This window comes from Salmo salar, chromosome ssa13, assembly GCF_905237065.1.
Source record: "Salmo salar chromosome ssa13, Ssal_v3.1, whole genome shotgun sequence".
Classification (NCBI taxonomy): domain Eukaryota; kingdom Metazoa; phylum Chordata; class Actinopteri; order Salmoniformes; family Salmonidae; genus Salmo; species Salmo salar.
This window is the reverse complement of record NC_059454.1, coordinates 97,945,139-98,089,317: the sequence shown is the minus strand read 5'-3', so window position 1 is coordinate 98,089,317 and position 144,179 is coordinate 97,945,139. Positions and strand designations below refer to the sequence as shown.

General features: G+C 43.2%; 6 protein-coding genes across 20 annotated transcripts in view; 2 read left to right on the top strand and 4 right to left on the bottom strand.

The window, feature by feature from the left end:
* LOC123726174 (proprotein convertase subtilisin/kexin type 6) overlaps positions 1–3,266 on the top strand; it is a 4,109-nt gene extending 843 nt beyond the window's left edge. Inside the window, exons 3-4 of the mRNA XM_045692785.1 lie at positions 566–788; positions 3,211–3,266. Coding sequence (XP_045548741.1) covers positions 566–788; positions 3,211–3,266 — 279 coding nt within the window. The remainder of the gene's footprint in view (positions 1–565; positions 789–3,210) is intronic.
* Positions 3,267–28,867: 25,601 nt separating this feature from the next.
* On the bottom strand, positions 28,868–50,746 carry LOC106568351 (protein prune homolog 2). 5 transcript variants are annotated; one of them, XM_014138628.2, is made up of 11 exons: positions 50,066–50,746; positions 44,907–44,982; positions 44,375–44,584; positions 40,433–40,609; positions 39,980–40,082; positions 39,181–39,312; positions 37,222–37,308; positions 31,271–31,369; positions 31,138–31,176; positions 30,612–30,659; positions 28,868–30,382 (listed from the first exon to the last, which is right to left on the bottom strand). In XM_014138628.2, the coding sequence occupies exons 2-11, from the start codon at positions 44,959–44,961 to the stop codon at positions 30,352–30,354; spliced, it is 981 nt and encodes a 326-aa protein (XP_013994103.1). In that variant the 5' UTR covers positions 44,962–44,982; positions 50,066–50,746; the 3' UTR covers positions 28,868–30,351. The 5 variants fall into 5 exon arrangements, with proteins under 5 accessions (XP_013994103.1, XP_013994105.1, XP_013994100.1 ...); XM_014138630.2 differs by lacking the exon at positions 50,066–50,746 and adding an exon at positions 48,246–48,427 and having other exon boundaries at positions 30,608–30,659; XM_014138625.2 differs by lacking the exon at positions 50,066–50,746 and adding an exon at positions 48,246–48,426.
* Positions 50,747–51,569: 823 nt separating this feature from the next.
* Positions 51,570–67,947, bottom strand: LOC106568350 (guanine nucleotide-binding protein subunit alpha-14). The gene is made up of 7 exons (XM_014138624.2): positions 67,668–67,947; positions 54,063–54,247; positions 53,755–53,909; positions 53,407–53,535; positions 52,919–53,048; positions 52,509–52,662; positions 51,570–52,180 (listed from the first exon to the last, which is right to left on the bottom strand). The coding sequence occupies exons 1-7, from the start codon at positions 67,786–67,788 to the stop codon at positions 51,987–51,989; spliced, it is 1,068 nt and encodes a 355-aa protein (XP_013994099.1). The 5' UTR covers positions 67,789–67,947; the 3' UTR covers positions 51,570–51,986.
* Positions 67,948–69,361: 1,414 nt separating this feature from the next.
* On the bottom strand, positions 69,362–90,792 carry LOC106568348 (guanine nucleotide-binding protein G(q) subunit alpha). 2 transcript variants are annotated; one of them, XM_045692505.1, is made up of 9 exons: positions 90,489–90,792; positions 89,933–90,110; positions 88,836–89,020; positions 87,948–88,102; positions 87,800–87,856; positions 87,497–87,625; positions 87,102–87,231; positions 73,945–74,098; positions 69,362–71,271 (listed from the first exon to the last, which is right to left on the bottom strand). In XM_045692505.1, the coding sequence occupies exons 1-9, from the start codon at positions 90,549–90,551 to the stop codon at positions 71,084–71,086; spliced, it is 1,239 nt and encodes a 412-aa protein (XP_045548461.1). In that variant the 5' UTR covers positions 90,552–90,792; the 3' UTR covers positions 69,362–71,083. The 2 variants fall into 2 exon arrangements, with proteins under 2 accessions (XP_045548461.1, XP_013994098.1); XM_014138623.2 differs by lacking the exon at positions 87,800–87,856.
* Positions 90,793–93,160: 2,368 nt separating this feature from the next.
* On the bottom strand, positions 93,161–105,010 carry LOC106568347 (heterogeneous nuclear ribonucleoprotein K). 10 transcript variants are annotated; one of them, XM_014138615.2, is made up of 16 exons: positions 104,729–105,009; positions 103,556–103,665; positions 102,750–102,847; positions 102,456–102,512; positions 101,131–101,174; positions 99,939–100,011; positions 99,707–99,820; positions 99,300–99,428; positions 97,911–98,218; positions 97,654–97,707; positions 97,168–97,210; positions 95,115–95,130; positions 94,883–94,915; positions 94,701–94,768; positions 94,277–94,446; positions 93,161–94,082 (listed from the first exon to the last, which is right to left on the bottom strand). In XM_014138615.2, the coding sequence occupies exons 2-16, from the start codon at positions 103,614–103,616 to the stop codon at positions 94,052–94,054; spliced, it is 1,299 nt and encodes a 432-aa protein (XP_013994090.1). In that variant the 5' UTR covers positions 103,617–103,665; positions 104,729–105,009; the 3' UTR covers positions 93,161–94,051. The 10 variants fall into 10 exon arrangements, 8 of the variants coding, with proteins under 8 accessions (XP_013994090.1, XP_013994092.1, XP_013994095.1 ...); XM_014138617.2 differs by having other exon boundaries at positions 97,168–97,207; XM_014138613.2 differs by having other exon boundaries at positions 93,699–94,082; positions 94,199–94,446; positions 104,729–105,010.
* A 9,212-nt stretch (positions 105,011–114,222) lies between these two features.
* LOC106568346 (BDNF/NT-3 growth factors receptor) lies at positions 114,223–141,056 on the top strand. The gene is made up of 18 exons (XM_014138611.2): positions 114,223–114,492; positions 117,762–117,836; positions 119,561–119,632; positions 121,903–121,971; positions 122,074–122,234; positions 124,200–124,336; positions 124,743–124,875; positions 125,967–126,281; positions 126,729–126,746; positions 126,967–126,975; positions 127,177–127,211; positions 127,325–127,424; positions 127,671–127,862; positions 128,758–128,888; positions 129,175–129,347; positions 133,616–133,856; positions 137,112–137,270; positions 139,640–141,056. The coding sequence occupies exons 1-18, from the start codon at positions 114,287–114,289 to the stop codon at positions 139,823–139,825; spliced, it is 2,412 nt and encodes an 803-aa protein (XP_013994086.1). The 5' UTR covers positions 114,223–114,286; the 3' UTR covers positions 139,826–141,056.
* Positions 141,057–144,179: the final 3,123 nt, after the last annotated feature.

Genomic DNA, 144,179 nt, shown 5'->3' with positions numbered 1-144,179 from the left:
TATGTATATTTGTGTGTATGAGTGTTTGTGTGTGTGTGAGTGTGTATGTTTTAGCCTGAATATGTGTTTGTGTGTGTGTGAGTGTGTTTGTCTTAGCCTGAATATGTGTTTGTCTGTGTGTCAGTCTTTTGCCTTAGGTTGTATGTTTATTTCTAGGATGTATCTTATCAATATGTAAATAACATTAAAATATGAATCAGTAGTGGCTCTTCACGCTTGGTATTAATCACAGGGGAGGAAGATGCCCTTAGGCACAGATCTAGGATCAGCTTACACTCCCCAAATCCTAACCTAAACCAATAATGAGGGGAATAATAATCCTAACCTAAACCAATAGTGAGGGGAATAATAACCCTAACCTAAACCAATAGTGAGGGGAATAATAACCCTAACCTAAACCAATAGTAAGCGGAATAATAAACATAACCTAAACCAATAGTGAGGGGAATAATAACCCTAACCTAAACCAATAGTAAGCGGAATAATAAACATAACCTAAACCAATAGTGAGAGGAATAACAATCCAAATGTAAAAATGTTTTACTTCAACTCCCATGAACCACAGAGTAGAAAGGGGCATGTCTCCATCTTTGTGTGGGCGTCGGGTAACGGTGTGCGGAGCGTGGACCACTGCTCCTGTTATGGCTACACCAACAGCATCTACACCATCTCCATCAGCAGCACCACCCAGACCAGGGTCAGCCCTGACTACCTAGAGCCATGCCCCTTCATACTGGCCTCCACCTACAGCTCCAGCTCCACCAACAGACAGAGAGCCAGGATGTTGAGTCTGGATACATACCGCATTTGGGGATCAGTTCCATTTCAATTCAGTCAATTCAGTTTACTTTCTGAATTGACTTGAAATGGAATTGGCCCGAATCTGTAACGCCCTGGCCATAGAGAGGGGTTTTTAATTCTCTATTTTGGTTAGGCCAGGGTTACATGGGTGGGCGTTCTATGTTTATTTTTCTATGTTGGTTGGTTTCTTTGGTTGGCCGTGTGTGGCTCTCAATCAGGAACAGCTGTAGTTTGTTGTTGCTGATTGGGAGTCATACATAGGCAGCCTGTTTTTCCTTTGGGGTTTGTGGGTGATTATTTTCTGTTTAGTATTGTACCTAGCAGAACTGTAGGCTGTCGTTCATTTTCGTGTTTTGTTTAAAGTGTTTCTATTAATTAAATATTGAATATGAACACTCACCACGCTGCGCTTTGGTTCCCTACTTCCACAGACGACGGTCGTTACAGAATCACCCACCAACAACGGACCAACAGCGGAGGAAGGAGAAGCACCAGGAGAGGGGCAGTATGGACTCGTGGACCTGGGAGGAGATCAGAGCCAGAGTGGGCCCATGGAAGAAGGCAAAGGAGGACCGGGAATATTACAGTGGAACGCCGATAGCGTTCAAACTGGAGAGGCAGCCCCAATAATTTTTTTGGGGGGGGCACATGGACAGATCGGCGGAGCCGAGGATGGAACCAGAGCCAGTCGGGGTAAAATTGGAGGGGAGCGAAGCAGAGACTGTTAAGGAGTTGATGGGTAAATTGGAGGAGAAGAATATGAGAGAGCTATTGTGTTGGTGTATTAGGCACGGCATTCGCCCTGCAGAGCGTGTCCTAGAAATAATGTCACCTGAGTTAATACTTCATACTTGTCCTGAGGTGCGTGCTAGCCGTCTGGTAAAGACAGTACCAGGCCCACGCACCAGGCCTCCAGTGCGTCAGCCCAGTCCTACTCATCCTATTCCTGCTCCTCGCACTAGCTCTGAGGTGCATGTATCCAAACTGGTCACTTCCAGTACCAGCACCACGCATCAGGCTTCCAGTGAGGCAGCCCAGTCCAACTCAGCCTGTTCCCGCTCCCCGCACTAGCCCTGAGGTGCGTGTCTCCAGCCTGGTACCTCCTCTACCAGCCCCATGCATCAGGCTTCCAGTGCATCAGCCCAGCCTCAAGAGTCCAGAGACAGTGCCCCGTCCAGAGGGTCCGACAACAGTGTCCAGTCCAGAGTATCCGGCAACAGTGGATCGTATGCAGACTCACTAGTTTGCTCTGGACGTTCGTAAATCCAGAGCTTTGTGAGATTGTCCATTGGTAAATTCAGAGCCTTTCACTCTCGCAGCATTCAGAGCGCTCTGAAATCGGAGTGGATAGCCAGAATTAACAATGTCTATTGAAATGCACAATGCCTATACCACTTAGCTAAGAATGATGTGAATAATCAAGTCAATAAACGTTGGGTAGTTAGTTTGATAGCAGGTAGTTAATATACCGCCTGGCAAGTTTGACGTATTAGTAGCTAACTAACGTTAGGTAACTAGCTAACATACCGGTACAAACTGCTGCAATGCTATGCGGTTCGTAAGGATAGTGTAGCTAACAAATTATTAGCCAACATAATGTGTAACATAACTTATTTGAAAAGTCATTACTTTATTACATTGATCAACGTTTTCTTAACATTTGTCGTAATTTGTTAAAGCAATGAATTTGTATCCGCTCTCATCGGACTTCGGCTGTATATTCTCCTCAAATTTGAAAACGTTGTGAAGCCACGCCCATTTGCTGAAGAATTGCCTTATGGGTGTCACGTCCTGACCAGAAAAGGGGTCATTTTGTTATTGTAGTTGGTCAGGACGTGGCAAGGGTGTGTTTGTTTTGTGTGTTTCGGTTTTTTGGGGGTTATGTTCTATATTAATATATTTCTATGTTTGTTCTAGTTCTTCTATTTCTATGTTTAGTTTATTGGGTTGACCTTCAATTGGAGGCAGCTGTTCCTCGTTGCCTCTAATTGAAGGTCCAATTTAGTAGGGGTGTTTTTCCATGGGTTTTGTGGGTAGTTGTTCCATGTATAGCTGTGTAGCCTTACAGGACTGCTTTTCGTCGTTGTTTTTGTTTTGGTTTCCTTCTAATAAAAGAAGATGAGTATTCATATACCCGCTGCGTTTTGGTCCACTTTTTATGACGTACATGACAATGGGCCCTAAAAGTACTGTTGTATACTTTGTATTTTGGTGATTTTAGTACGACATCCGGGAACTTTTGACATACTAACTATACCCATACTATGACCAATAAGCATACTATATACTCAATTCACATCACAAATAGTATGGTTAGTGCGGTTAGTATGAGTATTCAAACACAGCTAATGAGAGAAGTGATTTTTTTTTTCTTTGTTGTTGATTTTCTCGAGTTTCATGCATACGCAGTTCGGCACGACACGACCATTAGTCCTGATGACATCGCCTACGAGTGGCGAGCGTAATCAGGGATTTTTATTGGAGAAGCAATTTTTAGGCATCTTCATAGTAAACTATTTGATTTTATAGTTACACAGGCCCTATAGTTACAGGCCCTAGTTACAGGCCCTATAGTTACAGGCCCTAGTTACAGGCCCTATAGTTACAGACCATAGTTACAGGCCCTATAGTTACAGGCCCTATAGTTACAGGCCCTAGTTACAGGCCCTATAGTTACAGGCCCTATAGTTACAGGCCCTATAGTTACAGGCACCTATAGTTATAGGCCCTATAGTTACAGGCCCTAGTTACAGGCCCTACAGTTACAGGCCCTATAGTTACAGGCACCTATAGTTACAGGCCCTATAGTTACTGGCCCTATAGTTACAGGCCCTATAGTTACAGGCCCTAGTTACAGGCCCTATAGTTACAGGCCCTATAGTTACAGGCCCTAGTTACAGGCCCTATAGTTACAGGCCCTATAGTTACAGGCACCTATAGTTACAGGCCCTATAGTTACAGGCCCTATAGTTACAGGCCCTATAGTTACAGGCCCTATAGTTACAGGCCTTATAGTTACAGGCCCTATAGTTACAGACCCTATAGTTACAGGCCCTATAGTTACAGGCCCTATAGTTACAGGCCCTATAGTTACACAGGCCCTATAGTTACAGGCCCTATAGTTACAGGCCATATAGTTACAGGCCCTATAGTTGCAGGCCCTATAGTTACAAGCCCTATAGTTACAGGCCCTAGTTACAGGCCCTATAGTTACAGGCCCTAGTTACAGGCCCTATAGTTACAGGCCCTATAGTTACAGGCCCTAGTTACAGGCCCTATAGTTACAGGCCCTATAGTTACAGGCCTTATAGTTACAGGCCCTATAGTTACAGACCCTATAGTTACAGGCCCTATAGTTACAGGCCCTATAGTTACAGGCCCTATAGTCACAGGCCCTATAGTTACAGGCCCTATAGTTACAGGCCCTATAGTTACAGACCATAGTAACAGGCCCTATAGTTACAGGCCCTACAGTTACAGGCCCTGTAGTTACAGGCCCTGTAGTTACAGGCCCTATAGTTACAGACTCTAGCTACAAACCCTAGTTACAGGCCTTATAGTTACAGGCCCTAGTTATAGGCTAAAACTTGGGCTGCAAATATTTCATTGTCAGAGAAACTCCTGGCTCTATTTATAATGTACTGAGAATATTATTTTAGTATTACGACATTATAATATGCTATACAGTCTTGTATGTGTGACCCTGATCCAGCCCACTGCTGACCTGGAGGGATGTGCAGCACATTATTGTCAAAACGTCACAGGCCAGTCACCAGACCGCCCATGACTGGCACTACAACGGAGCTGGATACAAGGGTATCTGGTTTGATTGAATTTGTTCCCCATACTCTGTGCAAACCAAAAATGTAGTTGTTGTTCCTTTAACACTTAGCCACAGAACACTTAAGGGGCTTTCTTTCATTTATATTTTTATTGTCATTTTCTATTAACATTCAAGGAAACATAGAATGACTTGATGTAAAAAGGAACAACCATGACTGTAACACTACACAACAAATGACAAACAACCACATTTAGGCTTTCCTATCTGATTGGCTCACTAATTGCTTCATTGATTGAGTCTATTGGTTTGTTTGTGTATTCGTTCTTCCTTCCTTCCATCCATGCATCCTTCCTTCCATACATCCTTCCTTCCTTCCATCCATACTTCCTTCCTTCCTTCCATCCATGCATCCTTCCTTCCATCCATGCATCCTTCCATCCTTCCTTTCATCCTTCCTTCCATGCATTCTTACTTCCTTCCATCCATGCATCCTTCCATCCATGCATCCTTCTGTCGTGGAAATTACCACCAGAGACACCTGAAGTCAATCTTAAATTAATCATTCTTTATTAACTGCAAGCTGGAGAGGGCACAGTCAAACTTAGATGCATAAAGTACCGGTCTGAAGTGAGCTCTGCCGGGGCAGTCCCGTTAGTTATTTTATAAACTGCTTACACAGACAAGCTACATAGGCATTGTTCATAGGGTTTGTTCCTGCATGTGTCTGGCACCGTATCCTATCTTAACTTATAGAACATATTCTGGGCGTTCTGCCAAAAGGTCTGAGGAAAGGGTATGACCGTCTCTCCCTCATATCTCTACCCAGCACCTACAGGAACCAATGATTGTATGTGACAAGATGTACAATTCAAGGCTGTGTCCAGACTATACATTTTTCCTCCACAATTCCATCCTTCCATCCATCCATCCATCCAGTCATTAATTAATTGAACCGTTCATTCATTCGTTCATTCATTCATTGGTCGTGAGTAACCTGTATGAATTTGGGCTGTTGAATGCAGAGAGTACGGTGAAGAAGGCTGAGCGATGGAGACTGGTCCTCTCCCAGCATGTGTGTGAAGAGGCTTCCATCCAACACAGCAGGAATGGGACTGGCTGCTACCCATCATAGATAAAATCCTCTATTTTCTCTGAAGCATATTCATCTCCACAGATAATTATTAAGCACCATCTCTCTCTCATCCCCCTTTCTCTCCCTTCTCCCCTCTCGCTCTCTCCCCTCCCCCTCTCGCTCTCTCCATCTCCCTCTCTCTCTCTCTCCATCCCCCACTCTCTCCCTCCCTTCCCCCCCACCCTCGCTCTCTCCCCTCTCCCCCATCTCTCTCTCTCCCCATCCCCCTGTCTCTTTCTTTCCCCCTTCTCTCTCACCTCTCTCTCCCCTCTCTCTATCTCTCTCCCCCCTATTTCTCTTCCTCTCTCCCCCCCTCTCTCTCTGCCCCCTCTCTCTCTTTCTCCCTCTCTCCCCCCCTCTCTCTCTCTCCCTCCCCTCTCGCACTCTTTCTTTCTCATATAACACAACTATTTCTTCAGGCCTTGTGATGAGGTCTGTGTATGACTCCACTGGCTGCTCCAGCCATCCCCTGCAGCACATTGTCTATCTGGAGCACGTCGTCATCCAAGTCACTATCACCCAGAGTCACAGAGGTGACCTCTCCTCTCCAGGTCACTCATTTCACACGTATGGGCCAAACCGAGCTGAACTGTACTGAGCTGTCTTGGTTACACATCCACTCATAGTTGCTGGAACCGTGAAAACGACAATGTGAAAAGGGACTATCTGAGCCAACACAATAGGGTTCAGGTTGGCATATTAGTGTGAAAAGGGTATTATACTGTAGTATGGTCACTCCACCCACTCATAACAAACTCTAAATATATTTTGATGATACTAACTGACTGATGTGCTGAGTGAGTTAAAGTGATAGTTACTTAGAAATTAGTCTGTACGATTTTTTCTTACCTAAAACGTGGACCATGTCCCACACCATCTGCTGTAGAAGCCAGATACATCCCTCAATGCCAAATGAATAGGAAATGTAGAATCACACAACAGATGGCATGGGACGTGGACTCATGTGGACATCGGATGACATTGGGTATGAAAACGTACTGACAAAGTTTGTATTTGGAAAGAATCCAGAAGTGACAGTGTACCAAGGCCTATGTTGAATCTTGGTTTGGGTCACAGTGGCAGTATATCATGCAATGGTTGCATTTTTGTCCTGGTCATAATGGCACTATATGTAGGATCTGAGTGTACAAAACTTTAAGAACACTTTCTTAATATTGAGTTGCACCCCCACCTTTTGCCCTCAGAACAGCCTCAATTCGTCGGGGCATGGACTCTACAAGGTTTCAAAAGCATTCACAGGGATGCTGGCCCATGTTGACTCCAATGTTTCCCACAGTTGTGTCAAGTAGGCTGGATGCCCTTTGGGTGGGGGAGAATTCTTGATACACACGGGAAACTGTTGAGCATGAAAAACCCAGCAGCATTGCAGTTCTTTACACAAACCGGTGCGCCCTGTTCAAACGCACGTAAATCTTTTGAGACTCATCATCAGTCATACCTGGACTTTATTACTCCCTTGATTACTTACCCTTTATATAACACTCTTTTGTTATCAGTCATCAGGTATAATTGTTTATGTTTCTATATCAGACGCTTCTCTTGGTTTGTATCGCTCCATGTTCGTTATTATTAAACTCACTATCTGCACCTGCTTCCTCAATCCTTGCGTCTACGTTACAGAATACTACCTCAACAAATGGAAGCAGCAGTTAACCAAGACATCTCCCAGATGGTCGGTGAACAGGGACACCTCCTTCATCAACACCATGACCAGCTGGCTCATTTGGGGACGGCTACGGATGAGGTCCCCCGCGTTCTTTCAACATTACTCAAGAGGCATCATCTCCAAACAGGGGAGGATTCTCTATCACAAATCGACCCAGCGAGCCAGTAATCGCGATGGCCATCCGTCTGGATAACCTTCTTCGGGGGCATTGGTACCCCCATCGCCTCTCTCCCTCCTCCGTTGATCATTTCGAGTCAGAGCCTGAACCCATGGAGGTGGGGGCCACATGTCTCTCCGCGGCTGAGCGACGCCCTCGTAGACAGCTGGGGCTCTGTCCTTATTGCGTACAGGTGGGGCACCAGTTTCAACGGTGTCCAATATGTTCTACCCAGGGTCCACAGGAGCAGAGGGACAGCCACGTGTTCATCCAACGAAGCCTTCCGCCTACTAAAGGGTCGTTTCACCTCCACCCATTGCTTAAACATCCAGATCCTTCCCTGCCCTTCATGGTGTTGGTGGACGCTTCAGAAGTAGGTGTGGGGGCTGCTCTGTCCCAACGTCAAGGTAATCCACAGAAATTGTATCCATGTGCATATTACTCTAAAAAGCTGTCTCTTGCAGAGACAAACTATGATGTTGGCGATCGGGAGCTCCTGGCGGTGAAGTTGGCATTAGAGGAGTGGAGATACTGGCTGGAGGGCGCCCAGGAGCCATTTCTCATCCTCACCGACCATCAGAACTTGGAGTACATATGGACAGCGAGGCGACTGAACCCGCACCAAGCCAGGTAGGCCCTTTTATTCACCAGATTCGATTTCACGCTGACATATCGCCCAGGTTAAAAAAACATCAAAGCTGATGCCCTGTTCCGTCTCTACGATTCGGGAGAGGTTCCTGTCTTGAGTGCACCCATAATCCCACCCTCTCGAGTTGTAGCCCCCGTGCTCTGGGACATGTGGACATTCGCAAGGACCTGGAGAGGGAACCCGCACCTGCCACCTGTCCTCCTGAGCGCATCTATGTTCCCACGGGGATATGGGATTGGTAATTGACCTGAGTCATAGCCCCCGTGCTCTGGGACATAGATGTGGACATTCACAAGGCCCTGGAGAGGGAACCCACACCTGTCACCTGTCCTCCTGAGAGCATCTATGTTCCCACGGGGATATGGGATCGGTTATTGGCCTGGGTGCACACAGCTGTTGTCTCTGGACATCCATGTATTACCCGCACCATTCAAATCAAATCTAATTTTATTTGTCACATGCGCCGAATACAACAGGTGTAATAGATCTTACCATGAAATGCTTACTGACAAGCCCTTAACCAACAATGCAGTTAAGAAAAAAGTGTTAAGAAAATATTTACTAAATAAACTACAGGTTAGGGGTACAGGTTAGTCTAGGTAATTTGTACATGTAGGTAGGGGTAAAGTGACTATGCATAGAAAATCAGTAGCGAGTATCAGTAGTGTGAAAAAAAGGGGGGGGGTCAATGCAAATATTCCCGGTGCCCATTTGATTAATTGTTCAGCAGTCTTATTGCTTGGGGTTGAAGCTGTTAAGGAGCCTTTTGGACCTAGACTTGGTACTCCGGTACCACTTGTATTGTGGTAGCAGAGAGAACAGTCTGACTTGGGTTACTGGAGTCTTTGACAATTTTTTGACACCACCTAGTATATAGGTCCTGGATGGCAGGATGCTTGGCCCCAGTGATGTACTGGGCGGTACACATTACCCTTTCTATGCCGAGCAGTTACCATACCAGGCAGTGATGCAACCGGTCAGGATGCTCTCGATGATGCAGTTGTAGAATGCTTTGAGGATCTGGGGACCCATGCCAAATCTTTTCAGTCTCCTGAGGGGGGAAAGGTCTTGTTGTGCCCTCTTCACAACTTCCTTTTGTGTGTTTGGACCATGATAGTTTGTTGGTGATGTGGACACCAAGGAACTTGAAAAGCTCGACCCGCTCCACTACAGTCCATCGATGTGAACAGGGGAGTGTTCGGGCCTACTTTTCCCGTTGTCCACGATCATCTCCTTTGTCTTGCTTACATTGAGGGAGATGTTGTTGTCCTTGCACCACACTGCCAGGTCTCTGACCTCCTCCCTATAGGCTGTCTCATCGTTGTCGGTGGTCAGGCCTACCACTGTTGTGTCATCAGCAAACTTAATGATGGTGCTGGAGTCGTGCTTGGCCATGCAGTCGTAGGTGAATAGGGAGTACAGGAGGGGACTAAGCACACATCCCTGAGGGTCCCACATGTTGAGGATCAGCGTGACAGATGTGTTGTTTCCTACCCTTACCACCTGGGGGCAGCCCGTCAGGAAGTCCAGGATCCAGTTGCAGAGGGAGGTGTTTAGTCCCAGGGTCCTTAGCTTAGTGATGAGCTTTGTGGGCACTACAGTGTAGAACGCTACGGTGTAGAACGCTACGGTGTAGAATGCTGAGTTGTAGTCAATGAAAAGCATTCTCACATAGGTGTTCCTTTTGTCCAGGTGGGAAAGGGCAGTGTGGAGTGCGATTGTGTCATCTGTGGATCTATTGGAGTGGGTCTAGGTTTTCTGGGATGATTGTATTGATGTGAGCCATGACCAGCCTTTCAAAGCACTTCATGGCTACCGACGTGAGTGCTACTGGGCGGTAGTCATTTAGGCAGGTTACCTTCACTTTCTTGGGCACAGAGACTATGGTGGTCTGCTTGAAACATGTAGGTATTACTATTATTTCAGGGAGAGGTTGAAAATGTCAGTGAAGACAGTTGCCAGTTGGTCCGCACATGCTCTGAGTTCACGTCCTGGTAATCCGTCTGGCCCTGCGGCCTTGTGAATGTTGACCTGTTTGAAGGTCTTGCTCACATCGGCTACGGAGAGCGTAATCACACAGTCGTCGGGAACAGCTGTTGCTCTCATGCATGCTTCAGTGTTGCTTGCCTCGAAGCGAGCATAAAAGGCATTTAGCCCATCTGGTAGGCTCGCGTTACTGGGCAGCTCACGGCTGGGTTTCCCTTTGTTGTCCGTAATAGTTTGCAAGCCCTGACACATCTGACGAGAGTCAGAGCCGGTGAAGTAGGATTTAATCTGTTCTGATTAAATCCTACTTCATAGTCCTGTATTGATGCTTTGCCTGTTTGATGTTTCATTAGAGGGCAGAGCAGGATTTCATATAAGCATCCGGATTATTGTCCCGCTCCTTGAAAGCAGTAGCTCTAGCCTTTAGCTCGGTGCGGATGTTGGCTGTAATCAATTGCTTCAGGTTGGGATAAGAGCGTAAGGTCGCTGTGGGGACGACGTCATCGATGCACTTATTGATGAAGCCAGTGACTGATGTGGTTAACTCCTCAATGCCATCGGATGAATCCCAGAATATTTTGTAGTCGGTGCTAGCAAAAAAGTCCTGTAGCGTAGCATCAGCGTCATCTGACCACTTCAGTATTGAGTGAGTCACTGGTACTTACTGCTTTAGTTTTTGCTTGTAAGCAGGAATCAGGAGGATGTAATTATGGTCAGATTTGCCAAATGGAGGGCGATGGAGAGCTTTGTAAGCATCTCTGTGTGTGGAGTAAAGGTGGTCTAGAGTTTTTTCCCTCTGGTTGCATGTGACATAGAAATTAGGTTAAACGGATTTAAGTTTGCCTGCATTAAAGACCCCGGCCACTAGGAGTGCCGCTTCTGGATAAGCATTTTCTTGTTTGCTTATGGCCTTATACAGCTCGTTGAGGGCGGTCTTCATGCCAGCGTCGGTTTGTGGTGGTAAAAAGACGGCTATGAAAAATATGGATGAAACCTCTCTTGGTAGATAATGTGGTCTACAGCTTATCATGAGGTACTCTACCTCAGGCGAGCAATACCTAGAGACTACCTTAAAATTAGACATTGCTCACCAGCTGTTTAGTCCATCTGGAAAGTACTGGTAGCCCACCTTGGCGCAGGAAGTCACTCATTATGTCAATTCCTGTTCTGTATGTGCCCAATCCAAATACCCCCGGAACGCTCCAGCAGGGAAACTCCTTCCCGTGCCTCAGCATCCCTGGTCTCATCTGTCGATTGACTTTGTCACTGATCTCGCCTCTTCTGTTGGTTTTATCACAATTTTGATGATAGTGGAAAGATTCTCTAAATCATGACGTTTCATCCCTCTCTCTGGTCTACCTACTGCTCTCCAGGTCGCTGAGGCACTGTTCCAGCATGTCTTTCAGCACTATGGCCTTCCCGGAGGATATCGTCTCCAATCGTAGCCCCCAATTCACATCACGTGTATGGAAGGCTTTCATGGAGAAGCTGGGGGTCACAGTCAACCTCACTTCCTGGTACTGGCCTCAGTCTACGTTACAGTCCTGCCCATTCACCCTCTGAATGGCACACATACACAATCCATGTCTAAATTGTCTCAAGCCTTAACAGTCCTTCCTTAACCTGTCTCCTCCCCTTCATCTACACTGATTGATGTGGATTTAACAAGTGACATCAGTAAGGGATCATAGCTTTCACCTGGATTCACCTGGTTAGTCTATGTCATGGAAAGAGCCGGTGTTCTTAATATTTTGTACACTAAGTGTATTACACCATGGTTGTGTTTGGGTCCAGGCCTCTTGACCACTCTACTGAAGGCTGGGACCACTCACTGCTGGGAGGAGAAAGCAGCAGGAGAATGGAGTCTGGAGATCCTGGATACTACCTCTCAACAGAAGGACAACAGTGAATCAGGTCTGCCAAGCTATACTTTTACCACCATTCAATACCACAAGAAGTACACCAGATATCAAATAATGCAATTCATGAGTAGGGCCCTGGGGTATTTCCTGATCATGTGACCATGCCAGGAAAAACTCAGGGCCCTAGTTGATCCTGGTCAGGTCATGTGATCAGGAAAAACGATAGTTTATTTCAACTCTTGTCCACAGGGAAATTGAGTGTTCTTTAGTGCTTTATGGCACCTCAGAGAACACATACTCCCTGCGGCGTGAGCAAGTCCGCTCAGCAGAGCTGCCAACTGATGGTGGTGACCTCACTGAGGAATACAGAGGTGAGTCACCTTACCCGCTGTCACAGAACAACTCTGGTACAAGACAACACACAATTATCACACCCTTTTATAGCCAAGCCAACGGAATCCAACTACTAATTGTAGCCTGTATCAGAGTTCTATGTGTTTAAGGAGTAGCTTTTCAATTCCTCACACCGCAACCTCTCTTTTGTAGCCCTATTTTTTTATCCATATTGTTGTCCTATTTTCTTATCCATATCTCACAATATACCGCGCAGCTCTGCGGCTTTGAAATCTGTAGGATGGAATATTCAGTATATGTCCCATATGGAGACAATCCTAGTAATGCAACATCATCCAACCAACCAACGAGGCATGTGTTTTTTCTCTTATAGGATGTGTGTGTCTGCATGCCTGGCAGGGTTCTGGTGTGACAGACGCCGCTGTAAGAAGTACTTCTCTTCCTGTGAGAGCTACACGAGCAGTCACAGTGACCAGGGTTCCAAAAAGGTTATTCGGCTATCCCCATAGGAGAACCCTTTTGACACCATCTGACCATGGGAACCAATGGCTGCGCGGTCAGCTGTGGCAACAACTACCTGGACCACGGTATGTCCCGGGATGCATTCCGAATGAGACCCTATTGCCTAAGTAGTGCACTACTTTTGGCTAGAGTCTCATAGAGGTCTGGTCCAAAATAGGGCACTGTATAAGGAATAGAAGGCGATTTCAGACTTGCCCCCTATGTTGTGAGGCTGAGAGATGAAGACAGGTCTCCTCCCACCAGTAGTGTAGGGAGGCCATTATATCTCCATTGTATGTCCCTATTGTGGTCCCATTTTGGGATCCTGGTGACTTGGGAGGGGTAGAGAATAATGCGTAGGCAGTTTTTTTTAATGATATTATGCTGTATTGTAAAAAACAAGATGATGTCTCTACTGAATACATGCTTAATGAACAATGCATTTACGTCAACTGGAGTGGACTTATATTTAGCAGATATGAACGCTTCTATTGTTGTGTTTTCCCCACAGATGTGAATGTGTGCAAGAAGTGCAGTGGAAACTGCTTGAGATGCACCTCTGCGAACATCTGTACGGAACGCAAACCAGGCACAACCGATCCCTCTGATGACGCCTGAATTACCAACTCATGCATTTCAACTCCGTACACAGTGATTCTCCATCTCAGCCACAGAGAATACTAATTCACACACTCGCAGAGATTCTAAATCTATTGCAAACAAAACAAACTCCTATCTTTGTCATATCATTTTGGAGTGTGTGCTCTAGGTCGGAACACTGAGCCAAGATAATGGTTGCTCTCTCTAGCTCTCTCTCTCTCTGCCTCTCCTCTCTCTCCATCCCCTCTCTCTCTCTCTCTCTCTCTCTCTCTCTCTCTCTCCATCCTCTCTCTCTCTCTCTCTCTCTCTCTCTCTCTCTCTCTCTCTATCCAGCTCAAATCAAATTTTATAGGTCGCATACACGTATTTAGCAGTAATATCTAACAATTCACAACAATACACACAGATCTAAAAGTAAAATAATGGAATTAAGAAATATAGAATATTATGACAAGCAATGTCATTATATATATGTCATTATATATATATATATAATATTTAGTATATCTGTAGAATACGTAGGATAGAATAGTGTATATAGAGCAATAGTTGAATAGGATGGTATTGACTAAAATACAGTATAAAATGAGTAAAACAGTATGTAAACATTATTAAAGTGACCAGTGTTCCATTATTAAAGTGACCAGTGATTCCATGTCTATGTACATAGGGCAGCAGCCTCTAAGGTGAAGTATTGAGTAACCAGGTGGTTGCCAGCTAGTGACAGTGACTAAGTTCAGGGCATAGTACTGGGTGGAAGCCATTTAGTGTTGGCTATTTAACAGTCTGATGGCCTAGAGGTAGAAGCAGTTTTTCAGTCTCTCGGTCCCAACTTTGATGCACATGTACTGACCTCGCCTTCTGGAAGATAGTGGGGTGAACAGGCTGTGGCTCAAGTGGTTGTTGTCCTTGATTATCTTTTTGGCCTTCCTGTGACATTGGGTGCTGTAGGTGTCCTGGAGAGCAGGCAGTGTGCCCCCGGTGATGCGTTGGGCAGACCGCACCACCCTCTGGAGAGCCCTGCGGTTGAGGCCGGTGCAGTTGTGTACCAGGCGGTGAGACAGCCCGAAAGGATGCTCTCAATGGTGCATTTGTAAAGGTTTGTGGGTCTAGGGGCCAAGCCAAATTTCTTCAGCCTCCTGAGGGACCTTCTTCACCACATTTTCTATGTAGGTGGACCATTTCAGATTGTCAGTGATGTGTACGCCAAGGAACTTGAAGCTTTTCACCTTCTCCACTGCGGCTCTGTCGAAGTGGATGGGGGCATGCTGTCTCTGCTGTCTCATGAAGTTCACGATCAGTTCCTTGTTTTGTTGAGGGAGAGGTTATTTTCATGGCTCCACTCTCCCAGGGCCCTCACCTCCTCCCTGTAGGCTGTCTCGTCATTGTTGGTAATCAGGCCTACTACTTTTGTGTCGTCTGCAAACTTAATGATTGAGTTGGAGGCGTAGCTAACAAATTGACAGCCAACATAACGTGTAACGTAACTTATTTGAAAAGTTATAATTTTTTTACATTGCTCAATCTTTTCTTAACATTTGTCATAATTAGTTAAAGCAATGAATTTGTATCCGCTCTAGTCAGACATCAGCTGCATATTTTCCACCATTTTCTTCAAATCTGAAAACGTTGTGAAGCCACGGCCATTTTCTGAAGAATTGCATTATGGGCCCTAAAAGCACGGAAATAGTGTCCACTGCTTGTATACTTTGTATTTTGACGTATTTAGTACGACATCCGGGAACTTTTGGCATACTAACTATATCCATACTATGACCAATAAGAATAGTACGTACTCAATTTACGTCAAAATGGTGCGGTTAGTACGGTTAGTATGAGTATTCGAATACAGCTATTTTTGGGGGGAGTTTAGCGGTGTGACTGCATCTGGGGCATTACGCAAGGTTAAGTTTAGATCCTCAGTTAGGTGGTTAACAGATTTTTGTACTTCGACGTCCTTGGGTAAGGGAAGGGAGTCTGAAAGGGCATCAATGGAATCTTTGGGTTGTCCTCGAATTTGTAGCGCGGCTTTTGATAATCCTTGGTTGGGGTCTAAGCAAATTATTTGTTGCGATTGCAAACGTAATAAGATGGTGGTCCGATATTTGACTATTATTTGCCATGACTACAAGTTCTGATAGGAATTCAGGGAACTCAGTGCCTTTGTGTTTTCCATGTAGAAAAGTACCAGGAAAGCCATGGGAAGTGCCATGCATGTGACGCCACGTGTCTGAAGTGTACCGGCCCAAAGACAGAAGACACCCCTCTAGGTGAGTCTATGGTGAGGACTGTATCAGCTGTAGCCTCTCTAGGTAAGTCTATGATAGGACTGTATTATCTGTAGCCCCTCTAGGTAAGTCTATGGAGAGCTGTATCATCTGTAGCCCCTCTAGGTAAGTCTATGCTGAGGACTTTATCAGCTGTAGCCTCTCTAGGTAAGTCTATGGTGAGGACTGTATCAGCTGTAGCCCCTCTAGGTAAGTCTATGGTGAGGACTGTATCATCTGTAGCCCCTCTAGGTAAGTCGATGGTGAGGACTGTATCAGCTGTAGCCCCTCTAGGTAAGTCTATGGTGATGACTGTATCAGCTGTAGCCCCTCTAGGTAAGTCTATGGTGAGGACTGTGTCAGCTGTAGCCCCTCTAGGTTCATTGAAGTGACATACTGTACAGTTCAGCCATGGATGTAAAATGGTGATGTAATATTATGTTCCTCTCTGACCTCTGTTGCTCTCTTCCTGTGTTATCCTGTCTGAGACACTTCTTTTTACAAATAAAAAGTGCATTCTGGTAACTTTCCATTCCCTTTTGGTAACACTAGGAAACACAAAAACACAATTGTCCAAGAGGATAAACAAAAAGGTCCAGCGCTTTTTACAGGCAATGAAAGTTCCAGATTGCACTTTTTAAGAGTTTCAAGTGTTGTTTGTCACAAGCACAAGTAAAGTGAAGTATCGGAAGCAAATGTAGTTTAATAGTTAGGTGCTGTTGACTCATTGTCTCAGGTCTCTGGATGAGGGTCTCTGTGTGCCCAGGGGAAGTACCAGTCTGATAGGCAGTCCCACCTGTGTGACCACACCTGTGCCAAGTACCTGGATGGAGGGCCTGCCAACTGCACCAGCTGTGACACTGGTGTGGGCAAAGGACAGCTGTCATTCAAACTGGCATGGTCCAGTGGACATGTGCTCTGGCTCTGGGACAAACAAAGACACGTGCTTCTACATCTGCGTTGCTTGCTGTTTGGGGTTTTAGGCTGGGTTTCTGTATAGCACTTTGTGACATCGGCTGATGTAAAAAGAGGTTTATAAATGCATTTGATTGATTGATCGCATTTATACCACTAACAAAATTATATTTTACTGTAACAGACTCATTTGTGTAATCTGCCTGCCTGTCTGCCTGCCTGCCTGCCTGCCTGCCTGCCTGCCTGCCTGCCTGCCTGCCTGCCTGCCTGCCTGCCTGCCTGCCTATTTGTTTCCCTCAGATTCAACATGGACCGCTGACTGCGCTGTAACTCCTCCTACTACATCACTGATGGAGTCTGCAATCGACTAGTGTGGAGAAGGTGACAGACAGAGCCAGAATGTTGTGATGTTTGATGTTGTTATTATATAATGCCTTTTTCTGCATAACGTATGAACATGAAAAAGAAAAGCATTTCTGTCTCCATAGATAATCGTAATTCCCCTTTTCCCATCTGTCTGTGTTGCTCTCTCTCTATCTCTGTATGTCTGTCTGTCAAATCAAATCTAATCGTATTCATCACATGCTTCGTAAACGACAGGTGTGGACTAACAGTGAAATACTTACTGTCTGTCTGATTCTCTCACTCTCTCTGCCCCCCTCCCCCCTCCCCCCACACACACACACCTCTCTCCTCTCTCTCTCTTGAAGGTGAGGGGAGGATCCAGATTGGGAGGACTGTTTGGCCTGTGAGGAGGGCTGTAAGAAGTACTGTGTAAGTTAGTCTATCCCATGTGAACCTTTCCTGAACTCCTATCTAACAGTTTGAGCACGGTTGTTGAGGGCCATGGGGAGAGAAGTAGGATGAGAGGATGTCTGAGTGTGTTCCTCAGATAACCCCAGGCATTGCCTATCCTGCACTGACAGCTTTTACAAGTAAATAGGAATGAAAATGTTACAAAAAATATTCTTAATCTTAAAGCTGAAATCTGTAACGGTGAAACTGTCACCTCCGTTTGCGATATTACAACAACCAAGAAGTTACTTCGAACAACAAACACAGTTTTATTTTTTCACTCCCTGCTGCTGTTATCTTGGACCAGGTGTCTCTTGAAAATTACATATACATTTTTAACTAACCTTGATAACTAAAGCTTGAATAAAAAGTATAATTGCACGTGCGATAAAACAGCAGATAGTGTACAGCTATTTTCTTACCACGATGGGCCTCTTCTCTGTTTCTTTATGTGGATTTAATGTTAATGAAACTCCCTTTATATTATCAAATGTGACCCCAACTCTTAATTAATGTGTGATATGTAAAGCTATGGGTAAGTGTGGAAGATGACACAAACCAACCTCTCCCATGGGTTTAAATTCCAAGATGGCTACTACAAGAACTGCCCAGCGAAGACATACAGGGTAGAGGAGGAGATGACCTGTGTGCCGTGTGATGAGAAGTGTATTAGCTGTGACGAACATGAATGCTACTAGTGTCAGACCGACCTCTTCTTATCAGGTAAGGATTGTGTGTGTGTACTATTGTGTGTGTGTGTGTTCTTGAATGTTTTAAGGTATGCTCTGTTCCACCCAGAGGGGAAGTGTGTGCCAGAGCATCCAAACGGTTTCTACGGAGACGAGGACACCCCGGAGTGTGAGGAGTGTCAATCTGACTGTGTGACGTGTAACGGTTCCAACATTAATGATTGTGTGTTGTGTGAGTAGGGGAAGAGCCTGGAGGAAGGAGAGTGTGAGGAGGGGAGGAGCCTGGAGGAAGGAGAGTGTGAGGAGGGGAGGAGCCTGGAGGAAGGAGAGTGTGGGGAGGGGAGGAGCCTGGAGGAAGGAGAGTGTGAGGAGGGAAGGAGCCTGGAGGATGGGGAGTGTGAGGAGGGGAGGAGCCTGGAGGCAGGAGAGTGTGAGGAGGGAAGGAGCCTGGAGGATGGGGAGTGTGAGGAGGAGAGGAGCCTGGAGGAAGGGGAGTGTGAGGAGAAGAGGAGCCTGGAGGATGGGTAGTGTGAGGAGGGGAGGAGCCTGGAGGCAGGAGAGTGTGAGGAGGGAAGGAGCCTGGAGGATGGGGAGTGTGAGGAGGAGAGGAGCCTGGAGGAAGGGGAGTGTGAGGAGAAGAGGAGCCTGGAGGATGGGGAGTGTGAGGAGGAGAGGAGCCTGGAGGATAGGGAGTGTGAGGAGGAGAGGAGCCTGGAGGAAGGGGAGTGTGAGGAGGGGAGGAGCCTGGAGGATGGGGAGTGTGAGGAGGAGAGGAGCCTGGAGGAAGGGGAGTGTGAGGAGGGGAGGAGCCTGGAGGAAGGAGAGTGTGAGGAGGGAAGGAGCCTGGAGGATGGGGAGTGTGAGGAGGAGAGGAGCCTGGAGGATGGAGAGTGTGAGGAGGGGAGGAGCCTGGAGGATGGGGAGTGTGAGGAGGGGAGGAGCCTGGAGGAAGGAGTGTGAGGAGGGGAGGAGCCTGGAGGATGGGGAGTGTGAGGAGGAGAGGAGCCTGGAGGATGGGGAGTGTGAGGAGGGGAGGAGCCTGGAGGATGGGGAGTGTGAGGAGGAGAGGAGCCTGGAGGAAGGGGAGTGTGAGGAGGGGAGGAGCCTGGAGGATGGGGAGTGTGAGGAGGAGAGGAGCCTGGAGGAAGGGGAGTGTGAGGAGGGGAGGAGCCTGGAGGAAGAGGGTGTGAGGAGGGGAGGAGCCTGGAGGAAGGGGAGTGTGAGGAGGGGAGGAGCCTGGAAGAAGGGGAGTGTGAGGAGGGGAGGAGCCTGGAGGAAGAGGGTGTGAGGAGGGGAGGAGCCTGGAGGATGAGGAGTGTGAGGAGGAGAGGAGCCTGGAGGAAGGGGGAGTGTGAGGAGGGAGGAGCCTGGAGGATAGGGAGTGTGAGGAGGAGAGGAGCCTGGAGGAAGGGGAGTGTGAGGAGGGGAGGAGCCTGGAGGAAGGAGTGTGAGGAGGGGAGGAGCATGGAGGAAGGAGAGTGTGAGGATGGGAGGAGCCTGGAGGAAGGAGAGTGTGAGGAGGGGAGGAGCCTGGAGGATGGGGAGTGTGAGGAGGAGAGGAGCCTGGAGGATGAGGAGTGTGAGGAGGAGAGGAGCCTGGAGGATGGGGAGTGTGAGGAGGGAAGGAGCCTGGAGGAAGGGGAGTGTGAGGAGGGGAGGAGCCTGGAGGAAGAGGGTGTGAGGAGGGGAGGAGCCTGGAGGAAGGGGAGTGTGAGGAGGGGAGGAGCCTGGAAGAAGGGGAGTGTGAGGAGGGGAGGAGCCTGGAGGAAGAGGGTGTGAGGAGGGGAGGAGCCTGGAGGAAGGGGAGTGTGAGGAGGGGAGGAGCCTGGAGGAAGGGGAGTGTGAGGAGGGGAGGAGCCTGGAGGAAGGGGAGTGTGTCTCTGAACAGGACTCCTGCCCTGCTAACACCTTCCTCAGTCGTGAGATTTAAAGGATCACTTTACTGTAAAAATATCCAGAAAAGGGGGTATTCAGAAGTTCACCTATACTGCAGAAAACTGTTTGGTACGAAGTGGATATTACCGCACTTGCAGGGCAATTTCATAAATGTATTTCATTACACAGGTTATTGTTAGATAATTGCTAATGAAGTTGGCAGTCTTGACTTTACCCTGCAAGAGAGTTTGTCACATTGGTGATGTACCTTGCTGCAGCGAAGGCATTTTGTAACAGCAACTTTTTAATCCCACCGACTGTGGTTGTAGGCTATGATTATAATGAGAATCATTTGTTGGTACTGTGTGATCTTTCCCCTGCAGGGGAAGGAGAATGTGAGGCCTGCCATGCCTCATGTGACTCATGTTCAGGAGAGGAGGAGAACCAGTGTAAAACCTGTGTAAATGGTCTGTCATACCATAGTTCTGCCTGTCAATTTGTCAGTGTGTGTAGTGTCAGACTGTGTGTGTAGTGTTTGTTTCCTGTGAGGTCAGCTTATTAACCCTGTGAAAAGAGAAAGATAAGCACATCTCACTAGTTCAGTTGCAGTCCTCTGACTGCATTAAAGCATTCCATTCTTTCTGACCGTGGCAGTGTGTGTTCTGACCGTATCCTCCCTGTGCTCCTCTCAGGGCGGTTCCTGTCGGCAGAGCAGGCGTGTGTGTTGAAGTGTCCAGCAGGCTTGTTCGCCAGCCGGCTGAGCTGTGTGTGTGTGAGGCATGTCCTCAGGGCTGTGTGCAGTGTGTGGACACGCAGCGCTGCTCCTGCTGTCAGGTGGTACGCAAGGCCCTGCTCTACCTGCAGGATGGACAGTGTGTTCGTCAGATCACTGGATTGCTATGTATTGGCCATTGAGAGTCTCTGAAGCCTTCGGTCGGCCATAGTGGCACTCTCCAGAAGAAGCAGTCCTACATAGGAATGAATGGAATTCTACAGTATTTCAATAAAATATTTCATGGCCAAAGTTAATGAGGTTAAGAATTAACAAAAATTAAGGAGAGGACCAGACTTGAATGCAACCACTTTAAATAGTTACCTTGAATGTACAGTAGCTCTCTAGCAACTCAACAAGCACCAGCTGCTACCAATTGCCTCCACGCCTGTTTGCAACGCTTTAACTAGTTGCCTTTAACGCAGCTCCTCAACAAACATCATCTGCAAATCATTGCTAATCAGCCTCCCCACCTGTCCTCACTCTCCTTAATCACCTGTCACCCTACTTAAGCCTGACCAAACTAGCATTCCTCCTCTTTGTTCTGCAATGTCGCGTTGCACAGCTCTGTGCGTGACCATCCTTATCAAGAGTCGCCGCATAACAAGTTAATTGTAATGTTTTGTTACAGCTCACACCTGCTCCCGTCAGGCTATCTCCCTAACCTCTACTCTGTTCGTCTCTCAAACTCGCTCTTGGTGTTTCATTCTTTAGAGTTTTATTTAGTTTTCAATTGCTGTCTTCAGTCTCTTTATATCCATCGTTCTTCTCATATCACGGACCAGCAAGCTACCTGCTTTCACCACATTTCTCCTCTGCCAAGCCGGCCAGCTCCGCGGCTTATTTCCCATCGTGCTCTCCTGAGGGCATTTCCCGACTATCCACTGCCCTGTTTCACCAAACGCACTAGCACATCTCCGGGCCACATGCAAGCCGCATGGCCCGCTCCATGGTGGACCTGTGAGACCGTGCTGCCAATCATCGCTTCTGAGTCCCAGCTATTCAACCATCATCAGTACAATAATTAATTTTGTAATACAATACATTCATTTCCATTCACATTAAGGGTAATTGATAAAAGCTGTTTGGCACTCTTCATTATGCCATTAATTAAAGTGTGTCCAGGGTCATGTGCCACACTTCATGTGACTGCAGGCCACACAGTATCATATTGCATACTTTTTTTTTAATGGCATCTGTCCAGCCATGATTGTTCTCACTTGTTATTTTGCTCTCTTGTGCCCCTTTACTTCCACTAAACTACTTCTCTCTCTCTCCGGTTGGTTGGCTATGGCTGCCCCTCCTGCCGGGACCACAACCACCTCCACCCATGTTGCCTACCGCATGATGACACCACTCACCCGAGAGCCACCATGAAATCCCCTGATGCGTCTGCTGCATATTCATTCCAACACCACCAACTCAGCCTCCAAGCCTCAGATAAGGCCTCAGACTTCAACCCAGGCCCCCAAACCATCTTCGGCAGTGGCTTCTCTCCCAGCCTCCGATTACAACTTGGCATCCGACACAGCCTAAGCCCTTGCAGCTACAGCTCCCCTTGATGGCCCAGCAGGCCAGCTTTCTCACTCCCCCGTCTCTAAATACCTGACACAGCTACACGTTCCTCTCCCCTGCTGTCTTTTTATTTATATATTTTTATTTCCCCTTTATTTAACCAAGTTCTCATTTACAACTGCGACCTGATGACCGACCTGCGACCTCTCACTACCCCGGTCTCCATGCCGGCAGTGAACTACCTGCATCCAACAGCTGCTCTGGCCCCCCAGCTCCCTTTCCTCTTGCTACTATTTTTCTCTGGTGCCACTGGACCTGTGACTGTTGCTCAGGCAGTGGCTCACTTACCCTCTGCCAGCGATGGCCTATCTCTCAGCATACTGCTTCCTCTACTCCCCTCCTCATGCTCTGTCTCTGCTGGCCATTGCCTGCTCTAGCCTCTTGACTACATCTTCACAGCCTCTGGCTCCTTTTGGGTCTCACTGGCCCTGTGACCGTTGCTCCGGCAGTGGCTCACCCACTATCTGCTAGTGTTGACCTCTCTTTCCCTCCTTGTCTTGTTGACTTCTGACTCCTGGCTACCTTGTCTATCTTCACAGCCTCTGCCCCCCCCCCCCCCCCTCCTCCCACTCTCACTGTCCCTCTGGTCCCACTGCACCGTCTCCCCTCTCTGCCAGCAATGACCTCTCACTTCCCCACCTACTCAGTCAGTTATGTGCCCACTGCCACCACAGTGTTCCGGTCCCTGGCCCTCCTAGCCGCGACCCTGTCGCAGTTCAGTGAACCAACCGTCTCGCTGTTCCAGGCTTCACTGCTGGCCTCTCTGGCCTCCCGGCTACATAGCCTGCACCATCACAGCCTCTAGCAGTGCTCCCCCTCTCAGGTCCAACTGGCGTCGTGTCCACTGCTACAGCAGTGGCTCATCCCCTCTCTGCCAGTGACGACACTCTCTTCCCCCCAGGGATCACTAGCCCGGTGAGTGCTGCAGCGGCTCACCCCCTCTTTCTGCCAGTGAGGTCCTCTTCCCACCTCGGGCTGGCCTTTGACTGCTGCTCCCATGTTGACACAACCTCCCTCTCCACCAATGACCACCTCAAACTTCACCTCTAGTCCCACTTGTCCTGTGACCGCCACCCCTGCAATGCCTCTCCTTCTCAGCCAGCGATATGTGCCTGCCCCCCCTTCTGTGGCTTGGCTCCTGCCCCCCCTCCTGTGGCTTGGCTCCTGCCCCCCCTCCTGTGGCTTGGCCCCTGTCCACCTCCCCTCCTGTGACTTGGTTCCTGCCCTCCCCTCCTGTGGCTTGGCTCCTGCCCCCCCTCCTGTGGCTTGGCTCCTGCCCCCCCTCCTGTGGCTTGGCTCCTCCCCCCCTGTGGCTTGGCTCCTGCCCCCCCCTGTGGCTTGGCTCCGCCCCCCCCTCCTGTGACTTGGCTCCTGCCCCCCCCTTCCTGTGGCTTTCTTTCAGTTCAGTGAGCTGATTGCTTTGATGTTTTCACTGCTGGCCCCAGCCCCGCCCTCTGGCTCACCATTCCCTCTACTTGAGACTCCAAGCCAAACTCTACAGTCCACCCTCTGGATCTTTCATCTGCTGCCCTTGGCTTCGTTTATCTGGTCCATGCTCATTCCTGACATCATTCCATTTCCTCATACATATTCTAAACCCATTTCAATGTCTGGTTCTTAAACTCATCAACATGTATTTGTCATTGTAGTGGGGACCGTAACATTAGTATTCTAAAGAAATGCATGTTTTATTTGTATGTTTAGCTCACATAATTTAATTTAAAATAGGCATTAAGGTGTACCAAAACATTGCTGAAGGTCCCCAAGAATACAGTGCCCTCCATCATTCTTACATTTGAAGTTTGGAACCACCAAGACACTTCCTAGAGCTGGCCGCTAGGGGCCAAATTGAGCAATCGGGGGAGAAGGGAGGTGAGCAAGAACCTGATGGCCAGTCTGACAGAGCTCGAGTTCCTCGTGGAGATGGGAGAACCTTCCAGTAGGACAACCATCTCTGCAGCACTCCACCAAATCAGGCCTTCATGGTAGAGTGGCCAGACGGAAGCCACTCCTCAGTAAAAGGCACATGACAGCCTGCTTGGAGTTTGCAAAAATGCACCTAGAGGATTCTGATCATGAGAAACAAGATTCTCTGGTCTGATGAAACGAAGATTGAACTCTTTGGCCTGAATGCCAAGCATCACATCGGGAGGAAACCTGGCACCATGCCTACAGTGAAGCATGGTGGTGGCAGCATCATGCTATGGGGATGTTTTTCAGTGGCAGAGACTGGGGACTGGTCAGGATTGAGGGGGAAGATGAACGGAGCAAAGTATAGAGATCCTTGATGAAAACCTGCTCTAGAGCGCACAGGACCTCAGACTGGGGCGAAGGTACACCTTCCAACAGGACAATGACCCTAAGAACACATCTAACACAATGCAGGAGTAGTTTCGACACAAGTCTCAATGTCCTTGAGTGGCCCAGCCAGAGCCTGGACTTGAACCCGATCAAACATCTCTAGAGAGACCTGAAAATAGCTGTGCTGCGACGCTCCCCATCTAACCTGACAGAGCTTGAGAGCATCTGTAGAAAAGAATTTGAGAACCTCCCCAAATACAGGTTTCCCAACCTTGTAGCGTCATACACAAGAAGACTCGAGGCTGTAACAAAGTTACAGGGTCTGAATTAGGGTTGGAAACTTTCCAGTAAATTTCTGGAATTTTCCATGGGAAGTTAAGCCCTGGAATTTTGGGAATTCTGCTTAAATTCATCAAAAAAGTTAGCTTATAACGTGAACCTTTTTTGTGGGATACACAAGGCAATTCTAGGTATTGTGGCATATTTTGGTTAAACTATCCCCAATCCAATGGAATTGCAACCCTCTGCATGCACAGTGCATTCTTCCATCACATGTGCAGTGCACTCTTCCATCACATGTACAGCTGATTCTCAAGATCTTGCACACTAATGAGATGCTATTGAGCCCACACTAATACACTGTCTGAGCCAAAGACTACATGCTTTCTGGTAAGTTGTGATTAATACTGGATGGGGTGAATATATTTTATGACATGGTTTTTTTGTTAACTAGTAAATAGTAGCCGACAGCAAAGCGTGTTTTAAATCATTTCTAACTTGTTAACAAGTTCTGCTAGTTAGTTTTTGCTACCATGTGGGTTTTAGCTTGCTTGAGCCTGCTAACTGAGTGTTAATTCACTGGTTTCCATACATGTTTCATTTTAAAACATTTATCTTACAAAGGAGTTGTTTAATCTAACTGCTTAACTATTTATTTGTACAATTTTTCTAATCTTTACAGGAAAATGCCACGGGCACTATCTGATGTGTGGAGACATTTCACGCAAGCTAATGTAGAAGGAAAATCTGTGTACATTTGCAAATATTGTGCCAAATCATATGTGAAGAATGCAACAAAGATGCAGAATCCTCTGGCCAAGTCCATAAAGTTCCCTCAGTGCTCACAACAAGTGACCTCTGACAAAAGTCCCTCTACTTCTGTTCGAGGTGAAAATGATGAATCAGGCACCTTATCGATAGCAACAGCTCATGGTCCACCTGGAATCAGAAGTTTTTTGACTCCATGGAGGAACGTAGTCAGAGAAATGCTGATGAATGTCTTGCTCGAGCTGTGTGTGCAACTGGTTCACCTCTGATGCTCACAGGCAATGTGTATTGGAATAGATTTCTGAATGTTCTTCACCCAGCATACACCCCTCCAACCAGACATGATTTATCTACTCATTTGCTGGATTCCGAGTTCAACAAAGTTCAAGTGAAGGTCAAGCAAATCATAGAGAAAGCAGACTGTATTGCAATCATATCTGATGGGTGGTTGAATGTTCGTGGGCAAGGAATAATGAGCTACATCTCCACCCCTCAACCAGTATTCTACAAGAGCACAGACACAAGGGACAACAGACACACCGGTCTCTACATTGCAGATGAGCTGAAGGCAGTCATCAATGACCTTGGACCACAGAAGGTATTTGCACTGGTGACAGAACTTGAAGGCTTGCGAACTTGAAGGCTTCTTGGTCTAAAGTGGAGGAGTCCTACCCTCACATCATACCCATTGGCTGTGCTGCTCATGCATTGAATCTACTCCTCAAGGACATCATGGCACTGAAAACAATGGATACACTCTACAAGAGAGCCAAGGAAATGGTTAGGTATGTGAAGAGACAAGTTATAGCAGCAATCTACCTCACCAAGCAAAGTGAAAAGAATAAGAGCACCACATTGAAGCTGCCCAGCAACACCCGTTGGGGTGGTGTTGTTATGGTTGACAGGCTCCTGGAGAAGGAGTCTCTCCAAGAAATGGCCATATCACAGTCTGCCGATATGGACAGCCCCATCAAGAGGATCCTCCTGGATTATGTATTTTGGGAGGGAGTGGTAAGCAGCCTGAAACTCCTGAAACCTATAGCAGTAGCCATTGCACGGATTGAGGGAGACAATGCCATCTTGTCTGATGTTCAGACTCTGCTTGTAGATTTAAGAGAGATCCGTACTGCCCTGCGCATTTCACTGTTGCTCCATGCAGATGAAACTGCAGTTCTGAAATACATCAAAAAGCGTGAAGACTTCTGCCTGAAGCCCATACACGCCGCAGCGTACATGTTGGACCCCAAGTATGGACCCCAAGTACTTACCCCCTGAATCAAAGAAGATACTTTTGAGATTCACCCTGTTTGTATATTCGCCTCACCCCTTGTCATCCTCAGCTTTGGTCAGGATTATGAGTACTGTGACGGTTCCTGTCTGGACTGTAGGGGGCCTGGTCCATACAACTGCACCATTTGTCCTGCCCATGCCATCCTCACAGCCGGGGGGCTCTGTCTGCTCTGCTGTCAGAACGAGTAGAGGGACTCCACAGCATCGGGAGTGCTGCAACTACAGAGACGAGGTGGGCTCTGTTCCAACATCCCGACTAGGCATACCCCTTAGAGCAGACCAGGGTTCAAACACTATTTCAAATATCTTGATTGAGCTTGCCTGGTGCAATAGAACCAGTAGAAAAACAAATTGAAATGTATTTGTCACAATGCTTCATAAACAGGTTTAGACTAACAGGGAAATGCTTCCTTACGGGCCCTTCCTAACAATGCAGAGGCCAGTCGATGGATCTCACAGAGGGCTGGCCGGGCCGGGTTAAAGATGTTAAATACATGGGTCAGGATGGAACAGTCTACAGGAAGTTCAGGTACGGGCAGCCAGGGGAAAATGACGAGAGCTATACATTTGAAGGGTGATGTATCTTTAGCAGGATTTTTCTCTTTCTGCCTCATCTCTCACGCTCTCTCTCGTTGAATCTCTCTTTCTCTCAGGGCTTGCAGCCATCTTATTTGTCCTTGTTTGATATAAAACACGAAAAGCTATTTGATGCTGAGGTGTTTTATTATTAAATGCTGTTCATACACAAAATTGTATAGGTTGTCAAATACCAGTTATTTTTAACATTTAGGGAAAAAGTATATTTTTTTATTTGACTTTTTGGTTTATTTTGTCTGACTTCAACCACGGCCCCTGAAATACAGTATCATGTGCAGTGAAATCAGTTTCAAAATATTATTCCTCTTTCGTAATTGTGGGGGTGTGTCACGTCCTGACCATAGAAAGCTCTTATTTTCTATGGTAGAGTAGGTCAGGGTGTGACTGGGGGTTGATCTAGTTTATTTATTTCTATGTGGGGTTCTAGGTTTGATTTTCTATGATGGGGATTTGTATGATTCCCAATTAGAGGCAGCTGGTTATCATTGTCTCTAATTGGGGATCATACTTAAGTAGCATTTTTTCCACCTGTGGGTTATGGGATATTGTTTGTATATTTTGAGTTAGTGCACGTAGCATTCTCTGTAGTCACGGTTCGTTGCGCCTCGTCGGTCCAGGATATCCTGCGCCGGCTCTACGCACTGTGTCCCCAGTACGCCTTCACAGCACAGTGCGTCCTGTGCTAGCTCGCCGTGCGAAGGTGGTCATTTGTCCAGGACGAACGACAGTTTTTACCTTGTCAGCTCGGGGACTCGATCTAGCAACCTTTCGTTTACTGGCCCAACGCTCTAACCACTAGGCTACCTGCCACCCTGTATACATTGGGCACCAAATAGCAGAATAGACAATCAGGCAGGAGCTACATGGACTTATCCAATTAGAAATGCTAAGGGCTGGATACAATCTGTATCGTGGAAGATCTGCGTTAAAATGTAAAGGTAATTTTAGATTGAGCCAACATATTCAGCGTCTACTGTGAATGCAGTCTCCGCAAACGCAGGAACATTGCCTTTTAAATTTCAATCGCAAATTTTCCCGCAATACTTCTGCGATACACATTAAATCCAGCCCTAAACCTTAAAGAATATCACCCTGGTGGTGTGATAGGAAGGCCAATGACCTTCAAGTATGGCTAATAAGGATGCAAATTCATCACTGGCCATTTCATTCACAAATGAATGCAACTGACATTGGCATAGATGGCACGTGAGGAAAAACACAGGAGAATTGCTCAGGGTAAAACAATTTATTGATTTAGTGTTCCATCATATTACACACAATGTTGAAGGCCATCAATCTGAGGAAACATGCATTGACACACGCATACACCCACACATGGGATGCGAAATTGTGCTTTACAGAGACCCACGCTGCTCTCTCTGTCCCACTCTGAGGTCATATCCTGTTTGGTGCAGCAAGAGCCCTAGACGGTGAATATGTAGAAAGTCTGACGGAAGCACACACTGACAGGACACACACACACACACACACGGCACGCTCAACTTATAGGACAGGTATCTGAAAGGACATGCTCTCACAATTTACTGACAGCTTGTTTTCACACATTATCACTTGGTTACACACAGAAATATATTTCTATGGTTACACACGGCATCCTCTGTATTTCAGATTAATTCAACGTGAAAACATCTAGAGATTTTAGTGGTAAAACACTTTCATCAAGATCCATGGTAATAAGATCAACAACAACAAAAAAGATTGAGACGTGTAACTTGGTCATTTCCTAAGGGGACTAGGTTTTATCATGCCATCGATATGTCAGATTGATTTTTGACATACCATCGTTGATGTGCTGTTGTCTCAAGGACATAATGACTTGTCTAAATTCCAGATGGACTAACATTAAAGGTAGACGCAGCGATATGATGTAGATGCAGAAAGTCAACAGCATGGTGGGTCAATTTCCGCAAGAACTAAGAGCAATGAAGCGTGAAACTCAACTTCCCCGCTGTTTTGGTCCTGTGGCTACCATACTGTGGACACCGTGAAGTGTGCACCTGCACAGATACTGTGTGATTGAAGTCTTGCATTTCTCTCATTTCAATATCTGCGGTGCTGCTTGTGGCAACGTCAGTTCACTGAGTCTACCTTTAAAGGATGAGATATTATTGCTTCACTGCTGCTCATGCATTATTACCAAAGTACAACATTAACTTCGATGCTAAGAATGGAAGTATGTACTGTACTGTGAGAGACCATGTGTTATTATGTCCTTAACAAACTATCATGTATGTGGATTTACAGTGTCAAGCATCTTAATACTGGTCCTGGGCAACCCACTTGTGTGCAAATTCTGTTACAACCCAGCACACACACCTGATTATTCAACTAATCAGCTAATCATCAAGATCTTGGTGTGCTATCAGGTGTGTTAGTGCTGGGAAGAAACAAAACAGTGCACCCCTGTGGGTCCCAAAGACCAGGATTAAGAAACCCCTGGTGCTAATCTAAAGTCTGTCAATGGTGTTGTAGATGAATGTTATGGTGGTGTTATAGGATACTGCGTCGGAGTGCTAACAGGGATTATGGAGTGTTTTCATAGTCGTCTCCGTGTCTGACAAACACACAGGAATAGTACATCGGTCTTAATGTTTCTAGTGTACGAAACATTCAGGAGTTTTAAAACAATGTGAAATTCCATTTTGAAGCAAAGCCACAACCATCCATTTCCAGTGGTGTTGAACACCACTTTGTCTAGGAGCTGTTCATGTTGGTTTTATCGGCTCTGCAGAGGAAGAGAAGCCAATGAAACAGAGGCAGTAATGTTAGAGGCAGCATCCCAAATAGCAAACTATTCCCTAATATAGTGCACTACTTTTGACCAGGGCCCTATAGGGAATAGGGTGCCATTTTTTGGACGCTGCCTTAGTGTTTATATGAAAGACAGACAAGCCAGACAAGGCCATCTCTCTTCAGACTGCACTTAAACAAGTAGCTTTAGTGGTCTTACTGACTCTGGTCTCCCAGACGTCGGCTCAGGTCCCTGGAGGAAGCTGCTCACGCTACAGAAGAAAAAGGAAAACAAGTCAGAAGGGAATCTGGGGTGCTGTGGTAAATATATCAAGGGCTACATTCTGTGGACCATATTGAATCAATGGTATTCCTTGTGGGGAAAGCCGAACCAAATATAGTCAAACGAGTATGTTTCTCATTGGAATTCTACATCTCTTTCTCAGACTCATCTTACTCACCATCTGTGATATATCACCATAATTAATCATCAATAAACCATAGATTATGGTAATACATGGAAGACAAATGCCTTGCGGGATACATTTATCACATTTCCATATTATTACAGAGTATGAAAGTAGTCAGAAGAAACACACAGGCGAGAAGGCTGATCCAACCTACAAGCCTTTCTGATCTTAAACAGGATCATGTGATAGATGGGAGTCTAATTAAGAGAAAACAGACATGGGGGGTACATAGTTTCTGTTTCTACAGCCGTAATAATAAGGGAAGGGAGTCAATGCTTACGTCGAGCTCAGCGCCGCTTCCTTCAGCTCCTCGTCAAGGCTAAGAGGGGAGAGTTGACGACGGAAGATAGTCAGTTACAGTGAAGAGGAGGAGAGGAGAAGAAGGGAGAGAGGAATGTGTAGACCGGGCTCACCTAATGATGCACTCTGGGATGTGGACGTACTCCATGGGAATGAGTTCCTGCAGCTCAGCCAGGCTGTTCACGTACTTTATCTTATTACTGAACTTGGTGCTGTGACAAAACACACAAACACATATGTAAGTGGATGTGCACACTCCTGCTATCTTTATCTGCCAGATTATTTTATTTGAACAGAAATGTACAGAGTGTACAAAACATTAGGAACACCTTACTAATATTGAGTTGCACCCCCTTTTGCCCTCAGAACAGCCTCAATTCGTCTGGTCATGGACTCTACAAGATGTCAAAAGTGTTCCACAGGGATGCTGGCCCATGTTGAACCCAATGCTTCCCACAGTTGTGTCAAGTTGGCTGGATGTCCTTTGGGTGGCGGACCATTGATACACACAGGAAACTGTTAAGTTTGAAAAACCCAGCAGCGTTGCAGTTCTTGACACACACCTACTACCATACCGCATTCAAAGGCACTAACATCTTTTGTCTTGCCCATTCACCCTCTGACTGGCACACATACACAATCCATGTCTCAATTGTCTCAAAGCATAAAAATCATTTTTTAACCTGTCTACCTCCCCTTCATCTACACTGATTTAAAGTGACATCAACAATTGATCATAGCATTCACCTGTTCAGTCTATGTCATGTAAGAGTAGGTGTTTTGTACACTCAGTGTATACCATGCTTTCATGAAGTATTCACATCCCTTGACTTTCTCCACATTTTGTTGAGATATTTTGTCACTGGCCTACACAAAATACCCCATAATGTCAAAGTGGAATTATGTTGTTTGAATTTTTTTAAGGAAAATAATTAAATATGAAAAGTTGAAATGTCTTGAGTCAAGTATTCAACCCCTTTGTTATGGCAAGCCTAAATAAGTTCAAGAGTAAACATTTGCTTGACAAGTCACATAATAGTTTGCATAGACTCACTTTGTGTACAATAATAGTTTTTAACATGATTTTTGAATGACTTCCTCATCTCTGTACCCCACACATACAATTATCTGTAAGGTCCCTTAGTTGAGCATTGAATTTCAAACACAGATTCAACCACAAAGGCCAGTTAGGTTTTCCAATGTCTCGCCGCAAAGAAGGCATCTATTGGTAGATGGGTAAAAAAAGCAGACATTGAATATCCCTTTGAGCATGGTGAAGTTATTCATTACAATTTGGTTGGTGTATCAATACACCCAGTCAATACAAAGATGTAGACATCCTTCCTAACTCAGTTGCCGGAGAGGAAGGAAACCACTAAAGTAATACTGCAAAAATTGGGCAAAGCAATTCACTTTTTGCCCTGAATACAAAGTGCTATGTTCGGAGCAAATCCAATACAACACATTACTGAGTACTACTCTCCATATTTTCAAGCACAGTGGTGGTTGCATCATGTTATGGGTATGCTTTTATTTAACCAGGTAGGCCAGTTGAGAACAAGTTCTCATTTACAACTGTGACCTGGCCAAAATAAAGCAAAGCAGTGCAACACAAACAACACAGATTTACACATGGGATAAAGAAACGTACAGTCAATAACACAATAGAAAAGTCTATATACAGTGTGTGCAAATGTAGTAAGATTTGGGAGGTAAGGCAATAAATAGACCATAGTGGCAAAATAATTACAATTTAGCAATTAAACACTGGAGTGATAGATGTGCAGAAGATGAATGTGCAAGTAGAGATACTGGGGTGCAAAAGAGCAAAAAATAAATAACAATATAGGGATGTGGTAGTTGGGTGGGCTATTTACATATGGGCTGTGTACAGGTGCAATGATCGGTAAGCTGCTCTGACAGCTGATGCTTAAAGCTAGTGAGGGAGATATAAGACGTTCGTTCCAGTCATTGACAGCAGAGAACTGGGAGGAAAGGCGGCCAAAGCAGGAGTTGGCTTTGGGGATGACCAGTGAAATATACCTGCTGGAGTGCGTGCTACGGATGGGTGCTGCTATGGTGACCCGTGAGCTGAGATAAGGTGGGGCTATACATAGCAAAGACTTATAGATGACCTGGAGCCAGTAGGTTTGGTAACGAATATGAAGCGAGGGCCAGCCAACAAGAGCATACAGGTCGTATATGGGTCTTTGGTAACAAAACGGATGGCACTGTGATAGACTACATCCAATTTTCTGATTAGAGTGTTGGAGGCTATTTTGTAAATGACATCGCCAAAGTCAAGGATCGGTAGGACGGTCAGTTTTACGAGGGTATGTCTGGAAGCATGAGTGAAGGATGCTTTGTAGCGAAATAGGAAGCTGATTCTAGATTTAATTTTGGATTGGAGATGCTTAATGTGAGTCTGGAAGGAGAGTTTATAGTCTAACCAGACACCTAGGTATTTGTAGTTGTCCACATATTCTAAGTCAGAACCATCCAGAGTAGTGATGCTTGACGGGCGGGAGGGTGCGGGCAGTGATCGGTTGACGAGCATGCATTTAGTTTTACTTGCATTTAAGCGCAGTTGGAGGCCACGTAAGGAGTGTTGTATGGCATTGAAGCTTGTCTGGAGGTTTGTTAACACAGTGTCCAAAGAAGGGCCAGAAGTATACAGAATGGTGTCGTCAGCAAGAGCAACATCACTGATGTATACAGAGAAAAGAGTCGGCCCGAGAATTGAACCTTGTGGCACCCCCATAGAGACTGCAAGAGGTCCGGACAACAGGCCCTCCGATTTGACACACTGAACTCTATCTGAGAAGTAGTTGGTGAACCAGGCAAGGCAGTCATTTGAGAAACCAAGGCTTTTGAGTCTGCCGATAAGAATGCGGTGATTGACAGAATCGAAAGCCTTGGCCAGGTCGATGAAGACTGCTGCAGAGTATTGTCTTTTATCATTGGCGGTTATGATATCGTTTAGGACCTTGAGCGTGGCTGAAGTGCACCCATGACCAGCTCGGAAACGAGATTGCATAGCGGAGAAGGTACGGTGGGATTCGAAGTGGTCGGTTATCTGTTTGTTTACTTGGCTTTCGAAGACTTTAGAAAGGCAGGGGGATGACCGCAGCCGCTTTCCATTCTTTAGGGATCTCAGACGATACGAAATAGAGGTTGAACAGGCTAGTAATAGGGGTTGCAACAATTGCGGCGGATAATTTAAGAAAGAGATGGTCCAGATTGACTAGCCCAGCTGATTTGCAGAGGTCCAGATTTTGCAGCTCTTTCAGAACATCAGCTATCTGGATTTGGGTGAAGGAGAAATGGGGGAGGCTTGGGCAAGTTTCTGTGGGGGGTGCAGAGCTGTTGACCGGGGTAAGGGTAGCCAGATGGCCAGACGTAGAAAAATGCTTATTGAAATTCTCGATTATCGTAGATTTATCGGTGGTGACAGTGTTTCCTAGCCTCAGTGCAGTGGGCAGATGGGAGGAGGTGCTCTTATTCTCCAAAAACTTTTTTGAGTTTGTGCTACAGGATGCAAATTTCTGTTTGAAAAATCTAGCCCTTGCTTTCCTAACTGCCTGTGTATATTGGTTCCTAACTTCCCTGAAAAGTTGCATATCGCGGGGGCTATTCGATGCTAATGCAGTACGCCACAGGATGTTTTTGTGCTGGTCAAGGGCAGTAAAGTCTGGAGCAAACCAAGGGCTATATCTGTTCTTAGTTCTACATTTTTGAATGGGGCATGCTTATTTAAGATGGTGATGAAAGCACTTTTAAAGAATAACCAGGCATCCTCTACTGACGGAATGAGGTCAATTTTCTTCCAGGATACCCGGGCCAGGCCGATTAGAAAGGCCTGCTCGCTGAAGTGTTATAGAGAGCGTTTGACAGTGATGAGGGGTGGTCTTTTGACCGCGGAACCATTACGGACGCAGGCAATGAGGCAGTGGTCGCTGAGATCCTGGTTGAAGACAGCAGAGGTGTATTTAGAGGGCAGGTTGGTCAGGATGATATCTATGAGGGTGCCCGTGTTTACGGATTTAGGGTTGCACCTGGTAGGTTCCATGATAGTTTGTGTGAGATCGAGGGCATCTAGCTTAGATTGTAGGGCGGCCAGAGTGTTAAGCATATCCCAGTTTAGGTCACCTAATAGGACAAACTCTGAAGATAAATGGGGGGCAATTAATTCACATATGGTGTCCAGGGCACAGCTGGGGGCTGGGGGGGGGTCTATAACAAGCGGCAACAGTGAGAGACGTATTTCTGGAAAGGTGGATTATTAAAAGTAGAAGCTCGAATTGTTTGGGCACAGACCTGGATAGCATGCCAGAACTCTGCAGGCTAACTCCACCCCCTTTGGCAGTTCTATCTTGGCGGAAAATGTTGTAGTTGGGGATGGAAATTTCAGAATTTTTGGTGGCCTTCCTAAGCCAGGATTCAGACACGGCTAGGACATCAGGGTTGGCGGAGTGTGCTAAAGCAGTGAATAAAACAAACTTAGGGAGGAGGCTTCTGATGTTAACATGCATCAAACCAAGGCTTTTACGTTTACATAAGTCAACAAATGATAGCGCCTGGGGAATAGGAATGGAACTGGGGGCTACAGGGCCTGGGTTAAGGAGGAGTAGGGTAAGGGTATGGCTAAAGGCTATAAGAACTGGTCGTCTAGTGCGTTGGGGACAGATAATAAAAGGAGCAGATTTCTGGGTGTGGAAGAATAGATTCAAGGCATAATGTATAGACAAGGGTCACTACTACGCTAGCAGGGGACACAGCGTTCAGAAAAGATAGTGGGCCGGGGCTAGTAGATGCTTCTTTGGCGAAATCGTAACAGAATAGCCTGTTGAGACCACATCGAGCGATCACGTCGGCAGTCCAGTCGTGATGGATCGGAGGGGCTCCGTGTCGACAATAAAGGGACCAGGCCAATTGGCAAAGGAGGTATTGTAGCCCTGGAATTAGCTGATAGATGGGCCTATCTCGAGGCTAGCTCAAGGCAAGCTGCTGCTTACTTCAGGACAGTGGCGTTAGCTAACAATAGCCACTCGTTTGCAGCTAGCTAGCTGCGATGATCCGGTGTAATGATCCAGAGCGGCAGGAATCCGGTGATATGGTAGAGAGAAGCAGTCCGATATGCTCTTGGTTGATATCGCACTGTGCAGACTGGCAGGTGTTGTCCGAGCTAAAGCTGGCTGATGACCGGGAAAAAGGTGAAGACTGCTAGCCATGGCTAACAAGACTAGTTGCTAGTTAGCTGGCTAGCTCCTGATGGAAGTTCCAGTTATAAGGAATAAAAATAGCAGATCCATACTACATTGGATGAGGTGGGTTGCAGGAAAGTATATTTAGTTCGTAGATAGAAAGTGAGATTAAGATATATACGAAAAAGACCGGCTATTTACACGGGATAAGACACGAGAACAAGACAAAGACATGGATGCTTGTGATTGTTCAGGATAAAAATAAAGTTAATGGAGCGAGGCACAGGCAAAATCCTAGAGGAAAACCTGGCTCAGTCTGCCTTCCACCAGACACTGGGAGATGAATTCACCTTTCAGCAGGTCAATAACTAAAACACAAGGCTAAATCTACACTGGAGGCATTTAACTAGAAGACAGTGAATGTTCCTGAGTGTCCTGGTTACAGTTTTGACTTAAAACTGCTTGAAAATCTATGGTAAGACCTAAAAATGGTTATCTAGCAATGATCAACAACCAATTTGACAGAGCTTGAAGAATTTTTTAAAATAATAATGAGCAAATGTTGGACAATCCATGTGTGGAAAGCTCTTAGAGACATCCTAAAAGACTCACAACTGTAATCACTGCCAAAAATGATTTAATATATCAAGATATACTAGTTTTCCTTTTCTTTATTTTTTTTTTTCTTTTTTCTTTTTTTTTTTTTACAAATGTTAGACTTTTCTTGCACTTTGACATTAGAGTATTTTGTGTAACTCCTTGACCAAAATAAATGACAAATCAATTTTAATCCCACTTTGTAACAACAAAACGTCATGGGGTGTGAATACTTTCTGAAGGCACTGTCTACATGTGTTTACCTTATGAATGGCCTGGTGATGGCGAGGATGGTCCGTATAAACCAGGACGGGTGGACAATGATGAAGGATTTCAAATTCTTCCTGAGCCTGTAACCAAACATTCATAAAAATTATCATATTCAGTGTTTGTATGTTGTGACATGATACAATGTTATTACAGTTGAACACATGGGGAAATACAGTTCAAGTCGGAAGTTTACGTACACCTTAGCCAAATACATTTAAACTCAGTCAGCAATTGTGAAAAATACAGTTTTTCACAACTCCTGACATTTAATCCTATTAATAATTCCATGTTTTAGGTCAGTTAGGATCACTACTTTATTTTAAGAATGTGAAATGTCAGAATAATAGTAGAGAGAATGATTTATTTCAGCTTTTATTTCTTTCATCAGATTCCCAGTGGGTCAGAAGTTTACATACACTCAATTAGTATTTGATAGCATTGCCTTTAAATTGTTTAACTTGGGTCAAACTTTTCGGGTAGCCTTCCACAAGCTACCCACAATAAGTTGGGTGAATTTTGGCCCATTCCTCCTGACAGAGCTGGTGTAACTGAGTTAGGTTTGTAGGCCTCCTTGCTCGCGCACGCTTTTTCAGTTCTGGCCACAAATTTTCTATAAGATTGAGGTCAGGGCTATCTGATAGCCACTCCAATACCTTGACTTTGTTGTCCTTAAGCCATTTTGCCACAACTGTGGAAGTATGCTTGTGGTCATTGTCCATTTGGAAGGCCCATTTGCGACCAAGCTTTAACTTCCTGACTGATGTCTTGAGATGCCTTAATATGTCCACATAATTTTCCATCCTCATGATGCCATCTATTTTGTGAAGCGCACCAGTCCCTCCTGCAGCAAAGCACCCCCACAACATGATGCTGCCACCCCCGTGCTTCACGGTTGGAATGGTGTTCTTCGGCTTGCAAGCCTCCCCCTTTTTCCTCCAAACATAACGATGGTCATTATGACCAAACAGTTCTATTTTTGTTTGATCAGACCAGAGGACATTTCTTCAAAAAGTACGATCTTTGTCCCCATGTGCAGTTGCAAACTGTAGTCTGGCTTTTTTATGGCGGTTTTGGAGCAGTGGCTCTTCCTTGCTGAGCGGCCTTTCAGGTTATGTCGAAATAGGACACGTTTTACTGTGGATATAAATACTTTTGTACCTGTTTCCTCCAGCATCTTCACAAGGTCCTTTGCTGTTGTTCTGGGATTGATTTGCACTTTTCGCACCAAAGTATGTTCATCTCTTGGAGACAGAACGCGTCTCCTTCCTGAGCGGTATGATAGCTGCGCAGTCCCATGGTGTTTATACTTGCGTACTATTGTTTGTACAGATGAACGTGGTACCTTCAGGCATTTGGAAATTGCCCCCAAGGATCAACCAGACTTGTGGAGGTCTACAATTTTTTTGAGGTCTTGGCTGATTTCTTTTGATTCTCCACTGATGTCAAGCAAAGAGGCACTGAGTTTGAAGGTAGGCCTTGAAAAACATCCACAGGTACACCTCCAATTGACTCAAATTATGTCAATTAGACTATCAGAAGCTTCTAAAGCCATGAAATCATTTTCTGGAATTTTCCAAGCTGTTTAAAGGCACAGTCAACTTTGTGTATGTAAACTTCTGACCCACTGGAATTGTGATACAGTGAATTATAAGTGAAATAATCTGTCTGAAACAATTGTTGGAAAAATGACTTGTAACATGCACAAAGTAGATGTCGTAACCGACTTGCCAAAACTATAGTTTGTTAACAAGAAATTTGTGGAGTGGTTGAAAAACGAGTTTTCATGACTCCAACCTAAGTGTATGTAAACTTCCGACTTCAACTGTAAGTACATGTTATCACATTTTATCCCGTGGTCCTGACTCTATCCCCTTGCACTTTTTCATACAACAAATATAATTAATTCCTCCATCTACTCATCCATGAATCAAACATTGTAAAAAGCAATCTACCTTCTGTCAATCATCTGGTAGCACTTCTTGAGCCAGCCCATTCCAGGCATCCTCCTGTGGGGCGTGGCTCCGTTCAAATAGACAATCATATAGTCCTCTGCCACCATCAGCTCCAACGTGCTGATCACATACCTGCCGGCAGGACATACAGCAGGGCAAGTACACATCAAACTACTATCACTGACTTCGCTGATAACTACTTTATTGAGGGAAAATGTACTTACTACCACTGTGATATGAGGTTGCCTCACCTAGCTATCTTAAGATGAATGCACTAATTGTAAGTCATAAGAGCATCTGCTAAATGACAAAAACGTCAAATGTAAATCAATCTAGTAACTAGATTGTAGTGTATGATTTAAAACATGTCCAAAGAGTAGAGAAACATCTGAAATATCACTGAAATGAAGAACAAGCAAGGAGTATGACAGTGAACGATTGGAAGGTACATGTAGAATAGTTACAACATTGCTCTTCAAGTTATTTTTCTTGAAAATAAAGACAGACAAGAACTTAACCATAAAACGCAATTAGTTATCAGTATATCCATCAAATAATCTACAAATAATGTGTGTATTTGTTAGGTCACAGGTCTACGTTTCAAACCAGGGATAGGGGAGTAAGGTCGGGAATCATTCCGATCCACACAAGATCTGAGTAATAGCTTGCTTGACATTTAAAGGTAATTTCAGATTAAGCCGAAATATTCAGCATTTATAGTGAATGTGATCTCCGCGTACATCACCTTTAAAAGGTGCCTAAGCCAGTACTAATGAGAGTGAGGATAGGTGCAACTTACAGGAAGAGGTTCTCCATGACTTCATGGTAGTCCTCACTGTCACTGTCTGGGAGGAAACACGCTGCAAACACTATGATGGCGTTCACTCCGTTTCCATAGTACCCTGATGAAGGAAAAATAACACTTCAAAAGAAATATTAAAATATTACCCACACTACAACAGTTTACAAGAGTACCCTGTCTCAGAGGCTAGATCGTGGGTTGGGTGTGGGTTGGGTGGGGTGTTTGGCTGTTTCGTTTCTCAGTTTGTTTGTATTTCTTTCTGTCATCTGCCATCAGTGTGTCAGTGTATGTCTGAATATTACATTTTTTACCTGTAATTAAGTCCCATTACATTCCATGAGATGAAAATCTGTTTTGTATGGGAGACCCCATCAAGAGAAAGGAGGTACAATAAGGTCTATAAAAAAGAAGGTATAAAAACACCAAACAACAATCAGAACTTTCCTGTACCTCCATGGGATATAACTCTCTGGTAGGGCTCGATGATCTTCATGTTGATGCGGTGTTCCTGCTCTCCGATGACCACAGCCCTCCACAGCTTCGCATCCTGACGCTCCTCCGCTGCACTGCACGTAGGAATCGGCTCACACGGCTCTTTTGATGTGTTACGATTGGCTGTCAGGGGTTCTGGTTTGGGGAAAAAAACAGAAACACAGCTAGTAGAAAACAGAGACGTACTATAAATCCAACAACAAACATTTTCTCTGCAATGTTCCGGAACTCCAATTTGAGCAGCAGCAGCTGAAAAATGAGCTCCTACAAATATTGAAATTTACATGGTTTTTAGAGTGAAGTACATCGGAAAAAAGCAAAAGAAAACTGCAAGACTGAATAGGAGAAAAAACAAGCAACAAACAAAGAAGATAGGCTTTTGAAAAATAACTATTTTTCCTAAAATTGTAGTTATCTTAGCAAGCTGAATTGTTTACCAGTTGCTAAGCAGTTGCTAGGGACTCTTTTGGAAGAAGCTAGCTAGCTAACGAAGAACAACAAAGAATATCTAGTTAACAGAAGAAAAGAAAGAGAAAATCAGGACAGAAGAAAAAGGATATCAAAGTGAAACAGTTCTCTAAATACACAGGAGACAATAATACAAGAAACAACACTTCTGTAGCTTGTCAACTATGTGTCTGTCTATCCCTGTTCTCTCCTCTCTGCACAGGCCATACAAACGCTTCACACCGCGTGGCCGCTGCCACTCTAACCTGGTGGTCCCAGCGCGCACGACCCACGTGGAGTTCCAGGTCTCCGGCAGCCTCTGGAACTGCCGGTCTGCAGCCAACAAGGCTGAGTTCATCTCAGCCTATGCTACCCTCCAGTCCCTAGACTTCCTGGCGCTGACGGAAACATGGATTACCACAGATAACACTGCTACTCCTACTGCTCTCTCTTCGTCTGCCCACGTGTTCTCGCATACCCCTAGAGCATCGAGCCAGCGGGGTGGTGGCACTGGAATCCTCATCTCTCCCAAGTGGACATTCTCTCTTTCTCCCCTGACCCATCTGTCTATCTCCTCATTTGAATTCCATGCTGTCACAGTTACCAGCCCTTTCAAGCTTATTATCCTTATCATTTATCAACCTCCAGGTTCCCTTGGAGAGTTCATCAATGAGCTTGACGCCTTGATAAGTTCCTTTCCTGAGGATGGCTCACCTCTCACAGTTCTGGGTGACTTTAACCTCCCCACGTCTACCTTTGACTCATTCCTCTCTGCCTCCTTCTTTCCACTCCTCTCCTCTTTTGACCTCAACCTCTCACCTTCCCCCCCTACTCACAAGGCAGGCAATACGCTTGACCTCATCTTTACTAGATGCTGTTCTTCCACTAATCTCATTGCAACTCCCCTCCAAGTCTCCGACCACTACCTTGTATCCTTTTCCCTCTTGCTCTCATCCAACACTTCTCACTCTGCCCCTACTCGGATGGTATTGCGCCGTCCCAACCTTCGCTCTCTCTCTCCCGCTACTCTCTCCTCTTCCATCCTATCATCTCTTCCCTCTGCTCAAACCTTCTCCAACCTATCTCCTGATTCTGCCTCCTCAACCCTCCTCTCCTCCCTTTCTGCATCCTTTGATTTTCTCTGTCCCCTATCCTCCAGGCCAGCTCGGTCCTCCCCTCCTGCTCCGTGGTTCGACGACTCACTACGAGCTCACAGAACAAGGCTCCGGGCAGCCGAGCGGAAATGGAGGAAAACTCGCCTCCCCTGCGGACCTGGCATCCTTTCACTCACTCCTCTCTACATTCTCCTCTTCTGTCTCTGCTGCTAAAGCCACTTTCTACCACTCTAAATTCCAAGCATCTGCCTCTAACCCTAGGAAGCTCTTTGCTACCTTCTCCTCCCTCCTGAATCCTCCTCCCCCTCCCCCCTCCTCCCTCTCTGCGGATGACTTCGTCAACCATTTTGAAAAGAAGGTTGACGATATCCGATCCTCGTTTGCTAAGTCAAACGACACCGCTGGTCCTGCTCACACTGCCCTACCCTGTGCTTTGACCTCTTTCTCCCCTCTCTCTCCAGATGAAATCTCGCGTCTTGTGACGGCCGGCCGCCCAACAACCTGCCCACTTGACCCTATCCCCTCCTCTCTTCTCCAGACCATTTCCGGAGACCTTCTCCCCTTCCTCACCTCGCTCATCAACTCATCCTTGACCGCTGGCTACGTCCCTTCCGTCTTCAAGAGAGCGAGAGTTGCACCCCTTCTGAAAAAAACCTACACTCGATCCCTCCGATGTCAACAACTACAGACCAGTATCCCTTCTTTCTTTTCTCTCCAAAACTCTTGAACGTGCCGTCCTTGGCCAGCTCTCCTGCTATCTCTCTCAGAATGACCTTCTTGATCCTAATCAGTCAGGTTTCAAGACTGGGCATTCAACTGAGACTGCTCTTCTCTGTGTCACGGAGGCTCTCCGCACTGCTAAAGCTAACTCTCTCTCCTCTGCTCTCATCCTTCTAGACCTATCTGCTGCCTTTGATACTGTGAACCATCAGATCCTCCTCTCCACCCTCTCCGAGTTGGGCATCTCTGGCGCGGCCCACGCTTGGATTGCGTCCTACCTGACAGGTCGCTCCTACCAGGTGGCGTGGCGAGAATCTGTCTCCGCACCATGCGCTCTCACCACTGGTGTCCCCCAGGGCTCTGTTCTAGGCCCTCTCCTATTCTCGCTATACACCAAGTCACTTGGCTCTGTCATATCCTCACATGGTCTCTCCTATCATTGCTATGCAGACGACACACAATTAATCTTCTCCTTTCCCCCTTCTGATAACCAGGCGGCGAATCGCATCTCTGCATGTCTGTCAGACATATCAGTGTGGATGACGGATCACCAGCTCAAGCTGAACCTCGGCAAGATGGAGCTGCTCTTCCTCCCGGGGAAGGACTGCCCGTTCCATGATCTCGCCATCACGGTTGACAACTCCCTTGTGTCCTCCTCCCAGAGTGCTAAGAACCTTGGCGTGATCCTGGACAACACCCTGTCGTTCTCCACTAACATCAAGGCGGTGACCCGATCCTGTAGGTTCATGCTCTACAACATTCGCAGAGTACGACCCTGCCTCACACAGGAAGCGGCGCAGGTCCTAATCCAGGCACTTGTCATCTCCCGTCTGGATTACTGCAACTCGCTGTTGGCTGGGCTCCCTGCCTGTGCCATTAAACCCCTACAACTCATCCAGAACGCCGCAGCCCGTCTGGTGTTCAACCTTCCCAAGTTCTCTCACGTCACCCCGCTCCTCCGCTCTCTCCACTGGCTTCCAGTTGAAGCTCGCATCCGCTACAAGACCATGGTGATTGCCTACGGAGCTGTGAAGGGAACGGCACCTCCATACCTTCAGGCTCTGATCAGGCCCTACACCCAAACAAGGGCACTGCGTTCATCCACCACTGGCCTGCTGGCCCCCCTACCTCTGAGGAAGCACAGTTCCCGCTCAGCCCAGTCAAAACTGTTCGCTGCTCTGGCACCCCAATGGTGGAACAAGCTCCCTCACGACGCCAGGACAGCGGAGTCAATCACCACCTTCCGGAGACACCTGAAACCCCACCTCTTTAAGGAATACCTAGGATAGGATAAAGTAATCCTTCTAACCCCCCCCCTTAAAAGATTTAGATGCACTATTGTAAAGTGGTTGTTCCACTGGATATCATAAGGTGAATGCACCATTTTGTAAGTCGCTCTGGATAAGAGCGTCTGCTAAATGACTTAAATGTAAATGTAATGTAATGTAATTTTATTACAGAGAAATTAGGTATAGGGAATCAAATTTTCATTTTCCTTGATACAGCTTCCCAAGTGGTGAAATAACTTGTTTGGTATATTAGTCTGTGTCTGAAATGGACCTATACTGTAAAGTGCACTTAAGAGTGCCATTTGGGATGTACTCCTAGACTGACTCACCCTCCCAGTCCAGCTCATTGTCGGTGTAGTCCAGATAGTCTGTGTCGTCAGGCGTATCCAGGTCGTCCACGTTAATGTCCAGGTCATCGGGTGTCTCTAGGGCGTCGTCTTCACTCTGGTCCAGCGAAAGGCTGATACGCGGGGCGGAGAGCTTCTTCCTTTGTGAGGGGCCACCCGGCGTGCCCTGCAGGGGCAGCGAGTTGGGAGGGGCTACAGGGAGAGAGGGGGAAGAGTCACTGTAAATGTTAGAATGATCCATCTATCTCTTGTGGAGGGGTGGGTTATGGCATTTTGTCTGGATGTCTTCTGTGCTAAAGAACATTTGGACTTTTACATGATATAGCAGTAAATGTGCATTGGGAATGAGATAATGTGTCTGTATGAGTAACTAGCCTCATCATGCTGCTGTATGTAACTGTGAGAGTGTGCCTAATTAAGTAAACTGACAGCTCAGTCCTGCAGGTAGCCAAAGAGTAATGATGGAATAACAACCTATCACACACAGAGTTGCCGGTGTCTAACTGAGACTCACCTGGTCTGCCCTCGGCCACCTCTGAGTTCATCTTACTGTGAGATGCCAGGTCCATGCCCTCATCACCCAGCGGGACCTGAAGAGAAGAGACCAATGACATACTGAATACAGACTCAATAAAGAGTCTGTGTGTGTGTGCGTGAGCGTGAGCATGTGTGAGTTTGTCCATGTCAGAGAAGGCTGGTGGGAGGAGCTAACTCCTCTGGTGCAACTGTGTGTGTTTGTTTGTGTGTGTGTGTGTGTGTGTGTGTGTGTGTGTGTGTGTGTGTGTGTGTGTGTGTGTGTGTGTGTGTGTGTGTGTGTGTGTGTGTGTGTGTGTGTGTGTGTGTGTGTGTGTGTGTGTGTGTGTGTGTGTGTGTGTGTCCTTATCTAAACAACAGGGCTTTCATTTCTTGCACCACAAAGATAGAATAGATTTTTCACTTCAACAGACAGGTTACAGGGTCACAAACCCTCTACTGTGGTCCTTCAACCTCTACATTGCTGGGGAGAATCATCATCCACAATAGTCCCCATCCTAAAACATCATCCACAATAGTCCCCATCCTAAAACATCATCCACAATAGTCCCCATTCTAAAACATCATCCAAAATAGTCCCTATCCTAAGACATCATCCACAATAGTCCCAATACTAAGACATCATCCACAATAGTCCCTATACTAAGACATCATCCACAATAGTCCCAATACTAAGACATCATCCACAATAGTCCCTATACTAAGACATCATCCACAATAGTCCCTATACTAAGACATCATCCACAATAGTCCCTATACTAAGACATCATCCACAACAGTCCCAATACTAAGACATCATCCACAACAGTCCCAATACTAAGACATCATCCACAACAGTCCCAATACTAAGACATCATCCACAATAGTCCCAATACTAGGACTATTGATACTGCGTACCAGTGAGAGCCTGACTGTGTTTTGTGTTTGCTCATACACACAGTGAGTGAACTCAGTTGGCAGTACTGTAGTACACACAGTCACACAGTCACATCTCCTACAGGCACACTGTTTTAAAGGATTGTGTCTCTATCATTGCTGCCGGGATTATTTGAATTTACCCCACTAGAGGGGAGAGGAGGAAGAGGGGGAGAGGGAGAAAAGGGGGAGAGGGAGAAGAGGGAGGGTGGATGAGGATCAGAAAAGGAAGGGGAGTAGAGTGGAGGAAGAGGGAGGGGAGTGGGAGGGAGAAGAGGGGAAGAGGAAGAAGAGGGGGAGAGTGGAGGAAGAGGGGTGAGGGAGAAGAGGGAGGGGAGTTGAGGAAACGGGGAGAGGGAGGGATGGGTGGGAGGGGAGTAGAAAAGAGGAAGGGGAGTGGAGGAAGAGGGGGAGAAGTAGATGAGGGAGGGGAGTGGGGGGGAAGACAGGGAGCGGGGGGAGGGAGGAGAGAGGGGAGTGGGAGGAAGAGGGGGAGAGGGAGAGGGAAAAGAGGGAGGGGAGTGGAGAAAGAGAGGGAGAAGAGGAGAGGGAGAACAACTGGAGCACCATGGCAGAGGCTGTACAGAACCTGTACAGAGCCTTCCCTGTAGCTCAGTTGGTAGAGCATGGTGTTTGCAATGCCAGGGTTGTGGGTTCGATTCCCACGGGGGGCCAGCACAGAAAAAAATGTATGAAATGTATGCATTCACTACTGTAAGTCGCTCTGGATAAGAGCGTCTGCTAAATGACTAAAATGTAAATGTAAAAATGAGAAGGAAGAGGGGAGAGGGAGAAGAGGGGAGGGAGGGGGATGAGGGTTGGGTTAAAGGTCGTCAGTTCTCTCCTTCTCTGTGAATTATCCATCTGTTTCTTGCGGGAGGAGGTGGAAAGAGGGAGGGCAAATCTGTTACATCATCAGCAGCCCATTCTCTTCTCTCTCTGCTGATTCAAATGTCCACACGCTCACTCGAGCACAGATTGGGCACAGATGCAAATGAACCAACGTGCACTCACGCACATGAAAATACTGAACTGATCCTAGTTTCTCTTCCAGACGGGAGAAGAAAAATTTGATTGCATTGGCAAATGCAACAAACAAAAAACATGCTGATTAGAATAGCTGAATTCCGAACAGCAAAGATGAATTACACACTGCTGATTGACACATACACACAGACACACGATCGGTATAGCAAGACCAGCATCAGCTGCTTTTCTCCATGGACGGCGATGAACCGCCTAATACACACACCGCAGCACAGCAACACAGTGCTGATGACAGCAGCCCCTCCCTCTCTCTCCCTCTCTTCCTGTCTGTAGAAAATAAATACATCTCTCTCTTCTGCCTTTTTCTTTATTCTGCATCACATTTAACCCATTCACTTACCACTACTGGGGCACAGGAAACTCTGTCCTTCTCTGTCTCAGAGCATGGATTTCAGCTGTATCTCCCTTTTTGTCTTTATTTTCCTCCCAGGCTCTTGGTAGAGATGCTCAGCTTACAACTGCTCACAGCTTCCGCCATTTTGTGGTCACATGACCCAGGCTGGCACCAAATAAGGGCAATCGCCTGCTTCTCCAGTTGTGCATGCGTGCGTGCGTGCGTGTGTTATTATTAGAGGCCAACTGAGAGCAGTTGTAAGCCTGACTGCGCAGCTAAAAGAGGTTTATATTATCCCTCAGGGCTAAAAGAGAAACAATGAGTTGAAAGGAAGCGGTAGAATTATAATGCATCCCTTGCTTTCACTATTTAAGACAATCAATGTATTTTAGAAGCCATTCCATGTTCTTTGATTAATCGAAATAAATCAATCAGAAAATATTGTAAATACGTAGCAGTGCTTTATGATGAGCATTAAACTGTATGACTACCACCGTTACTAATGTTCTAATTTTACGACCATTTTCTAGTTCCACCCACTATAAATGTTCAGTTATAACTACATCATGTCTGGTCACCTTAAATTGCTTCAGTGTCTCCTAAATAAACACACCTAGCTACATTCTCATTCATCTCCCATATTTCTCCATGTACAGTATCTGCCTTATTGTCTTCATTATAATATATATAATATAATATAATGCATATATATAATATATATAATATAATGCACTACCTAAGGATAACAAACACTTGATATTGCAAATCAAACAATAGAAAAGGAATACAGCATCTCCTCACCTAATGCAATCAAGAATTTAAAAAAATTAAAAACAGGAAGATCGAGCCTACTACACAATAGAGATGTGTAACTTTAAACTATGAGCAGGGATTTCAAATATACAGTAAATAGTTGAAAACACTGGTTGTTAAACCACAAAACTTCATTCTACATAGTTGGAAGACCTTTCCTCTGAGGAGAGCCTCTTTGGACGGCGCATGTTTGTTTGTTTAGTCACTCACCTCTGTTCTTGGTCTCGGTCTCACCAGTTAAACAGGAAGAGATAGGAGCCTGAAAGTGCAGCACACATGACTGCTGCCTTTTTGGTACAAAGGTCGTTGCCACGATGTCCTGCCACCGTCATACCTGTCTATATGTGTGTGTGTGCGTGTGTACACGTGTGTGTGTGTGTGTGTGTGTGTGTGTGTGTGTGTGTGTGTGTGTGTGTGTGTGTGTGTGTGTGTGTGTGTGTGTGTGTGTGTGTGTGCGCACATGTGTGTGTGTGCACACATGTGTGTGTGCGCGTGTGTACGTGTGTAAAAGAGAGTGTCAGACGAAGAACTGGGAGTACTGTTGTTAATTAACACCAGAGCTTGACTTGTGATAGAAGTGCAGGAGCTATCTTTTCCCAAGTTATCCATTATACTATGTTCACTGAAATTCACAAATTACATTATGCTATAGATACCTCTGATTATTCACTGTTAACGGTTAATACATATTTTCCTTGACTTCTCCATGACTTTTAACTACATTTTCATTAATATTAATATTATATATAGCTTACATGAAAAAGTAAGCATTATTGACACTGGAAAACTGCTGTGTCCAATCCCATGTAGACCTACCACCTCCTGCCATTGTGCCCTTGATCAAGGCACTTAACCCCCCACATAGAACGGCACTGTTAGTCACGTTGTCAACATGTGGTCAACGCTCCATCTGGAGAGCTCCTGGGTGTGCAGGCTTGGCTTTTTCAACATTACAACCAAATACATTTGTCTTTATAAAATTATTCCTGTTTTGGGGAGATCTATGCACACAAAGTTATTTGTCTATTAGGCTATTCTTAGAATATTGTAACTATGTCGCAGTTATATTGCTTCTGTTTAATCGAGGGGAATCCCAGTTTTCTAACAGTGAAGATTTATTTAGGCTATGCAGTGCTGGTGGAAAGGCAACAACAAAATGAATGCTTAGTTAGCTATAGGTATGTTTTGAATTGGCTATCTAGTTAGTCTGTCATTATTTTATACCTGCTGCTGAAATGTGGTTCTCTCTCACTCCTCGGGCAACCGCCCACTCGCAATGGCACACAAGCAGCACCACAGACATGCACTGAAGGGTAATTCCGATAACGGCTGATATGTAGTTTTTTTATTGATTGATCATATTTACAAGTATGCTTTCATGAATTACATTAACATTTAGGAAACTAATTTACATGACTTTCCAAAACCTGATTTGACCATTGGAACAGCACATCATGCCATTCAGGTTGGCACATTTTCAATCTGCGCAATCTCGAACAGTGTACTGTCATTCACAGATTCACAGACTAGCAGCAAATACATTTGAAGAAAGAGGAATCAGAAAATGAATGCCCACTCTCCATTGTTATTAAATGAAGATTCCGCCTTCCTTCTGCTTTGATTATTTGTTTTGCCTTGGTGTGTGAATCTGGGCCAGCGATAGGCTACTTGGTTTTTATAGAGGAATTGGTATGCAATTCCCCAAAAATGTCAAGTGCTGGTACGGTGTTCTGGACATCTCCAGCCCAAGTCAAGCACTGAAATACACAATCTGGGTTGTTCAAAAAGCCAATAATGAGGTGACGTACTATTCCTTATTATAATCCTTCTATTATATATTAACGCAATAAGGCACAAGGGGGTGTGGTGTAGGGCCAATATACCACAGCTAAGGGCTGTTCTTATACACAATGAAATGCAGAGCGCCTGGATACAGCCCTTAGCTGCGGTATATTGGCAATACCCAAAGTTCCTAATTGCTATTATAAACTGGTTAAACATAATGAGTAAAAATAAATGTTTTGTCATACCTGCTTTCAGCCAATCAATCCACCGGGTTTATAATAAATTACATAGACTATCATGAACTATTACAATATTAAACCACAGGTTAGTTCCCTACTCTACATGTCCTGTGAGAAATGAGACAGAACTCTCCATAGGGTCGATTTTAATGATTTATTGCTAAGATACCTGCACAAACATTGACAAACCAGTGACCATTCCAGAATCCTTTGAATGTGTTGATAATTGTGTTGATAATTTATTTGAAGTTTTATAGATACAAAAAAGGAGGAAAGTGTCAATTATAAAACATACACAATGTGAAACCACCTATTACAACAAAAATGTAAACTAAGGAACTTTGACTCTGTAGGCATATTTTCCCTTTACTTCCTCTTAACTTGCAGGGACTGTGCAGGCAGGATCGGCAACATTCTTCCCAGGGTATTTTTCTCATCAACCATGTCATACAGATGGAATAGCCTACTGATACCCCATCTCATAATATGGTAGATGTTCAGGAGACTGTCTGTTAGTTCTTACAATTCATACTTTTTACAATCAAATTCAATCAAATGTATTTTATAAAGCCCTTTTACATCAGCAGTTGTCACAAAGTGCTTTACAGATACCAAGCCTAAAACCCTAAAGAGCAAGCAATGGAGAAGCACAGTGGCTAGGAAAAACTCCATGGTTGTTCTTTGGGGGTTTAGGCTGGGTATCTGTATAGCACTGCGACAACTGCTGATGTAAAAAAAATAAAAAAATATATATATACACACAACCGTTCAAAAGTTTGGGGTCACATAGAAATGTCCTTGTTTTTGAAAGAAAAGGCCATTTTCTGTCCATTAAAATAACATCAAATTGATCAGAAATACAGTGTAGACTTTGTTAATGTTGTAAACGGCTGATTTTTTTATGGAATATCTACATAGGCGTACAGAGGTCCATTATCAGCAACCATCACTCCTGTGTTCCAATGGCACGTTGTGTTAGCTAATCCAAGTTTATCATTTTAAAAAGCTAATTGATCATTAGAAAACCCTTTTGCAATTATGTTAGCACAGCTGAAAACTTATGCTGATTAAAGAAGCAATACAACTGGCCTTCTTTAGACAAGTTGATTATCTGGAGCATCAGCATCTGTGGGTTCGATTACAGGCTCAAAATGGCCAGAAACAAAGAAAATTCTTCTGAAACTCATCAGTCTATTCTTGTTCTGAGAAATGATGGCTATTCCATGCGAGAAATTGCCAAGAAACTGAAGATCTCGTGCAACGCAGTTTACTACTCCATTCACAGAAGAGCGCAAACTGTCTCTAACCAGAATAGAAAGAGGAGTGGGAGGCCACGGTGCACAACTGAGCAAGAGGACAAGTACATTACAGTGTCTAGTTTGAGAAACAGACGCCTCACAGGTCCTCAACTGGCAGCTTCATTAGATAGTACACGCAAAACACCAGTCTCAACGTCAACAGTGAAGCGGCGACTCCGGGATGCTGGCCTTCTAGGCAGAGTTCCTCTGTCCAGTGTCTGTATTCTTTTGCCCATCTTTAATTTTTTTTTTTATTGGCCAGTCTGAGATATGGCTTTTTCTTTGCAACTCTGCCTAGAAGGCCAGCATTACAGAGTCGCCGCTTCACTGTTGACCCGCAAAACACCAGTCTCTATGGAGAGTTCTCAACGTCAACACTGAGCATGAGGACAAGTACATTAGATTCACAATAATTTGATGTTATTTTAATGGACAAAAAATGTGATTTTCTTTCAAAAACAAGGACATTTCTAAGTGACCCCAAACTTTTGAATGGCAGTGTACATCAAAATGTCTAGCTATGGTAAGAAAGTGTGTTATTCACGACCACAGTTACTCCGTAGCAAAACTGGAACCCCAAACTAAAATAACACGTTTGTAGCATATACAGATCTTTGACCACGCTAGTCCTAAACCCCTAACCCGAACCGATCCAGGTTTTCTTGGAAGACTGTGTCCCTGACAGCTTTGGAGACAACTCTGATGTTCTCTGTATCGGTAGCACAGGTGAAGTGGTTGTACAGAGATTTGTGACGCCCTATGTGCTGCTCTTTGTACATATTCAGGATGAACATCTTAGCAGACTCTGCATCTCTCTGTGGACCTTTAAAAAAAATACATTTATGAAAAATAATGTACGTAAAATACACTGGGAGTCGCTTCGGGCATAATACGGTCAGAGTTGGGGTCAATTCCAGTTCCTGTCACTTGAATTGGATATGGACTCTGTTTTTTTATATATAGGAATGAACTCTAATTCACTGGAATTTAGGTGGAATTGACCCCAACCATGGATATGTAAAAGTTATTGACACACACATATCAAGGCATAACTATCCAGTGTACTTAGGAAAGTACTCAGCAAGGTTGGAGTATACCATGAATATACAACTAAATGCATGACTACCAGTGTACTAGTCTAGTGTACTAACCAGTGAACGCTGAGAAGTAGTCTGCTAGGTTGGAGTGTAAGATCTTGTCCGCTAGGAGGTCTGTTTTGTTGAGGAAGAGGATGATGGAGGACTCCTGGAACCAGGGATAGGTGACGATGGTTGTAAACAAGGCTTTGCTCTCCTCTAATCGATTCTGCAAGGAACATAAACACATAGGAAGATTCAGATCGTGTTCAAATTTGTTATTGGTAGAATAATATACATCTAAAAACACTTAGGCTTGGAATTAAATTGAACCCTCCACAGCAGTGTTCACACAGCATCTTTGATTATACACTACTGCACACATACACAATGAAGGGAGTCTACCTGGCTGGTAGTGGTAGTACATTTTACAGTACCCCAAATAATTTATTTGACTTTATATGACCACGGGAGAAACAACTCACCACATTGGCGCTCTCATAGAGGACCTGGTCGTACTCGCTGAGAGCCACCAGGAAGATGATGGAGGTGACCCTCTCAAAACAGTGGATCCACTTCCTCCTCTCTGACCTTTGACCTCCAACATCCACCATCCTGGTAAAAACAACACGGAACACATCTCAAATCACACTCTATTCCAGCTATAGGGCACCACCTCTAGGGTGTCATTTAAAATGCTGCCATGGGGAATACTTCCTTCCCTCATTCCCTCCACTCTTCCTTGAAGTAATCACTGGTCTAACATTACTAAATAAGTGGAGGTAAGAGCTCAACTACAGTACATAGCTTTCAAAGATCCAAACAAGTTAGATCAGAGATTACTGCAAGGAAAGAAGGAAGGAAGGAAGGAAGGATGGGTGGAAAAAAGTATAGTAGAAGTATATAAACAGAACCATAGCCTCAGTGGACAACAAGGCTCTGACACCATTACTCCAATAGAGAGGTCACTGACCTGAAAATGACAGTCTTGAGGTCAAAGGGATACTCTATGATGCCAGTGGTAGGGACCCTGACCCTGAGGATATCCTGCAGAGTGGGGAGGTATGAGGGCGCAGCGATTCTGTCCAGGTCACTCAGGTAACTGTCATGAAAATAACAAGAAAATGCATTGGCAGTGGCACATACTTTGCTAAATACCCTAACACTAGATACCTGACTTATTATGGAGTGCATAGTCACATCTATCTATCTATGGATAAAGATCACACATTTGGCAGAATCAAGGAGCTGGGACTTGTTGAGTGTACACGCATGTATACCTTAGCTTGGACTGAGTGAGTGGGTAAAAGACAAATCTCACTATTTGGTAGAGTCAGAGAGCTGGTACTCCCTCCTACGCTCGTAGCACGTCTGCATGCCCTGGTCACTCCACAGTCTTCTGATGCCATCCACCTGCCATGGTTCCAGGTTGGTCAATATGTCTGCCTCCACCCTGCTCAGCTTGTCTGCATGGCTCTGGAACGCACAGAGATGTCGTTTTAGATATGGAAATAAAAACCTATTCATAGAGTAGATGTTCCTAGAGATTGATACTTAAACTTATGAACCAGCAAGCCCCTTTAGAAAAACACAATCATATGATATTGAATCTTCTGACAAGCTGCTTGCAATGTTCTGGTGATCTTTGAAATCAATCCGTAGGGTCTTCATGGCTTGGATCATTTTCTGAACAGCAATGACGATGTTCCCGTACACCAGTTTGGTGAAGCCTCGCTTGTCCTCCTCGGAGTAGCCAGTCCCATGGATAATCCTCATCTGCTTGATGAAGGTGCTCTTCCCACTCTCACCAGTCCCTGGGAAAGGAGAGACATGAGTCTGTGAATGTCAGTGTGTGTCAGGATTGGGCTCAATTTAGAATTGAGAGTGCCTCACAAATCCCAATTCAATTCTTGAATTTAAGTAGTAAACAGGATAAAGAATTTCAATTCAAATTTGAATTAAAGAATTTCACAAAATTCAATTCTATTTCCTATGAAATTCAAAATGCCTCTTCTAAATTAGGTCTAGTCGTTACAAATATACATATTGTACATAAAACATCAAACATGTTGTTATACACATGCATATCAAATATTGATGAAACAATAGATTTTCAGGACAATCTTAGAAGGAATGATCAACGAAAACAAACATTTATGCAAATATTCTACTAATTTCCTGTTTTTGGGACTACAAACTGTGGAGGTCTATTGGAGTCAATTCCAAAATTGTGAATTGAGCACAACCCTGAGTGTATGTGTGTTTCGTTTTACTATCCTTGTGGGGACCAGAAGTCCTCACAAGTATAGTAAAACAAGGAAAATATTTTGCCGGTCCCCACAAGGAAAAATGGTATTTATGCTTATTTTTTATTTTTGAATGGGATTCAATTGTTTAGTCCAGACAAGGATAGTAAAACAAACGTGTGTGTGAGAGTTTATGTACGCATGTGTACGAGAATGTGTGTGTTACATGTGGGTGTGTGTTACATAAAAGGTACCACTGTATCCACATGCATTGCATACTTTGGCTTATTGGCCAATAATATGACCTTTAGAGCAGGAAAACATTGAGAAGTTTGTTAACTAAAGCTGAAGGATAAGATTGGTTTGACCTTTCTTCAATGTCCTGTAATGCTTAACGCATTCCTAAAATAACCTAAGAACAATCCATGTTTTGATAGTAAGTAGTAAAATGCACCGTGTGAACATTTTGCAATAGTGCAGTAGGCCTTCATGTAGCTATTACAATAGTACGGTGTGGCTAGTAATCATTTCACTATGAGAAATTCTGACATTAAATTGCATTGTAGTTGGGCTCACATGTTGACTGTTGCATTAAAATGCAAGCCAGGATCAACTACTGCCACTTGTCCACATACCACACATAGCCATAACTGCTGATCAGAGAGATAAAATGTGCTAGATGACAGATTGGATAGAAGAGAGATGCAGGTGACTCAGTTTATTTAGATAAGTGTGACGGTAGGATAGAGGCTTTCAGCAAGTGCTTCTTGGTCCCTCTCCAAGTAGTTTTGAAGGATTGTTCTATGAAAGATAATGCCCACTCACCATCAGTCACCTCTAGACTACACATTCAGTCACACTTTGTACAGTACATTTAAACTATGTCATGCAGAGGTACAGACAGTCATTTAAAAAATGTAGCCTACTGTTATTCGACCTGACTGTAATTACTCTGCCAGTAATACTAACCTTTTTCAGGACTGAAAATCACCAAGACAAAAAGTGTAGCCTTGTTCTGAGTGTCTGCTCAATTATCTACTGGTTTAACAGGTTTCTATGTGGAGAATGGGGTTTGGAGTGACTCATACCTATTCAACTACCCAGGGCTTCTCTGGAGAACAACTATGATAAGAAAACTTGTTCTGTCAGGGAAGATGCAGCATACTATTCCATAGAGGTGATATATAGACTAGATGTTTATCTCATGGTGCAGGAGGGGATGGCTGCTGTTTTACGGGTCCTAACCAATTGTGCTATTATAATATTTATTTGCATGGTTTGTAACAAATTGTGTACATAATGTTTCTTCTAATTTCTCTTATGACTGAAAATAGCTTCTGGATATCAGACCCCCTGTATATAGCCCAGTGGCTGCTGAGGGGAGGATGGCTCATAATAAAGGCTGGAAAGGAGCAAATGGAATAGCATCAAACCATGTGTTTGATGTATTTGATACCATTCCACAGATTCCGCTCCAGCCATTACCATGAGCCCGTCCTCCCCAATTAAGGTGCCACCAACCTCCTGTGATATAGCCTTGTTATTGTGTTACTTTTATGATTCATTTTTTTTGTAAATATTTTCTTACCCCTTATTTTCTTAAAACTGCATTGTTGGTTAAGGGCTTGTAAGTAAGCATTTCACAGCAAGGTTGTATTCAGCGCATGTGACAAATACAATTTAATGTGATTTGATTTGATGATTTGATGTCTAAAGAAAGCAAGTTTATAGGCTACATTGTTTTCAAATAAATATAAGGCTATTTTAATTATTAAACATGTATATGGTGGATTATTCAGAACTTCCACAGCTTCGATTTACTTCTAACTGAAAGCCTACCGCCCCCAAAAAAAAAAACGACAAAATTGTTATGTTCTTCCATGATTTCAAGTTAGTAGCCTTTTATTGGACAGACTAAATGGTAGGCCTATGTGGGCAGCAAAATCAAATCGTACCTAGCACCCTGAATACCCCTGCAGATTTAGAGGTCCAATGTAGCCATTTTATCTCAGTATTTCTGGGTAACAATAAAGTACCTTACTGTGATTGTTTATTTTTCACAATTTGAATTGAAAACAACAATAGCTTCTTAGCAAAGAGCAAATTCTCAAGCAAGAATCTTGCTAGGAGTGTCTGGGAGTGGTCTGAGTGGGTAGGGGAAACAAACATATTGGGGAAACAAACATTTGATTTATTGATTGAGACGGCAGAAACAAACATGGCATTTCACAAGTCTTCTCCTTGCCTTACTGATGTTTGCATTTATTTACATTCTGTATAAAAACAGATTTTCATAAAAACAGATTTTATGACAATGGCTAGGTTTCAATCCAATTTTGTGACAGATTTTCATGTGAATATTTTACAATTAACTGATAAAGTGGACACTGGACAGGTTTAGATATTGGCAGAGAGGTTCGAAACTCTAAATGTGACCCGTTTCAGGAAACTAGGCATATGTCGTGGGTCACTACCACACAGGAGAGCCATTTGAACTTAAACCTTTTTGTTTTTATCAAAATAGTTTTGGGGGCAGAAATGCCTTCTCAAACACATTAACCTTCATGTGCCTTAGTAAAAAACTTGTATGTAAATACGAAAAAAACATTTTAATTATGAGCCTAGTTGGTTAGGCCACAGAAAAAGGCAGCAACCTTCTCGCTAGCCATGATTGCCTGAGATAATGAGTGCCGAGAGATGAATTTGGATTGGTGTGCCATATAGCACGCTTCTGTCTATTTGAGCTGGTCAGTAGGTAATCCTGTCAAAAGCAACTTTTTTTAAAGAATTGCGTATTAAAACGTAACAAAAAAAGAGTCGACTATGCAAGTATCCATTTTATTAGAACTTCACTGCAACTACTGTTCAGATTACTCTCGTCTGAGTGTGCCAGAGTGACTTGACACAACAACGGGCCAAGCAATGGAAACGACACAGGACGTCTTATGCATTCATCCATGTATACGGGTAAGTCTAGCAACAGTTTCAGATATTACACATTTCTAATTTTGTCAGAAAGTTGCTAAAGCATACTGTTAGCTAGCTAGGCTTGCTTGTTAACATTGGCTTGCTTGCTAACATTACGTTTATGATCTGTGTGTAGTAATGTTATCTCAGAATACCATTTCGCATTGCTAGTTATAGCCTAATGTTAGCTAGCTAACCTATTTGGTTAACTTTAGCTAGTTATGACAATCGGTTTCTATTGCTAGTACTCTATGGATTAAGATTATGGTTCAATGTTTAGCTAGCATGTCTAAACAAAAGACTCCACTTTGCCAGATGATTACATGACCCATCAAGTTAGCCAGGTATGTCTGACGGTGATTACGGCTATCTATTGTATAATAATGCCAAAATATTTGTATCTGGAATTTGTCTTTCAGCATCAGTAGAACCCTCCTGACTCTCCTCCACCAGTCATACAAGGAGAATGGTCTAATGCCTCCCATCAAAATAAGAGCTGGCCCAAGCAAGCACAGGTTACACCTGAAGAATGAGGACGAGTGGTGAACTTCATCAACAACTACGCAGAGGATAATGCAATAGTATTACCAGGACGCCACCCAGGACACAAACACTTTGGTGGAAAGCTACTGCCATTCCATGTGACAAAAGCAGAAGTGTGGAGTCTCTACAAGGAATCGATGACAACACTTGGTATGTAACGCATAAGCAAAACGTTTTGATTATTTAATTGACCTCAAACACGATTGGCACTACTTTTATTGTTCTAACATTATTTCTGTATTTTCTAGAGATGCGTGTAATCGGGCTGTGTGTTATTTTAATTTCCAGTTTCCAAGATTATGTTTCCGTATACAGTGCTGCTGCTCTGCACATTTGTAGGTAAGTGAAACTTACCTGATAATGATTCATTAAAAAATGATCTTACGTTTTACGTTACATTTTCTTTTCATTTACTTAATGTTCTTTTGTTTTTTGCAGGTGCACTATCATTCTGGACCCTACGCAGCCAGGTCCCATTTCCTTTTAAGCTCCTTGCAAGTGTGGCTTGTTTGGTGTCCACTGGCTTCCAGTTGAAGCTCGCATCTGCTACAAGACCATGGTGCTTGCCTACGGAGCTGTGAGGGGAACGGCACCTCCGTACCTTCAGGCTCTGATCAGTCCCTACACCCAAAGAAGGGCACTGCGTTCATCCACCTCTGGCCTGCTCTCCTCCCTACCTCTGCGGAAGCACAGTTCCCGCTCAGCCCAGTCAAAACTGTTCGCTGCTCTGGCACCCCAATGGTGGAACAAGCTCCCACACGACGCCAGGACAGCGGAGTCAATCACCACCTTCCGGAGACACCTGAAACCCCACCTCTTTAAGGAATACCTGGGATAGGATTAAGTAATCCTTCTAACCCCCCCCCCACCCTCCCCCCCAAAAAAGATATAGATGTACTATTGTAAAGTGGTTGTTCCACTGGATATCATAAGGTGAATGCACCAATTTGTAAGTCGCTCTGGATAAGAGCGTCTGCTAAATGACGTAAATGTAATGTAATGAATACCACAACAAGTCAACTACTTGATTGATGAAGGCATGACATCCAGCAAAGGCATCAGCGCAATCAACTACAAGCCTAATTTCTTCACCAACTACGGAGTTTGGGAAAAACATATGTACCTAATTTGTGATAACTGCAGTGGCCAAAACAAGAACAAGTTTGTGCTCTGGTATTGTGCCTGGCGGACCCTGCACAAGCTCCACCACAATCTGGACCTTCACTTCCTGATCACAGGCCACACCAAGTGTGCCCTCGACTGGTGCTTCAGCCTCACCAAAGCAGCGCTTCAGAAAGACCAGAGTGAACACTGTCTGAGATTTCTGGTGTTGTGAAGGACAGCACTGTGACAGGGGTCCACATCCCACAGCTGGTTGGACTGGAGGATGGTACGGTGCTGGTGGAAAAATACTGTATGGCTGGCAACAACACGTTACTCTGTACTCCGCTGCCACAGTTCAAGCAGTACCAGCACTTCAGGTGAATATTATTTTCATTGCATTGTATGAGGTTATTCTTCTAATCTAAACTTGGAAGGTGAAATGATGTTGTGCAAGGTTGTAATTAATTTTTTTGTTGTTATTTCCTGTTTTACATTTTCGATGCTCTGGAGCCTGGTGTTATTGTCGCCAAGGAGTGTTCGGACTCAGTCGGGACCAGGTTTCAGCTGCTGCGCAACGCTAACACCCTTCCTCCCATAGATGGTCTGCCTGTACAAGCACAACCTGGACTGGACACAGCTAGACAAACATGTTTTTGAGAAGATCAGGGAGTTTTGCACCGAAGAGGCTATGGACATCACATGCCCTACACCAAAGTCAAGGGCAAGAGAGAAACAGGCTCTCAGAATATAGATCCCCTTGTTCATGCGTGGTTCGGACGGCCCAGTCATCAGTACTATCTGCAGTGCCTCTATTCTAATGACTCTCTCCTAACACACACTCCATACGTTGATGCTACAATTATAATTTATTATCCTGCTGCTCAGCCACTTTATCGCTGATTGTATGTATATAACTACCCCATCTATCACTGATATTGTTCTTGTACATACTGTATATTATTTTATTTCTTTGACACTATCTATTTCTGATATTGGTACTATGCAAGTAACCATTTGGCTGTACCGTTTACACCTTCTGTAGACACCCATCCACTTGGAAATATGTGGCTGGGGGTATCATGTATCATGGTGCCGGAGAAGATGGCTGACATTTTACGTGCTCCTAACCAATTGTGTTTTTTGCCCTTTTTTTTTAGCGTTCTTTGTAACTTATTTTTATTTTTTTACTTATTCTGTACATAATGTTGCTGCTACCGTCTCTTATGACTGAAAATAACTTCTAGACATCAGAACAGTGATTACTCACCACGAACTGGAAGAAGCTTTTTTTTCCTTTAACCTGTCTTGGCTAGGGGGCAGTATTTTCATGGCCGGATGAAAAACGTACCCAATTTAAACAGATTACTACTCTGGCCCAGAAACTAGAATATGCATATTATTAATAGATTTGGATAAAAACACTCTGAAGTTTTTAAAACTGTTTGAATGGTGTCTGTGAGTATAACAGAACTCATATGGCAGGCAAAAACCTGAGAAGAATCCAAGCAGGAAGTGGAAAGTCTGAGAAATGTAGTTCTTCTTTTGATTCTCTATCGAACCTACAGTGTCTGTGGGGTGACGTTGCACTTCCTAAGGCTTCCATTGGCTGTCTAAAGCCTTCAGAAAGTGGTTTGAGCATTCTCCTGTCACTGGGCAGATAATAGGAGCTCAGTTACTGACTGGTCTGCCTGGCAACAAAGGGATTGGATATGCACTGTCACACGAGCACACCGTTCCTACTTTTTCTTCTTGAATGAATATGCTATTGTCCGGTTGGAATATTATCGCAATTTTACATTAAAAATACCATAAAGGTTGATTTTAACTTCTCTAGGGCCGATTTCGTCCCACCTACGTAACAGACAGTGGAATCCCGTGGCGCGTTATTCAAATACCTTAGAAATGCTATTACTTCAATTTCTCAAACATATGACTATTTTACACTATTTTAAAGACAAGACTCTCGTTAATCTAACCACAATGTCCGATTTCAAAAAGGCTTTACAACGAAAGCAAAACATTAGATTATGTCAGCAGAGTACCCAGCCAGAAATAATCAGACACCCATTTTTCAAGCTAGCATAGAATGTCACATAAACCCAAATCACAGCTAAATGCAGCACTAACCTTTGATGATCTTCATCAGATGACAATCTTAGGACATTATGTTATACAATACATGCATGTTTTGTTCAATCAAGTTCATATTTATATCAAAAAACAGCTTTTTACATTAGCATGTGACGTTCAGAACTAGCAAACTTCCGGTGAATTTACTAAATTACTCACGATAAACGTTCACAAAAAACATAACAATTATTTTAAGAATTATAGATACAGAACTCCTCTATGCACTCGCTATGTCCGATTTTAAAATAGCTTTTCGGTGAAAGCACATTTTGCAATATTCTAAGTAGATAGCCCGGCATCACAGGGCTAGCTATTTAGACACCCACCAAGTTTAGCCCTCACCAAAGTCAGATTTACTATAAGAAAAATGTTATTACCTTTGCTGTTCTTCGTCAGAATGCACTCCCAGGACTTCTACTTCAATAACAAATGTTGGTTTGGTCCCAAATAATCCATAGTTATATCCAAATAGCGGCGTTTTGTTCGTGCGTTCAAGACACTATCCGAAAGGGTAAATAAGGGTTACGTGCCCGACGCGTTTCGTTACAAAAAAATTCTAAATATTCCATTACCGTACTTCGAAGCATGTCAACCGCTGTTTAAAATCAATTTTTATGCCATTTTTCTCGTAAAAAAGCGATAATATTCCGACCGGGAATCTGTGTTTTAGTACAAAGAGAGAGAAAATAAAAACATGGTGTCGCCCCGTGCACGCGCCTCAGCTCATTGTCCTCTGATAGACCACTTAACCAAAGGCGCTAAAGTTTTTCAGCCAGCGGCTGGAATTACATAATTCAGCTTTTTCCCGGGTTCTGAGAGCCTATGGGAGCCGTAGGAAGTGTCACGTTACAGCAAAGATCCTAAGTTTTCAATAAACAGAGCCAAGAAGCCCAAGGAATGGTCAGAGAGGGTACTTCCTGTACAGAATCTTCTCAGGTTTTTGCCTGCCATATGAGTTCTGTTATACTCACAGACACCATTCAAACAGTTTTAGAAACTTTAGGGTGTTTTCTATGCAAAGCCAATAATTATATGCATATTCTAGTTTCTGGGCAGTAGTAATAACCAGATTAAATCGGGTACGTTTTTTATCCGGCCGTGTAAATACTGCCCCCTAGCCCTAACAGGTTAAACAGCGTTTGACATGCTTCTAAGTACGATAATGGAACATTTTGACTTTTCGTCTCTCATTCTGCGCTCGTGCGTTATACGCTTTGGATAAGTGATCTGTACGCACGAACAAAACTGAGGTATTTGTACATAAATATGGATTATTTCGAACAAAAACAAAATTTATTGTGGAAGTAGCAGTCCTGGGGGTGCATTCTGACAAAGGTCAGCAAAGGTAAGAGAATATTTCTAATACTTATTCTGAGTTTAGGTTGCCCCGAACTTGGCGGGTGTCTGAATAGCTCACCGTGATGGCTGAGCTATGTACTCAGAATATTGAAAAATGTGCTTTCTCCATAAAGCTATTTTAAAATCTGACACAGCGGTTGCATCCAGGGTTAGTCTATCTATAATTCTTTAAATAATTGTTATTTATTTTGTCAACGTTTATGATGAGTATTTTTGTAAATTGATGTGCACATTCACCGGACGTTTTGGCGGGAATACATTTTCTGAACATCACGCGCCAATGTAAAATGCTGTTTTTGGATATAAATATGAACTTTATCGAACAAAACATACATGTATTGTGTAACATAATGTCCTAGGAGTGTCATCTGATGAAGATCGTCAAAGGTTAGTGCTTCATTTAGCTGTGTTTTGGGTTTTATTGACACATGTCCTTGCTTGGAAAATGGCTGTGTGATTATTTTTGTCTATGTACTCTCCTAACATAATCTAATGTTTTGCTTTCGCTGTAAAGCCTTTTTGAAATCGGACAATGTGGTTACATCAAGGAGAAGTGTATCTTTAAAATGGTGTAAAATAGTTGTATGTTTGAGAAAGTTGAATTAAGACATTTTGTTGTTTTTGAATTTGCCGCCCTGATATTTCACTGGCTGTGTCCCGCAGGTGGCGTAGCCCATAGAAGTTAACAAGTCCGACAAGCCCGAAGCGAAGGACATACTGCTTTCCCGGGAACAGGCCCAAATCCCCATCATTTGTGTGAAGAAAAGACGGAGAAAAAGAGGACGGAGGTCGGACTGCCTTCTGAGAATTCGTAGGCGATCAAATAAACCCCCACTTCCTTCCGTTCTACTAGCTAACATTCAATCATTGGAAAATAAAATTGGCAACCTACGAGGAACATTAAACTACCAATGGGACATTACAATTTCTAATATCTTATGCTTCATGGAGACGTGGCTGAACGACGACATAATCAACATACAGCTTGCTGGTTATATGCTGAATCGGCAAGATAGAACAGCGGCGTCTGGTAAGACAAGGGGGGGGTCGGACTATGTATATTTGTAAACAACAGCTGATGCACGATATCTAAGGAAATCTCAAGATTTTTCTCACCTGAGGTAGATAATCTGTAGACCACGCAATCTACCTAGAGAGTTTTCAACTGTATTTTTCGTAGCTGTCTACATACCACCACAGACCGATGCTGGCACTAAGACCGCACTCAATGAGCTGTATTCCGCCATAAGCAAACAGGGAAACGCTCATCCAGCAGGTGACGCTCCTTTAATGCAGGGAAACTGAAATCCGTTTTACCAAATTTCTATCAGCATGTTAAATGTGCAAGCAGAGGGAAAAAAAACTCTAGACCACCTTTACTCCACACACAGAGACACGTACAAAGCTCTCCCTAGTCCTCCATTTGGCAAATCTGACCATAATTCTATCCTCCTGATTCCTGCTTACAAGCAAATATTTAGGCAGGAAGCACCAGTGACTCGGGCAATAAAAAACTGTTCAGATGAAGCAGATGCTAAGCTACGAGACTGTTTTGCTAGCACAGACTGGAATATGTCACGGGAGTCTTACGATGGCATTGAGAAGTACACATCAGTCATTGGCTTCATAAATAAGTGCATCAATGACGTCGTCCCCACAGTGACCGTACGTACATACCCCAACCAGAAGCCATGGATTACAGGCAACATCCGCACTGAGCTAAAGGTTAGAGCTACCGCTTTCAAGGAGCAGGACTCTAACCCGGAAGCTTAAAGGAAATCCCGCTATGCCCTGCGACGAACCATCAAATAGGCAAAGCATCAATAAAGGACTAAGATCGAATCATACTACACAGCTCCTACGCTCGTCAGAACTGGCAGTGCTTGCAAACCATTACTGACTACAAAGGGAAACACAGCCGAGAGCTGCACAGTGACACAAGTCTACCAGACGAGCTAAACTACGTCTATGCTGGCTTCGATTCAAATAACACTGAAACATGCATGAGAGCATCAGCTGTTCCGGACGACTGTGTGATCACGCTCTCCGCAGACGATGTGAGTAAGACCTTTAAACAGGTCAACATTCACAAGGCCGCAGGGCCAGATGGATTACCAGGATGTGTACTGCGAGCATGCGCTGACCAACTGGCAAATGTCTTCACTGACATTGTCAACCACTCCCTGTCTGAGTCTGTAATACCAACATGTTTTAAGCAGACCACCGTAGTCCCTGTGCCCAAGAACACTAAAGTAACCTGCCTAAATGACTACCGACCCGTAGCACTCACGTCTGTAGCCATGAAGTGATTTAAAAAGCTGGTCATGGCTCACATCAACACCATTATCCCAGAAACCCTAGACCTACTCCAATTTGCATACTGCACCAACAGATCCACAGATGATGCAATCTCTATTGCACTCCACACTGACCTTTCCCACCTGGACAAAAGGAACACCTATGTGAGAATGCTATTAATTGACTACAGCTCAGCGTTCAACACCATAGTGCCCTCAAAGCTCATCAATAAGCTAAAGACCCTGGGACTAAACACCTCCCTCTGCAACTGGATCCTGGACCTCCTGATGGGCCGCCCCAAGGTGGTAAAGGTAGGTAGCAACACATCCGCCACACTGATCCTCAACACAGGGGCCCCTCAGGGGTGTGTGCTCAGTCCCCTCCTGTACTCCCTGTTCACTCATGACTGCACGGACAGGCACGACTCTAGCACCATCATTAAGTTTGCCGATGACAACAGTGGTAGGCCTGATCACTGAGAATGACGAGACAGCCTATAGGGAGGACGTCAGAGACCTGGCCGTGTGGTGCCAGGACAACAACCTCTCCCTCAACGTGATCAAGACAAAGGAGATGATTGTGGACTACAGGAAAAAGAGGACCGAGCATGCCCCCATTCTCATCGACGGGGCTGTAGTGGAGCAGGTTGAGAGCTTTAAGTTCCTTGGAGTCCACATCACCAACAAACTAACATGGTCCAAGCACACCAAGTCAGTCGTGAAGAGGGCACGACAAAACCTATTCCCCCTCGGGAGACTGAAAAGATTTGGCATGGGTCCCCAGATCCTCCAAATGTTCTAGAACTGCACCATCGAGAACATCCTGACTGGTTGCATCACTGCCTGGTATGGCAACAGCTCGGCCTCCGACTGCAAGGCACAACAGAGGGTAGTGCGTACGGCCCAGTACATCACTGGGGCCAAGCTTCCTGCCATCCAGGACCTCTATAGCAGGCGGTGTCAGAGGAAGGACCTAAAAATTGTCAAAGACTCCAGCCACCTTAGTCATAGACTGTTTCTCTGCTACCGCTCGGCAAGCGGTACTGGAGCTCCAAGTCTAGGTCCAAGAGGCTTCTAAACAGCTTCTACCCCCAAGCCGTAAGACTCCTGAACATCTAATCAAATGGCAACCCAGACTATTTGCATTGCCCCCCCACCCCACCCCCTCTTGTATGCCACTGCTACCCTCTGTTATTATCTATACATAGTCACTTTAATAACTCTACTTACATGTACATATTACCTCAATTACCTCGACTAACCGGTGCCCCCGCACATTGACTCTGTACCAGTAGCCCCTGTATATATTCTCGCTTTTGTTATTTTACTGCTGCTCTTTAATTACGTTTCCTTTTATTTCTTATTCATATTTTTTTAAATGCATTGTTGGTTAGGGGCTTGTAAGTAAGCATTTCACTGTAAGGTCTACACCTGTTGTATTTGGCGCCGTTGACTAATACAGTTAGATTTTATTTATAGCATTTCTTTCACATGACACAGCAATTTAGTGTGTCTGGGTAAGCGTCATCTAATATTTATAAAATATTTCTATCTGGACACTTTCTGTTTGCCTGGAATTTTTCCTTATTATAGGTGACTACTAACTGCCACTGTTAGTCTTAATCTTTACTACACTACTCACTGTTTTGCGCATGACCTCCCGTGTGAATCCTTAAAGAGATGGGTGGGGCTGGCTTAAGAGGGTGTGAACAAGCCTTCCCTGCGGCTCAGTTGGTGTGCAACGCCAGGGTTGTGGGTTCGATTCCCACGGGGGGCCAGTACAAAAAAAAAAAAATGTAAGAAATGTATGCATTCATTACTGTAAGTCGCTCTGGATAAGAGCGTCTGCTAAATGACTAAAATGTAAATGTAACAATGCTGAATGGGTGTAGACAAAGGAGAGCTCTCCAGTAGGTACCAAAACATTCAAAGGCTATTTTCTCAAAAGTGAGTTTACAAGTTTGTCAACTTTCAAAGCAGAATTACTTTCCCATTGTTCCTCAAATGCAGTGTATGATATACAATTTTGTAGCTCTGAGTCTCTACTTGTATCCAATGCAAAAAACACAATTTCAAATTTTGCTACCTAATACGGATTTGAGCCAGCCGGTCACCTATTTCTTATTGGTCTACTTACTAATTTACCGCTAAAACAGGCCGACATATCAGGCAGTCTTTTCAAACAGCTCTTACACTAAAAAGGGATTATCTTTGTTTTCACCATTTCACAGTATTATTCCAACCTCCTTCCACAGTATTATTCCAACCTCATAGTGTGGAAATACATTTAAAACCCAGGAAATGTAGTTTTTGACTGCACTGGGTCTTTAAATGGCACTGATCCATAGCAGAGTAAAGACAAGTTGAGTTACGAGTTCAAACTAAACCGCAGAGAATGGGAACCACTTGAGGAAAGTCAAATGTTCATTTGCAAGATTAAAATAATTGTCGAAACGCTATCTAGACTAGGCCTATTTCTCTAACAATTATTTATTGACATAAAGTCAACTTGGAGTAGCGTAGTTAACTATGCCTCGCGCATAAAGTTGCCGAATAACCAATTATACAAATCATACGCCATGACTCACCTAAAAGCAACAACTTTATCTCCCGGTGAGATTCTCTCTTGTCCCGGCGAAGCTGTCTCTCAATCTCCTGATGTATCTTATTTCTCTCCAATTCTTCAGCCGACATACAGCATTCACCCATATTGGTGCCGTGTTGTAGCCGTCCGTAGGTAAGGTGAGGCAGATGGATAATGATTTTTATTCCAACCAGGGGGATGCGGGTCAAGATAACGTCCTCCGTCCCTGTCAAAATTCAGAAGTCATGCTTACGTGAAGGAACCGGATCGCATTCCTAACATGCATTTAAACCAGAAGCAGGTGATGTAAGCCAGGGTCTCCCAAACTCGGTCCTGGGCCCCCCCTAGGTGCACGTTTAGTTTTTTGACCTAGATGATTCAAATGACCAAGTCATCATCAAGCTTTGATTATTTGAATTGTTTTGAATTATTAATCAAATGGCCACCTGGACTATTTACATTGCTGCTACTCACTGTTTATTATTTATGCATAGTCACTTTACCCCTACCTACATGTACAAATTACCTTGACTAACCTGTACGCCACAGATTGACTCAGTACCCCCTGTATATAGCCTCTTTATTGTTATTTTGTGTGACTTTTTATTCAATTTTTTACTTTAGTTTATTTAGTAAATATTATCTTAAACTACATTGTTGGCTAAGGGCTTGTAAGTAAGCATTAAGGTCTGATTTTGATTTGAATCGGCCATGCGTTGTTCTAACGACTCTCGTTGGTGGTAGGAAGAGTAGACCAAAGCACAGCGTGGAAAGTGTTCATGATTCCTTTATTCAGAAAAACACTTAAACAAAATACCAAAAGGCAAAAACGAAAGCGCACAGTTCTGTCAGGCACGGACACTAAACAGAAAACAAGATCCCCCACAAACCCACAAAAGACACACACACACACATACACACACACACACACACACACACACACACACACACACAAGTTGGGTTGTAATTATTTTACATTTTACAGGTAAGGTAACTGTCACCAAGTAGGGTAGGCTTTTCACCATACAAACTGGGCTGTTCTGTTGATATTGTAAACCCACTGGGTTTATAGGAGTGTGCCTGCCAGTTGAACAATGCAACAATGACCTCATTATATTTTACATTTTAGTCATTTAGCAGACACTCTTATCCAGGGTGACTCAGTTAGTGCATTCATCATAAGATAGCTAGGTGGGACAATCACATATTACAGGCATAGAAAGTATATTTTTCCTCAATAAAGTAGCTATTTTTATCTAAATGTCCTCATAAAGGAGTAGCCTAGCCTAGTATGATTCTGACCTGTGAAGCCTACAGGAAAGTGTCACTATGATAGCACCCACCTTGGTCTCTTTTGGTGCCAATAGTATCCAGCTCTAAATCAGCAGCAGGACATCCATCCCGGCAGCAATGCTGTCTGTCTTTGACCAGATGGATATCACTGAAATGATTTGAGAGGCTAAACTCTCACAGCTAGGAAAAGGCAGACAGACTTTAAATGCCATGACAAACAATGAGTGGCAGCATAATCTTCCAACACCATCTACGGTGTTCTCTATGCCATAGATTCTAATGGTAATTGCCACACAAATATACACAGTAGCTGAAAAAAGTGCAGAGAAGGATGTTCCATAAATTGGAATGATTTATTCCATCACTCCTAATTTCAAAACATGGACAAAATAGCTCCGAAGATAATTTGACATAAATGTGAAATATATATGCTTTATTTTCAATCGAGACTTTAAAATGGCACATAACGTCAGGGTGTGTGAAGATTGACACAAATCGAAAACCTTGTGCAGAAAACCTTCTGATTAGTTCTTTAATTTATATAAAAATGTAAGTACTTATTTTTACTCTCAAATTACATATATTTATGATTCAAAAAATGTGTTCAAGAAATGAATGCCTGTGTTCAAAGCAGGTCATTGGACCCAACATTCTCATTCAGCAGGTAACAATTGCAACACTTTTCATTTTACAGGACCTTAAAACAGAAAATCACTGTATCAGTTTCTATTTACAAAGTGCAAGGAAGCATATACTACATATGGGGAATCATTTTCAGCCCTTATCACAAATAATCTTGAAACCAGAGAGTGATTCGATAATACTCATTAAAGTTTAAATTCCCTAAACTGATACTGTGCCAAAGCAATACAGTACATCTCCACTGAGAATACAAAGGACTTTCAAAAGGCAGATGTTATGGATCAACGATAGACCTTGTATAAATGTGATAACATTCCCTCATTGGATGAGGAACAGTATCAAGATGCACCATTTAGTGGGAGCTAATATGCTTATTTTATAACACTGGTAGCTGACATGTACAGTATCACAACTGAAAAGTGTTGATAGTCAAATGCGTTTTGGCTGAAATTTGATGGTACAGCGTCAGATTTCACCCTTCTGTAGAGGGTATTCAGTCAATAGAGGTAATATTAATTTGGCAACACTTAGCTATACACCAATAGAAAAACAACAAAATGTGTCAATTGTGCAAATAATACCTGTTTGCTAGTTTACGTGTTCTAGGTGATGATTATGACTGTTTCTTCTATCCTCTGACCCAGAGAATGACTACTCATTTTAAATACGTAAACAATGTATTTAATACACGTCTCATTACAAAAAACACATTATAGACTGTGCAATGTTTGGGGCCTTCATGGGGTCCTTCTGCGGGAGGTGGGGAGAGCATACATCTATATTTTTTGTATTTTTTTGTAGTGGTTGTGCACCCCTGCTAAATGCATATAGGGGAAACACTAGTGTGACTATGACCCACTGGAGAATGTAAGGTGAGGTGATTCATAGCAGTTATCTAAATGTCCACCAGACTTTCTTTGACAAGAGAGCCGTCGGTCAACAGTCCTCAGAGAGACACCAGGCACATCAAAGCACTTTTAACTCTCATCTGATGAAATGTGTGTTTACACTGTTATAATGTGTTTTAAACGGTTTACAAAGAGTTCTCAATAACTCTCAATGTACACCAGAATCCTCTCTCTTCAAAAAGGCGCAGTAATATTCATCATCACGATGCACCTGGTGAACAAAATCAAAGATACCCATAAACAAAAAAATAATGCAGTGGTGAACAGTTGAAATAATACAGTCATTTATGTAAATTCTCTGTAGGGTTTCACCGTAGTGAAAGACAACCAGACATACTGAAGTAGTCTATCTGTACTATGGCTCCAGGCCCTGGTCTCTGGCTGCAGCTTTTGGAGCAGATTGCATTAAAGTCTGTAACTGCGGTGGGCTGGAATCTTTAAACCAGGTTGTACTTCTTCACATTGCATTAAAGAGTCTAACTGCGGTCGGCTGGAGTCTTTAAACCAGGTTGTACTCCGTAAAATTCAGCTTGATTCTTTAATCCAGGTTGTACTACTTCAGATTCAGCTGTAGCCTTTAAACCAGGTTGTACTCCTTCAGATTCAGTTGCAGAATGAAGTCCTTGACGGCGGCAAAGACAAATCGAATGTTCTCCGTGTCAGTGGCACAGGTGAAGTGGGAGTAGATTTTATCGCAATCTGGATTCAGGTCCACAAACATCTTCAAGATAAATTCTCTTCCTGCCTGTGGGTCTCGCTGGGGTCCTGAGAGGAGATATGATTAGTTATATGATTCATGAAATAATGGCACATCAGTTAATTTAACTCTTATATCAATCTAAACCAATATATTAAATATTGTTTCATTTCTGGTTAAATGAACAAGGTATTGACCCAGCAGGACTGAGAGGGAGGGTGTTTGAAAGTGTACTGCCCACCGATTGTCTTAACTGGAACTGTGTGTGTGTGGTTTGAACATTGATTGCTTGTGAATCGCCTTCGGTGGCCACAGGGACCAAGAGATTACAAATTGCACCGCCAAGGATCGATTACAGGCCATAAGGGGCAAGGTCTTGTAAATGGTGTTAGACGGCTGCATCATATACATACAATAGTTTATTTATGATGTGCATTGTATTTATATGGTTTATTTAGGGTGTTTTTATCTATAAAGTATACCGGTAATATGATACAGGGCCGGCGCAAGCACCCAGTTTTTAAATGGGTTTTATAGTAAGGACATGTAATTTAACTGTAAAAATATATTACCGTGTAATGTGGCATGAACACAACCAGTCATGATGTTTTCATCTGATTGTCAAACAATTCACTTAAAAAAGTAGGTAACCTTTGCACTTTTGTCCAAAATAATTCCAGCATCTGAACAGTGCATCTGAACAGTTCACCCGCCAACTTTCTCAAGTGGCTGAAACTATCTCACTGGAGAAAGCATCTGAGTGAGCGAAACAGCACACCTCTGTCTTACTAGATCTAGCCAATGTACTGTATCTGGCACTGTCTGACCCCCAAAAAAGTATGACATGCTACTCCTTCATGGGGGGGGGGTCAAGTGCTGGTTCATTTGTTACCGTGCATTCAGAAAGTACACAGACCCCTTGACCAACAATGCAGTTCAAGAAAGAGTTAAGAAAATATTTACCAAATAAACTAAAGTAAAAAAATAATAAAAAGTAACAATAAAATAACGAGGCTGAATTTTTTTTATTTAACCTTTATTTAACTACATCATACTATAACTAGGCAAGTTCTGTTTTTTATTTTTAATACGTTTTCAAAAAGTTCAGAAAACCTGTTTTCGCTTTGTCATTATAGCGTTATTGTGTGTAGATTGACGAGGAAAAATGTGTATTTAATACAGCTTTGAATAACACTGTAATGTAACAAAATGTGGAAAAAGTCAAGGGGTCTGAATACTTTCCGAATGCACTGTATGCACATACATATATATATTTATTTGGTAAATATATATATTTTCTTAACTCTTTTTTGAACTGCATTGTTGGTCAAGGGGTCTGTGTACTTTCTGAATGCACGGTAACAAATGAACCAGCACTTGACCCCCCCCCCCATGAAGGAGTAGCATGTCATACTTTTTTGGGGTCAGACATGGCCAGAAAAAAATAAAAAATAAATATATATATATGTGCATATGGAAAGTATTCAGACCCCTTGACTTTTTCCACATTTTGTTACATTACAGCCTTATTCTAAGCTGTATTAAATACACCCATATATATCAAATACTTTTTTATCTAAATGTTCTCATAAAAGGAGTAGCCTAGCCTAGTATGATTCTGACCTATGAAGCCTACAGGAAAGTGTCACTATGATAGCACCCACCCTGGTCTCTTTTGGTGCCAATAGTAGCCAGCTGCAGCTGACACTCACATATCCTATTGGCCTATGTCCGTCAGTGTGCACCACATTGTATCGTAGACAGAAAAGCCCCTTCTGTAATATGCAATTAGGGTTAAGTGCCTTGCTCAAGGGCACATCGGCAGATTTTTCACTTAGTCAGTTCAGGGATTTGAACCAGCAACATTTTGGTTTCTGGTCAAACGCTCTTAACCACTAGGCTTCACATACTGAGCCAGAGGGGTGCTATTTGGCCGCCTTTCCTTCCAGTTCTCTGCTGCCAATGACTGGAACGAACTGCAAAAATCACTGAAGCTGGAGACCCATATCTCCCTCACTAGCTTTAAGCACCAGCTGTCAGAGCAGCTCACAGATCACTGCACCTGTATATAGCGCATCTGTAAACAGCCCATCCAACTACCTCATCCCCATACTGTATTTATTTATTTATCTTGCTCCTTTGCACCCCAGTATCTCTACTTGCACATTAATCTTCTGCACATCTACCATTCCAGTGTCTAATTGCTATATTGTAATTACTTCGCTATCATGGCCTATTTATTGCCTTACCTCCCTTATCTCACCTCATTTGCACTCACTGTATATAGATTTTTCTTTTTTCTACTGTATTATTGACTGTATGTTTGTTTATTCCATGTGTAACTCTGTGTTGTTGTATGTGTCGAACTGCTGTGCTTTATCTTGGCCAGGTCGCCGTTGTAATTGAGAACTTGTTCTCAACTAGCCTACCTGGTTAAATAAAGGTGAAATAAAAAAATAAAAAAATAACAATTTGCTCACTCGGATGCTGAGATTGATGCGTCTTTCGGCGCGCATCTCGGCCAAATAAATGATCAGTATATCAATATTTTATTTGGACGGGCAATGAGGTACGGTATGGCGGGCCAGGCCCCCTAAGGCCTGCCCATAATGCCGGGTCTGACACGATAACTGAATGCTAATCAATTTTGCATTGGTAGTTTATGATCACATTTAGCTGGTCCATGCAAATTGAGCTCTTGTCTTTTTTTCATAAAATCCATGAAAAAAAGGAGTTCTTACCATCATATTCAGGGAAGTAATCCACCAGATGTGAGAACAAGATTTTCTCCTGCATTAAGTCAATCTTATTCAAGAATAGAATGATTGAGGAATCTTTAAACCACGGGTAGGTTATTATTGTCCTGAACAATGCTTTGCTTTCCTCCATTCGATTCTGTGGAAAGTAAAAAAAACACAATGTTAAAGAGACAAACTGTATTTGCCCCCTCTTTTTTTTCTAACCCCATGTTCGTAAATTCAATCTGGAGTGCCAGAGTGCGCTCAGAGTGCGCTCTGGGCATTCGTAAATTCAGAGCTTTGTCATTGTCCATTCATAATTTCACAGAGTTTCACTCTTGGGGAGTCCGCTCTGGCTGAGGAGTAGGGTTGATCCAACCCCTCTGATATGGATCCAGATTACTACCAAAAGGTTGAACGTACGTATCGTTAGGATCCTAAGAAAATCCATACGTAAATTGTTAGGATCGTAAGAAAAGCTACGCTTGAAACATGAACGTAAGCGTGAAATTGAATCTGTTGTTAGGTTCTTATTTTTCAGAGTAAATAACTCACAGACACTAGAGAAGCTTGACCAAGTTTAATTCTTCCCAAAGGGTCGACGCAGCAAAAAAACATTTCTCACCATCACAAGTATATATACTCTACTTTAGACACACCTCTCTCTCCAATCCTTACATCTTATGGTTCAACAGGAAGAGGGTAACAGGATACTAAAACCATTATTTCTCCCTTCAGGGGATCTGACCTGACCTCCTGACCCCAACCCCTCCTTCGCCTAATCCACAGATGTCCTCTCGTATCACCTATTGCACTCCCGTGACTCTCTCCCATCCACCCAGCACATTCCACAGCCACTCTGTCTTTCTACAGATCTCACTCCTTTATATACTATGTGTATGATCTATCATGTCTTTAACATCTCAATGGTCAAAGTTTAGGCCAAATCCAACAATGTGAACATTCAAAAACCATGTTACGATTACAGAGTAACATTTTAGGTTTTGCACTACTGCACTATTTTAGCACTACTGGGTGATCTGAAAAGTCATAGTCAATCGATTAATAATATAATAATTATTTTAGCAAGAAAATTCTCTTTCATTTACAATCTGTAGAAACTATGGAAAACTTTTGTGAAACAGCACAGTTTAAAAATATATGGCAAATAGTAAAGAGATAGAAGGGAGGGGTGGAGTGGAGACAAGAAAAAAGTGTTGAAAGGGGATAGAATGCAGTCGGACCATCAGATAATTGGCTTATACATTACTCTTACTGAATTTCCACATAGGCGAGGATATTAGAAATTTAATCAAAGCCTATTGGATGATAACTTGTTTTTAAATAGGACAGAGGAATTTATAACTGATTTTTTTTTACATAACATAGGTACAGCAAATATGATTTTTGTATGGGACACTTTTAAAAATGTGCCTTTAGAGGCCATGGAATTCAGTACTCATCTCTAAAACAAAAGCAATTTTGGGTCAAAGGTGTCCATACTAACAAAGGAAATAGAAGATCTAACAGAACAGATAGCAATAAAAACTGTACCATAGAGGCTCATAGAGGAAAAACAAAAAGAAATGGAGGAACTTATTCAACAAAGATCAAGTGTAATATAATATATTAGAGTGTCTAGTTTGAACACAGACACTACAGAGTTAAATGTTGTATTTATTGTTAGGGGTAGATCAGTTTTAATATTGCATATGGATTGTAGCTTCCATCTATGTAATTGTCTGCATCACTTCCAATTTTATATATATATATATATATATATATATATATATATATATATATATATATATATATAGACTTAGGTTGGAGTCATTAAAACTCGTTTTTCAACCACTCCACAAATTTCTTGTTAACAAACTATAGTTTTGGCAAGTCGGTTAGGACAGCTACTTTGTGCATGACACAAGTCATTTTTCCAACAATTGTTTACAGACAGATTATTTCACTTATAATTCACTGTATCACAATTCCAGTGAGTCGGAAGTTTACATACACTAAATTGACTGTGCTTTTAAAAAGCTTGGAAAATTCCAGAAAATGATGTCATGGCTTTAGAAGCTTCTGATATGCTAATTCACATAATTTCTGTCAATTGGAGGTGTACCTGTGGAACGTACTTTGGTGCAAAAAGTGCAAATCAATCCCAGAACAGAAAGGACCTTGTGAAGATGCTGGAGGAAACGGGTACAAAACATAACCTGAAAGGCCACTCAGCAAGGAAGAAGCCACTGCTCCAAAACCGCCATAAAAAAAGCCAGACTACGGTTTGCAACTGCACATGGGGACAAAGATTGTACTTTTTGGAGAAATGTCCTCTGGTCTGATCAAACAAAAATAGAACTGTTTGGCCATAATGACCATCGTTATGTTTGGAGGAAAAAGGGGGAGGCTTGCAAGCCGAACAACACCATCCCAACCGTGAAGCACGGTGGTGGCAGTATCATGTTGTGGGGGTGCTTTGCTGCAGGAGGGACTGGTGCACTTCACAAAATAGATGGCATCATGAGAAAGGAAAATTATGTGGATATATTGAAGCAACATCTCAAGACATCAGTCAGGAAGTTAAAGCTTGGTCGCAAATGGGCCTTCCAAATGGACAATGACCACAAGCATACTTCCAAAGTTGTGGCAAAATGGCTTAAGGACAACAAAGTCAAGGTATTGGAGTGGCCATCACAAAGTCCTGACCTCAATCCCATAGAAAATGTGTGGGCAGAACTGAAAAAGTGTGTCCGAGCAAGGAGGCCTACAAACCTGAGCCAGTTACACAAGCTCTGTCAGGAGGAATGGGCCAAAATTCACCCAACTTATTGTGGGCAGCTTGTGGAAGGCTACCCGAAACGTTTGACCCAAGTTAAACAATTTAAAGGCAATGCTACCAAATACTAATTGAGTGTATGTAAACTTCTGACCCACTGGGAATGTGATGAAAGAAATTAAAGCTGAAATAAATCATTCTCTCTACTATTATTCTGACATTTCACATTCTTAAAATAAAGTGGTGGTCCTAACTGACCTAAGACAGGGAATTTTTACTGGGATTAAATGTCAGGAATTGTGAAAAACTGAGTTTAAATGTAGTTGGCTGAGGTGTATGTAAACTTCCGACTTCAACTGTAGATAATACCTTTGATACAGTGGAAGCAATACAAGATTATAATATTTACAGAAAAGACAAATGCCAATGGTGGAGGTGTTGCAGTTTTTATTCAGAACCACATTCCTGTAACGCTTAAAGAGGATACCATGTAAAATACCATTGGAAGTAATATGGCTACAGGTTCATCTGCCTCACCTAAAGCCCATTCTTGTGGGAAGCTGCTATAGACCACCAAGTGCTAATAGTCAGTATCTGGATAGCATGTGTGAAAGCCTTATAATGTACAGTTACAAGACAAAGTATGTGAACCCTTTGGAATTACCTGAATTTCCACATAAATTGGTAAAAACATGTGAACTGATCTTCCTCTAAGTCACAACGATAGACAAACACAGTGTGCTTAAACTAATAACACACAAATTATTGTATTTTCCCTGTCTATATCGAATACATAATTTAAATACTCACAGTGTAGGTTGGAAAAAGTATGTGAACCCCTAGGCTAATGACTTCTCTAAAAGATAATTGAAGTCAGATGTCAGCTAACCTAGAGTCCAATCAATGAGATGAGATTTAAGATGTTGGTTAGAGCTGCCCTGCAAACAAAACAAAAAAAACACTCACAAAATGTGAGTTTGCTATTCACATGAAGCATTGCCTGATGTGAACCATTCCTCGAACAAAAGAGATCTCAGAAGATCTAAGATTAAGAATTGTTGACTTGCATAAAGCTGGAAAGTCTTGATGTTCATCAGTCCACGGTAAGACAAATTGGCTATAAATTGAGAAAGTTCAGCACTGTTGCTACTCTCCCTATGAGTGGCCGCCCTGCAAAGATGACTGCAAGAGCACAGTGTGAATGCTCAATGAGGTTAAGAATAATCCTAGAGTGTTTGCTAATGATTTACAGAAATCTTCCTGAACATGTTAACATCTACGTTGATGAGTCTACAATACGTAAAACAGTCAACAAGAATGGTGGTCATGGGAGGACACCATGGAAGAAGCCACTGCTCTCCAAAAACACATTGTTGCACGTCTGAAGTTCGCAAAAGAGCACCTGGATGTTCCACAGCGCTACTGGCAAAATATTCTGTGGACAGATTAAACTAAAGTTGAGTTGTTTGGAAGGAACACACAACACTATGTGTGGAGAAAAAAAGGCGCACCAACATCAAAACCTTATCCCAACTGTGAAGTATGATGGATGGAGCTGTCACGTCCTGACCCTTGTAAGAGGTCATTTGCCATAGTAGAGCAGTCAGGGCGTGACAGGTGGTTGTGTTGGGTGGTTTTGGGTTTTCTGTTTATATGTGGGGGTTTTCTAGTATTCTATTTCTATGTTTTGTTTTCCAGGTTTTGGCCGGGTATGGTTTCCATTCAGAGGCAGGTGTCTTTCGTTGTCTCTGATTGGAAGCCATACTTAGGCAGCCTGTTTTCCTTTGGGGGTTGTGGGTAGTTGTTTTCCATTTTGTATACGTACCTGACGGAACTGTTGACTGTCGTTTTGTTACTTTGTTGAAGTGTTATCATAAATAAAAGAAATATGAGCACTTTACATGCTGCGCCTTGGTCCCCTTTCAACGACCCTTGTGACAGGAGCATCATGGTTTGGGCTGCTTTGCTGCGTCAGGGTCTGGACAACTGGCTTTCATCGCCGGAAAAATGAATTCCCATGTTTCCAAGACATTTTGCAGGAGAATGTAAGGCTATCTGTCCACCAATTGAAGCTCAACAGAAGTTGGGTGATGCAACTGGACAATGACCCAAAACACAGTAGTAAAGCAACAACAGAATGGCTTCAACAGAAGAAAATACGCCTTGTGGAGAGGCCCAGTCAGAGTCCTGACCTCAACCCGATTGAGATGCTGTGGCATGACCTCGAGAGCGGTTCACACCAGACATCCCAAGAATATTGCTGAACTGAAACAGTTTTGTAAAGAGGAATGGTCCAAAATTCCTCCTGACTGTTGTGCAGGTCTGATCCGCAACTACAGAAAACATTTGGTTGAGGTTATTGCTGCCAAAGGAGGGTCAACCAGTTATTAAATCCAAGGGATCACAGTTGTTCCACCCTGTACTGTGAATGTTTACACGGTGTGTTCAATAAAGATATGACATTTTGTTTGTGTTTGTCTATTGTTCATATTGTTTCTGTATAAATTGTTCATGACCAATTTATACAGAAATCCAGGTAATTCCTAAGGGTTCACATACCTTTTCTTGCCACTGTATGTGATATCAACAGAGAGGTATATTTTCTGGGTGATTTATATATTGACCAGCTTTCGTCAAGCTGCCAACTCAAGAAAAAGCTTAAAACGGTTTAGGTTATCAGTCAACCTACCAGGGTATTTAAAAACAGCATAGAAATGAAATCATCAACATGTACTGATCACATCTTTACTAATGCAGCAGGAATTTGCTTGAAAGCAGTACCCAGATCCATTGGATGTAGTGATCACAATATAGTTGCCATATCTAGGAAAACCAAAGTTCCTAAGGATGGGCCTAATATAGTGTATAAGAGGTCATACAAGAAGTTTTGTAGTGATTCCTATGTTATTGATGTAAAGAATATATGTTGCTCCGTGGTGTGTAATGAGGAGCAAACAGACACGGCACTTGACACATTTATGAAATTGCTTATTCCAGTTACTAATAAGCATGCACCCTTTAAGAAAATGACTGTAAAAACAGTGAAATCCACGTGGATTGATGAGGAATTTAAAAAGTTATAATTGAGAGGGATGAGGCAAAAGGAATGGGAAATAAGTCTGGCTGCACAACCGATTGGCAAACTTATTGCAAATTGAGAAATCATGTGACTAAACTGAATAAAAAAAAGAAGAAACTACACTATGAAACAAAGATGAATGATAGTAAAAAGCTTTGGAGCACCTTAAATTAAAATCTGGGAAACAAGGCAAACTCAGCTCCATCATTCATTGAATCAGATGGCTCATTCATAACAAAACTAACTGATTATATTTTCAATTTAAACCTACTAAAATGTCTGTGCCCCTAGGCTTGGAGGGAAGCAAAAGTCATTCCGCTACCTAAGAACATTAAAGCCCCCTTTACTGGCTCAAATAGCCGACCAATCAGCCTGTTACCAACCCTGGAAAAAGAATGAACTGTCTAACAGAACACAGATGGTGTTCTTTAATGGAAGCCTCTCCAACATAATCCAGGTAGAATCTGGAATTCCCCAAGGCAGCTGTCTACGCCCATTACTTTTTTCAATCTTTACTAATGAATTGCCACTGGCTTTGAGGAAAGCCAGAGTGTCTATGTATGCGGATGACTCAACACTATACATGTCAGCTACTACTGCGACTGAAATTACTGCTACACTTAACAAAGAGTTGCAGTTAGTTTCAGAGTGGGTGGCAAGGAATAAGTTAGTCCTAAATATTTCTAAAACTAAAAGCATTGTATTTGGAACAAATCATTCACGAAACCTTAACTAAATCTTGTAATAAATAATGTGGCAATTGAGCAAGTTGAGGTGACTAAACTGCTTGGAGTTACCCTGGATTGTAAACTGTCATGGTGAAAACATATTGATACAACAGTAGCTAAGATGGGGAGAAGTATGTCCATGATAAGGCGCTGCTCTAACTTCTTGACAGCACTGTCAACAAGGCAGGTCCTACAGGCCCTAGTTTTGTAGCACCTGGTAGAGGTCGACCGATTATGATTTTTCAACGCAGAGAACCGATAATTGAAGGAACAAAAAAGCCGATACCGATTAATCGGCCGAATTTTAAAAATGTATTTGTAATAATGACAATTGCAACAATACTGAATGAACACTTATTTTAACTTAATATAATACATCAATAAAATCAATTTAGCCTCAAATAAATAATGAAACATGTTCAATTTGGTTTAAATAATGCAAAAACAAAGTGTTGGAGAAGAAAGTAAAAGTGCAATATGTGCCATGTAAGAAAGCTAATGTTTAAGTTCCTTGCTCAGAACATGAAAACATATGAAAGCTGGTGGTTCCTTTTAACATGAGTCTTCAATATTCCCAGGTAAGAAGTTTTAGGTTGTAGTTATTATAGGAATTATAGGACTATTTCTCTCTATACCATTGTATTTCATATACCTTTGACTACTGGATGTTCTTATAGGCACTTTAGTATTGCCAGTGTAACAGTATAGCTTCTGTCCCTCTCCTCGCTCCTACCTGGGCTCGAACCAGGAACACATCGACAACAGCCACCCTCGAAGCAGCGTTACCCATGCAGAGCAAGGGGAACAAATACTCCCCCATGCTATGGGGTGATGCGCACGGTGTCGAGGCCGAGCATCCACAGGCCGGTGTGCTCGGTGCCAGCGTCCCGCATTTGCCGGGGGGAAGCGGGCACCCAGCCAGTAGGGGTGGTGCCAGTCCTGCGCTCGAGACCGCCAGTGCGCCTCCACGGCCCAGTGTATCCTGTTCCCACTCCCCGCACTAGCCCTGAGGTGCGTGTCTCCAGTCTGGCGCCTCCAAAGCCAGCACCACGCACCAGGCCTCCAGTGCGTCAGGCCAGTCCAGTACGTCCTGTTTCCGCTCCTCGCACTAGCCTTGAGGTGCGTGTCTTCAGTCTGGTACCTCCAGTACCAGCCCCACGCACCAGGCCTCCAGTGCGTCAGCCCAGTCCAGTTCGTCCTGCTCCTGCTCCTCGCGCTAGCCCTGTGGTGCGTGAAAATAGTCTGGCGCCTCCTAAGCCAGCCCCACGCATCAGGCCTTCAGTGCGCAGCTCCAGTCCAGAGCTTCCGACGACAGTACCCTGTCCAGGGCTTCCGGCGACAGTTCCCTGTCTAGAGCCTCCAGCAACAGTGCCCCGTCTAGAGCTTCCGGCGACAGTTCCCAGTCCAGTGGGTCAGCGACATCCTACAGTCCGGAGCCTGCAAAGACGGCCCACAGTCCGGAGCCGGCAGAGACAACCCACAGTTCGGAGCCGACAGAGACGGCCCACAGTCCGGAACCGGCGCAGCCAGAGTCGCCCTCCAGTCCGGAACCGGCGCAGCCAGAGTGGCCCTCCAGTCCGGAGCTTCCAGAGTCGCGTTTCAGCTCAAGGTCTCCAGTGTCGTGCATCAGCCCGAGGTCTCCAGTGATGCGCATCAGCTCGAGGTCTCCAGCGACGCCCTTTAGCCCTGAGCCTTCAGCGGGGGTGGACAGGTTAGGTTGGGGACTAAGGCCGGAGCCTGAGCCACCTCTGTGGTAGGAGGATTGGGGAGTGGGGCGGGTGTTGCACAAGAACTGTCGGTGACGGTGGCCACCCTCCCTTCCCTCCCCTGTAGTTTTGGGGATTTGTTTTGTTGTGGGTTATTGTTTTGTTAGTTTTTGTTTCAGGTGCATCCGGGGTCTGCACCTTTGGGGGGGTACTGTCACGTCCTGACCAGTATAAGGGGTTATTTGTTATTGTAGTTTGGTCAGGGCGTGGCAGGGGTGTGTTTGTTTTGTGTTGTCGGGGGTTTTGGGGTATTGTTCTTGTTTTGTATTTCTATGTTCTTTCTATGTTGTGTATTTCTTTGTGTTGGCCTGGTATGGCTCTCAATCAGGTACAGCTGTACATCGTTGTTGCTGATTAGGAGCCATACTTAGGTAGCCCTTTTTCCACCTGTCTTTTGTGGGAAGTTGTTTTTGCACTGCTATGGTTAGCCTGCAATACTGTTTAACTGTCGTTCGTTTTCTTGTTTTGTGTAATGTTCTAATAAAAGTATTATGAGCATTCACGTACCCGCTGCATTTTGGTCTACTCACTACGACGGCCGTGACACATACACACACGATAACATACTCACTATACATGGGTTTTGTACTGTATATATGTGGTAGTGGTGAAGTAGGGGCCTGAGAGCACACAGTCTGTGAATGTATTGTAATGTTTTTAAAATCGTATAAACTGCCTTCATTTTGCTATGACCCAAGGAAGAGCTGCCTTGGCAGCAGCTAATGGGGATCCATAATAAATTAAAATATTGAAGCTGATCTACCCCCTAAAAAACATTTTTTCAACAGATCTTGTGTTTCAATTCTGACATACAATAATACCTTTCAGAGTTTTGGCAATTTCATCTCACCAACAAAAAAAACGTACACCAAACAGCCTGTGAGAAGTGCTACCCAAACAAGCATAACACAGTATAAAAACAATGGAAGGCAGGGCGACCGGAAAGACGTATTGTGCACGTTTTCAAGTTAAAAGTCTCCATTCTCTATTACTCCTCAGTTGAGTTTACTTCACATTTAGGTAGCTAATGTAATGGATTTGTTTGCCAGCGTGAGTCTAGATAATACTAGCTGTATTATGCCTACAACAGTAAAGTTTCAGTCTGCTACGTGTATCTCTATAGCATGGGCATATCTCTGGGTGACGTGGACATCCCCATGCATACACCTTATAAAAATATGACTAATTCAATATTGCACCATCCCATTCTCTGTGCTCTGTCTGCAATCATAACCAGTAGTATCTACCAGGAATAATGAAACATAGAACAAGAATAGATGTTTGGTGAATCTATGAATTATGTATGACCACTGGAGTTTTTGCAACTAAAATCTTGCTAAAGCATATTCTGTAGGAGGGGTTAATATACATTTAAAATAATTGGACATGATTTATATGAATCAGGTCATGAACATACAGTTCACTCGGAAAGTATTCAGACCCCTTAATTTTTTCCACGTTACAGCCTTATTCTAAAATGGATTAAATTGTTATTTTCCCTCATCAATCTCAACGCAATACACTATAAAGACAAAGCAGAATCAGATTTGTAGACATTTTTGCAACGCCAAAAAAAATGAAATATCACATTTACATAAGTATTCAGACCCTTTTAACCAGTACTTTGTTGAAACACATTTGGCAGCGATTACAGCCTCAAATCTTCTTGGGTATGATGCTACAAGCTTGGCATATGCCTTTATTTGGGGAGTTTCTCCCATTCTTCTCTGCAGATCCTCTCAAGCTCTGTCAGGTTGGATGGGGAGCGTCGTTGCACAGCTATTTTCAGGTCTCTCCAGAGATGTTTGATCGGGTTCAAGTCCGGGCTCTGGCTGGGCCACTCAAGGACATTCAGAGACTTGTCCCAAAGTCACTCCTGCGTTGTCTTGGTTATGTGCTTAGGGTCGTTGTCCTGTTGGAAGGTGAACCTTCGCTCCAGTCTGAGGTCCTGAGCGCTCTGGATCTGGTTTTCATCAAGGATCTCTCTGTACTTCTCCGTTCATCTTTCCCTCAATCCTGACTAGTCTCCCAGTCCCTGCCACTGAAAAACATCCCCACAGCATGATGCTGCCAGCACCATGCTTCACGTAGGGATGGTATTAGCCATTTTAGAATAAGGCTGTAACGTAACAAAATGTGGAAAAAGTGAAGGGGTCTGAATACTTCCCGAATGCACTGTATGTACTTTGAAATGAACAAGGGAGAGGTTAAACGTAGGCTAAGTCTGGCATAAGCTTATTCCCACACTTTACAATAACTCTGTTGCAATGGTTTTAGGTAGTCTCCTTATAGGCTATTCCTTCCATCACAACACTGCTGCCCAGTTGAAGAGCTTGTGATCTCCATGCAGCACCACGCGCCTTCAGAAAAGTACCGCTCAGCCTCAGAAGATGCCCTTCTGGAGGCATTCAGCCATAGAGTCATTATACCCTAATGTAGGCTTATTTGCCTACTAGCCAAATAAATTGCAGAGCATGCATGATGGGTGACACTCGTTATTCCAACATATTTTAACATTTAATTAATCCTTCATTCAGTTCAGTCAGTCAGTATGTCATCCATTCAGTAATTTGTCTGAGTTGCAATAGGAACTAAATCAAAGAGAATAGAACAGTCTTTTCCGTTTGTTTATTGAAATCCATGTGTATTCAAAATTATCTAAATTCTCCAAAGTTCTTTACCCAATCACTTTAATAATTAAATGTTTAATTTAGGCATATCCAAAAAAAAAAAAATAGGCATTCAACTTGTAGGCATTGCAATTTAAGCTATCATTTTGGGTACTGGTCTCTTGCGGAATAATGTTAGAACTCTATTTGTGTTTTATAACTGTTTATATTATAACGCTCCCCTTATAAAGAGACCCTAGCTCACAGGCCTCTAAATATAGCCTCTAAATACATTTTCAACAAAATAGTTGAAGAAGCACGTGCAGTGGCTGATGGGGAAAACAGATCTGGCAATAAGAATAGGCTATAGAAAGTCTTGACCATTTGGGACTCCTTGGCTATTTCGCTCAGGACAGGTTATTAAAGCCAATACTTTATTTATTGATATGGATATAACCTCTGTGTGATGGGGTTGTGCAATGCAAATGGCTATAACAAGCCGACATGCAGAGTGGAATTCACAAATACAACACTCAAAATGCCTAATATAAGGCCAACTGTCCGTGCTCCCAAATACTGGAAAAAGTGTGATTCATTAGGTTACATGATCACCACAATATCCCCACGGGGCTATAAAAATAAATTATGCAATTATATGGCCATTAAATAACACACAACAGCATGGCATATTTATATAGTGGAATAGGCCTAGCATAAATCATATATACTTTCTATTTTGCATCTCAGGCGGTTATTCTAGACAAGGCTCTTCTGTGTCTTCATCACAAGTCATTTGCTGAAGGCCCAAGCCTATACTACACCATCTACTGATATAACGTTGTTATTGAATGCAGTTCTAAAACAAGCTCTAGACTTTTATTTTGGAAATGAAACCAGAAGCTGCAAACCCTAACGTCTGGGCTAAAGTTGCTTGATTGACTAGCTACATTCGGTTCATGTCCTTTGCAGATGCCACATTACTGACAAAAGTTTGTACCCATAAAAAAGATTTGTAACCGAGTAAAGGGAGACATAAAGTAAGAATTGAACGTGTAAATGTTAATTCATAGTCGTAACACATTTACAGATCTATTTTAACGTTTACGTTTCATTTTTCACGCATGGCTTTTCTTACAATCCTAACAATATGTACGTTCAACCTTTTGGCAGGTATCTGGCTCCATATTCTGACCTCACAACAGCAGTCAAGCATCCAAGCTAACTGGCTAATGTTGGCTAGCTTACTAGCTACTTCCAGACACAAATGAGAGAACACCTCACTCTGACCATTTTACTCGCCCTAGCAGAGCTGGTTAGGCTGTTTTCATGTTACCCAGAGTGTTGGTGACTGTCACTGTGCTGCTGGATCCAGTGTTCTACACAGTCAGTGTGGACGATTACTTTGCAGTGATTGTGCAAGATGCAAATACTGTACAAAAAAACAGCCCTTGTTTTTGTTCCAAGAATCATTACAGTGACTGAAGGGCTCCCCCTGCAGGTGAACACTAAGCACAACCCCTGAGCTGGTCAAAGTCCAGTTCAAATGTAGCATGCGCGTTACAAAACAAACGTGAGTGTTCCTATTAAAACTTTGGGAGCATTCAAACAGTGTGTGGGGTATTCTCCTTTTTCTCTGAGAACATGTAGCCTGGTCCCAGATCTGTACGTGCATTTAGCCAACTCCTACGACTATAGGAGTTGTCATACAACAATAATCAGAGGGGTTGGCTAAACTCCAACCCTATGACGGAGTGTGAATGGATATCAGCTGAGGCAGACAGACGTTGGGCTCTGGGAAAATCTGGGTCATCTTCACATAACTGGTTTGGGCTGATTCAACATTTAGCGCTGGAACAATGTGCCTCTGTGTTCGGACTGACTAGGTGGTTATCTCTCTCGTGGATCCTCTACTCCACTAGCAGAGATCCAATCATAAAGAGATAGCAAGAGGGAGAGAGTTTGGCCAACTTTCTAGTACAATGCCATGTATCTCTGCCTCTAAGCATTCAATCAATCCATTCATAAGTTCAAGCAGCTCAGTTAGGTAGCTCGGTTTAGAAATGTCAATATTCAGCGGATTGTCATTGGTCAGTATTGTCCAGGAGGCGCCAACGTGGCTGCCGTGGATTTTAAGAGCACCATGTCCTCTAAGAGCACCATCATGCTTTGGACTGTTGAAAGCGCAATGAACAAACTTACCTCATTGTCAGACTCTACCAGGACCTGGTCATATTCACTGAGAGCCACCAGGAACATGATGGAGGTGACATTCTCAAAGCAGTGGATCCATTTCCGCCTCTCGGACCTCTGGCCACCCACATCCACCATTCTGAGAACAGCAGCACAGCACCATGATGTTTAGGGGCAACTCTCAACAGGCAGGTATAGAGAACACAGAGCTCTTATGGGTTATGATGAGTTATTACATTAACATCAATATGTACTGTACAGAAAAGCAAGGAGATGGAGAAACATCAATTTGTATTTGAATAATTCAAAATGGAGTCTTTTAATACCAGTTACTTTTCTAGGATCATCTTGATCAATTGTGTTCAGCAGACAGGGATAGAGTAGTAGGCTATGTAGATGTTTACCTGAAGACCACACTCTGGAGGTCAAAGGGGTACTCTATGATGCCTGTGGTAGGGACCCTGACCCTGAGCACGTCTTGCTGGGTCGGCACATAAGATGACTCAGCTATACGGTCCAGTGCATTCAAGTAGCTGAAAGGGCATGAGAGAAATGGGGTTATTTATTATTATTATTATTATCGTGTTAACAGTTCTGTTACTCATTAGATCACTTCTCAGAAAAACACAGAAGTCATAAGATACAGATCTTTCACCTGACTATCACAATAGCAATCAATCTGGCCATTGGATCGCGTTATTGTTTACCTGAATCTGCACAGCCTTTTATGCCTGAGATGGAACTGGTATTGGACACAGTGGAAACTATTTGGGAAGAGTGTGGGGAGTAGTCACTGGTCTGTGTCCACTCACTATTTGGCAGTCTAAACTCGAGGTTTGGTATTGGTTTACTCACTATTTGGCAGAGTCTGAGAGCTGGTATTCCCTCTTCCGATCGTAGCATTCCTGGATCCCAGGGTCATTCCATAGACTCTTAATGGCGTCAACGTACGGATTTGTAAACATTGTGACCTTCTCCACGTCCACTTCAATGACAATATTTGCATGGCCCTGAAATAGGAGAGAGAAAGAGAAGGGGAAAGAGATCATTACATGAGAGAACTAAAGAGGCATTTGTCTGAGTGATCATGTTTGTTGTAAATGGAAGCCAAAGGATTGTGTCAGCTTGGCCTCAGACCTATCTAGAATTTAAATGGGTGTTAGTGCGTGGCAGTTAGCACATAGCTGGGAGGTAGTGAATTTGTATGATTACTAGGCCTCATATAGTGGCTTTAAGGTAAGGGATAGAGAGCTACGTGATTAAGCAATGTCATTTTGTCTCTCTTGTGGCATATTGGTCCCAGGAGTTGCCCTACTTTACGTGTGTGCCAACAGTCAACCACATGTGTACCTTTTACAAGACCTTCAGTCTGTCATCCTGCTCAGTAACTAATGACATCACCAACTAGGCAGAAAGTAAATAAAGTTACAGATATCATAACGACATCACCTGATCCTTTACTACAATCCTCACTGAGCCTCAGAGACTTTAGAAACAAATAAAAGGTCTGTACAAACATGGGCCTAGCCAGGTCCGGAAGGTTTTTCTGACAATGAAAAGCTTTTAGCCTAGAGGCTATAACTAAAGCCCAGAGTGTTTCCAGAGTGGTGTCAAGGCCTGGAAAAACTCAAGTATATAAAATAAAATTATGGTGCAAAAAAAAAGAAATGTGTGTGTGCCAACACAAAATGTTGGCAAAAAAAACAGGCAAAGTTGGTATAAATGGAACAACAGAAGGGTCACCTGGTTGTCTTCACACTTGTAAGGGATCTGAAGGGTCTCCATAGCGTGGATCATGGACTGCATGGCAGTGAAGATGTTCTGGTACACCAGCTTGGTGAAGCCTCGCTTGTCCTCCTCGGAGTAGCCCGTCCCATGGATGATCCTCATCTGCTTGATGAAGGTGCTCTTCCCACTCTCACCAGTCCCTGGGAAGAAAAAGCTCAGAGATTAACTCTGTTTGACTTTTAAATTACCCACACAGTAGCCTGCCACTGCTGATGAAAGCCAATGCACATTTTAGGCTTATAATAGAGTGTCATTTTTAGATTATCAATTTGATGAACACGCGAAGTGTAGATTAAACTATTGCTGAGTAACCCAATGTTGATACAACAGTTTATTGTAGTGCAATGTCTTTGGTACTCTGTGATGTTTATATAACTTAAATATGTAGAATAATTTATTAAGTTCACACATCCAGCTCACAACTGTCACCCTGCTGGGAGCAAAATAAGTTATAACTCAAGGAAAGAATGTTGACAGCAACCAGGCTCATGTAGTTTGTTAGGTGACTAAGGAAGGGTTACCATTGCTACTGTAAACGTTGGGTTGTTTAATTGCATAGTGGCCACATTTCTTAGAAATCAATCAATTCTTATCATGGATCACTGTCCATTTAGGTTCGGAGTTCAGAAATATTTTCCTGTGACAGATACAACACACAATAGACCACATAACAGATTATCCTTGTGGGAGGAGCTACATGAGGACAGGCTCATTGTAATGGCTGGAATGGAATCGATGGAAATGAGTCAAACATGTGGTTTCCATATGTCTGATGTGTTTGATAACTTTCCAAATATTCCATTCCAGCCATTACAATGAGCCCCTCCTCCTACAGCTCCTCCCACAAGCCTCTGAAACATTGTTTTCTTGGAAATATCTCAAATAAATTAAAATTGCCAGGCAATGTTTTTTTTTTAAATAGGCATGTGCATTTAAATAACAGATACAATGTACACTGATAGAGTCAGTGATACAATGAACATGTTTCAAATAATGATACAATGTCATATCAGTGCTTTGAGTGGTAATTAGAACTGTGATCGTTGGTTTACCGAGAAGCAACAGCTTAAACTCGCGGCGCGAGTCTTTCTTGTCCCGGCGAAGCTGTCTTTCGATCTCGTCGTTGATCCGTCGAGCCTCCTTTCCCTCTTCGCTGAGGCAACAGGCCCCTACGGAGCCCAAAGTCATGACTCTCTTGATAACACTTACTTTTGGGTCGAGGAGGTAGGCCTATATTCCAAAGTGAAATAAAAAAAATCAACAACAACAACAAAAATATTTAAAAAATTGTTAAGGCGAAAAACATTTTGTCACTTTGTTAAATAAATTGTTATATTTAACTAAAATAAATGTCCTCAGCACTGGCTGAATTTTCTATCTACAGTGCCATGCATAGCCTACGCTCTAGAGTCCACAGTAAAAGCCAAGCGTAATAATGCGAATACAATTCCCAGAAACTGATTGAACCTTTGGCAGAAACATAAATAGACCACTTGTTATTTTATATTTATGTAAACTACGGTCCCATTACGAAATGCAATAGGAGCCAATCCGTTGGGAGAATGAATAATGAAATACCAACATGTAAACAGAAAAGCAAATCTTTACCTCCAATAGTTGAACTCCGGGTGTGGTGAGTGAATATGGCGGACTTTTACTCCATATCACCATAAATTTATAAAAAACGAAATTCCATTATTCCACAGGAGTAACAAAAAATAATCCCATATCACAATACGTTCCTTTTGAATTTGTCTTCATTGAAGAAGCATTGCTTAACGTTATTATATTTTTTCTATTGTCCCCTTTGCTTGTCCCATCTGTAATTTCATTAGGTACAGAATACAGTGTACTCTGACTGGAGTCTATGTGAACCTAGCAGCAAAAAGGCAAGGAGACATAAAAATAAAAGTGCTCTACACAGTAAAACATTTTCTTCATATTCATCCACCCTTTTATCATTCTTCTTCAACATCTCTGATCCTTGCCTTTATTTACGTTTTTCTCTTCATCATTATTCTACATCTTAATCATTTTCACCAACATAAAAAGTGTGGGCCCATGAATGGGCTGTGTCGGACAGTGTCTCTCGAAGTAGAGGACTCTTATTTTCACACAATTCTAGTCATTATTGCTGCCAGCTGCTGTCGTGTTGTGCTGGCGTAACTCAAGCCCCGAACCATGTGACGTTAGGAGAGGGTGTGTTTAGATGGGAAAGGATCATGAAGGCATGTCGCTCAATATGTTACATTGTAATGAAACAACTGTCCCGTGGCACATAAAAAGGGTGGGCAGTTCAGTACTTAAATAAACACTTAACATATCTTGGATTGAAGAATATAGAGGCTAATTTCACAAATGTTAAATGTGTTATTACATGTTATTGACTACAGTATACCAAAAACTAGGAACACCACGGAGGGCCGAGTGTCTGCAGGTTTTCGCTCCTCTCCTGTACTTCATTGATAAATTAAGGTCACTAATTAGTAAGGAACTTCACTAACCTGATTGTCTCGGTCTTAATTTAAAGGAGCAGTGGTGGAGAAAGTACACAATGTCATACTTGAGTAAAAGTAAATATACCATAATAGAAAATTACTCAAAACTTAAAGTAACACAGTAAAATACTACTTGAGTCAAATAAAGTATTTGGTTTTACATATACTTAAGTATCAAAAGTAAAAGGAAATGCAATACATAATTTCAAATTCCTTATATGAAACCAGACGGCATGATTTAAAATAATAATACTTTACAGTTAGCTAGGGGCACACTCCAACACTCAGACATAATTTACAAACAAAGCATTTTTCTTTAGTGAGTCCTCAGATCAGAGGCACTAAGGATCACGTGTCCTCTTGATAAGTGACTGAATTGGACATTTTCCTGTCCTGCTAAGCATTCGAAATGTAACAAGCACTTTTGGATGTCAGGAAAATGTTTGGGTGTAAAAAGTACTTATTTTCTTTGGGAATGTAGTAGAGTAAATGTTGTCAAAAATATAAACGCGACAAGTAAAGTGCTGGTCCCATGTTTCATGAGCTGAAATAAAAGATCTCTGAAATTTTCCATAAGTACACAAAGGTTATTTCTCTCCAATTTTGGGCACAAATTTGTTTACATCCCTGTTAATAAGAATTTCTCCTTTACCAAGATATTCCATCCACCTGACAGGTGTGGCATATCAAGAAACCGATTTAATAGCATGATCATTACACAGGTGCACCTTGTGCTAGGGACAATAAAAGGACACTAAAACAACACGATGCCACAGATGTCTCAAGTTGAGGGAGCGTGCAATTGGCATGCTGACTGCAGGAATGTCCACCAGAGCTGTTTTTATTAATTTAACAAGGCAAGTCAGTTAAGAACAAATTCTTATTTACAATGATGGCCAAACCCAAACAACACTGGGACAATCGCCCTATGGGACTCCCAATCACAGCTGGTTGTGATACAGAATCAAACCAGGGTCTGTAGTGACAGCTATAGCATGGAGATGCAGTGCCTTAGACCGCTGCGCCACTCTGGAGCCCTAAAGCCAGAAAATGTAATGTTCATTTCTCTACCAGAAGCCGCCTCCATCATTGTTTGAGAATTTGGCAGTAACTCCAACCAGCCACACAACCGCAGACCACGTGTAAACATGCCAGCCAAGAACCTACACATCTGGTTTCTACAGCTGCGGGATCGTCCAAACTCATTCTGATTGGCTGGGCCTGGCTCCCAAGTGGGTGGACCTATGCGCTCCCAGGCCCACCCATGGCTGTGCCCCTACCATCATGTGAAATCCATAGACTAGGACCTAATGAATGTATTTCAATTGACTGATTTCCTTATATGAACTGTAACTCAGTAAAATCTTTGAAGTTGTTGCATTTATTTTTGTTCAGTAAAGTAGATACCCCAAAAAATTACTTACGCATTTTTACACCACTGGAAAGGAAAAACCAGCAGACACAAGGCCCTCCATGGAATAAGTTTGACCTGATCTACACTGATTGAAGTGGATTTAACAGGTGACATCAATAAGGGATCATAGCATTCACCTGGATTCATCTGGTCAGTCTGTCATTGAAAGAGCACGTGTGCTTAATGTTTTGTATACTCGGTGTATGTTAATACAGAACTCAGATGTCACAAGGTGGCACATGAATCATAGCCTTAGTCAACTAGGTATTACTTAATACTCATGATGCATTACTTGTAGAGAATGCCTGCCATAACAGCTACACCTAACTTCTCCTTGATACTGAAAGCAGTTTACTGAAAATATCAAGTTGATTTTATTACAACCATTTTATTCATTGCATCTAGGAAATATGGAAAAATAACACAAAACCTCCCCCCACATGTTTAGTAAATGGTGGCACAGACTTTATTACTCAGACTTGCAGCAGATACTACACCCCACAGACAGGTAGAGATTAACAGGGGTGACATGCCACTCATATGGAAAGAAAGGCTGCATTCCCATCCCAAACTGACTGGTGTCTACAAAGATCCCATCTAAAATTTTAAAAATGCTTACAAACCGACAAAAAAAAAAGAAACTGGCTTTAGCCAGTCTAAATGGATCCAAATGTCAATGATTATGTATTAAAGGAATTATATCAAGTCCCTCCCCGTTAACCAGCTGAAATCATGTAGAAAACTTAAAATCAACAATACTTTATTTTAGCCCTATCAGTCTCCCAACAAAATGAAACAATCCTAGCACTCTTATTCATCCTATGACACGATTACTGTACATTTTTATACAGCCCCTTATCTTTCAGCGGGGGAAAAAAATTAAGCTAAATGTATATATTTTTTTTAAATCAAAAAATGTTTCTTACAAAACAAGATTACATTCTGCATGCTGTACTGACTGGGAGGAGGAGCGTCTCAGGGGAGGCCAAGAGTGAACACAGACAGGTTAGTTTACTCCAAGTACAGAACAGCAGAATAATCCGGAAAGAAAACCCCCAAAAAACAAGCAAGGCAACAAAAAAAAAAGAAATAAAATAAACTGGGATACACTCATCCGACAGCTTTGAGAGAATTTCCAAACTTCTTATTAAAAGGTGTTAGATGACAGGGTGGAGGGCAAAGAACTACCCAAAGCAGAGGAATGTTGGCTCTGAATAGCGGGAGCGAACAGGCATGGCAGATTGGCTCCTCTTCCCTCTTTAGAAGAACCGACCAGAGTACTGCTTCACACTGCAACAAAACACAGTGGACAAGTGAATAAAGGGACCCTAGGAGTAATTTCTAGAACTACTTTATGTTCAATTTCATTTGTTAGTCATGAACGGCTCATTTCTTTCCTTGATTACCACGGATAGGGGACAGGGATGAATAGGTTTCCACCATACTGCTTTCAGCGGAGACGAGGAAAGGGTGCTAGCACGTGCCTGTTCTGCAGTAGATACTGGGCGTTCTGGATCTGGTCCTGTGTTCCATTGATGGTGATGATGCGGTCCTCGGAGCCCTCTAGTGGCTCGTCGATCTTGATGGACGCTCCCGACTCATGACGGATCTGCTTGATCCGCTGCCCGCCCTTCCCAATGATGGAGCCGGCCAGCTACGACAAGTGAGGAGCCAGGGTTACTTCTCCCCAACAATGTGATCGGTACAATGACAACCAGGTAAAGGGGGCACAGGGTTTTGGGGGGGAATATCAATCACGTATGAATAAAGGCTGATGTGGGAACTTTTTGACCAATTGGGAAGAATCTCATCTCGGTTCTTCTCATGAATATATTACAGGGATGTCTGTTGATCTGTGGTAAGGGGTGTTATTACACTTGGGACTGTGCTGATTAAACCTTTACTCACATCCTTGGGGATGGTAACTTGTGTTGTGATGACGGGACCCCCGATGTCACTGTATGACCCTCGGCCACCTGGAGAGAGACTCAGAATTTATCCTCTTGTGGAAAGTCCTCAAAACGACACGAAAACAAATACAGAAGCAACAAAATGAGACATTGATACAAATGTGATTTATTTGCACTCACCAGACTGAAAGGGCTCCCACGAGGAAGTGTTGTCTTTGAAAATATGAAGGGAGGAAAAGGAAGGATAACAATACATCACACCGTGGCTGGCAGACCACATAGACAGACCAACAAAGGACAGGGGGGAGAGCTGGTGGTGCTTACTAGACAGAAAGAACTCTTCTCTGACCAAAGAGACATTCAAACAAGAGTGTAGAGACTACCATGACCAGAAGAAACTCAGAGGACTCACCACCGTATCCACCACTCTGTATTCAGTAGAACATAGGGAAAGAAAGACGAATTGAGAGACTTATTACAAGACTGAAACATTCATTAAGTAAAATACTGGTTTAAATGTGTTTGATACTGAGCTCCATAATTTGTGCATATGAATCTTAGCTGCCTTATTCATTTTCTACTATGCATGTTATTGGTACGACCCGACCAAACCCGTCCGTGAATCGCAATGGTTTCACCTGAAGTTCATTTGTTAGTTTGGCTCCAGATTATGTATTCAGCTGCTCCTTGGTAACCAAGGAGACAACTGTTGCCAGGCAACAAGAGGCCTAACCAGTGTGTTCACTCTGAAGAGCAGCGCCAGTGTCCAAAACACCATGATTTCACTTGGGCAGGATAATAATCCCAATCCATTTACACACGTACAGTGCATTTGGAAAGTATTCAAACCCCTTCCCCTTTTCAACATTTTGTTATGTTACAGCCTTACTATAAAATTTATTAAATTACTTTTCTTCCTCAATTTACACACAATACCCCACAATGACAAAGCCAAAACAGGTTTAGAAATTGTTGCAAATGTATTAAAAATAAAAACAGAAATACATTATTTACATAAGTATTCAGATTCTTTGCTATGAGACTCAATTGAGCTCTGGTGCATCTTGTCTCTAATCATCCTTGAGATGTTTCTACAACTTGGAGTCCACCTGTAGTAAATTCAATTGATTGGACATGATTTGGGAAAAAAACACCTCTCTATATAAGGAGCATGTGCATGTCAGAGCAAAAACCAAGCCATGAGGTCGAAGGATTGTGCCGAGGCACAGATCTGGGGAAGGGTACCAAAACATTTCTGCAGCATTGAAGGTCCCCAAGAACACTGTGCCCTCCATCATTCTTAAATGGAAGTTTGGAAACACCAAGACTCTTCCTAGAGCTGGCCTCCTGATCAAACTGAGCAATCGCGGGAGAAGAGCCTTGGTCAGGGAGGTTAACAAGAACCCGATGGTCACTGAGAGCTCCTCTGTGGAGATGGGAGAACCTTCCAATAAGGACAACCATCTCTGCAGCACTCCACCAATCAGGCCTTTATGGTAGTGGCAAGACGGAAGCCACTCCTCAGTAAAAGGCACATGACAGCCTGCATACAGTTTGCCAAAAGGCAAACAAGATTCTCTGGTCTGATGAAACCAAGTTTGAACTCTTTAACCTGAATGCCAAGCGTCACTTCTGGAGGAAATCAGGCACCGCTCATCACCTGGCCAATACCATCCCTAAGGTGAAGCATGGATGGCAGCATCATGCTGTGGCAATGTTTTTCAGCGGCAGGGAATGGGAGACTTGTCAGGATCGAGGGAAAGATGAATGAAGCAAAGTACAGAGATCCTTGATTAAAACCTGCTCCCGAGCACTCAGGACCTCAGACTGGGGCGAAGGTTCACCTTCCAACAGGACAACAACCCTAGGCACACAGCCAAGACAACGCAGGAGTGGCTTCGGGACAAGTCTCTGAATGTCCTTGAGTGGCCCAGCCAGAGCCATGACTTGAACCCAATAGAACATCTCTGGAGAGACCTGAAAATAGCTGTGCAGCAATGCTCCCTATCCCACCTGACAGAGCTTGAGAGGATCTGCAGAGAAGAATGGAAGAAACTCCCCAAATACAGGTGTCCCAAGCTTGTAGCGTCATACCCAAGAAGACTTGAGGCTGTAATCCCTGTTTCAACAAAGGACTGAGTAAAGCGTTTGAATACTTCTGTAAATGTGTTTTTTTTTTTATAAATGTGCAAACATTTGTAAAAACCTTTGTTTACAATGTCATTATGAGGTAGTGTGTGTAGATTGATGGGGGGGGGACTATTTAATCCATTTTAGAATAAGGTTGTAGCATAGAATGTGGAAGAAGTCAAAGGGGCTGAATTGGTTCCGAATGCACTGCAACTAAAACCAGTTAAAATGCGTGTCGACTTGCCTACTATTAAAACACCAGGCAACAGACTGAAGCTGTCACTCTTCCATGCTAAACCCTCATCTAAAACACTTAACATGCTCAGGTCACTCACCATGCTGTCGTAGCGGTCTCCTGGTCTTCCTCTCCTGTCGCTGCTTAGATAAGAGGGAGGGTGTCGGGGTTAACATGACAAGATAAGGTTCAGTTCACCACCTCTGATGAACTGATGTCAGCCCATTGGTTTGGGGGCTGCTAAGTCTGTAATATACAAGTGTGATGCCAGTCCCCCTGAAAGTGTGAAGAGCCAAGTTGTTTTTTAAAATCCGTGTTGATAAGAAGACACTGACATGGTGTTCTTATAGTCATCTATTCATGGGATGAGCGATCATGTTTACAAAATAACTATTGTGTCATGGGTAGAACTGTATTGACGGTCATTAAATCAACAGAAAAGGATTAAACCCAACATTTGACAGAGATGGTAATCTCCACATCTGAGCGAGCCATTCTCCAAATGACTAACTCGATTTGGAGAGGTGAAGGAGTTCCACCCTAACCACTCTGCAGGAGCTGCCTTTGTTTTACACAAATGACTTACTTTGGTCTGTCGTCCATGTTGCCGTGATAGCTCTGATGAGAGAACCGGTCCCCTCTGCAACCACACGACAGGGTCAACATGACTCAGTGGAAATGTGTCAGAAAAGATTCCTTTAAAGGATTAGTCCAACAAAGTAGGGTCATGTTCATTCTAGTTCTTTGTACTCAGGCACAGCGAAGGCACATGGTTATAAACGTCACTGAGTGACTGATGAGGTGATAAGAGGTAGCCATAAACAATAATTGAAAGCTCCTTACCCTCCTCTTGGGGGTGGTGGTAGGGGGAGGGGCAGGTTTCGAGCGCGGCTCCCTCCACGTCCTCTGGTTGGCAGGGGAGGGGGCGGACCCCGGCGAGGGCTCAAGTCGTCATAGTCCCGTCTGGAGGGGGGCATGGGTCGGCCGCCGCGGCCGGGGGGCATGCGCTCAAAGCCACCCCGGCCCCGTACGGGGAACCCCCCCATAGGCCGCCGGCCCCGCTCCTCGAACATCATTGTGAAGCCGCCGTAGTCGTATGTCTCGTCGTAGAAGTTGGGGTCGTAAGGCTGGGCGCGCCCTTTGATAGGAGCCTGAAGATAGATAATACTATGAGACCATTGTTGAGATGCTACATATAGCTGCCAAAATAAAGGAGATGAGGGCTACAAAGTAAATTGAAAGCAGGTGCTTCCACACAGGTGTAGTTCCTGAGTTAATTAAGAAATGAACATACCATCATGCTTAGGGTCATGTATAAAAATGTCCAGTGGCCCATTATTTTGGCTACCATGGATAGAATAGATCTCAGTGAGTTTGAAAGAGGGGTCTCAAAGGAGCATAGGGATTTAAAGGGTGTGTGTGTTGCCAGTCACCAGATTTCAAATCAATTGAACACTTATGGGAGATTATGGAGCGGCACCTGAGACAGTTCTCCACCAAATGATGTAATTTCTCGTGGTCATTCCTTAATTTTGCAAGTTACCAATATAAAATTAGTTTTGCTCTGGAATGACTACAATGTCAACAACTGTTGTAAATGGAATATATAAAAACAAACAAAAAGCATCTGCTGTTATTAAACAAGTACAATTCTAGTTTGACTGACTCATTGAGTTTCCATGTTTAGACACTGGTGATGGTGAAGTGTGTCGCGGTCACTGGCTGAGAACGGAACTCACAAGGGCTGGCACAATTACCGTATAATCCTTTTACCGACAATTATAGAAGACTTACAGTAGGGAGTTTAAAAACCAAAGAAATTGTGGAACGAACAGCTGACTAAACACTGGGCGGCCAGGCAATTATGCAGTTGAGTCAGTTTCCACGGTAACAGGGACCCTTTACAACACAATGAAACTTTGTTGCTCCTTGCTGAAATAAGCAAGGTGTTGTAGCAAATTAGTCTTTGGTTGCTTGATGAGTTGGCCATTTGAATCAGCTGTGTAGTGCTAGGGCGAACACCAAAACATGCACACAGGGGGGTCCCCAGGTCAGCGTTTGGGAAACCCTGGCCTAGGCAACAGCCCTCTGTCTGCAGAAGCACAGCAGAAAATGTGCGTGTTAAAATGTATCCGCACCCTATTAAAACTACTATAACGGAGACCGCGTCATTTAGCTGACCAATAAGTCATCCAAAATTCCATGACCGTCACAGACCTAACTCTCACCCACCTCAGATACCAACTCCAGGATAACTTTGATGCAATCGACAACACGGTCTGGCTTTCCTCCAACCAGAACCACTCGGTCAGTGGAGTGAGGACAGCACTCCTGGAATAGCTTGATGGTAGTCTGGGTGTTCTGGTGGAGACAGGAAGCCCAGCATGAAATAGACCCATAATACAACAGGAAGACGCAACACAATGCCATATGTTCAAAATGGGTTTGACCAGTCTTCAGCTTTGAGCATTAAATGAGATCTTCAATACATTTCCCATAACCATTTGTGGACAAGTGGGCAACAAGAAAACCTGTTAGGGCAGATCAAGCACATGCAATCTATGCACTTCAGCTTATTCTTGTAAATGAGTATGGACTGAGTCAAGTCAGCATTTGAAATTAGTGGGAACCCATCTTACCTCTCTTAACTCCTTTATCTTGGTACCCTTCACCCCAATGATGCCTCCGGCCAAACTCTGATGGATCAGCAAACGCAGCTCGCAGTCAAAATCAATCCCGTTATAATGCTGGTACTAGGAAAAAACAGGTACAGATCAGTCAGGTGAAAGAAAGCCTTTAGCTCTTGACTTTGAGGATTAGGAAAAAGATAAACCTATATGTGTATATCTCTGGAGGCCACGGGGCACTCACCTCTTCCAGAGTAGGGATAATCTTCAGCAGAATCTCTCCGATAGTCTCAATATCTGCACTCACACTCAGGATCCTGGTAAGGTATAGCATGTGGCCAAAGGCAACAAGGCAAAACAGAGGGAGGACAAAAAGCAAAAAATAAAGAAAAACTTATTTCAAGACGAAGACTCCTATGAAGCACAGAGCTAAAAAAAAAAAATGTAACGTTTAAAAACAAAAAGAAAACGAAGACTTTCCCAACACTGGACTGAAATGTGAGCAACTTGAGGTGTGCTCGTTTATCTCACATCCAACAAGAGAGAGAGGCTTTAGGATTACAACATGAAGCACAAGGCTGACCACTGTCTGGAGGGAGGGGGCTCTGTCTGGAGGGGGGGGCTATGTCTGGAGGGAGGGGGGCCTTTTAACCATCACCACCAGCACTTGAGGGGGGAGAAAGAAAAAAGTTAATTAAAAAAACCTGCCATCACAATCGTGCCACCGGCACACATTCTCAGTGACAGGGAGTCGGAAGGTAGAAGAGAAACAAAATAAAGAAAGCAGGGGGATGTGAGTGGTAACCACTAGGTGGTGGACAGGATAGACGGTGGAATGAAAGGTTTGGCAGGCAGTCTGGACTGATGGGGGGACTGAGAGAAAAACAAGAGGGGAGAAACCTAACGGAGGATAGAGAAACCCAACGGGGAGATGTAGCACAAGGGAGAAAAAAAGAGAACAGTGATGAGTTAGAGTGGGCGGAGCTTGAGCACTCAGATCATGAACAGTGATGTTGAGAACAGTGGGGTGGGGGGAGGGGCGCGGCAGGGAGTAGCAAGGTGGGCCACAAGGACAGAGCGGGAAAGATCATTGGATTTCCACAAATCACAATTAAAAATACCACAGAAAGGTAACAGCAGCCAACAGCTGGGCTCCTCCCATTTAATATGATCTACTGAAAGTAGGTTCATTGATTTCATTTCTAGTGACAAAAAGGTCCAAATTAAATGGAAATACTTGAATGTGGGGGAAGAAGGGTAGAGTGGGGGAGAAGACAGAACAATTCAAATGGAACAATACACGTCTCTTGATAAAGGGAGAGGGAGGGGGGTTCTATATGTAGAAAATGTTCAAATGAAACAGAAGGCAGGCTATCAAAGACATGTGTTTTTCTCTGTTCTAATCAGGCAGTGAGGCAATAACTGGTGGGACATACCGCTCTGGGCCACTGCTGTCAGGGACAGATACACTGGCATTGTACTGCATTGGCCGTGGAGGTTGGCATTGGGCAAGGGCATTCAATCACAAGATGTCAAGTAAGGTGCCCGTTTAGGGAGGGGCACGTTTGTGGGCGGGCGGCGGGGCGGGGCAGGGCCAACCGGGGTGTCAGGTGGGCGGGCGTTCAGGGGCGAAGGTTGGGCCAACGTCAAGGTGGGCAACGCAGGAGGGGCATGTCGATCCAGTACATGGGCAACGGAGGAAGGTGGCCAAAAATAACAAAGTAAAGGAGAGGGAAGAGGGGGAGAAGGAATACATTTTAATTGAATACACGCTATACTCCATCACTATATAGCTTCCAAAAAATAAAAAATAAATAAAAAAGATGGTGAGTGTACAAGAAAAAGGGCAGCTGTACTAAGCCAGCTCTAGCAAAGACACTTAGCTAAATGGACTGCATAGATACTACAGAGGCTGTAATATACTATAGGTCCGCTCAGGCTTTGAGACACCTGTTTAAAGGGGGTTTTAGGGCATCACCACAGTCCGGTATTGCTTCAGGGATGTAAGGGGCATTAGAAATCACGTTCAGAGCCTAGTAGAGGATAGTTCCATTTTATCGGAAACACAAGAAAAATGCCCCCACCCACACTCTACCCCAAATCTGATCCAATCAAGCCAAACCATGTCTGTTCACATGAGCCAACCTATAGATGTGTCATTTGGGAAAGAGAATCTGACTACTGTACAAAAACACCGCAAATATCCCTCCAAGTGTTCACAGACATGCAACATTTGACCAATTCCACAGTAACAGAATGATGCAGAGACTCCGATTTTTCATTTTAAAAATGTAAACCAACAAAAAAACAATGATTGCAACAAAGTAAATGTGTTTTTTGTTAAATGTTCAGTGGAAATTGTTGAAAGTAGTCCATGTGCATAGAGTTCTATGGTAGGTTTAACTTTCCAAGTCATTGGTTTTTGTTTGACATACATTTCAAAGTGAAAAATCTAAGTCTCTGCATCATTCTGTTAATGTGGAATTGACCCAATCAAGTCAAACAATACATTCAGATAACAGAATGACTGTCTATAGATGGGAGATGAGATATAGATAGATGTGCGTGTGTATATATAAGAGGGAAACTATTTAGTACAGGGGTTACATTTCTTGAATAGGACGCATAAGGGTTGTCATTAGAATGGGGTAATTGGATACCATAATATCTATGAAAATGTCAGGTTTATAAGGACATAAATATAGCTTTACAGCAAATCCCCCAGTGGAGGAAAGAATTTGACAATGCCAACTGTACTCACGTCTGTGCGTAAGGCTTTTATATTCTTGCCACCCTTTCCGATAACAGCTCCAGCATTCTGAGGAGAAACAAGAGTGTTTCCTTAGGAACAGAGTAATGGGTCTGAGAGTCCGCTGAATGATATGAAACTTGGAAGATGGGATGTGATTAGCAAAACTCAGAACACCAGAAAAACACCTACCTATCCAGGAAGACATACAGATGTAAGAAATGGCATTGCTGATTTCACACAGTAAAGGGAATTCCTTATTTAAAAGCAATAGGGCTAAAATCCCATTTCTGTTGCAAGGCTTACTTTGCTCTGCAGTAGTACACGCAGCTCCACCATCTCATCAGTGTTGCGAGAGCGTTTGAAGGCCTGCTCCTCCTCCATGTCCTCGGCAGGGCGTTTACCTGGAAGGAGAAACCTGGAAAGTTAGCCTAATGCATTGTTCTTCCCAATACGGGTTCCAGCCAAAAGTCAGGCGACAGCATCCACCCAGCCCCTACCAGTCCACTTCCTGGATTAAAATTAGACGGAACTGCTCCTGAAACAGTAGTGACCTGGACAAGAGAAACACATGGCCATCTGACATACACACATGGTGCCAGCATGTAGCTATACCAGTAGTCCAGGGATTTACATTAAAGTCTGAAAAGTATGGGCAGGTCAGCAGTATTTTTTGGTTGCACTTAGGATCACTGGCCCAAAAATTGTAATTAGCCATCTACACCCAGAAGTGCAATATATTGCTGGCCTTTCACCTACACATAGGGGAGGAACCAGAAAAATCAGTAATGGAATTATACGTATTTTGGTTGTTAATTGAAAAAAATAACATATCAAAGCAGGCTTAACTTGTCTGTGCCATAAATTGTCTGTATTTTACTTAAATAATGGGGAGGAACCAGAACGATCAGTTTTAGGCTACTGGAATTCTTTAAAAAGGTTTGATTGTTTGGTTCACTTGTCCAAGGAAAATCGGACATCCCTTAATGTCAATCCCTGTAGTCCCTTCTGACTGATATCAGCTATTAGAGAAAAGCAGTGTTATATGTCTAGTCAAGGCAATTGCATGGCTTACACACAGCTTTGATGAGGCACTGCCAAAATAGCCTTACCGTTAGTGTCAGTGTTGCTGAAAGTGGTCTCTTCTTCCTGCTGCTCGATTTCTGTCTCCATTGTCTTGCACCAGCGGTGAAATGCGAACAGGCTCCTCTCTGTGGATCTGCTGTGTGAAGGCAACAATGTAAAATGAGGCTATGCCTTTTGAGGACACTGAGGCTGCGCCAGACACGACTGAGGGAAACTCACCTCATGATAAAATCCTCACCAATCCAATCTTGTCACTAATCAAACCTGTTGTTGCCTTGCCCCTATTTACAATTGTAATTCCTATTAATTCTTGGCCACAGGATACACAAAAGTGTTCTCTACTAGAATACAATGGAATGTATCCCAAATCACTGCCCTTGATATGAGTGGAAACCACTTGACATAATCATGATAACTGGGCTAAAATGAAAATAGTACCCCCCCCAACAAATTGTAGGAGGTAGCTTGAGTCATTGTGAACCGCTAGCTAGATTATTTCCGGTGTTGCTACATTGAAGGTTTAACTAGTTAACTTGACTTGCTTCTGCACAAACACATAGATTAACGTTAGCTAACGTTAACTATATATTTTTTAGTCAGCTATTAGCCATGTTGGTTTAGTTTAGCTGTCGGACTAACGTTAACTAGCCGTCTTAACCTGTATTAACTAACGCGAAACGTTAGCCAGGTAACGTTAGTTATTATCACATTGGCTAACAACCTGGCTGCGTTAGTTAGCCACCAGCAGCTAACGTTAGCTAGATAACTAACAACTCATCTGTACAAGTAGCCAACATACATGCGCTGTTACTTACAGTGTAACGTTAGTGTATGTAAGCGGCCTAGTGTCGTTTAACGATTGGCTGAATAAGTTAACTTGCAGCACATAGAGTCCAAATAATTGTAATACTTAACTAATGTTAGCTGACGTTCTCAAAAGGGGAAAACAAATTAGATGGTATCTAGCTAGTTAGATGCCGTTAGGTAGCTAAATTAGCTAGGCTAGATTGCTAACGTTAGCTACATAGCTAGCTACCGCTAGTTAGCGTAGCTAATATTAGCGATAGAGTTCACGAGGCTTATCCCCAACTGAGCCTAAAAGTGACTTAATTCTCATTGACCGATTACAACGCAAATGAACTAACAAACAACCTCTTTATAATCTAACTTTAACCACAAACCTAAAATATTTAACAAACCTTCAGCCAAACCGCGTTCTCCACAGCAATTTCTTGTCCTGAAATTGTCAGCAACCAAAACCTTCCGAATACAGTGAAACAGCAAAATAGGGAGTCAGTCTACTGTCTTCTTTCACTGATTGGAGAGGGCAGGTTCGAGATTGGGTATATCAGTTGTCTCTCAAAGTCAACACGTCTTCAAAGAAATGTAAGAGGTCGACAAATTAGCTGACGCTGGGCACGAACCTTTGATTTACCAATCATGCAGAGCTATGTGAGAGTCGTTATAGCAACTGGGCGGGACTTACAAGTCCCGAGCCCCAGAGACCGTGCCTATCAGTACCTACCACTCAGTGGCGACCCGTCATTCAGGACAAGTGAGGCTCCACATTTTTAGCAACAAAAAAAAAACAACCAAACAAATGAATACTTTTTTTTATTAGGCGGGGCTTGCATTAATACGTGTCACAAACCAGTTTGCAAACAATGTAAAAAAAATAAATATATATATCATTCAGTTAATAAAGCTGCACACACACATGGTCTCTTTTTTGTTTTCTTGAGTAAAGCAGCTCCAAAATGCAGGTGTTTCAGCCTAGCCCAGTGCTTTCTGTGGTGATGGGGCGAACCAGCAGAAAATAGGAGCATTGCGCCGTGATTGGCTCAGTGTTCCGTCACTCATGGGGACAGTACGTCACCGCCAAGTTTAAGTCCTTAGTAAGGGTAGACATCCAAAATTTCAGCCCTTTGGATCCTGCCATAGAATTATATTACAAGTGCCTTTCCAATAAGGTTCAAGGTCACTGGCCACAGATAAAATGACGTCAAATCACGTTATATGTACAGTAGCTTTGATTGGACTGATCATGTCAACATCTTACTTTCAAAGTAAGCTAGCAAGTCATCATCATGAATCTAGTCAACAATCTACTTGCAAATCCTTTTTAATCCTTATCATACGAAGAGAAATAATGAAGAGAAATTATAGATAAAACGTATCGGTACTCATCGGCCATTGGACAAAGATTACACAACAAGGTGGAAATCGCAAATTCAACAATGAGTGGTTTGGAAGGAATCAGTGGCAAACTGCAAGCATTGCAAAGCAACCACTAACGTTAGCCTGCTATTCAATGGAGTGGCTGTGTGTTTTTTCTTCTGAGTTCCCAACATAAATACAGAGAATGCCAGACTTTGATGACAAAGTTTGATGACAAAATTTGCCCACAAAGGATGGCCGCGCCCCCTGCACAAGGTGAGTCCAAAAATGTCTTGTATGCTGCTGCATAAATTATGTAATATGCAAGGGTGATATGTATACTGTAGCTAAGAAAGTAATACTAAGTGTATGTTGTGTAGTAAGCTGTTAGTAGCCCATGTGCCTCACCCTAATAATTTGGTCTATTTTCACCAACGCGATATTGTACACACATCGTTCGTGGCAGATGTGTGCTTGTTTTGTACAGCTTTGACAGTGCTACTGATAGTAGTGGTGGCGCTTGGCTTGCACGTGCAAATTTAGCACACACAACATTCTATAATAGAATTGTGTTATTTGACGTGTCAAATTAAAAGCTTATTTAATGTGTCAAATAGTGTTATATGACGTGAATCTTTTTGACAAGCAAAGACACAAACGGCGTTCAATGTGCCTCACACTAATAATTTGGTCTATTTTCACCTCTTCATTTCGCCTACTGTTCTAACTTGGTGGTGCACATATAGCCTATAACCTGTTTTAGAGAAACGTAATAATCGAATATTGTAAGAACTTTCATTGTCTGTTTATATGCCCCTTTTATTTATCCTACGGTTCTGACTTGTTGTACAGGGAGTACACTGTAAGAACGGCCCATGTTCTCAATTCTGTCACTGTACATTTCAAAAGTGCTGAACAAATAGTTATATTGACTACATCCGTCGTCACTCGCTCATTAATGTCTTAATTGAAATTAGGGATTGCCTCTTATCCGCTTGTCGTCCTCTTATCCCATAGTTTGTACATCTCAATTGTCAGTAGAAACCACATTTGTTTAAGCAAGTCAGCCATATCAGCTATGTTTTTTAAAAGGCAGTAAATGAGGCTGAATGAACTGTTTCACTGCCAGACAAGGTTCAGCTGAAAGCCAGGTGTAGCAGTGGTAAGGTGTTGGGACTGCTGTTGGGACTCTGCTGTTGAGACAGCTTCATGTATACCCTAACAGTTTGTGGGCACCGTTTGTCACCATTATAGTGCAATTCATGTATTGTTTAGTGTTGTGTTATGTAGTGACTTCACTGGCATGCACCCCACATTTATTTTTTTGCCCCACCAAGATTTACATTATAAAATCGCCACTGTGTACGCTGAACAAAAATAAAAATGCAACATGTAAAGTGTTGGTCCCATGTTTCATGAGCTGAAATAAAAGATCCCAGAAATGTTCCATACGCACAAGAAACATATTTCTCTCAAATTTGTATACATCCCTGTTAGTGAGCATTTCTCCTTTGCCAAAATAATCCATCCACCTGACAGATGTGGCATATCAAGAAGCTGATTAAACAGCATGAAAATTACACAGGTGCACCTTGTGCTGGGGACAATAAAAGGCCAATCTAAAATGTGCCGTTTTGTCACGCAACACAATGCCACAGATGTCTCAAGTTTTCAGGGAGCTTGCAATTGGCATGCTGACTACAGGAATGTCCACCAGACCAGTTGCCAGAGAAATTTGTGTTAATTTCTCTTCCATTAGCTGCCTCCAACATTGTTTTAGAGAATTTGACAGCATGTCCAACCGGTCTCACAACCGCAGACCACGTGTATGGCATCCTGTGGGCGAGTGATTTGCTGATGTTAACGTTGTGACCAGAATGGCGGGGGGGTTATGGTATGGGCAGGCATAAGCTAAAGACAATGAACACAATTGCATTTTATAGATGGCTATATGAATGAACAGAAATACCATGACGAGATCCAGAGGCCCATTGTGAGGCCCATTTTTTTAAGGTATCTGTGACCAACAGATGCATATCTGGATTCCCAGTCATGTGAAATCCATAGATTAGGGCCTAATCGGTTTATTTCAGTTGACTAATTTCCTTATATGAACTGTAAATAGGTAAAATCTTTGAAATTGTTGCATTTTGCGTTCATATTTTTCTTCAGTATATTTTGCAGTACATCTGTGCATGGAGTGCGTGACTGAAATATTGACAAAACATGAAATGTGTAAAGGGGAATGAGGTTGACACAGCTTGACACGGGTAAGATATGTTACATCGTGAACAGATGAAAAGATTTACAGGTTACCAAGTTTCCTACGTTATAGTAGGTGGTCATCATTGCAATGATTCAGAAAAAACTATGTAGCCTAACATCTGTTTTCAAAATGTAGCCCAAGCTAATTGTTCAGTCATGCATCGACTTACATTGGTTTTATTACAATGTAACAATTACTATTGGATACACTGCTCAACCATAAGTCTTTTCATTAATCAAAATAGGAATGCCCTCTGGTCCTCCTTGTAGAGACAGTTGGGGCCCCTGCAGAATTGAAAGGCGGTGGGGCACCAATCTTAGAAATGACTTGATAAGAAGTAGCTGATTAACTCTGTTCTCATACAGTATTCAGACCCCTTTACTTTTTCCACATTTGCTACGCTACAGCCTTATTCTAAAATTGATTAAATAAAACATATTTTTTTGCAAATGTATTAAAAATAAAAAACAGAAATATCTTATTTAAATAAGTATTCAGACCCTTTGCTATGAGACTTGAAATTGAGCTCAGGTGCATCCTGTTTCCATTGATCATCCTTTAGATGTTTCTGCAACTTGATTGGAGTCCACCTGTGGTAAATTCAATTGATTGGACATGATTTGGAAAGTTGACAGTGCATATCAGAGCAAAAACTAAGTCATGATGTCGAAGGAATTGTCCGTAGAGCTCAGATACAGGATTATGTTGAGGCACATATCTGGGGAAGGGTACCTAGAAAGTTCTGCAGCATTGAGGGTCCCAAAGAACACAGTGGCCTCCATCATTCTTAAATGGGAGAAGTTTGGAACCACCAAGACTCTTCCTAGGGCTTGCCGCCTGGCCAAACTGAGAAATCGGGGGAGAAGGGCCTTGGTCAGGGAGGTGACCAAGAACCTGATGGTCACTCTGATGTATTAAGAGTCCCCAGAGTTCCCCTGTGGAGATGGGAGAACCTTCCAGAAAGATAATCATCACTGCAACACTCCACCAATCAGGCCTTTATGGTAGTGGCCAGACGGAAGCCACTCATCAGTAAAATAAACATGACAGACCATTTCGAGTTTGCCAAAAGGCACCTAATGGATGCTTAGACCATGAGAAACAATATGTTATGGTCTGATGAAACCAAGATTGAACTCTTTGGCCTGAATACCAAGCGTCACGTCTTGAAGAAACTTGGCACCATCCTTACATTGAAGCATGGTGGTGGCAGCATCATGATGTGGGCATGTTTTTCAGCGGCAGGTACTGGGAGACGAGTCAGGATTGAGGGAAAGATTAACAGAGAAAAGTACAGAGAGATCCTTGATGAAAAACTGCTTCAGAGCCCTCAGGACCTCTGACTTGGACGAAGGTTCATCTTCCAACAGGACAATGACCCTAAGCACACAGCCAAGACAATGCAGGAGTGGGTTCGGGACAATTCTCTGAATGTCCTTTAGTGGCCCAGCCAGAGCCCGGACTTGAACCCAATCTAACGTAAATCTAACGTCTCTGGAGAGACCTGACAGAGCTTGAGAGGTGGTTGGAAATTGGCAGAAAAAGCTTGTATTTTTGGTTCAAAAGAGATTCAATACAGTACAATATAGTTTGTATCCTTCTGTACTTGACTTCCCCATCTAGGTACAATTGAGGACATGTGACTTCTATCAAACTATTTGAACCCTCATTAGTCAATTTCTGTAATAACAACAAATTTCTCAATTTCTTGAGTGAATTGGAAAGCTCTTGGATGATGTCCTTTATCTTGGTTATGCAAAATGCCATTTCTCCCTGATTTGCCAGGCCTATTGAGATAGGCAAGTGTCAACTATAAGCAAAATAAAGAGCTCTCATCCTTCTCTCAAAGTCTGAGCCAGTTACCATGGAGACAGATATCATTCCGTACTTGATGTTTCTCATAGAAAATCCTGCTTACACATTTTCATCTGCATCCATAGCGACACTTGACATTGTCCATGCTATTTTGAAAGCCCTTAGTATCCATAGCGACACTATCCATCCAGGGTGTGTGTGTGTGTATGTGTGTGTGTGGATCAGAGTGATGAGTTTAGGCAAAGAATACCTCAGATCATGTCCAATAGTGTCTGGTCAAGAGGTTAAGCACTAAGGCACCTCACATTCACTCATTCCATCATGTCCCCCCCAGAGCCATGTATTTAGATGTAAATACATGACTCTGGATACTCTACCGATTGTTCAGTGAGTAAACCATTCAAACGAATCTGATCCTAATGAACAAATGTGAACAAAACATGACCTCATAGAATCACTCTATAGTACCAATCCCACACTACTCTGTTCTATCTAATACATTGGGTAAATCACAACTGGATACTATCCTGTTTCTATTTCTATTCTTCATAAGTGCCATGTGATTAAGCTAAGGTACAGGGGTAGAAAACGTATGCACATGGTTGCAATGTTTTATCCAGCTGACTTTATTGTTGGTCTCATTTCAATAACCATTGATGTCTGAAGTGTCCTTCACTTGCACATTGTGCTATTTCTGTGATCACTGAAAGACCTTGTCAAAATGATAGCACTTATCCCACAGAGATACAATGGTCACACAACATCACAGCAGCTGTGTGTGTTGTTGACCACCCAGAATGAGAAGAACTGTGTCAAGTGACACTACCAGGGGTAGTTGATTTACTTTTGCTCAAGTGGAAAAGTTCCCAGATTTAAAAAGTTGAACTGAGCATATTACATATTTTCTAATAATCTATATCACTCTGTTGTATTTCACTGGCTATTCAATATGCTTCAATATGCTAACGTCAGAATCACTCTTTTTTAAAATGAATAGATAGCCGACATATTTCATCTCATGACCCCCAAATAACATGGGTCCACAAACATTTAATTTTAAAACCATATGCTAGGTTAGGCTATTTTTGCTTTGACAAATTACAATGAATAGCTATTTCTCCACTGTCTTTCTTCCTTGACTGGGATGGAAGACTCATTTGAAGCACACACAGTCATATTTTGTTTAGTAATTATTTTTCATAGACGCAGCCCTACTTGTGCGTCAAACTGCACGTCACACTGGTAATGGCCATCCATGGAGCTGTGGTATTGTTGTGGAAGAAGCACTGTCTAGGCCTATGGAACGAGTTTGTGGGTATTAAGAATAAAATTGGCACATCAAATATAAGTAATGTAATTACATTTTATTCAAATATTCAACCCCCTATTATAATTAACTTAAATATGAGGGTGATGTAGGGCTATAGTGAGTAGCCTATTCCCAACTATTTTTCAGAATATGTGTACATGATAAGCATGCAAATTGAAAGCTGTTGAATTAAATAGTCCTAAAACTGATAAATGTTGATAAACTGTCAGCAATACATATCACTGTCTCGAGCGTCTTAACCATCTCCCTTTAAAAGCAATTCCAGTGATGGCTGGCGGAGATGCGCTCGTACACAGCCATAATCAATAGACGAATGCAGGTACCCTGCCTCCATGCACAAGCGCTCTGTCGCGCAACCTGGTCTCAGAGCATTTAGTATTATTCTGTACGTAAATCCGAGGTTTATTTATTTGTGGTGTCCATTATCCATTTCGTATCTGTTAAGAATTAAAATTCGTATGGTATGTTACAAATTGAAATTCGTCTGATATGTTACGAATTTGCAATATAATACTATTTCTGAGTTTTCTTGACTCCAAGATGGCGGGTTACTGTTTGGCTTGCTGCTGTTGTTTGAGCGCCATACTCAGATTACTGCAAACGTGTGCTTTCGTCGTGAAGCTTTTTTAAAAATCTGACACATTAAGGAGATGTTTATCTAAAGTTCCATGCATAACACTTGTATTTTCATCAACATTTATGATGAGTATTTCTGTAAATTGATGTGGCTCTCTGCAAAATCACCGGGGTTTTGGAGGCAAGAACATTACTAAACATAACGCCCCAATGTAAACTGAGATTTTTGGATATAAATATGAACTTTATCGAACAAAACATACATGTATTGTGTAACATGATGTCCTATGCGTGCCATCTGATGAAGATCATCAAAGGTTAGTGATTAATTTTAGCTGTATTTCTGTTTTTTGTGATGCCTCTCCTTGCTTGGAAAATGGCTGTTTGGCTTTTCTTGTTTAGGTGGTGTCCTAACATAATGTAATGTTTTGCTTTCGCCGTAAAGCCTTTTTGAAATCGGACACTGTGGTTGGATTAACGAGAATCTTATCTTTAAAATGATGAATCATACTTGTATGTGTGAGAAATTTTAATTATGAGATTTTTGTTGTTTTGAATTTGATGCTCTGCTATTTCACTGCCTGTTGTCAAATCGATCCCGCTAACGGGATTCGCGTGTTAAGGGGTCACTTAGAGGTTAACCTGTCTGGGAACCTGGGACGTTTGCATCCCATCCTAGTCAACAGCCAGTGGAATCGCGTCGCGCGAAATACAAATACCTCATAAATGCTATAACTTCAATTTCTCAAACATATGACTATTTTACACCATTTTATAGATACACCTCTCCTGAATCGAACCACGTTGTCCGATTTCAAAAAGGCTTTACAGCAAAAGCAAAACATTAGATTATGTTAGGAGAGTACCCTGCCAAAAATAATCACACTGCCATTTTCAAAGCAACAAGCATGCATCACAAATACCCAAAAACACAGCTAAATGCAGCACTAACCTTTGACAATCTTCATCAGATGACACATTCGTAGGACATCATGTTACACAATACATGCATTTTTTGTTCGATAAAGTTCATATTTATATATAAAAACAGCATTTTACATCGGCACGTGACGTTCAGAAAATATTTTCCCTCAAATGCTTCCGGTGAAACAGCGCTACAATTTACAAAATTACTATTTGAAAACATTGTTAAAATTTAATATTGTCATTCAAAGAATTATAGATTAACATCTCGTGAATGCATCCGCATTGCCAGATTTAAAAATAACTTTACTGGGAAATCACACTTTGCAATAAACGAGGTGCTATGCTCAGAAAAATAGGCTAGGCGATACAGGTTAGCGCCATCTTGGAACCATCTAAAATCAAATATAATATTGTAAATATTCCCTTACCTTTGATTATCTTCATCAGAAGGCACTTCCAGGAATCCCAGGTCCACAACAAATGTAGTTTTGTTCGAAAAAGTTAATAATTTATGTCCCAATAGCTCCTTCTTGTTAGCGCGTTCCGAAGGCTACTCATAATGTACGAGGCGCGCGGGACTTGTCGTCATGAATGTGCAAAAAATATATATTTACGTTCGTTCAAACATGTCAAACGTTGTATAACATAAATCTTTAAGGCCTTTTTCAATCAGAGCTTCAATAATATTCAAGGCGGACGATTGCATTGTCTTACTAAACGTTTCGGAAGGAAAGGGTGCCCACGGGCGCTCGCGTCATAGTAGTAAAGGCCCTCCCCCTATGACCAACTTTCCAGGCCTCTCGTTCGGTCAGTTTTTACCGGAGAAGACTCAAACCACTTTGTAAAGGCTGTTGACATCTAGTGGAAGCCGTAGGAAGTGCTCAATGAATCCTAACTCACGGTGTGTTTCATAGGCAAAGTGTTGAAGGTGATTCCACAAATCAGATTTCCACTTCCTGCATGGAATCTTCTCAGGTTTTGGCCTGCCATATGAGTTCTGTTATACTCAGACACCATTCAAACAGTTTTAGAAACTTTAGAGTGTTTTCTATCCAAATCTACTAATTATATGCATATTCTAGTTACTGGGCAGGAGTAGTAACCAGATTAAATCGGGTACGTTTTTTATCCGGCCATGCAAATACTGCCCCCTAGCCCCAACAGGTTAAGTAAATGTCTTATTTAACCACACCAAACATAACATATCATATTTATTCGAGTGTCCCGGATTTACGTTCACCATGTTACGTCTAGTCTATGAGAACAGGCTGTGTCGCTACATCGCCACGCATTCTGACTCCACCGTGCTGTCTCTCTTATTTCGATCTCCATCAGTACTACATATGAAGAAGAATCACCACGACAACGGTTTGCTCCTCAAAACATCGGGAGCACAACGTTTGACCATGCAGAGACAGTCGCTCGGCCCCTAAGAAAGAGACGGGAGAGGCAGCACCAGGACGGAGCACTTGACACCTTGCTTCACGGCATCGATATGCAGTAGTTTGATACCAATTCTGCGGAGACAGGGATTGCGCATTCGTGATCAACTGTAGTCTCATTCGTGGTGCCAAACTGATTAATTTGGCGATAGGGGTGGGGGTGGGGGGTGGGGGGGCGGGGGGATTCATAATATCCAGATTTGATCAATAGCCTACCGTACTGTGGGATATCGTTGGACCTGCGATGGGCTCCAACGTAGGGGGAAATGGCATGGCTCGCTCGGGAATCTTTATCGTGTTGATGGGGTTGTGGAGATTTAGCTCTGCTTGCCCTGCATCCTGCACTTGCAGCATCTCAAGGCTTGTTTGTATCGATCCTGACCCAGGGATCGAGGATTTCCCTATCCTTACGTTAGATGACATAGAAATGGACATCAACATCACCGATATGTAAGTAAAATGAATAGCTACACCATTGTAGACATGGTAAAGCCTACAATGAACTGCACAATTGTATAAAGGAACGTTTTTAAGCACACCAATGTCAGATTGCTAAAACAAATACATACAAAAGGGGCGTCTACTATGCCATAGACTACAATGCAGGCTGTTAAACTCTCATGTTTCTCAGTTTTGTATGGAGACAACAAGCAACAACAAGCAAAGATAATAGTGTGGGATAATTATCATGCTAAGGAGAGTTTTGTGCTTGTGACTGATTGTGTGCGACTGTGTGTGTGAGCTTGCGTGTCGGGTGGTGTGGGTGCGCGCTGTTTGGAATATTTGAATTCGGTATTTTCCTCTAGAAATCAGGGCCATGCAGTGATAGTATGAAGGCATCTTCCTCTAGAAATCAGGCCCGTGCAGTGATAGTATTAAGGCATCTTCCTCTAGAAATCAGGGCCATGCAGTGATAGTATTAAGGCATCTTCCTCTAGAAATCAGGCTCATGCAGTGATAGTGGAAATTATATTATGGAGGATTATGGCCCGATGTCTGCCGTGGCCCCAAAATACAGGGACTGGGAAGCACGAAAAAAAACACGACGGAAACATGTCAGATAATATTATGGACTCGAATCTATGTTGCCCTAACAAAATACCCAACGTAGCAATGGACTATGGAGAGGTTCTTGCCAATATCAAACAGATACAGTGCCTTCAGAAAGTATTCAGACCCCTTGACTTTTCCCCCATTTTGTTACATTACAGCCTTATTTGAAAATGAATTAAATACATGTTTTTCCTCAGCAATCTACACACAATACCCCATAATGACAAAGCAAAAACAGGTTTTTAGAAATGTTTATTTATTAAAAATTAAAATAGAAAGAAATACCTTATAAGTATTCAGACCCTTTGCTATGAGACTCGAAATTGAGCTCAGGTGCATCCTGTTTCCATTGATCATCCTTGAGATGTTTGTACAACTTGATTGGAGCCCACCTGTAGTAAATGCAATTGATTGGACATGATTTGGAAAGGCACACACCTGTCTATATAAGGTCCCACAGTTGACAGTGCATGTCAGAGCAAAAACCAAGCCATGAGGTCGAAGGAATTGTCCGCAGAGCGACGAGACAGGACTGTGTCAAGGCACAGATCTGGGGAAGGGTACCAAACAATGTCTGCAGCATTGAAGGTCCCCAAGAACAGTGGCCTCATCATTCTCAAATGGAAAAAATTTGGAACCACCAAGACTCTTCCTAGAGCTGGCTGTCCGGCCAAACTGAGCAATCGGGGAGAAGGGCCTTGGTCAGGGAGGTGAACAAGAACCCAATGGTCACTCTGACAGAGCTCTAGAGTTCCTCTGTGGAGATGGAAGAACCTTCCAGAAGGTCAACCATCTCTGGAGCACTCCACCAATCAGGCCTTTATGGTAGAGTGGCCAGACGGAAGCCACTCATCAGTAAAAGGCACATGACAGCCCGCTTGGAGTTTGCCAAAAGGCACCTAAAGACTTTCAGGCCATGAGAAACAAGATTCTCAGCTCTGATGAAACCAAGATTGAACTCTTTGGCCTGAATGCCAAGCGTCACATCTGGAGGAAACCTGGCACCATCCCTACGTGAAGCATGGTGGTGGCAGCATCATGCTGTGGGATGTTTTTCAGCGGCAGGAACTGGGAGATTAGTCAGGATCGAAGGAAAGATAAACAGAGCAAAGTACAGAGAGACCCTTGATGAAAACCTGCTCCAGAGTGCTCAGGACCTCAGACTGGGGCAAAGATTCACCTTCCAACAGGACAACGACCCAATGCACACAGCCAAGACAACGCAGGACGGGCTTCGAGACAAGTCTCTGAATGTCCTTGAGTGGCCCAGCCAGAGCCCGGCATTGAACCCGATCGAACATCTCTGGAGAGACCTGAAAATAGCTGTGCAGCGGCGCTCCCCATCCAACCTGACAGAGCTTGAGAGGATCTGCCGAGAAGAATGGGAGAAACTCCTCAAATACAGATGTGCCAAGCTTGTAGCGTCATACCCAAGAAGACTCAAGGCTGTAATCGCTGCCAACAGTGCTTCAACAAAGTACTGAGTAAATGATCTGAATACTTAAGTAATTGTGATATTTCAGTTTTTTATTTTTGATAACTTAAGAAACATTTGTAAAAACCTGTTTTTGCGTTTTCATTATGGGGTATTGTGTAGATTGACGAGGAAAAATGTCAAGGGGTCTGAATACTTGGCAGTGTATGTAGCTCAAGGTCACAGTGGTATGTGTATAAGACAGTTTTCTTGCCATTTATTAGGCTTAGGCCACAATTTTTGAATTGCCAGAGGTGCACGGGTTGAGGTCTGTGTAGAGAAGAGAGTCTATAGGCCTTACCACTGAAAGTTGTTGGTGATAGTGAATTGTATCAGGCTTGTTATTGCAGCATATAGATTTAGATTAGATTTATCACATTTCAGTACAATATGTCTAAACAATACATGTATATTCATGCTCTGATCATTCTCAGAGTAAGATGTAGTCTAGTGTAGAGTACTGTAGATTAGTGTGCCTGTCACGTACATGGCTCCTAAACAAATCCAGATGGTGAGCAAACTATCACCACCAGCGTGCAGGTGCCAAACATCTAGACAGGGTGGTGTTGTATTTAACTGTTTTGTCCGAGACCCTGTCCACCTTCCTTACTTTAATCAAAGGTAAACCTTCATTGATGATGGTCTACTGGCATGTCACCTTGGCATACAAGGCATTTTCATTAAATATTGAATATTTAACATTTTGTTAATTCTAAACAACCATCACACATCCAGGAGTTGTGTACTCTAGCATAAAGATGTATCTATCATCTTAGCTGTTCTAGTCAGTAGATAAAGTATTTGGAGGAGTGTCTGAAGAGACACCAGTTTCTACCACTATCAAAACAGTTCAGAATCCTGTATAACTGCCCAACATGGGCATGATGGCCAAATACTCAGATATTTCCATATGTTTGAAAATACTATCCATCTATTGTCCCTGTATATCATCAGACACTAAATGCCTAAAAATGGCTTGAGAAGTACTTTTTAAACCTTGGTGAAGGTCTATTGACCAACATGTTGGTTTGCGATACATTGTGGACCATACAAGAATGTCAGTGTGCTGGTGTTTCTTTATGAAGAATTTTGAAAGGGAGTGTTATTTAAAATACTAATTTAGGGACAAGAACATGAATGTACTTTATTTGTAATTATAATAATTTGTAAATGTTGTATTTACATTTTACAGATACATTGCAAATCAAAATCGACTATTTGACATCAATGATAACAGCTTGAAGTACTACTCGAATCTCAGAAATCTGTAAGTATTAGTACTACTCAAATGTTAAGGTCATTACCCAGACTATTGTAGCATGTTATGGAATATGTATACAGTCATGGCCAAAAGTTTTCAGAATGACACAAATATTAATTTCCACAAAGTTTGCTGCTTCAGTGTCTTTAGATATTTTTGTCAGATTTTACTATGGAATGCTGAAGTATAATTACAAGCATTTCATAAGTGTCAAAGGCTTTTATTGACAATTACATGAAGTTGATGCAAAGAGACAGTATTTGCAGTGTTGACCCTTCTTTTTCAAGACCTCTGCAATCCGCCCTGGCATGCTGTCAATTAACTTCTGGGCCACATCCTGACAGATGGCAGCCCATTCTTGCATAATCAATGCTTGGAGTTTGTCAGAATTTGTGGGGTTTTGTTTGTGCACCTGCGTCTTGAGGATTGACCACAAGTTCTCAATGGGATTAAGGTCTGGGGAGTTTCCTGGCCATGGACCCAAAATATCAATGTTTTGTTCCCCGAGCTACTTAGTTATCACTTTTGCCTTATGGCAAGGTGCTCCATCATGCTGGAAAAGGCATTGTTCGTCACCAAACTGTTCCTGGATGGTTGGGAGAAGTTGCTCTCGGAGGATGTGTTGGTACCATTCTTTATTCATGGCTGTGTTCTTAGGCAAAATTGTGAGTGAGCCCACTCTCTTGGCTGAGAAGCAACACCACTCATGAATGGTCTCAGGATGCTTTACTGTTGGCATGACACAGGACTGATGGTAGCGCTCACCTTGTCTTCTCTGGACAAGCTTTTTTTCTGATGCCCCAAACAATCGTAAAGGGGATTCATCAGAAAAAATTACTTTACCCCAGTCCTCAGCAGTCCAATCCCTGTACCTTTTGCAGAATATCAGTCTGTCCCTGATGTTTTTCCTGGAGAGAAGTGGCTTCTTTGCTGCCCTTCTTGACACCAGGCCATCCTCCAAAAGTCTTCGCCTCACTGTGTGTGCAGATGCACTCACACCTGCCTGCTGCCATTCCTGAGCAAGCTCTGTACTGGTGGTGCCCCGATCCCGCAGCTGAATCAACTTTAGGAGACGGTCCTGGCGCTTGCTGGACTTTCTTGGGCACCCTGAAGCCTTCCTCACAACAATTGAACCGCTCTCCTTGAAGTTCTTGATGATCCGATAAATGGTTGATTCAGGTGCAATCTTACTGGCAGCAATATCCTTGCCTGTGAAGCCCTTTTTGTGCAAAGCAATGATGACGGCACCTGTTTCCTTGCAGGTAACCATGGCTGACATAGGAAGAACAATGATTCCAAGGACCACCCTCTTTTTGAAGCTTCCAGTCTGTTATTCGAATTCAATCAGCATGACAGAGTGATCTCCAGCCTTGTCCTCGTCAACACTCACACCTGTGTTAACGAGAGAATCACTGACATGATGTCAGCTGGTCCTTTTGTGGCAGGGCTGAAATGCAGTGGAAATGTTTTTGGGGGATTCAGTTCATTTGCATGGCAAAGAGGGACTTTGCAATTAATTGCAATTCATCTGATCACTCTTCATAACATTCTGGAGTATATGCAAATTGCCATCATACAAATGGAGGCAGCAGACTTTGTGAAAATTAATATTTGTGTCATTCTCAAAACCTTTTGGCCACAACTGTAGATAAGGTTATGTTGAAGTGTGTTAATATGTAACCGTGACTTTAAAAAAGTTCTCTCTTTCTAAATCTCCCCCTCTGAACCAGAACGGTGACAAATACGGGACTGACTTCTATCTCATCAGAAGCCTTTTTCAACAATACAAGACTTCAATATCTGTATGTACTGCAGTCTTTGATTGATCCTCTGTTTGGTGTTTTTCTTCTCATCCTTCTCCTCACAGATTTAGTTAATGTACTCTCAAAGAGCAAATCTAGGGGCTACAAGTCAGTCAAAAACAATTAAGCCATGTTCATATTATAGGGAAGTAGATTTTTACTATTTACCTCACACTGAAGTCATGACTTCTAGTTGTGTGGTAATTCTGGTCCAAATCTGCATGGATTGGCATGATGATGTATAGTCAAATGGTAAGGCTCATGGCTGGGTAACAGGACAACATGCTCAGCAAACAGTGAGGAACATTGTGTTTAATTGAGCAGTGTGATCACTGCCAATAGAGATCCTATTAAATTACTAGAGGAGCTATGTCATAAAACCAAAAACGTTCCAGAATAGGGTGAAAATGGCAGCCATATTGGTCAGGGAGAAATCCAAACCAGTCTATTTGGAATGAATGGCAGTAGAGGCATAATCCTGATTTTATTTATGCAGGAAAGGAAAATAAAAGTAAGACGTGATAAATAAGAAATGGTGGAATAGAATTATTGTCAACCTAAAAGTGTAATATAATTATAAATGCAGTTTATATGGGTTATATACCAATTTTCTGTATAGATAGCCTCTAAAAATGTGTTTTCTTGGAAAGCTGAGTGCTATTATATGATGCAATAACAGTACTTGTTGCATTTACAACTTGTCTAAATCCTATCATCAACAGATTTCAGCCCGTGTATGACTGCATTGTTTGATTGGAATGTTGGCGTATTGGCAGTTAATTCTTTAAAATGTATGGAATCATTGGGCTCCCGAGTGGTGCAGCAGTCTAAGGCACTGCATCTCAGTGCAAGAGGCATCACTACAGTCATTGGCTCGAATCCAGGCTGTATCACATCCGGGCGTGATTGGGAGTCCCATAGGGCGGCGCACAATTTGCCCAGCGTTTTCCGGGTTTGCCCGGGGTAGGCCGTCATTGTAAAGAAGAATTTGTTTTTAACTGACTTGCCTGGTTAAATATATGTATCCTTTTTAATTCCTCTAAAATTATCTGGCTAGCTAGCTACAGTATGGATAAATTCTTCAAATTCATTATTTTATACAGGGGTTGGAACCGGTTCAGGGAACAGAAGCAAAAACCTGAAAATAAAGGAAGGAACAGAATCAGAAAAGGGAACGAAAGTGCTGTATACTGTTCCAGAACCATCATTTGAAAAGCACGGGAACCAGTTAATAACTTTATTTTATGTTCCAGGCATTTTTTTTTTCAGTCCCACTAATAATGCAACAAGGCGCCTATGCCAAAGCCCTCACTCCATCACACATAAACTTATTCCAGTGTCTGCCTGCCAGCTGTAAATCTTTGCCTATATGTGTGTGTAGGCAATGTGCCCCTCTCCCTCTGAAGTATAGGCTACTGTAGCCTACTGATGACGTTACAAGCGTGATTAAGAAATTATAGAGGGATTTTTAATTGGAGAAGAATGGATTAACCTTTTCAGTGCTAGTTACGTATACTATAGTAGTCACATTTCACATTGGATTTATTAACTACAAAAAGGTACGACTTGTTTTTAATTCTGGTGCCGCTCTGCACACACAAACATGTTTGCTAGCTAGCTAGCACTGGTCCAACTCTCAGAGGTTCAAAGACATTCAATGTTCCTCTAAAGAAGCCACTCCTTCGTAGGTATAATACAGTGGCCCTAAATTCAGATAATGCATGTCATAACAAGATGCCCAGCACTTCAAGCCTCCCACCCCACTGGAACAGTGGAATGGAACAAAAAAAAGAATGGTTCTGTTCAGAACGAAACGATTGGAAAATAGTTTTGGTTACAACCCCTTACACAACATCTTATCAAATCACTGGCAAACCACGGTTGACCAACTCCCTGACCAAATTGTCTGACCTTTATCCCATCATAAGAAGGTTCAAGTCCATTCTAGTATTCCAATATCTATGTTACTGCCACACAAGGGAAGGATTCTAATCAGTAGGAGAGGCGTAAGAGAGGAAGTAATCCTGTCCGCACACTGCAAAGATAATGGCTGGACTCATCTATCGAAACCATACTTTTTTCAATGCATAGTTAAACTGTACAAGGTGCAACATTTGAAAGGTGATAGAGCAAATAGAGCAAGCGTTCCAGCATCACATACTGTTTTGTTGTAACGACACACTGGTTATATACATTGATTATATTATTTATGTCTGACCTACATGAGTTGCTTCATTGTAACCTTTATGATGTATTACTTTGACTTGTAGGAATCTGAGAGACAATAACTTGTCAACACTGTCCTGGAGGACATTCATAAACTTAAACATGACATCTTTGTAAGTACCTATCTCTATTTACTACGTTATGGGACTTGTGTTATAGATAAAACTATAGCATACTGTGTGTGTGTGTTAATGCTCAGTTTTTTTCCCCTCTAGTCCTCTCCTGTCTGGTAACCCTCTGGAGTGTGTATGTGAGAACATGTGGATCAAACTGAGGCTGCAAGAGGACATTGACAGTTCAGAGAGTCAAGAGCTGGAATGCATAGATGACCTTGGAGTGAGGAGGTCCATCTCCAGATTCATTCTCCCTGATTGTGGTAATGAGAGAGAGAGAGAGAGAGAGAGAGAGAGAGAGAGAGAGAGACTTGGCAAATCTGACCATAATTATATCCTCCTGATTCCTACTTACAAGCAAAAATTAAAGCAGGAAGCACCAGTGACTAATGCGAGGCAAATAACACTGAAACATGCATGAGAGCACCAGCTGTTCCGGAAGACTGTGTGATCACGCTCTCCGCAGCCGATGTGAGTAAGACCTTTAAACAGGTCAACATTCACAAGGCCGCAGTGCCAGGCGGATTACTAGGATGTGTACTGCGAGCATGCGCTGACCAACTGGCAAGTGTCTTCACTGACATTTTCAACCTCTCCCTGGCCGAGTCTGTAATACCAACATGTTTTAAGCAGACCACCATAGTCCCTGTGCTCAAGAAGACTAAGGTAACCAGCCTAAATGACTACCGATCTGTAGCACTCACGTCTGTAGCCATGAAGTGCCTTTAAAAGCTGGTCATGGCTCACATCAACACCATCATCCCGAAAACCCTAGACCCACTCCGAATTGCATACCGCCCCAACAGATCCACAGATGATGCAATCTCTATTGCACTCCACACTGCCCTTTCCCACCTGGACAAAAGGAATACCTACGTGAGAATGCTATTCATTGACTACAGCTCAGCGTTCAACACCATAGTGCCCTCAAAGCTCATCAATAAGCTAAGGACCCTGGGACTAAACACCTCCCTCTGCATCTGAATCCTGGACTTCCTGACGGGCCGCCCCCAAGTGGTAAGGGTAGGTAGCAACCCATACGCCACACTGATCCTAAACACAGGGGCCCCTCAGGGGTGCGTGCTCAGTCCCCTCCTGTACTCCCTGTTTACACATGACTGCACGGCCTGGCACGACTCCAACACCATCATTCAATTTGCCTATGACACAACAGTGGTAGGCCTGATCACCAACAATGACGAGACAGCCTATAGGGAAGAGGTCAGAGACTTGGCCGTGTGGTGCCAGGACAACAACCTCTCCCTCAACGTGATCAAGACAAAGGAGATTGTGGACTACAGGAAAAAGAGGACCGAGCATGCCCCCATTCTCATCGACGGGGCTGTAGTGGAGCAGGTTGAAAGCTTCAAGTTCCTTGGTGTCCACATCGACAACAAACTAACATGGTCCAAGCACACCAAGACAGTCGTGAAGAGGACATGACGAAACCTCTTTCCCCTCAGGAGACTAAAAAGATTTGGCATGGGTCCTCAGATCCTCAAAAGGTTCTACAGCTGCACCATCGAGAGCATCCTGACTGGTTGCATCACTGCCTGGTATGGCAACTGCTCGCCTCCGACCGCAAGGCACTACAGAGGGTAGTGCGTACGGCCCAGTACATCACTGGGGCCAAGCTTCCTGCCATCCAGGACCTTTATACCAGGCGCTGTCAGGAAGGCCCAAAAAATTGTCAAAGACTACAGCCACCCTAGTCATAGACTGTTCTCTCTGCTGCCACATGGCAAGCGGTACCGGAGCGCCAAGTCTAGGTTCAAGAGGCTTCTAAACAGCTTCTACCCCCAGGCCATAAGACTCCTGAACATCTAGTCAAATGCTACCCAGACTATTTGCAGTGCCCCCCCACCCCCTCTTTACACCACTGCTACTTTCTGTTGTCATCTATGTATAGTCACTTTAATAACTCTACCTATATGTACATACTACCTTAAATAACCGGTGCCCCTGCACATTGACTCTGTATCGGTACCCACCTGTATATAGTCTTGCTATTGTTATTTCACTGCTGCTCTTTAATTACTTGTTACTTTTATTTCTTATTCTTATCTGTATTTTTTAAAACTGCATTGGTTTGGGGCTTGTAAGTAAGCATTTCACTGTAAGGTGAAACCTGTTCAACACCTGTTGTATTCAGGCATGTGACTAATACAATTTGATTTGATTTGTACAGTAAAACAACGTTAAAAGTTATATTTACGTTTGTCTCACAGAGGCTCCCGCAGTGGAGGTCAGTCCCTCTATCGTCACAAAGACGGAGGGAAGTGATGTCACAGCAGTGTGTAGTGCAACAGGGTCTCCTGCCCCTGAGATCTCGTGGAATTTGGACACCCTCTTCACCAGCTATGAGGTGAGATGATGTTCTTTGTTTTGGTATATTATGAAGGCACAATCCTCTGACTATTACTAGAGCTAGGATGATGAGGCCATGTTGGCATGGAATGACTCCTGGCTTTATATGTAACTGAACCACATAACACTACATTTTATTCATTATTTTACATGAAACTTGTCACAAGTTTTTACATTTCAATACATATATTATGAAAAGCAATATCTAATTGTATTATAATAGTAACAGTACATTATTCCATACTTTTATAAGGTGTTTTAGAACTTACAGCATTTAAGATTTTAACTCCAGATTTTTCACTATGATCACAATGATATGTTATTAACTGTATCTACCATGTATTATATGTAACTATTAATAATAACACTAATTGTTGCTCTAATAATGATAAATGTATTTACAGGTCAATGTCTTGGAGCTGGAAAGCAATCTGACACTGTCAGGTCTCTCGCCTTCGGACAACGGCAGAGTGATCACTTGCAATGTGGAGAACGTAGTCGGCCAAACCGAGGCTTACCTCCAACTCAACATCCTCTGTAAGGACGTGTTCTGTTGTGTTGAGTACATGTGCCTTTTTTATTTACATTTTATTCTGGCACTGTGGTTGCAAAATGTAAAATGTAATTTTCACGGATGATTCTACAGTGTTTATTCCTGTATCTATAGCATCCTTATATTTGTCTACATTCTGAAAGACTTCCTCTGGTGACTCTGTCCTTACTGAAAATAATGTTTCTCACTTCTCCTTTAGTACCGTAATTTCCGGACTATTAAGCGCACCTGAATATAAGCCGCACCCACTGAATTTTTTTACTTTTATTATTTTGAACATAAATAAGCCGCACATGTCTATAAGCCGCAGGTGCCTACCGGTACATTGAAACAAATGAACTTTACACAGGCTTTAACGAAACACGGCTTGTAACAAAAGTAAATAGGCTTTAACGAAACACGGCTTGTAACAAAAAATAAAAAATTTGCAGTAAGCTTTAGTTGTCTTTTTGCACTGAGTCAATTCCTCACGCTGCTGTTTCCAACGTCTTATCATCGAGTCATTAAGACCAAGCTCCCGTGCAGCAGCTCTATTTCCTTTTCCAACAGCCAGATCAATCGCCTTCAACTTGAAAGCTGCATCATATGCATTTCTCCGTGTCTTTGCCATGATGAGGGTGACAAAATGACTACCGTAATCAGAATGATGGGAAGTGTGAGAGCGCTCGATCTAATTTAAACAGTAAATTAAAAAGTTGTTTGACCTTAACCCGTTCGGCAATTTCATTGGTCTAATGAAAGCTTCATGCCGCCAAAAAACTGAGCACGTCACAGAATGCCGGAAAAATCCATATATTAGCAGCGTCATTGTTTAAGCCGCGAGGTTCAAAGCCTGGGAAAAAAGTTGCGGCTTATAGTCCGGAAATTACGGTACTGTCCACTATCCCTCAACAATCTGATTGACTCTACATGCCTTCCTGTCACCTTGCTATATTCTTCTCTTCCTGGTTGCCCTCAATGCCTTACCATAACCTCCCTCCCACTGCACTCCTCCAGACCTCCTTCCTCGTGTCTAGCACCCACTCCCAGTATCCTGTGACTATTCTTCCTTTCCTGTTCCTGTTGTCTCTGTCAGTTTGCCCTACTATCCTGGAGCTGCTGGAACCATTGAGACTCCACCACTGGTGTATCCCTTTCAGTGTGACCGGGAACCCCAAACCCAAGCTGCAGTGGTACCACCAGGACCAGGAGCTCCACGAACAAGAGTATATCAAGACTGAGATACACAAGAGCCTTGGAAGCGTTCACCACGGCTGCCTGCAGCTTGCCAACCCGACTCACATCCACAACGGGCAGTATACGCTGGTGGCCAGGAACGAGTTCGGGGAGGACCAGAAAGTAATTGACGCCCACTTCCTGCTCCCGCCAGACGAGGGCGACTATCCCTCAGGTCTCACTCCTGTTTAATTTATAGTTACTGCAATTCTATATAAGATGTTATATAATCGATATATATGTCAGAAAAAAAGAGTGCTATGTAGAACGATCTGTCCCCGTAGGACCTGAAAAAAGTTTCCAGATAGAACCCTTTCAGGTCAGATAAAACCGTTTTTGGTTACAAATAGCATCCTTTCAAGGGTTTTATTTGGAACCAGATATTCTATGTGGAACCAAAATGGTTCTATATGACCTGAAGACTCCTACGGGGACAAATGGTTCTATACGAACTGAAGTCTCCTATGGGGACAAATGGTTCTATATGAACTGAAGTCTCCTACGGGGACAAATGGTTCTACATGGCACTCTTTTTCTGAGAATATACTGTTTTCTGTATAGCATAGTATATTAACGGATGTATATGAATAACACGTCAACTCCCCTTTTCACTTTTTTTCAGAACAGCCATATTACCCTTGTAAGTATTTCTTAAGACGTTGCAATTTTGCTAAGAATTATCATTCTAAAATGTGCTGTTACAGAGACATGTATGTATGTGTTTTTCTCTTGACATGACATTAAGTTTAAGAGTTTAGGGATAATGACAGATTGACGATTCCTGCCTTGTCATTATTTCAATGTCCTCTGTCCACTGCTCGTCCTGTGCTGTGGGATATCATCACCATGCTGGTCCTTAGACACCACTGGTAGGTGCTTGAACTTTGAAATCCTGTGGTCAACATTACATGACGTAGCTAACACATCTTTAATACTGTACATATCCCAACCAGACAGTATTTTCAGCGTTTGAGAGGAAATTAGATTAGATTATGTACTTCAATGTAAATGTTTGTATGCTTAATTCTGTTTTCATTCTGTATTAAATATGACTTGTCTTTTTCTCTCAGACTCACCACTACCCCCAATAGACGACAGTGTGGCAGTAAGTTAACATACACGCCATCATTTGTCATGCATGGTTATTTATATACAGTACTATAATGTAGTGCACTGATATTGGCAGGTATTTTATGTTGTTGAATGGTGTTTTCCCAGGTGTACGTAGTGGTGGGAATCGCTGGTGTGGCATTAATTGTATGTGTTCTGATGGTGATCATTCTGAAATATGGAAGAAACTCTAAGTTTGGGATGAAGGGTAAGCTTTTGTCTTTAATCTCAGTTGAGTCGTTTTCCAGACCTGTATTAAGACTTGCGGGACTCAGTTGGATTCCCATTTAAATGACAATGAACATTGTGCACATTTCTGCAGTATATTTAGTCCCACCACATTCCAGCTTAAGTTTTGCCACATAACAACATACAGAAGTTAAACATGAAAAAGACCTCTCACTCCTGTCATAATTATATTTCCTCCCACTGGGCTCCTCTGCCTCCTCCTCAGGCTCCTCCTCCTCGGTCATCAGTAACGACGATGACTCCGCCAGTCCTCTTCATCACGTCTCCAACGGCAACAACACCCCGTCGTCCTCGGAGATGAGCCACGATGCGGTGATCATTGGAATGACAAAGATCCCTGTCATCGAGAACCCGCAGTATTTCCGCCAATCTGGCAGCATGCTGAAATCAGACACATGTGAGTTACCGTGGCGCCAAGGTCTGCCGGTGGTGTAACCTAGTCTTTTTCTGATAAATCCATGACAGGGACACTGCGACTGGACTGTCTTCTCCATCCACTTCCTGTCTGATGTTACCGTGGTGATGACTTTGGTTGACCTCTTGCCGTGTGACCTGCAGTTAATGCTGTAGTATCAGACTGTACGGTAGAGAGGCTATCACTCAGTGGAGGCTGCTGAGGGGAGGACGGCTCATAATAATGGCTGGAATGGAGTCAATGGAATGGCATCAACCACGTGATACCATTCCATTGACTCCATTCCAGCCATTATTATGAGCCTCCCCTGCTATCACTGGACATACATTCTGACCATAGATAGCTTTGGTAAACCCAGACAAACACATCTGACTTTTGCACTTGTTGACCTGTGAGAAATGTAGTTCTGTTAATGGCTACCATAACGCCTACCATAATGGCTACCAAACTGGTCTGACAAGTGAACAGTACATCATTCTATTTTCGACTGTGGATATCCTCTATACAGCAGTAGACTAGGGCTGTTGATATAGCTTCAGTGTATGTAATGAGTAGGGCCAGGAGGTTTTCCTGACCTCTTGACCTGACTAATTATAACTAGGGCCCAGAGGTTTTCCTGGTCAGTTCACCCTTAGTAATGGGCCTTGTATGGGCCTTGGGCGGCAGGTAGCCTAGAGCATTGGGCCAGTAACCGAGCCGACACAAAGAAAAATATTTCAATGTGCCCTTGAGCAAGGCACTTAACCCTTATTTGCTCCAGGGGAGCCGAAATACTATGGCTTACCCTGTAAAACAAAACATTTCACTGCACCTATCCGGTGTATGTGACAAAACATCCTTTTTTCATAGCCTAACTGTGTCTCTCTTTACATCCCAGTTGTCCAGCACATCAAGAGACACAACATTGTGCTGAAGCGTGAGCTGGGAGAGGGGGCCTTTGGGAAGGTGTTTCTGGCTGAGTGCTACAACCTGACCCCAGATCAGGACAAGATCCTGGTGGCTGTCAAGGTAAAGTACGGCCATCCACGCAGTTATTTCAAACTATCAACATACACTTTACAAAGGTTAAATAATGAAACAATGGGTCTTTTTGTTCTGGCTTTGATATAAAAAATTGCGGTTTGTGCTTTTCATTGTGAATGGTTTTGGATAATAGCACCACAAACTAATATCTCTTTGGATTTAATTGAACTTTGTAGGAAGGAGACTTTGAAAAATTCAACAATCCCAGCATTCAATTATGATAATTATGTGTGCATGCGTACCCATGCACGCACATCCCTTTCCTCCTCAGACGTTGAAAGAGGCCAGCGAGAGCGGCCGTGCTGACTTCCACCGGGAGGCGGAGTTACTGACCAACCTGCAGCACGAGCACATCGTCACCTTCTACGGCGTGTGTGTGGACAGCGACCCGCTCATCATGGTGTTCGAGTACATGAAGCACGGCGACCTCAACAAGTTCCTCCGGTACCGTCCTGTGTCCCGATGTCTACCTTTGTCCATTCTTCCTGTGTCTGTATTGAATAGAAAGAAATAAGACGTGGAATTTTGGCACAAAGTGTACCAGTCAAAAGTTTGGACACACCTAGTCATTCAAGGGTTTTTGTTTATTTGGACTATATTCTACATTGTAGAATAATGGTGAAGACATCAAAACTATTAAATAACACATACGGAATCATGTAGTAACCAAAAAAGTGTTAAACAAATCAAAATATATTTGAGATTCTTCAAAGTAGCCACCCTTTGGCTTGATGACAGTTTTGCCCACTCTTGGCATTCTCTCAACCAGCTCCACCTGGAATGCTTTTCCTACATATGCTGAGCACTTGTTGGCTGCTTTTCCGTCACTCTGCAGTCCAACTCATCCCAAACCATCTCAATTGGGTTGAGGTCAAGTGATTGTGGAGGCCAGGTCATCTGATGCAGCACTCCACCACTCTCCTTCTTGGTGAAATAGCCCTTACACAGCCTGGAGGTGTGTTTTGGGTCATTGTCCTGTTGAAAAACTAATCATAGTCCCACTAAGAGCAAACCAGATGGGATGGCGTATCGCTGCAGAATGCTGTGGTAGCCATGCTGGTTAAGTGTTCCTTGAATTCAAAATAAATCATTGACAGTGTCACCAGCAAAGCACCATCACACATCCTCCTCCATGCTTCATGGTGGGAACTACACATGTGGAGATCATCCGTTCACATACTCGCATCTCACAAAGTCACAGTGGTTGGATCCAAAAATCTCAAATTTGGAATCATCAGACCAAAGGACAGATTTCCAACGGTCTAATGACCATTGCTTGTGTTTCTTGGCCCAAGCAAGTCTCTTCTTATTATTGGTGTCCTTTATTTATTTAAAAAATATATATTATTTCACCTTTATTTAACCAGGTAGGCTAGTTGATAACAAGTTCTCATTTACAACTGCGACCTGGCCAAGATAAAGCAAAGCAGTGCGACACAAACAACAACACAGAGTTACACATGGAATAAACAAACATACAGTCAATAATACAATAGAAAAAAGTCTATATACAGTGTGTGCAAATGAGGTAGCATAAGGGAGGTAAGGCAATAAATAGGCCATAGTGGCGAAATAATTACAATATCGCAATTAAACACTGATAGATGTGCAGAAGATGAGTGTGCAAGTAGAGATACTGGGGTGCAAAGGAGCAAAATAAATAAAATAAATAACAGTATGAGGATGAGGTAGTTGGATGGTCTATTTACAGATGGGTTATGTACAGGCACAGTGATCTGTGAGCTGCTCTGACAGCTGGTGCTTAAAGCTAGTGAGGGAGATATGAGTCTCCTTTTTTGCAGTTCATTCCAGTAATTGGCAGCAGAGAACTGGAAGGAAAGGCGGCTGAAGGAGGAATTGGCTTTGGGGGTGACCAGTGAAATATACCTGGTGGAGCACGCGCTACAGATGGGTGCTGCTATGGTGACCAGTGAGCTGAGATAAGGCGGGGCTTTACCTAGCAAAGACTTATAGATGACCTGAAGCCAGTGGGTTTGGCGACGAATATGAAGAAAGGGCCAGCCAACGAGAGCATACAGGTCGTAGTGGTGAGTAGTATATGGGGCTTTGGTGACAAAACAGATAGCACTGTGATAGACTGCATACAATTTGCTGAGTAGAGTGTTGGAGGCTATTTTGTAAATGACATCACCAGCAGCAAGAGCGACATCATTGATGTATACAGAGAAAAGAGTCGGCCCGAGGATTGAACCCTGTGGCACACCCATAGACTGCCAGAGGTCCGGACAACAGGCCCTCCGATTTGGCACACTGATCTATGTCTGAGAAGTAAATGGTGAACCAGGCGAGGCAGTCATTTGAGAAACCAAGGCTGTTGAGTCTGCCGATAAGAATGTGGTGATTGACAGAGTCGAAAGCCTTGGCCAGGTCGATGAATACAGCTGCACAGTCTCTTATCAATGCCGGTTGTGATATCGTATATGTCATGTCTTTGGCATCATTAAAGTGAAGACTGTTATTTTATCAAATCAATTCTCTGTAATTATTATTACGTGGTTTAACTAATCGTGTAAATGTGATTAACTAGGAAGTCGGGGCACCAAGGACAATCTTCAGATTACAAAGTTAGAATTTTCCTAATATAACTTTTCAGATATTTTAATATCTGATCAATTAGTCTTCTAATTAATGAATTATTCTTTACCTCATGTTAGTCTCATTCCAAAGGTCGTAAGTTGTTGGTTATCTGCACGAACCCAGCCTTCAATATGAATCATCCATACATCAATTGTCTTAATCATTTATTTACTAACTAACTAAATAATAACAGAAATGTATAACAAACAATAATATATATGGTTACAAGGAAATGATAAGGGAAGTGGGTGTGGACTGAGAAGGCCGGGAAAGACAAGAGACACTACACAGTTGATAATTATAATAATTGAAATGCTAAGCCTTTGCACATGAATGCTCACTCATTCGGGAATAATTGCAATCAATATATCTATTTACGCTCAGTGTGTCATCATGATCTCTGTAGGAATCGTCCGTCTTTCTGTTGGAAAGTTCATCTGAACTTCTCTTTGCGTCCCTGGAGTCTTTCGTGGTTAGGATGGATACTTCAGAGTCCCATTCAGAAATCTTATAGAATAGATATTTCGGCGGTTGTCGGTCTTCACATTCAGTCAACATAAATTCTAGCTGCAGACTAGTAATTAGTATCGAATATTTGCTCTTATTCTGTCGGTATCGATAGTCTCAGAATTGAACCATTTCCACCAGTGTAGCCAATGCCCCTCGTGGTTTGGTTAGGAATTCAACAACTGAGGAATGCATGGTCTCTACTCAAACCTTAGCCCTCTCGGTAATCGAGGTACGCTTGGTCTGAAGTGGTCTTCTCCAGGTGGGGTTTATATTCGGAACAGCAGAAGAGGGCTGTCCCATGACGCCAGATCAATGTCTGTGCTCATGGGGCGGGCCAATGACTTAGTTAAATTTTAAAGGGAATTGGATTCTCTTTCATTAAACAGTTTAAAATCACATTACATAATTTCACAAAGTTTCATCTTTACTCATTCATTTTATACAATAATTAGATGCAAATGTCATAACAGAAACTCTTGTATAAACAGAGTTATGGTAATGTGGCTGTATTGCCTCTCATGAGGTCACAAACATTAGACAAAATGGACCGGTCGTAGCTGGATTCTCCACGACAGTTTACACATTCTCCAAAACATGGATATTGTTCAGTTCTCAAGTTCTGTGAGGTAGAAGTTCCTTTGTTCTACTGTGAACCCTCTCTCTATACTGCATGGCCGGGGGGGGGGGGGGGGGTCTCCTCCAGGAATTTACGACCTGAGATAACAGAGCCTGGGTGTAGGGGGAAGAGAGAGGTGGTGAGAGAGAGAGAGAGAGAGAGAGAGTTGGTGCTTGCTATATAAAAAAAGAGGGCCACGTCATGACAGTTAGGACCTTGAGCGTGGCTGAGGTGCACCCATGACCAGCTCGGAAACCAGATTGCATAGCGGAGAAGGTAAGGTGGGATTCGAAATGGTCGGTGATCTGTTTGTTAACTTGGCTTTCGAAGACCTTAGAAAGGCAGGGTAGGATAGATATAGCTCTGTAGCAGTTTAGTAGTAGTTTCTTTGCAGCAATACAACCACGAAGGCCTGATTCATGCAGTCACCTCTGAATAGTTGATGTTGAGATGTGTCTGTTACTTGAACTCTGAAGCATTTATTTGGGCTGACATTTCTGAGGCTAGTAACTGTAATGAACTTGTCCTCTGCAGCAGAGGTAATTCTGGGTCTTTCTTTCCCGTGGCGGTCCTCATGAGAGCCAATTTCATCATAGCTCTTGATGGTTTTTGCGACTGCACTTAAATAAACTTTCAAAGTTCTTGAAATTTTTATTTGACCAAATAGGGCTATGTTCTGTATACCATTTGTTTAACACTTTTTTTGGTTACTTCATGATTCCATATGTGTTATTTCATACGTTCATGTCTTCACTGTTATTTTACAATGTAGAAAATAGTAAAAATAAAGAAAAATCCTTGAATGAGTAGGTGTGTCCAAACGTTTGACTGGTACTGCATGTTAGTTTGATGGTGATACTGTATTTGAATTAAAACTGGATAACTGCATTGCAATGCAAGCGTATGAGTTTGCACTTATCCTTCGCTGTAGTCAGCTGTAGGTAACTATAGTTTGCATTGTGTCTGACCCACCTATGTTGTGGTGCAGGTCCCATGGTCCTGACATGGTGCTGATGGCTGATGGGCAGCACAGCATGATGGTGGAGCTGACCCAGTCCCAGATGCTGCACATCGCCCAGCAGATCGCTGCAGGCATGGTCTACCTGGCCTCCCAGCACTTTGTCCACAGAGACCTGGCCACACGCAACTGTCTGGTGGGAGAGAACCTGCTGGTCAAGATTGGGGACTTTGGCATGTCCAGGGACGTGTACAGCACCGACTACTACAGAGTGAGATACATACATACATACATACATACATACATACATACATACATACATACATACATACATACATACATACATACATACAAGCAGGACAGGAATACTCTCAAATGTATAATTTAAATTTTGTTCTGGTTTTGGTTTGTAACAGCCATGCAGTTACAGCAATAGTTATTTTAACAAAAAATATTTGATCTATTTTTAATGCCATTTAAATGCAAATTCTATAATCTGCATATACATGCTGTTTCCATGGTTATAGGGGGCAACAGTGCAAATTGCACTGGTAGTTTTTTCCCTGAGCAAGGAGTTCATGGTTGACTTTTCGTCAACAATTGCGACGCAAATTTAGCCGTGAATTCTACTACACTGTTTTAAAGCAAGTCCGTTTTTTTTACTGTTCTTAAAATACCAAGATTTCATGGAAACTCCTCTCCAGTATCTAACCCATTTCAGATAATGTGAGGAAAAATAATCTACCATAGCGGCTAGCCCAATCTGTTTCTGCTTTACCCAACTTTATTGTTGTTGTAATGCTGCACTGGGATTGGCTAGTTAAAGCACAAACCGATTGGGTGACCAGGCTAGCTGTTACTATCTAGTCTACTGTAACGATCGTCGTCGGGTGACGAGGAAGCAGACCAAAACGCAGCTGGGAGCGAACACATGTTTATTCTTTTACACTGAAATAAACGCGTACACAAAATCAAGAAAATGCCGATACGTTAACTGCTCAAACACAAAGAGGCAACACCCCACAAACAGCGTGGGGGAAAAAGGAACTTAAATGTGATCCCAATCAGAGACAACTAGCGACAGCTGTCTCTGATTGGGAATCGACAGAACCCAACATAGAAATAAACCACATAGAGCTAACACAAGGCTATAACGCAAACATAGAAAACAAACCAAGGAAAAATACCCAACATGACACACCCTGACCCAAAATACCCGAGTTCACCTGGTCAGGGCGTGACAGTACCCCCCCCCAACGGTGCGTACTCCCGGCGCACCAAACTTAAGTCTATTAGGGGGGGACCCGGGTGGGCGCCTCACCCTCGGTGGAGGCTCTGGCCCCGGGCGTGTTCTTTCCTCCGCCTCCACCTTAGCCCTACCCCTCTGGCCCGGGCTGGACCACTGTGGAGCGGCATGCTCAGGCTCTGGAGCGGAGCCGTCGACCGGAACAGGATTGGGCACCGGTGGACTGGACACGGGCCGTGCCGGACTGGGAACACGCACCACTGGTTTGGTGCGGGCAGCAGGAACGGGCCGGGCCGGACTGGGAACACGCACCACTGGCTTGGTGCGGAGAGCAGGCACGGGCCGGGCCGGACTGGGGACACGCACCACTGACTTGGTGCGGGGAGCAGGGACGGGCCGGACAGGTCTGTGGACACGCACCGTGGGCTTGGTGCGGGGAGCAGGGACGGGCCGGACAGGACTGTGGACACGCACCGTGGGCTTGGTGCGGGGAACAGGGATGGGCCGGACAGGACTGGGGACACGCACCACTGACCTGGTGCGGGGAGCAGGAACGGGCCGGGCCGGACTGGGGACACGCACCACTGACTTGGTGCGGGGAGCAGGGACGGGCCGGACAGGACTGTGAACACGCACCGTGGGCTTGGTGCGGGGAACAGGAACGGGCCGGACAGGACTGGGAACACGCACCACTGGCTTGGTGCTGGGAGCAGGAACGGGCCGGGCCGGACTGGGGACACGCACCGTGGGCTTGGTGCGGGGAACAGGAACGGGCCAGACAGGACTGTGAACACGCACTGGTGAACTGAAGCGTGGAGCCGGTTTAGCCACTCGTCCTGGCTGGATGCCCATCCTAGCACGGCATGTGCTGGGCATGTCCACCGGGCGCACTGGCGACACAGCGCGCAACTCCGCATCCCATGGCTCCTCCTCCAGATCTTCCCTCAGCAGGTCCTCAATCAACCGCCTCATCTTTGTCTCCTCCTCCGCCGTCATCCCCCACGAGAGCAGTGGTCTGGGCTCTTCCTCTGCCCTTCCGGACCACCCCATTAGCCCCCCCCCCAAAAAATATGTGGGGTGTCTTCCGGGCCTCCTCGACCGCCGCCTGCGACTCCGTCCACCGGCTGGCATTACCACCTCGACCTGGGAATCCTTCCGCCAGGGTCCTTTCCCCGACATGATCTCCTCCCAGGTCCAGAACTCCTTACCCTCGCGAGCCCATCTCTCGCGCTCCTTATCCTCCCGCTGCTTGGTCCTGGTTTGGTGGGGTGTTCTGTAACGATCGTCGTCGGGTGATGAGGAAGCGGACCAAAAAACGCAGCTGGGAGCGAACACATGTTTCCTCCGACACATTGGTGCGGCTGGCTACCGGGTTAAGTGGGCATTGAGTCAAGAAGCAGTGCGGCTTGGTTGGGTTGTGGTTCAGAGGACGCACGGCTCTCGACCTTCGCCTCTCCCGAGTCCGTACTGGAGTTGCAGCGATGAGACACGACTGTAACTATCAATTGGATACCACGAAATTGTGGAGAAAAATGGGTAAAAGTAACAAAAAAAATGTATAATAAAAAATAATATTATAGACAACGCTATAGTAATCTTAAGCCAGTAATATGATTTGTTAGTTCCAGACATGTTCTGTCTCCCAGTCAGCCACAGACCTAGGGTCTATGTAGACAACAGTACTCTCTGCTGCTGACTGGCACACTCTGGGGACAATCAATACAAAACAGATGAATGTAACTGAGACCCAGCATCCCCCAATCAGATAGCAGCATATGAATAGGGCCACTCACTAATACACAGATAGGAAGACCAAGAATGCAGCTGAACAGCACTTGGCTCAACACATGGAATAATTAGCCAGTTATTGTAAACCGACAATTGTGATGTCAATATTAGCCATGGCAGAAGATTGTTAATACTATTACAGGCAAAAAATGTATTGTGCAAGTTGGGTTTAAATACATTTTTTTTTTTATATATATCACATCATGACATTGCATTCCACGAGAACTCTAGGCCCACACACAATATACATTTGTGTACATGTCATGTTAACCAAAGGCCTTATCGTGTAGGTAGGTTACTGACCTGACTGACATAGTCCTTTTAGCTACTTGTGGAGCAAAGTGACTCAACACCTATCCATTTATCCCCTTTTCGGGGGGGGGGGGTAGCTTATTTTCTTCACTATAGTTTGTTCCAACCTTCATCTCCTTCATTTGACCTTCACTGTGGTTTTCCTGGATGGTTCCTGATGGATCCTTTGTTTGTTTCCAGGTGGGGGGTCACACCATGCTGCCCATCCGGTGGATGCCTCCTGAGAGCATCATGTACCGGCGGTTCACCACGGAGAGCGATGTCTGGAGTCTGGGCGTGGTCCTCTGGGAGATCTTTACCTATGGGAAGCAGCCCTGGTACCAGCTCTCCAACAATGAGGTCAGTAGTCTCTTATGACGGACAGCAGCACTCAGTGGGATTTGGTTCTGGGTTCTGAGACGACACGGTCAGAGACAGAAGCTCAAAACTTTCCTAAAGTAGATTGACTACACTGGTAGCATAGTTAGGGCCTTGTGTTTTGGACAGTCATGTTACATGACCTGGATTTTAAACTCTTATGTAATTTTTTTTCAACAAACTGTCCCCTTTTATTTTTATGTCAGATCGTCCGGCACCATCCTCAGACAATTGCTTTAATTTGTGGTGTAATTTTTGGAAAATACTTAAAATAAAGGTTCAAATTGAGGTCATGTGACATGATAGCCCAAAACACAGGTCCCAAACCATAGCACCTGACCTCCAATGATGAGATTTATCTCCAAATACATCACTCTGCTGTTGTCTCTTTTTCTAATCCTAGTTACAGTAGGTCACATTCGTATTGTCCACATAGATTTGAAATGTATCATGAATATACAGTACCAGTCAAAAGTTTGGACACACCTACTCATTCCAGGGTTTGTCTTTATTTTTACTATGTTCTACATTGTAGAATAATAGTGAAGACATCAAAACTCTAAAATAACATTTATGGAATCATGTAGTAACCCAAAAATTGTTAAACAGATCAAAATATTTTATATTTGAGATTCTTCAAAGTAGCCACCCTTTGCCTTAATGACAGCTTTGCACGCTCTTGGCATTCTCTCAACCAGCTTCATTAGGTAGTCACCTGGAATGCATTTCAATTAACAGGTGTGCCTTGTTAAAAGTTAGTTTGTGGAAGTTCTTTCCTTATGCGTTTGAGCCATTCAGTTGTGTTGTGACAAGGTAGGGGTGGTATACAGAAGATAGCCCTATTTGATAGAAGACCAAGTCCATATTATGGCAAGAACAGCTCAAATAAGCAAAGAGAAATGACAGTCCATCATTACTTTAAGACATGAAGGTCAGTCAATCCGGAACATTTCAAGAACTTTGAACGTTTCTTCAAGTGCAGTCTCAAAAACCATCAAGCGCTATGATGAAACTGGCTTATGAGGACCGCCACAGGAAAGGAAGACCCAGAGTCACCTCTGCTGCAGAGGATAAGTTAATTAGGTAATGGCCTCTGAAATTGCAATCCAAATAAATGCTTCACAGAGTTCAAGTAACAGACACATCTCAACATCAACTGTTCAGAGAAGACTGCGTGAATCAGGCCTTCATGGTCAAATTGCTTCAAAGAAACCACTACTAAATGACACCAATAATGAGAAGACTTGCTTGGGCCAAGAAACACGACCAATGGACATTAGACCGTTGTAAATCTGTCCTTTGGTCTGAATTTGAGATTTTTTTTGTTCCAACCACCGTGTCTTTGTGAGACGCAGAGTAGGTGAACAGATCTGCGCCTGTGTATTTCCCACCGTGAAGCATGGAGGAGGAGGTGTGATGGTATGGGTGTGCTTTGCTGGTGACACTGTCAGTGATTTATTTAGAATTCAAGGCACACTTAACCAACATGGCTACCACAGCATTCTGCAGCGATACGCCATCCCATCTGGTTTGCGTCTAGTGGGACTATGATTTGTTTTTCAACAGGACAATGACCCAAAACACACCTCCAGGCTGTGTAAGGGCTATTTCACCAAGAAGGAGAGTGGTGGAGTGCTGCATCAAATGACCTGGCCTCCACAATCACCTGACCTCAACCCAATTGAGATGGTTTGGGATGAATTGGACCGCAGAGTGAAGGAAAAGCAGCTAACAAATGCTCAGCATATGTGGGAACTCCTTCAAGACTGTTGGAAAAGCATTCCTCTTGAATCTGGTTGAGAGAATGCCAAGATTGTGCAAAGCTGTCATCAAGGCAAAAGGTGGCTACTTTGAAAACTCTAAAATATAAAATCTATTTTGATTTGTTTAGCACTTTATTGGTTACTACATGTGTTATTTCATAATGTTGATATATTCACTATTATTCTACAATGTAGAAAATAGTAAAAATAAAGAAAAACCCTTGAATTAATAGGTGTGTTGAAACTTTGGACTGGTACACAGGGCGGCGCACAATTGGCCCAGCGTTGTTAGGCTTTGACCAGGGTAGGCCGTCATTGTATATAAGAATTTGTTCTTAACTGACTTGCCTAGTTAAATAAAGATTAAATAAAAATAAAATAAATAAAGTACTGTACATTTCCCAGCAATCTATTAAATAAACCAGTCTAAAAAACATATCACCATGGTGAACCTCACATTTGTTTAGATGCTGTTATCATATGAGCAGTGGCTTCCTTGATTGCCCCTGTGGGGATAAATACATTTCATTTGAATTAAATTGAAAAAGTACTGTGCAGTGGAAGTGACCCGTGGTGCTCCCCCTAAAGGTGATTGAGTGTATCACCCAGGGGCGCGTGCTGCAGCGGCCGCGTTCTTGTCCAAAGGAGGTGTACGACCTGATGCTGGGCTGCTGGCAGAGAGAACCCTACATGAGACTGAACATCAAAGAGATCCACAGCCTGCTCCAGAATCTGTCCAAGGCCTCGCCTGTCTACCTGGATATTCTGGGCTGAGTGAGTCTGGTCGGCTGTGTTTGTGTATGGGTGGGAATGAGGGTGGAGTTGTGTGCATACGAGCGAGCATACTGTTTGTATGGGTGCGAATAAGGGTGGAGTTTGTGCGTGTGAGCATACTGTATGTGTATGGGTAGGACGAGGGTGGAGGTGTGTGTGTGAGCATACTGTATGTGTTTCTGTGTGCTGATTGTGCTTCTGCCTCCTCATCACATAGACAAAAGCCTTACATTTGATTGCGATTTCCTTTCCTTGTCCATTTGAAAATACTCTTAGGATTCGTTTCTCAAACCCAGATTAAAAGAATCCCGGAGTAGGCCCAATTCTGGTTTAGTTAATCAAGAGCAAAAAGTAGGATTTCATAAACATCAGTTAACCTTGAATTACATACTCCTGGACTTTGACGGGGATTTTTTAAATAATAGTCTGAGAATAACTTAATAATGTCCATGAAACCAAATGATCAGTAATCTTTATTAAATTGTAATTTAGTCAAGGAGTAGGCCAAATCTGGGTCAGCGAAACAGATCCTTAATGTACATTGTTTATTGTACTGTGTTTGCTGGTGATAAACTGAGGGAAAATGACTGCGTGTCAAAATCATCATGGACACGTGCCAACATGGATACAGCATTTCCTTGTTCCTCCTAACATGAGGAGGATCATCTCGTGTGTAGCGACATATAAAGTCGAGACGTGCAAAGAAAACTAAACCCATTGCAATGAAGTAAGGCTTACCGCTTATATGGATGTCATGGACTATTTTTATGATGTGAGAACTTTCTAATTGATGTCAAGGGCTCTTGACTCTGTTGTTTTCATGTTAAGTCATGTCTTTACATTTTCATTTGTGACTGGACTCTGTTGTCATCATGGCCAACCAGAGCTGTGGAGTTGATATGTTGGCACTTGAAGGGTACCTCTTAGGACTTATAATGACTTCATAACACGTTCATAAGCAGTATGTAAGCATATCATGAATGTTTTTCCCCATGTATTTATGAAATGCTAATGTACTGCAGTATGTAGGGTTATGAATGTTATGTTAAGTCTCTATGTAGGTTCCCTCAGTCCAGAGAGAATGAGAGCCATTCATCCACACAAGCAACACCGTTAATCCCCTGAGTGTTAATATCCATATGTGCATATTACGAAAACAGTTTAATTTTATTAAAATAAGCGTTTACCTTTTAAAAGACAATGGCATCTCTATGCCATATTTATTTATAATTATTTTTTTATTTTGTATTATAATTTTTTTTTGTATTAATGTTTTCTGGTTGTGATTCATTATCAGTGGTATTTTCTATCTGAATATATTTTGCTAGCTACTGACATTGTCCATTGTCCATGTAGAAGGTGTTGGTGTTTTGAATGTGGTTAGAATGCACTACACATGTCAGTCTTAACTGCATAACTAAAGCACAGTGAAAAATATCCTAGTATAAAGTTGGAACAGGGAAGAACTTTGAGTTGCCTCAACTCAAATCACAGCAGTATGGAAGTTGAGCATAGGATAACATTGTCCTTTTGTTTTGAATTTGTGAAGAGCACATTCACCAGCAATGGCTTTGATAGAGCATCCCCTTTATCCTCCACCGTATGATTCTTTTGGTGGCCCATAACTCTACTACACTGTTTGTTTTGCATTTTCAAAGGCAGCTTTACAAATGTTGTTGAAGTTATTGTTGACATTGATAAAATGTTACAGTATATTGAAGCTGATAGGAAATTATGGATTTTGCCTTTGAGGATATTTGATTTATTTCAGCTGTATGAATCGACAGAGTATGGGCGCTGCTCTTAGTATGAGCCTTGAGTTAGAAAAGATTTTCTGGTAGAATGCCCCAATTCAGCTATTTATGCACTTAAATTACTAATTTACTTGTTTCCATTTTGTATAGCATATTATTGCAACCAGGGTGTGATTCTGTGATCTTACATTGATTGATATACAGTATATATCATATCCTATAACCGTGGGTGATTTTATTTGCCCCCCAAGTTCTCTGATCAAAAAATAATTATATATTTTTATTTTTGGACATAAGAATGTAAAAACACCATGAAATCAGCCCCAATTGATTTTGATTTCGTAAATATGTCCCAAAGTATTACCACGCATAATAGAGATATACAGTTGAAGTCGAAAGTTTACATACACCTAAGCCAAATACATTTAAACTCAGTTTTTCACAATTCCTGACATTTAATCCTAGTAAAAATTCCCTGCCTTAGGTCAGTTAGGATCACCACTTTCTTTTAAGAATGTGAAATGTCAGAATAATAGTAGAGAGAATGATTTATTTCAGCTTTGATTTCTTTCATCACATTCCCAGTGGGTCAGAAGTTTACATACACTCAATTAGTATTTAGTAGCATTGCCTTTAAATTGTTTAACTTGGGTCAAATGTCTCAGGTAGCCTTCCACAAGCTTCCCACAATATGTTGGGTGAATTTTGGCCCATTCCTCCTGACAGAGCTGGTGTAACTGAGTCAGGTTTGTAGGCCTCCTTGCTCGCACATGCCTTTTCAGTTCTGCCCACAAATTTTCTATAGGATTGAGGCCAGGGCTTTGTGATGTCCACTCCAATACCTTGACTTTGTTGTCCTTAAGCCATTTTGCCACAACTTTGGAAGTATGCTTGGGGTCATTTTCCATTTGGAAGGCCCATTTGCGGCCAAGCTTTAACTTCCTGACTGATGTTGCCTCAATATATCCACATAATTTTCCTCCCTCATGACGCCATCTATTTTGTGAAGCGCACCAGTCCCTCCAGCAGCAAAGCACCCCCACAACATGATGCTGCCACCCCCGTGCTTCACGGTTGGGATGGTGTTCTTCGGCTTGCAAGCCTCCCCCTTTTTCCTCTAAACATAACGATGGTCATTATGGCCAAACAGTTCTATTTTTGTTTCATCAGACCCGAGGGCATTTCTCCAAAATGTACGATCTTTGTCCCCATGTGCAGTTGCGAACCGTAGTCTGGCTTTTTTTATGGTGGTTTTGGAGCAGTGGCTTCTTCCGTGCTGAGTGGCCTTTCAGGTTATGTCGATATGGGACTCGTTTTACTGTGGATATAGGTACTTTTGTACCTATTTCCTCCAGCATCTTCACAAGGTCCTGTTGTTCAGTGATTGATTTGCACTTTTTGCACCAAAGTACGTTAATCTCTAGGAGACAGAATGCGTCTCCTTCCTGAGCGGTATAACGACTGCATGGTCCCATGGTGTTTATACTTGGGTACTATTGTTTGTACAGATGAATGTGGTACCTTCAGGCATTTGGAAATTGCTCCCAAGGATGAACCAGACTTGTGGAGGTCTTCAATTTTTTTCTGAGGTCTTGGCTGATTTGTTTTTATTTTACCATGATGTCAAGCAAAGTGGGACTGAGTTTGAAGGTAGGCCTTGAAATACATCCACATGTACACCTCCAATTGACTCAAATGATGTCAATTAGCCTATCGGAAGCTTCTAAAGCCATGACGTCATTTTCTGGAATTTTCCAAGCTGTTTAAAGGCACAGTCAACTTAGTGTATAGTATGTAAACTTCTGACCCACTGGAATTGTGATACAGTGAATTATAAGTGAAATAATCTGTCTGTAAACAATTGTTGGAAAAATTATTATTAAAACCATGCACAAAGTAGATGTTCTAACCAACTTGACAAAACTATAGTTTGTTAACAAGAAATTTGTGGAATGGATAAAAATGATTTTTAATGACTCCAACCTAAGTCAAATCAAAGTTTATTTGTCACGTGCGCTGAATACAACAGGTTGTCACGAGTGCTGTCTTCGAATTCCCCGTCATAAATCAGCCAAGGCGCAGCGTGCCGGTAGTTCCACATATTTAATTTGTGAACCCGAACAAAACAAGAAACAGGTGAAACTGAAAAAACCGTGACGTTCTGGGGCTGCTCAAACGCAGCTGCACAAAAACAAGATCCCATGACACACAGGGAAAAATAGGCTGCCTAAGTATGGCTTCCAATCAGAGACAACGAATGACAGCTGCCTCTGATTGGAAACCATACCCGGCCAAAACATAGAACACAAAGCATAGAATGCCTACCCACCTATCACACCCTGACCTAACTACACAGAGAAAACACAGCTCTCCTAGGTCAGAGCGTGACACAGGTGTAGACCTTACAGTGAAATGCTTACTTAAAGGCTCTAACCAATAGTGCAAAAAAGGTAAGTAAAGAAATAAAACAACAGTAAAAAGACAGGCTATATACAGTAGCGAGGCTATAAAAGTAGCGAGGCTACATACAGACACTGGTTAGTCAGGCTGATTGAGGTAGTATGTACATGTAGATATGGTTAAAGTGACTATGCATATAT

Bases quoted from the DNA above. Each gene is read 5' to 3' on its own strand.
- LOC106568351 (XM_014138628.2), bottom strand. From the start codon at position 44,961: ATGGACCTGGCATCTCACAGTAAGATGAACTCAGAGGTGGCCGAGGGC. The intron at 40,610-44,374 runs GTGAGTCAGTCT...TCCCCAAACCAG, and splicing joins CAATGAGCTGGACTGGGAGG to AACCCCTGACAGCCAATCGT. The intron at 30,660-31,137 runs GTAAGCATTGAC...TTTCTTCTGTAG, and splicing joins GAAGCGGCGCTGAGCTCGAC to CGTGAGCAGCTTCCTCCAGG.
- LOC106568350 (XM_014138624.2), bottom strand. From the start codon at position 67,788: ATGGGTGAATGCTGTATGTCGGCTGAAGAATTGGAGAGAAATAAGATA. The intron at 54,248-67,667 runs GTGAGTCATGGC...CTCCTTTCCCAG, and splicing joins GATAAAGTTGTTGCTTTTAG to GGACTGGTGAGAGTGGGAAG. The intron at 52,181-52,508 runs GTTAGTACACTA...TTTTTTTTAAAG, and splicing joins CTACTTCTCAGCGTTCACTG to GTCCACAGAGAGATGCAGAG.
- LOC106568348 (XM_045692505.1), bottom strand. From the start codon at position 90,551: ATGGTGATATGGAGTAAAAGTCCGCCATATTCACTCACCACACCCGGA. The intron at 88,103-88,835 runs GTGACCCTTCTG...CTCCTATTTCAG, and splicing joins ACAAGTGTGAAGACAACCAG to GGCCATGCAAATATTGTCAT. The intron at 71,272-73,944 runs GTAAGAACTCCT...ATCTCCTCTCAG, and splicing joins TTACTTCCCTGAATATGATG to GACCCCAGCGAGACCCACAG.
- LOC106568347 (XM_014138613.2), bottom strand. From the start codon at position 103,616: ATGGAGACAGAAATCGAGCAGCAGGAAGAAGAGACCACTTTCAGCAAC. The intron at 99,821-99,938 runs GTGAGTGCCCCG...GTTTTTTCCTAG, and splicing joins TTATCCCTACTCTGGAAGAG to TACCAGCATTATAACGGGAT. The intron at 98,219-99,299 runs GTGGGTGAGAGT...ATCTATCTTCAG, and splicing joins TCCTGGAGTTGGTATCTGAG to GCTCCTATCAAAGGGCGCGC.
- LOC106568346 (XM_014138611.2), top strand. From the start codon at position 114,287: ATGGGCTCCAACGTAGGGGGAAATGGCATGGCTCGCTCGGGAATCTTT. The intron at 114,493-117,761 runs GTAAGTAAAATG...TACATTTTACAG, and splicing joins GACATCAACATCACCGATAT to ATACATTGCAAATCAAAATC. The intron at 117,837-119,560 runs GTAAGTATTAGT...CCTCTGAACCAG, and splicing joins TACTCGAATCTCAGAAATCT to AACGGTGACAAATACGGGAC.